The following is a 141530-nucleotide window of genomic DNA, read 5'->3' on the forward strand; positions in this document are numbered from 1 at the left end:
TAAGGCTCACTCTTGCTTTATTTCTTCATCACACAACAACAGTTAGGAGAGATGGCCAGACTCCAGCAGACCCAGCGCAAGCGCGTGGGAAGCGTCTCGCGTCTTCCCGATGATGTTGTAGCTGCTATAGCTGCAGAGGTAGATCCATTGTAGTTCAGACCATCTACTTTTGAGAATCAAATTATGTATAATTATAACTTGTGGCAGATAATGGAAATTAACTGTAAATTTATCAAGTAATCATTTTGGGTTGTAATAACTTTTAAATTGTGGATTCAAAGACTTGTACTTATTTAAATTTCATCTCTGAGACTATAACGGGATGTGGTGTGTGTTAGTGTGGGGTCACAGCATAAGGTTAATTATTATTAATTAAGTGAAGTGATATTGTGGAAAGAAAGACCGTGACGACCCGGATCCCTGACCCCGGATCTGGGGGTGTTACACATACTTGGACCATTTCCTATAGCATCGGGACAGAAGTTCATTGTGGTAGCCATAGATTACTTTACAAAGTGGATTAAGGCTAAGGCACTAGCCAAGATAACCACCAAGCAAATTGCCCAATTTTTCTGGGAGAATGTGATATGCCGATATGGAATCCCACGCATCCTTGTCACGGATAATGGGAAACAATTTGATAATGCAGAGTTCAGAAAGTACTGCGACGATAACATCATAGAACTTCGCTTCACCTCGGTTGCACATCCTCAGACGATAACATCATAGAACTTCGCTTCACCTCGGTTGCACATCCTCAGGAAAAAGGGCAAGCCGAAGTTGCAAACGAATCATCCTTGATGGACTTAAGAAGAGGGTTGAATGCTCGAGAAACACTTGGGTGGATGAGTTGTTGCATATACTATGGGCATATCGTACCACCTGCAAAGTGACAACTGAAGCTACCCCATTCATGTTGGCTTACGGAGTCGAGGCTGTGGTGCCCCTTGAATTCACTCATGGATCCCCTAGGATCGAAGCTTACGAGCCAGAGACCAACGAAGAAGGCATGAGGCTCACTCTCGATCTCATTGACGAGGTCAGGGATGAGGCCAATGCCCGTAATGCAGAGCATCAACGAAGAGCCGCCCTCTATTACAATAGACGGGTTAAAGAAAGGTTCTTTCAACAGGGAGATTTGGTTCTGAGGAAGATTGAGGCATCAGGATTGGGGGAGAGAGGAAAGATAGCCCCTAACTAGGAAGGACCTTATAAGGTCAGGAAGACACTGGGACGAGGATCCTACAAGTTAGAGACCCTGAATGGTGAAGAAGTGTCTCGCACTTGGCATGCTTCAAACCTGAAGGTTTATTATGTTTAAGACATTCACTACATGTTCCTAGTACTTAGTATTAAATTTATAAATAAGGTCGACGAAACCATCTTATGTAAGGGTTGAACCCATTTCTTAGATATATTATCTATTTATGCGGGTTTATTTCTATCATCTTTTCTACCAATTTATTTAAGTACGAGCATCTAAAGAATGCAAGTCCCGAAGGACCAAATGCCGAAAATAAAAGACAAGCATGAAATGAAATTAAACAAAGTGCATAGATAAAGATCCCGAAGGATATAAGTTAAAGTCCCGAAGGACCAATAGGTTACAGGCCAATAATGTTTGAATAAATAAGTTCTAAAAATCAAAGCCACATACGGCATTCAAAGCCATGCAAGGCCACATCATTCACTCATCAGAAGAATCCTCCCCCTCGCCATCCGAGCCTTCCTCAGAAGAAGAACCACCGCTCCCTGGAATCGGCTCCCTAATCTTCCCGCAAAGGGCTGCCCTGGATTTAGGGCTACTCGAGGGGGCCTTACCCTTAGAACCGGAACCCCTGTGACTGGAACTTGACAGAGACCTCATGCGAGGAGTCGAGGGCACAGATCTGGAAGCTTGTCCAGATGGATCCATAATAGGTAGCTGCCAGGGGCAAGATAGAAGGCTTGGATCAACAACATCCGGTCATACGCCCTAAGCGTCTTTGATTCCCCGATTCCAACCTATGGCCAGGTTAACAGGGCGCATCTCATCATCATGCTCGTCCATCATTTTGGTGAACCTAGAGGATCTTTGATAAGCTCCCTCAAGGTCTTTCCATTCCTTCTTCCTCTTCTCATCCGAGCTAGCATATTTTCTCTCCATGACAGCGAGCTTGTCCTCTACTCCATGAGCCTTAGACTCCCACTCCCCCGCAGAGATAGTCATTTTGTTCATGGAAGTCTGTAGTGCAGCATAGTCGCCTCTCATCTTGACAGCCTGAGTGGAGGACGCTGCGAAGTAGGCATTAGCCTGACAAAGAAAATATGAGTTTAGTTATAAAAAGTTTAAGTGTGAAGGGCCGAGTCCTCAAGGAGTGAATCCTATAATGTTTTTCAAATTCTAAGGAAACGAGCACTTAAACAAAAATTTACACAAGGAGAAGTGTACCGGGTAAAATACTTGAGCCCCCAGCATCTCAGCCTCCAGGAGCTTCTCACCAAAAAAAACAAATAGGAGGTCAGGAGGAGTGATGCAATTCTTCGACCACTCAAGGGCAAGGCCCGGACTGCTGAGCAATGAGTCATTGTTGGATATGCCCCATCCTGGTTCAAAGGGGATCCTGGCATTCCCATCAAAGTCTTTAGTCCTCTTCTGACCGGATCCAGACGCCTCAAGGAAGGCAGGAATCTTGGGAGTATGGTTGGCCTTCTTAGCTACATCCTTGGCCATCCTTCCTGTAACAGCATCGCTCGGCTTGGCTTTCACATCAAGAGCCTCAGCAGCTGAAATAAGAAAAAAAGAAAGCAGATATAAGAATAAACTTGCATAAAGTTAAGAAGAAACAAAGATAAATACCCTCTATAGAGAGGCAACTAAGGTCAGCTTCCACAAGCTTGACTTCTGTTACGAACTCCCAATAAGGGGTTCTCCCATTGTCATCAATGAGTAGATCTCTGGCTAGAAGCTCGGCATCCGAAAGATTAAGAATGAAATGAGAACTATCAACTGGACTGCTAAAATCACGTCTGAAGTACGTCCCCCAGTCTCCACCCTTCCATTCGACAACTACAAATCTCTTGTTTCACTTGTGGTTCGAGTCATTGAGAGAACTGGTGTTCAATATATGAGGAACGTGGGATCTGTGTTGTATCACAACCCAACCGGTCCAATTCAAAGGAGAAGCCTTCATCATGAAGATACTACGAAATATCGTCACACTCAGGGGGATGCCTAAGTCGTGACATCTCACTATTAATAGAATGATGAAAGACCACCCATTAGGGTAAAGCTGACATGGATGAATCTTGAGTTCAACTAGAAGCCTCGGAATGAAAGGGTGCAGGGGAAACCGTAGCCCGGACTTAAGGGTCGCCTTGAACACAAATAGCCTTTGGTGGCAGAGGTTACAAGCCCTCTCACTTGGCTTAGCTTTACGAACCTTTAAGCAGTCGGGCCAGGAGTAAATCAACTTAATCTCCTCGACATCCTTTTCACGGAGCATACTTCTGTGATGAAATGCATCGAAATAGACGGTACTAGGGTACTCGCCCGCCCTCTCGTCTAACATACTTTTCAAGTTGTTCGAACAACGGTTAATGGAGAAGGGGGAGACAAGAGCTATACCTTGGATGGAGCGAAGAGTAGCCCTCTTGTGTAGAGCTTCCTTCTAGGAGAAAGAGGACTTGTTAGGACCTTGTCCGCTAGACATTCTTGAAGAGCTTGAAGAAGAATAAAAGCTTTGGAGAATTTGAGAATTTGAGAAGTTGAGAAATGAAAGTGTGAATGAAAATGAGCACTTCTCATCTTCTTTTGTAGGAAAAAGGTCACCTGCTACATCAGGTCGTAAGTCTGCCTGGTTCGCGCTAGCAGGTACCTCATTAAAAGAACACCGGAAATGGTGGAGAAGAATGACATAACAAACGAAAAAAGCGGTGCAGGACATCACTTATCGTATAAGTCTTTCGAAAAAAGCCTGGCTGAAACTAAATACAAATCATTAGTCTTGACTAAAGGATGATTATGTTAATCACCATGATTAGCAAAACTAGTGAAGATTAAGACAAGATTAGCTTTTCAGCTAAACTCACGAATACGAGAACAGAGCGTTCTCCTCCTGACGGATTAGACTACTCTGCGAGAGACTCTCAAGGTCTATTAAGACAACTCCCGGCCGACCATCCCACACATGGGGGGCATATGGCCGACCAGGAGCATCCTTATCAGAGCCATGACGGCCACAATTTGCATGTGGGGAAGCTCCGGCCGACCAGCCAACAAATGGAAGCCTTTTGGCCTACCAGGAGCCTCCGTATCAGAGCCATGACGGCCACAATTTGCAGGCGGGGAAGCTCCGGATGACCAGCCAACAAATCGAGGCCTTTTGGCCTACCAGGAGCCTCCGTATCAAAGCCATGACGGTCACAATTTGCATGCGGGGAAGCCCCGGCCGACCAGTCCACAAGTTGGGGCCTTTTGGCCTACCAGGAGCCTCCGTATCAGAGCCATGACGGCCATAATTTGCATGCGGGGCAGCTCCGGCCGACCAGCCCACAAGTTGGGGCCTTTTGCCTACCAGAAGCCTCCGTGTCAGAGCCATGACGGCCACAATTTGCATGCGGGGAAGCTCCGGCCGACCATCCCACAAGTTGGGGCCTTTTGGCCTACCAGGAGCCTCTATATCAGAGCCATGACGGCCACAATTGCATGCGGGGAAGCCCCGGCCGACCAACCCACAAGTTGGGGCCTTTTGGCCTACCAGGAGCCTCCGTAGCAGAGCCGTGACGGCCACAACTTGCCTCCGTAGTGGCCTTGGGCCTACCAGCCAACGAATTGAGGCCTTTCAGCCTATCAGAATCTCTTGAAGGAGAGCCCTGAGACCTTCAAAAGTTGTTCATGAGACCCTCTCGAGAGGCCCTTTGGAAATTTTGCGAAAAGGATAACTCTCAGCAGAACCAAATTTCGTGAAGACTAGAACGTCTACGAGAACCGGTTGGTTGAAGTGGATAAAATCCTACAAAGGAAGTTTGGACAAGTTCAATGAAGTGTAAAGACTTTCTATAAGGACAAGTTTAATAGAACACAGAACGTTTAGAAAGAACGAGTACAGAACGTCCACTAGGATGAGTACAAAACGTTCACTGAAACAGTCGTAGCAGAGCCATGAGAAACTCAAAGATAACCATGAAATTAATTCCATGGACAACCAAGAGCAACAAGGGCATGATAAGGTATATAGAAGACATGGACTCTGAGTGAGAGATTCAAAAAAAACTGGGGGGCAGGCATGCCTGGGCAACCTCCTCCAGGCCGACCAGAAGGAGGCCGACCAGGAGCCTCTGCTCTAACAGGCCGACCAGCCCTCATTTGGGGGCATGAGGCCGAGTAGAGCCTCCTGCAGCAGGAGGTTCTGCTCAACCCCGATGACCCCCCTTCGAAAATTTTGAAAAATTTCGAAAAAAATGAAAAAAAAATTAGAAAAATTTGATTTTTTTTTAAAATTTCAGGATTTTAAGATTAAGCCCAGATTATGGCCGATTAGTCAAATGAAGCCCGAATTAGGGTCGATTAGTGTATATTAAGCGTAATTGACCCAAATTAGGGGGAATTAGTGATTTGTATGATGAAATTAGCCCAGATTAGGGTCGTTTAACCCATCAACTCTTATAATTAGGAATAATTAGTGTCTTATGCATACTGATTAGTCTTAATTTGCCCATATTAGGGCCGATTAACCCCGATTAGGGCAGATTAGCCTCGATTAAGACCAATTAGTGCATTCTAGCTTAAAATTAGGCTCTTTTAAGCTTAATTAGCAACTTGTACATGGAAATTAGCCCCGATTAGGGCCAATTAGCCCCGATTAAAGCCAGTTAGTAGCTTTCACCCTATAATTAATCTTGACGAGGGTTAAGGGGTGATAAACACTCGCTTTTAGCCCCGGATAGGGCCGTTTAGTGTTAAACACTATCCAAATAACATGTGCAAAGGCTTTAAGTGTGTATACTGGCACTAGCAAGTCGTTGTAAATGTGTAGGTCGCTCCACAATTTACGATAAAACGATGATACCCATGAAGGGCCAATACCCATGAAGGGATGACACCCATGAAGGATCGATACCCGAGAAGGGCCGAAAGTACCCTGAGTCGCGATTAGACCATTATAACTTCCACGAAAACTCGAGCAGTATTCACGGAAGTTGGGGGCAAATGATATGGATAGAAAATACATCCTAAAGACACATTAAATGTCGCATTAATTACATTTGGGTTTTTTGTTTGAAGTCCAGCACAGACCTGTCTGATCCGAGCTAATAGCAGACTCAAAAAGTCCCGTATAGACAAGGCCCACCAGCTGAGGTCGTCAAGGTCCACGAACACAAAGCTGTTTATGGACTAGGCCCAATACGGCTGCAAGAGTAGAGACATGTGTTCTAAACGAACTCAAAGTCCTACACAGAAGGTTCCGGAGCTCCTTCCTCAATAGGACTCCTAATCACCATGTAAGTTGGGGTCTTGTCCACCAAGTCTCCCAACAGAAGTCTAACCCTAGACTCGCCTCTATATAAAGGGCTCTACCCCTCAACCTAGAACTACGTTTTTGGCTTGATTCTCTACAATACAGAGATACGTAAGCATCTTACAAGGATCGATAGTCTCGAACGCAAGAGCAATCATTAAAACTCAAAACTCACCAACCCTGGCTTTAAATACTAACTAACACACTCATGTGTTTATTCCACAACAAGCATGAAATTTTTTAAAGGTTTTTTTTAGAAATTTGGAAAATCCTTCGCTAGTAACTATTAAGATTGTAGTAGATTGGTCTTATACTTTGTAAAATTCAATTCTAAAACAACTTTTTAATTCTTATGCGTCACATATAAAAATAAATTTCTTTCAGTGTGATATAATTTTGATCCTCTATTTTCAAGAATATTTGATTTTATGATAAAGATTATTTTTACTTACAATACAGAAACTTGACAACCAAAATTTTGAATAAGATCTTTATTATTTAAAAGTATATGATTTAGAGCTAATAATATAAATACTGAAGATTGCTTTATATCGTATTTAATTTTTGTTTAGTTTAAAATCAAACAATTTTGATTTATTTATAAATTTTTTGTAACAAAAATTTTGTATAATATAATTAGTACAATATCATAATACAAATTAGCATGATTACATACATCTTATTTTTCTTCAAAAATAAATAATATCAATACTATAAATTTCTCTATTATATTTTCCTTGAAACAAAAAAAATAATATTTAAAATTAAATTTACCTGATGATTTTTAATTTTTTTTATTTCACATTTAATAAGGATAATTAAGTATTACGTTTATATTTAATTATTTTATATTACACGTCATTCAACTTGTAGGAGATGTTAAATTCAACTAACATTTCGTCCTAAAGATATGTACGTAGAGATGAATTTATATTTTTACCTATGACTCCACTTCCACGTGTAAGTGGGTTATTGGTAGCATTTTAGCATTTTTAAATGAAAAATTCTAAATTTACTCCAAGTTTATGGCATATTAACTTAATATTAGATTAGTAAATTTTAATATTTAAATATTTATTTTTATTTTTAATAACTTTTTACGAAAGCTATAACTAATTTCTAACAAAATGTCACGATCTTTTTCAAAAAATTTGACATAACTTGGTAAAATAAATATAATTTTGTAGAAATTGTTAAAAGTACGTCAAATCCATAAAATTTACTAATCTCGTAAAAGTCAATTAAAAAATTAATGCAATAGAGAAAATGATCAAAATATCTTATTTTTGATGTCTAATTGCTCAAAATAACTTTTCTGAGCAAATCCTGTCCAAAAAACCACTAATTACGTATTAAATGTATGTGTATTCTACTTTTCAAATTTTAATAAAGAACATGCAAAACAATCATGCGTATTATAATTAAAAATTTGTATACCCATTACTTAAATACGTATTGGATCTGTACGCATTTTCAGATACACATAACTCACGAAAAAAATATTAAAAAATATAAATACGTCATTTTTGAAATATGTATATTCATGTTCAAAATATTTATTCAGTGAGTATTGAGAGCCATTTTTAGCGTGTTTGGCCATCTCTTATCTCTTATCTCTTATATATATAATATATCAACATGTCTTTAAAATTAGTGAGACATTTAAATCTTATAAAATGACAGATTTATCCCTATATGAAATATTTTATTTTAAAAAAATATTATTGTTAGGGATTGAACCCAGGTGTTGCAATTGTTTTACACAATATCATACCACCTCACCCATATATGTTATTAATCATACACATATTAGTGTGCTTGTGTGTTTCGAATAAATAAATATTTGATGTTATATATATTGAGACTAACTAATAAGTTTTAATCATCTTTTTATATTTACATTTGTACTTTGTATTACACAGTTATACATTATAAATTAGTAATGTATGATATATAGTCAACTTACATATTTTTAAATCATTCGACTTAGTGGTATGTTATTAGTAGTAAATATTTTCTATACATAGATATATTGACTAAATATTTACAATTATTTAATAAATTCAACCGTGATAAGCATAAATTTGTATGAAAAAAATAATTAAGTGAACACATATATACAATAAAAATTAATTACTAAAATTATATTGTTAGATAATAAATGTAATTTAATTCTTAGAAAGTAAAATATTATATTTTAGTCATTTGCTCAAATTGACCGTAAAAAGTGAAAGAAGTCAACAATTATAAGATATAATTACTATTAAGTGTACCGACAAGTATAACTTTTTTTAGTTTTTATTTGGATAATATATTTACCTAATTTTGAATTCAGCATCGGAAGTTAATCATTTTTTAAAAAATACTCAAAATTTGACCATTTCTCACAAATGGTATCAGGTACATATTGAGCTAAAATGCATATTTTTTACTCTTAAATTTAGTATATTTCTTTATTGGTTCGATGATGACATTATCGCAATGAAATTTTATGTTTCTAACTAACTACATTCACATTAATTAGTGCGTCAGAGGCCTTTATAATTTCAAGTCAATAAATAAATAATGTAGATCAAAGTTGTTAAATCGATTTATGGTGAGTTGTTAGGGACTTGATCTGGTAATTAAAAAGTACTCAAGACTTGGTCCACATTATCGCACGATCGTGTAAAAGTATAGGCATAGAACTTAACCAACTTTTTCTCAATATTCCATTTTATTAGAAAAATATGAATTATTTTCAAATTTTAGATTATGTGTATATATGTATATGATATTTTTAATAATAATTTATTTAATTCAAAATTAGAAGTAGAAAATTATTTTTTTATAATCATAAAAATGCTAACTGTTAATTTGATTTGGAAAATGTATTGTCATTTAACGATTTTTGACATTACCCTTATAAAAAGTAAGTAAATTGTAATTGTTTCATATAATAGAACACAACGTAGACATACATCATGCACAAACGATAAACATACAAATATTTGTTAACTACACACCGTCGTCATATACTTAATAACATAGAACGCCTAAGTTGTGATGAAATATTATCGATTCATACGAAACAAGTTTCAATCATTTTACAGTTTACACCCATATAAATAAAAAATACATAAAATGATTAATATCAACAATCTTTAACTCAAGATCACAAACAACAAAAAAAATTCCATTATCGGAATCATCAAAACCTAGAAAATGGGAAATTGTAATCATTGCATTATACACAATCACTCAAGAGGTTAACCACTTTATTTTTTAATAACACTAAAAAAATGGTCAATAGATAACGGCTTAGAACTAATGTCTAAAATATTCAAAATCGATATCTTCGTGGTTGTAGTAAAAAGTCCCTATTTTTCATATCAATTTTTGGACCAACGTAAAAGATAATATAATACATCATTTTTAGATAAATAACTGATGTATTAGACATACTAAAACATCATTTAATCACCAATGTGAAAAACAAGAAACGATGTCAATTGTCCTATAGAATAACACTTTCATAAATAGAAAAGTTGGGTTATACACAACAAGACATAAATTATTGTCTAATATAAAAAACTCAGATTACCAATAAAGAAAGCGATGTAATATCATTAAAATATATGTGGCGTGTTTGTATTTTGAGAAAGTCGAGAGTTAGAAACAAGATGATAAAATAGTTGGAGAGAGAGGGGGAAGTGAGAGAGAAGGGGGGATGGATGAGAACTGGGAAATTTCGTCGATGAGAATTAAACCCAATTTCGGCAAAAATCATGTCAGAAAAAAAATAAAAAATCAGTTTTCTTAAAAAAATGACGTTTCTAAGTTTATTAGACATCAGTCATGATGATGTCTAAGATGACCATACACATCAAATAATTTGCTAGAAAACTGATGTTTAAGAACTAAGGAGACATCAGTTTTAGGAAATTATTTGATGTCATATGACATGTTATACATCACTTTCAAAGAAAGAAATGATGTGTATGTGAAATATCACTTAGTAAGTTATATGTTTTCTAAAGTATAATGCAAGTAATTTGTTTATGAAATTAAATACATCAAACATATTTTATAAAAATTGAAACACATACATCCTAATTTAAGTTATAATCGAAGTGTATTTAAGTACAAACATCGGTTTCTGGCCTAGAAAAAATTGTCATCATCGGAATCATCAAAGCCTTGAAAAAAAAAATTGTAACAATGTCATGATTTACCATCACTCGTCATACTAGACAATGACTGAGGATAAACTGCTTTCATTGACATATTTTGTATACTTTGTTTAAATTATTAGGGATCATACGCTTTATTTTTTAAAAACACTACAAGAAAAAGGACAATAGACAACGGCTCAGAACTGATGTCTAAAATATTCAAAACTAATGTCTCTGTAGGTGTAGTAAAGTTTCTATTTTTCACATCAGTTTTGGACCAATGCAAACATCGGTTTTGGACCGCTGTGAAAAACAATTTAATACATTACTTTTAGATAAATAACCGATATATTAGATATACTAAGACATCATTTAGAAACTGATGTGAAAAATAAGAAACAATGTCAACTGGCCTATATAACGACGCTTTTTAATACATCTAAAAATCAGATTATCAATAAAGAAGGCAATGTAATATTATAAAAAAAATATGGGTAGTTTGTGTTATGAGAGAGTCGATAGAAATAAAAAAGATGATAAAAGAGATTTGAGAGAACGAGAGAATGAGGCACAAGAGAATTGTAAAAGTATCGGGGAGAAAAATTGAGAAAATATCAAGAAACATTGTTAGATAATGACTCGTGTCTCGTTCGGGTTATTATGTTAGTTTTAAATTTTATGAATAAAAAAGTGAATATTTTGATATAAAACCAAAATCCCAAGTCCCCAGTCCTTCCTATCCAACTTTACAGACCAATTTCTCTTTATGTCCTAAAAGGTCATTTTCTATTAGTTACAAGTGTGACTATTACTTTATCCACTCTTAAGAACTGTTTAGATGGTAATTAATATAATATTTAGACTAAACATGGTATTCAAAGTAAGTAGTCAAGAGAGATTGTGGTAATCAATCTTTCTTAATATGGTAACGATTCTTGGTTTACAAAACCAAGAAAATATAAATAGAAATCAACTGGTGTGCATGCACAGTTGTCCTTGTTTATTTGCAGAAGAGAATTTAAGAGGATGTCACTGTGCCACGTATGTGAAACAGAATATTAGTAAGGCAACTAGTGGGCTTGTAGAAACTAGGGTTTCCAAAACAAGCAATAAGTAGTTGTAGTTTAGATTCATTCAAGAGTACTTGTACTTGTCTTTCCTTTTTTTTTTTGATTAATTATTTTGAATAAATTCAATTTATTTATTTTTATTTAAATTTTCTACTGTTGTGACCAATATAAAGAGGAGGGTACTTTATGAGGCTTAGGTTGTTCCAAAGAAAGTGAGGCCCACTTGTTGATAGTATTGCTAAGCATGGTTCTTGATCTTTTTGTTGTTGGTTCAGGAAAAACACAAGCTTTCTTCTTATGTTGTTGCTAAACTGGTACACTTGTTCTCTTTTCAACCCCTCATCTTTGTATTCTATGTGTTTTTATATGTTTGTAAATTATATGCAATTGTACTTTGTTTGTGTCTCTTTACGCATATGTGGTCTTGAGTAATGAACCATTTTTGTTTTTCATTTTTTTGGTTGTTTAATTTGATTCTTGAGTGTTTAGTTTGAGGGTGTTGGTTTGATTTCTTGTATGTGCATGTTGTTGTATCACCAGGGGAGATTGTATTTGATTAGGAGAAGTTTGGTCTTTAAGCACTGCAGTTTTGTTTGTTCATTTTGCACTTTAAGCAGTCCAGTTTTGGTTGATTATGTGTAAAATGAGATTCTGATGAGATGGGGTTGATTGAAATTGAGAAATTTTGTGGAAGTTGGAGATTTGCTCCATTTCTTGGTTTTGTGTTTTCTAGTCTTGTTGCAACTATTGGGGAATAAGGATGGATGGTTCATCTGAATTTGGCTGGCAGAGGTCTGATGGCTCGAGAAGGTTAAATTCTTCGGATGTCTCTGATAGAAACTATAGATTGCTTAGTGCTAGCTCTATAAGGTCCTCTGGTAATACGTCGAATGAATCTGAATTTATAGTGGGGAAAGGGGGGACGGAATTTGGTCTATTCAGGGGCTTTGGAGACGGTGATGGAGGAATTCGTGCTATAGAATGCAATGATATTAGCTTGAGACAATGGTTGGATAACCCAAAGCGAGAAGTAACAGCTCTTGAATGCTTGTATATTTTTAGGCAGATAGTAGATGTTGTCAATTTGGCACATTCACAGGGAATTGTTGTTCAGAATGTGCGACCCTCCTGCTTTGTTATGACCTCATTCAACCGTGTTTCTTTTATTGAGTCTGCATCTTGTTCAGACTCTGACGAGGATGCATCAAATAGCCCGACAGAGCTCCAGGCTTTGGGTTCACAAGACCAAGCTCAGCTGCATCGACAGGAAAGTCAGTTAGTTGCATCAGGTTCTCTACACGATGTAAATCATAGGAATGCATCAGAAATGATATCTGGAACCAGTTGCCTGCAGTCAGGCTCGGACAATGTAATACATTTATCTCTAGATATCTGCAATGCTGACCAAACTGAAGAAAAGAAGCAAGCATTTCCTATGAAACAGATCTTGAATATGGAAACAAATTGGTACACTAGTCCAGAAGAAGTTGCTGGGGCTCCAGGTTCTTGTGCTTCTGATATATATCGGCTAGGCGTTCTTCTTTTTGAGGTTTGTAAATATGATCCTTTTAGGGATTAGTGCCAAAAGCTGTGAAATTTCTTCTATTTATATATTAACCTTGTTTGAAGAGAATGTTGATTGTAGATTTTCTTCTTGTTTGTTTCCGCTTTTAATTAGTATAGACTGTTTATATTCAACAGTTGTACTCCACATACAGTTCGGCAGAAGAAAAAAGCTCTACTATGTCTAGTTTGCGACATCGTGTTCTTCCTCCTCAATTGCTTTTGAAGTGGCCTAAAGAAGCTTCCTTTTGCTTATGGTTGCTGCACCCTGAACCCACTAGTAGGCCAAAAATGGGGTGAGTATTTTCTAAGAATATTAACTTCTCTTTGTGCTTGTTTTAGACAATAATTAGTCTATAAAGCTATGTGATAATAATAGGTAAAACAAATTGATATATATATATATATATTAGGAGTAGGATATTCTGATATTTATATTATGTTTTGTAGTTTCCCCCTGTTGTAAATATTGTCATTACCTAACATTCTGTGTTTAAACCTGAAGAGACTTGCTGTCCGTTTCATAAACCTGACTATCAAACCTAATTATTCCTCTATATCATAATCTGGGACATGCCAAATATGATTTTTTTTAAGGGGTAAGACAGCCTCCAGCAGTGCCAAACTTATCTTCGACAGCAGCTGCATCCTGCAGCGAGATAACGGATAGTTTTCTGTGTTTTAAATAATTGGAGTATTGTTAGTTACAGCAGTGATGGGACTGGGGCCAGAAATGTGTGGTAAAGTTTTTTGTTCTGACCTTGTGCCCGGGTTCTGAAATTCCTTTTAAGGAAAAGTGGAAAGCCTTGTAGGATAATAAGCAAAGTCCAATGAATGTTCTGAGATACTATCGAACAGGCTCTATGTTATTTCCTTTTATTGTCTTCACTCTTCATAATCCTGCAATATTTTATATTTTTCAAATAGGGAGCCTATGAGATAAGAATTTATAGTATTAAGTACTTAATCTGTTGTACATTATAATTATATTGTCTTCCAGTTAGAGCATATACAATTGTCAATCCAGAAGTAATAATCTCTCTGGCAAGTTATATATGAATTTGCATACACATTAAAGAGTTTTGAATATCTAGCTCTCATCTTCTACAACATGTTGTTAAAAATAACTAAGATTCTGAAAGCTTGGACATGGTTGCAGTTGATAGATGTATGTGAAGTCACTTAAAGAAGTGAAAAATGCAAGTGCAGAGTAGAATTGAAAAGATTAGTTGCTGTCTTCCATAGAAGATATAGAGACTTCAAACTCAGTAAAAAATTTATATGTTTTAACATTCTGCCAAGTATGTTAAGTAGATAAAGTATATTGTTTTAACATTTGTCTATTACCATTTCCAGAGAGTTGCTGGAAAGTGAGTTTCTTAATGAACCGAGAGACAATTTAAAAGAACGTGAGGTTGAAACAGAGCTTAGAGAAAAGATAGAGGAGCAGGAATTGTTGCTGGACTTCCTGCTGTTGTTGCAAAAGAGAAAACAGGAAGCTGCAAGTAAGTTGCATGAGACAGTTTCTTTTATTTCCTCAGATATAGAAGAAGTCACAAAACTGCAAATTGGCCTTCAAAAAAAAGGAGGGTCTATTCCGGAACTAGAGGATTCTGCCTTGGGTACCCTTTCAATTGCCAATGATGATTCTGGTTGCTTGAAACCAAGAAAACGATTCAGGCCAGGGTTACCGAGACAATGTTCGGAAGAATTTGATGATGGGGAAGATAGGAGTCAGAAGTCAGAGGCTCCCACTGAAAAGCAAGAAAGAATAATGTCTAGAAGTTCTAGATTAATGAAAAATTTCAAGAAACTGGAGTCAGCTTACTTTTTGACAAGACGCAGAGCTATCAAACCCATAGGGAATCCAACTACAAGACAAGCCCCTATAAGTAGTGATGGTAGAGGATCCATTATATTAAATGAAACTTCCGTCAATACTTTGTCAACAAAAGAACGGTTAAATGAAAGCAGAAAAGATGGATGGATAAACTCATTCCTTGGAGGTCTGTGCAAGTATTTATCTTTCACCAACTTAAAAGTAAAGGCAGACCTAAGGCAAGGGGATCTTTTAAATTCTTCTAACCTTGTATGCTCTTTAAGTTTTGACCGCGACGGCGAATTTTTTGCAACAGCCGGAGTAAATAAGAAGATTAAAGTATTCGAGTACAATACAATCATTAATGAAGCTCGTGATATTCATTACCCTGTTGTTGAACTGTCTAGTAGGTCAAAGTTAAGCAGTATATGTTGGAATGGCTATATCAAAAGCCAGATTGCTTCAAGTAACTTTGAAGGTGTAGTGCAGGTAGTCCTTAAATCTTATATGCTTCTAAGCTTATATTGTTAAATTGCTTTTGTTTAAGATATAATCTATTTGCTTATTTATCAGATATGGGATGTTACAAGAAGTCAGGTATTCTTGGCAATGAAAGAGCATGAGAAGCGTGTGTGGTCTGTCGACTTTTCGCTAGCAGATCCAACAATGTTGGCCAGCGGGAGTGATGATGGTTCAGTGAAACTCTGGAATATCAATCAGGCAATTATACTTTTTCTCTTGGTGAATGTCATCTTTAAAACTAAATGTACTGCAGTAATCTAATTACCTGTCCAATGGAATAATTTGGATGTATAATAAGTCGTCCGTCTTACATGTGTTGCTACTGCAGGGAGCAAGTGTTGGTACCATCAAAACCAAAGCCAATGTATGTTGTGTACAATTCTCCTCTGATTCTGGTCACTCCCTTGCATTTGGTTCAGCTGATCATAAGATATATCATTATGATCTCCGTAACATGAAAATGCCTTTGTGCACATTAATTGGTCACAATAAAACTGTGAGCTACATCAAGTTCATAGATTCACTGAATCTTGTGTCTGCATCCACGGATAACACATTGAAGCTTTGGGATTTATCAATGAGCACATCCCGGGTCCTTGACTGTCCTCTTCAGTCATATACAGGCCACTTGAATGTGAAGGTAATTTAACTATATCTGCCTAATTTATGTATGACATGTTTTGTGATACAACTAATATGAGGCGTCTCTTTTCTAGAACATACTTAGTCACCGTGCTGTTTATTTGCATGTCATTGAAGACGAACAGATGCATCATTCACAATTGTTTTTAGACGGTGTGTCAAATGTGTCTGCTATGAACCTCAGGAAGCCATGAATTGCAGACTACAAGTTATATTTCAGTCTATCTGTTTTTTCCTAGCCACTAAACCTCGTTTTGTTAAACACTTTTTTTGGACAAGGCTCATAGTATCTACTCAATGTCCAATTCTGCAAGGTTTCTCAAACACCTAGATAAATATTTAGAGTCAGAATAGCTCAAATCAGCTATTCTTTCTCTCAGCAATTCTCAAGTAGAGAAAAATTTATATAGCTTGTAGGTGTGGTGTGGATTCGTGCATGTAACAGTCTGCTTGTAGATTGGCAAAATTGTCGGGGTACCATAGTTACTCTTGCAAAAGCTTACCTTGTGGACAGACACATGCACGCAAATTAACAATAGTTTGAACCTGCAATACAACTCCTTCAAGTGCATGAAACTCTACATATTAATTTAATTCCAAAGTCAAAAGTGTTACAATGGTGATTACTAGAAACTCGACGCAGCCCTAATTTAAATATTCCAATATTTTTTACATGCGCCAACACTGGAGCAATGATGCTAATTAGTTTTGCATTATGATAATGCCTGTGCTTTTAAAGTGAGCTATCAGTGCTTGATAGAAAGTGCCTAACATTTTAATGCTTTTTTCCTGCAGAACTTTGTAGGTTTATCTGTATCTGATGGCTACATTGCTACAGGTTCAGAAACAAATGAGGTACTGCATCCATCATTTTTCGCAGCTCTTGATAATTGTTACTACTTTCATCCCCTTGTGATATCATTAACGGTTTTATAAGTAAAATAAACTGAAACATGTTTTTTAGTTTCTCCTGTGTATTACATGTGTTGCAAGGCTACAACTCGTTACTCTTTGGCTTCTCTATCTGTTTGCTGCTGGTAATTTTTATTTAGTTTCTATTATTTCTTTTGTGGAAGTTTTATCTGCACTCTAGGCTCTAGTAGACATTCTACGATTGTAGTTATAGTTAAGTTGATTACTTGCAGCAATTGGTTCACCACATCCTCAATCGATGTATATATGATTTTGTTTCTTCTCAACTTTGGAAATGAAGTGAATTCTAGCTCTAAATTTAGATTTATTTGTGTCGTATACTGATTGTAGTAGCTAATCACATGATTGAACAGCACGGTTGTAATGATAATTGTCTTATTGTTCTAGGTTTTTGTGTACCACAAAGCTTTCCCAATGCCTGCATTGTCATTTAAGTTTAAGAACACAGACCCTCTTTCTGGTGAGGATGTCGATGACAGTGCACAATTCATTTCGTCCGTATGTTGGCGTGGTCAGTCCTCCACCCTTGTTGCTGCGAATTCCATGGGAAATATAAAGCTTTTGGAGATGGTTTAGGTTGTTTATCAGTTTCACAAGTTCTTAAAACAAAGAAATAATACTGCTGTTGAACAAAAAAAGGTGCGACAACATATAAAATGAAACAGGCTTGCATCCCGGAATTTTAATGTGCAGGATCTGTTCCAGAAAAGCGCGTACTACAAGAAAATGTGAATCAACCGAACAAATTTTGTCTCGTTAGCCCATAACGGGTGGTTGTTAAACTGAAGAGTGAATTATCTCTCAGTATATATTTAGATTTGTATAATTTAGAAAAGAAAAGGGAAGATAAATATTTTGGGTTTTGTATATGATTTAATTCTTACGGTTTAGGTTCATTGCCTACAAATTGTATTTCCAGGACATTAATTTTGTCATATTTACCAAACAAAATTCTGCAACATACAATAAGAAATTTAGTATCTGTGCAGTTGCAGTCGAGTTCATCCAATGCAGCTTCCCTTTGTCACTTCAATCCAAGACAAATTCACTTCTATTGGCTAACTGAACAAACTTTTATAAATTTACACACTATTGTTCATCACTAGACAACTTTAGGCAAGAGTTTCAATACCAACCAAAATTATTCTTGTACAAACACTTATCAACTCAAAACCAATTTGAATTAATCTGGACTCGAGTATATCTCTCGCAGGCTTTATTTCTCCGTATTCTTACTCGTTTGTTTCTTCAATTATGTGGTTATATATGAACTTTAACTTTCTTGTATGACTGCTTGTAACTAAGTTACAATTATAAATTTTTAGGTAATTAAAAAATATGTGTTTAATTTATTACTAGGTAACTATAAGTTACGTATTTAAATTTGGTAAGTAATTAATGTTTTTATATTGATAGTTATGTAACTTGTGGTGACCATAGTGCACCGTATTAACTAAGTTTTAATGTTTTATGATAAATACAAAAATCTTGGAACTTGGAATTCCCTTACCTGATCTAAAATACAGCAAACTAAACGCTGTTACTTTTTTTGATTCCAAGAAATTTAAAGTTACATAATTGGGTTATATCAAAATAAACACGGCATATCGTAAAGATCTTTGTTTCCGGAGAAAACTTAAGTGTTGGCCTTGTGGATTGAAATAAAAAAACTTCATACAATATACTTCTCACCACAAGCAAAATCATCACTTTTTTTGTTTAAATTTAAACTATAAGAATCTAATGACACTGGTTTTGATCTGACATAGCTGACAATAGTAATCTATCTACAAGGCCCTTTAACCTATGAGCTCCTGGGCCTGGTTTAAGCTTTTTCGGATTCCCAACCTCGGAGCAAGGAGGATTTCCAGAACACCAACCACCAGGGGTGAAGCTCCCATTTTCTCGACCTAGCAGTTCTCTGTCGATTTTATCCAAAACAGGGTCATCATGCTTAAATTTTCGCGCAAAGGCAGCACCGCTTTCGATCATTTTGCTCGAATCGTTAAGGGACAAAATATGAGGATGTTGCTTTGGTGGAACGTCCCAAGCAATGTAGTGCATGTCATGGTTGATTACAGTTGGAACATAATCAGGAACATTACATATCACGGTCTGAAAGTAACCTTCAGGAGAGGAGACAAAATTTGTGTAATACATGAGCAGGGTTCTTGGAAGATTATCCCAACCCCATACAAGGTACTCTACATATGAGTGTGACAAGATCATCCAAGCAGAACCTGCAAATAGTGTATTAATGTTATGGTACAGAGAGATATCCAGAAATATTACAAAAACAAGTTTAAAACATGTATAATTTTGCTAAAATAAGCTTTAGCAAAAAAACAAGCTTAAAACAGAAACGTAAATTCATAAATTGGCCATTATAAGCCATTTCTGATTTTGCTTCTTATTAATATGAAGAACATATTAATATTCATACATACAGTAGGATAATGAGTACAGACTTTATAATAGCCAAGTCTGAACTGCAATTTTGAGCTCCACCCAAAAAGAAGAGCAGCAAGATTAGGTATTATTATTGTCTTAGTCTTGTAGACAAATTCTCAACATGCATGCCTTACTTTAAATTATTGTTACACTTGAAACACCAGATTTCTATTCCTGATCGAAATAAGGTCCCTCGAGATGGCGAAACTACTAGGTGAATATCCATGTCAAGTTATTGTCTATCCTTTCAACCATATTAATCACAAAATGAATCAGCAACAAAAAATTCATGGGATGTAGGTGGAGAACCAAAGCTTAGAAAGATCCTGTGATGCTCACTTTCACAGTTCACATGTGTTTTTACTTGAAGGATGAGTTTTAAGTTATTTGGGCATATGAACTGAAGCTACCTTATCGTTCCATAATCTAGATGAACTAATCAAACAAAGAGACCAACTAATTATCGAATACATACTAAAATGAAAAAAAAATGAGCATCTACAACTTACTGAAGCCTTTAGCATACAGCTTATCAGAATTAAGATATTAATATTATGACAAATTCCAAGTGGTTTGAAGAGACAATTTAAATGGAGCATAGTATCAACCTTTTTGCTTAATATTCAGAATTACTAAAATGGCCACACAGGGGAAAAACTAACCAGTAAACAGCTTAAAGGCCGTTGGCAAAGTTCTCCTAGGAGTAACCCAGAAGATGTCTGACTTTGTCGTTTTGTAAAGCCCTGGGTCCATAATTAATGGCATTGCCCTTTTTTCCCTGCATACATAGGTGATAGGATATAGTAGCATTTGTTAGCAGTTCCTGTGTTTACATATCCCTTAGACACATGACAAAATTAGGACTAGTGATATTTCTTACTCCTTCCATCCCAAGCGGCTTGTGTGTTCAATAAAATTCAGATCCCGCTTCAAATCAGTAAACGTGGATAGAAGATCTGTATGAAGGAAGCTATACGAGTTAACAATTATATAACACATACTCGCAAATCCTAACTAAAACATATCTACAAGAATTGAAGGCGACAAACCATCTTGAGTCACCAGAGGATAATCGGAAGCACTGAGGTTAATAAACCAATCCCAATCCTTAGTTCTCTTAAGAAGGATGGCACATGCATGAAGAGTATTAGCTACCATGGTGGGTCCTCTGTAAGTAACCATATTAGCTTTAGTAATCATCATTACATTTCCAATTTTGGCAAAAACCGGTTCCCTCTCCACTCGGGAAGCCAGCTCCAGTCTTTCCTCTGCTGGAGATTCCAGATCCAAATGAAGTACATAATGATTTAAAGGATGGTAAAGAGTATGAAGAGTCCTCCAAAGCTTATCTAAATCACCCCTTGAACCAGAAATCAGATACGCAAAACGAGGAATAACAGGACCAGCAGGAGGAGGCGGTACTAGAGAACCCTTAATTTTTTCTTCAGCAAAAGCTGTTTTTGTTTGATTCGCAATAACCCGTGAAGGAAAAATTGAGAAGATTGCGTTGAATGTATGTAAAGAAGAAACTAGACCTATGTTGAAGGAGGTTACAAGTAGGAAGACACATACAAGTGAAGTTATAACAAGAGGAAATACCCATTTCTTCTCCATGTTTAACGACCCAATTTCGAAACCTTTCCCCGAGTTCCAACCGAGATTTTTCATATCTAAAACCTTCTCCCAATTTTATCAATCAAAAAAGAGTATTGTCAATAATAGGCAACCCCTAAACCTCATCCTCAAAACAAACCCTTCTTCTTCCAATAAATTCCACAACAATTTGTGCACTTCACAAATATATCTCCTAAACAAGTAAAAACAACTCAGTCATTTGTGCAATCTTTTAGCTTTTCATGATAGAATAACACCTTAAACAGAAATACAAAACACGATAATCATCCCTATATACTACAACAAACTGATCATCAGCAATTCAGCATAAAAAACTAATCTTGATCAGCATAAAAAACTAATCTTGATTGACAAACATAAGCAAACAATCAAAAGAATGTTTGGGAACAGATTTGAGGTCAAACCAATAATATATAAAGTACACTAATTTTTTTTAAAAAAATACAGATTTCAAGAAACTAACTACAGCTGAGTGCCAAATATAAGAACAAATTTTACAATAAAGAATCATCATCTAAACAGTGAACAAAAGCCCTAATAGTGAAATAGTAAACAAAACAAGCCCACAAGTCTCAATAATCATCACATGTAAAAATTCATTAATCACTATTTAAATCTAATTCATCAAGATTTAAGAACCCTACACAAATATAACGCAGATACATGTTAAATTTAAGCTTGCATCACCTGAACAAACGTTACTATTATATTGAAAAAATTAAGGAAGAATAAGGTATACCTTTACGTACAAAATATATGCACAAAAATGCAGCTTCTGTATTAGAGAGAAGATTGAAGAGGCAGTGACAATCAGTGATGGATAGATAAGAAGGTGAAGCCGTGTCTGTACACTCTTCTAGTTTTACCAGAGAGAAATAATAATCTATCGAGAGAGACAGAGAGAGAGATACTAATATATCGAGAGAGACAGAGAGAGAGAGACTAATATATCGAGAGAGACAGAGAGAGATGTCGAGAGAGAGAGAGATACTAATATATCGAGAGAGACAGAGAGAGATGTCGAGAGAGAGATGAGAGAGACAAAAAGGGAAAAACAGGGATGTGAAATATAAATGTTAGCAAGTTGTGTGGAAGCATGGATGTTCTAGACTTCTACTAGTTGTAAATTTAGGAGTGTAAACAAAACAATAAATGACTTCTTTCAATTAATAAATTCTGTTACTTTTTTCCGGGAAATTTTCATTCACTGCGTAACCTCTGTTTCAGTGCCTTCGCTGTCTTAAATTTAATTTTTGCATGTTGTTTGCTCTTTTCAATTTAGGAATAAAAATCAATTCGTTCCAATCTAAATTAGGTTGATCTTTAAATCATCGTGACCTACTAGGATAATTATTTTTCCATCTGTCATTATTATTAATTGATTAGGAATAAATTATTTATATATTTAATCTCAACAAAAAATTAAATAAGGTTTTGATATTTTGATGATATTTTATAAATATAAAAATTATTGAATCTTAAAAATTAGGCTGATAAAATAAATTTTAAAAGTAATAGAGAATTTCTGAAAAATCGAAAAAGATTAGAACACAGGAAACCTGAGAAAGGCATAAATAAAAACACGAGAGGGAACATATGATATTATTGTCCTGAATTATACTTTTCATGTACAATGTGTGTTTATTTTAGGATTATAATCAGGAATAACTAATTTTTACTTTATTAATCCACGATAATTTTCATGTACTATGTACTATGTTCTATGCCCTAAATTGCTTGGTAAAAAAGAGAAGGCTTAAAAAAAGTGTAGCCACCATAAAAGAAAATGTGTTATTAGGCTACAAGAACTTAAAAATGCTCAACATGAGCAATTTAATTAATAGTGTAGTATTTACGATGAAATATCGTAACTTTTAAGTTAATCTGCAATAAAGTACTAAATTTTGCTTTATTTTTATGTTGTTCTTTATAGGTTAAATGGCCAGCAAGTAGAGTGGAGACAAAAAATCATAGTTGTAATTTCATGCCACATGTCAGCAACTCATTTTCGGACTCTCAATCAAGTGCTTCACTTCGTGGTATGAAGGAGAGGGAGTTGGGGATGTCACCAACCTTTAGTGAGATGGATGGGGTATGTCACGAGTTAGCACCCCTTCTGAATAAGATTGAGCCACCTTGTGGAGGAAGAAGACATGAACTTGTACCTGCTTGAGGAGGAGGCTTATAGGGCAAATAATTGGACTAAGGCATGTCGTTGGATGGGTAATAAAGAAATATAGGATCTCATGATGTCTTATCCAATCAACCCTTACTTTCTTTCAATCTTGAATTTGGGCAATGACACACCCGATAGGGAATGGAATACATCTGGATGGGATGGTGATCTTATTGAATGTAGTCGGATTGCAGATATTTTAAAATTGAGGTCTTGTGAGGGTTGTAATCGGGACCAAATATGCGTTGAATATTTTATAAAAGACTGACATGGCAGATCGAATATTCAGCCATGATGACGTAAATGATTATCTGTTATTATCAGAACATTCCGTCTGCAATATTCCAGACGTCAAGAGGATGCTTACACGTGTTCATCATTCGGCGCCTTGAGTACGTGTACGTTATCTGCGCAGCTGCGCTCCACGCGTCCTATCGTCCTGAAAAATAACGGTTCAAATTACGAGGTAACACCCCAAAACCTTCATCCTTGACCTTTAAATACACAAGGACTAGAGTGTTGGGGTAAGTTCAATTTTACACACAAACCTATATACACATAGATACACTCTTTCTGTTTTATCTTTTTTCTCCGAGACCCATGTTCATTTTAATGTCGGAGGTGACTCGAGGCTTCCACTCATGGGCATCATTATTTTGCCCACTCCGACAAATTTATCGTATCTCAACAATCCGGGTAAAGTCAGGAGAGAAGAAGGTCGTATGACGGACTAAACGTTATCAATTACTAAGTTTAATTATTTGAATATTAGTAGTACTGTGACGACCAAATCATATTATCTGTTTTACTCTAATTTTATATAAGTATGTAATTGAAAATATAAATAAAAAATGCAGTTAAAATAAATGAACAATTTTGGAGCACGAAATAAGAGATATGGTAAAAATGAAAAAGACCAATTGGGTTTGGGTTTTACTATATTTCACATTATATACTCATTTATTTATGTCGAGAGGTTTTGGTAGTTCCCCGGTGACTTCCAGCAACAAGTCTCATCATATATCAACTTGTAGGGAAGTAATTTAATTTAAGAGCATCTTGAACAATTTATTTACAATGGTTCTTAACTTCAAATTTGAGGAGCATGTTAATTTTTTTGTTGAATTTTAGCATCTCCTAAATTTACTAATATTTTAAACTCACTTAATTTTAGAGTTATTAGTCGCTCTTGACTAATATTTTATAATAAATTTAAAAGAAAATATTCTCTATACATTCACTTTCGTTTGTGTTGAGCAAGATTGAAGTTGTATGTATAACTCAACAATACTGATTTGGATAACTCAACATAGAAAAAAGGATTTTAAAATAATCTATATTCCACTCAAATCAGTACAGATGGTTTATTGGGCATATACATGATGATTTTGGTAGCTACAGTGAAGAAGACATCAACAGTTATCCGTATGAAGTTCATTAACATGTTCAGGTAACGGAGGAATAAAGTTGGAGTCATTCGAAGCAGTTATCAAGATCAGTGTGAAGAACTCAAGGATTCATAGTGAAGTTGTTTATATCTGGTAGAAGACTTGACATTGATTTGAGAAGATATAGTACGAAGGCCTGAGAGCGAAACTAGTCACCTGTGAATCAGACCATTGCACTAGGTGTCAGTGATTCGTGAAAGGAAACTAAGTACTATCATTAGGAAGATTGTTAAGTGAGGATTCATATCTAGGAATACAGGTTTTATGGTTTAGACTGAAGGGTTTCGAGCACATAAACGCAAGGGAAACAGTAATTAAAAACGTGAAAAACCAGAATTTTCGAAACCCACCGCAGGATCCATGCGAAAAACAGATATTTAATTCGTAGATCAGATTGTTTACCTTAAGAAGCTTTACAAATTGGTTGAATAATGGAGATCCAAAGATTGTTCAATCACCACGCATCCCGCTCTCGCGATCTACGCTCTATCGGTATCCACACGAATGGTTGAACTCAAGAATTGGATGTGTACTAGCACAAACTCGTTTTTTCCTGCTCTCTCCATCTTCTCTCTTGGTGGTTAGGGTTTTAGTAAAACTCTTGCACCCAAAATCAGCCACACAAGAGATATTATATAGAGAGTAGAAAAAGAATTATAACTCTTAACTACTTAGGAGTTATAATTAATTCGAAATTTCTATTTGTATAATAATTAAGTCACACTTAAATATTTAACAACTGAATTTCATAATTGATATTAGTAAATTTGAATATCATTATTTATCTAATTAATTAAGTCATACTTAATTAATATTATAAATAATTCGAACTACTTTAATTTAATTTAAATCCAATTTAAATTAAATAATCCTTCAAGCATTCTTTGTGTGTGACCCTATAGATTATTATTACGTTGACAACAAATTTTAAATCTAATATAAAATCGTAAACAATGAGCGGCATTTAGTAATACATCATTGCTACCCAAGTAATAATAATTAAATCGGTATCGATTAAACCTTTCGTGAATAATGTACAATGTAATATAATCCCTTTAACCAAATATTATAGATTAAACTAGAGGCATGTTATGTGTCATCCTCATTATAGTTTAACCCAAGTTTCCTTGATCAATGAGTAGACTATCATATCAAATCAACATTTGAGCATGACCACGCATTTCATAGTCTAGCTCACACAAGAGGCCAATAATATCACTCATAAAATAGGAGGGTTAAATCCCATCCAGATCATTCATATTTCTCATACGATTCATAATATACTCAATGTCCACTTTTATCATTACCCAGTCAAGGATAACTTTTAATTGAATCAATGTATATTAATTCTCGTATAGAAATATAGTGACTTCAGGTCTAAGGACCATTACATCATTATCACTGTGAGAATTACTTATGACACAACAGACATGTAGAATCTCACATCGGGTATGTCCAGCACCATGTACATTTACATATGCCTGTGTTTTTTACTTTTGTATCACTATACCTATGATTAATGAAATGTGATCATCAGTCAAAAAACACACCAGTCTTAATGCATTATTATTGTCCCTTAATAATAATACCCAACTAGGGACCTTTAGGAATATTGATACTATTCTCATAATCTCTTTTTTAAGTCACGTACTTAGAGATATAGAATTGCATATCATATTCCAAGAACATTTATTAATCTAACATTTATATCACAGTAAATTAAGAATTAATAAATTATAAAGGGAATAATCGATAGAACATAAATATTAATAATTCAAATGTCTTAAACTAAAATATCATAGTGTTGTCTCTAGGGTACAAACACTAACATAGACGAAGACTCAAGAGAGAAAACTTGAAGACAGAACAGCTTTGGGAGTTCAGTGCTCTACAGAAACTAAGTCAAAGTGATCAGTACCTTGTAGTATGAGTCACTATGATCAGTATATTGAATATCAGAAGCAATATCCTGGAAATACAGTTCAATATATTAGTACAGGAACTGATCTTGACTTGGTACGTGCCTCGGGGAATAAGCTAGAGCAAAGAGAAATTTAGAGGAGCATGTTCTTTATCCCTTGGTCGCCAGTAAGGTTTAGCAAGCATTGGAGTGAATTTTTCTAAGGCAAAATCATTCCCTAGCTATACTAGTAAGCCTAGGTCGCAAGTTATAAAGGAAGATGAGAGAAAAATGCTTCACATGTGCTGCATGGCCCCCACATAATCAATTTCCAAGCCTCCCGAGGAGAGTTAGGTCGCAAGTTAGCCTCTCTTGGCTTCCAAGTCGCAAGTAAGTCTCCCCAGGGAGAATTCAAGTCGCCAGTTAGTTGCCTAGAGAGCTACAAGGTCGCAGGTAACCACTCACAAGGAGTATCCTAGTCACAAGTTAGGAAGGCTCTCAAATATTCGAAGGCAAACGTCCTAGGCATACTCAAGGTCGCAAGTTACAAGCAAGGAACCCCCTTAGAGTCGCCAGTTAAACCATGAAAATAATTCTAAGTGCTATACAGCACCTTGGTCGCAAGTCATCAAATTAAAGCCCCTGGAACGCAAGTAAATCAAATATGCAAGTTGTATAATTCAAATACTTGGTTCTCAGGAAGCCACGTAGACTTTCTTCTCTCTCCAGCCTATCAACTTGTATAAACAAATAGATGCAGATTTGTTTTGCATCTCTTCCACATTGAATATAACAAAGCTCTTGCAAATTATATTCATAATATTGAAAAGCTTGATTTGACAAGGAGAGGTCATGCTCAATTTGATTCACACCATTTAAAGCCTTACAAACTCGTAGCACTCATCATTTAAAGCTTCTTTGATTGTATTTAATATCATTCGATAAGAGTTTTAGATCTTTAGAGTGATAAGAAGAACCCTAATTTGATAGCTTGTTGTTTTAGTTCTTTTTATATGTGTAGCTTCGAATCTTTTGTATTTGAAGTTGTAAACAAACCCTCTCGGTATTTATACTTTGAATAAAAGAATATTTACCCAGATTCTCTTTGTTTGTTTATTTCGTTTTCATAGTTTGATTATCCGCTGCATTTATTTGTGAAAAAAGAAAAAAATATATATTCACCCCCTCTGAATGAGAGTCACTACCCCTTGATTAAAATATTTCCAATGCACATGTGAGATTCACACACACAAGGAAGGTATTGACGCAATAATTGTTGTTAAACCATATCAAGGTCAATAACAATGGTTGAAGTCATGGATCAAGTTTCTGCTTATTATCTCTGATATTAAATGAGAACTTATGATCTTGGACTGTTAACTCTGATCTATGGATTGGATTATGACACTGGACCATGCCTAGGATCATTATCTCTGATTTTGAATTTGGGTTGAGATCCTAAGATCTAGGGTACATTTACCTATACTCTGATATTGAATATGGATTTATGTTCCTGGATTGGTAACTCTGATAAGTCTTCATACTGATATTGAATATGGATTTATGTTCCTGGATTGGTAACTCTGATAAGTCTTCATAGACTTAAGAAGAAATCTTTGATCCCTAATGGCATGTCATTGATCATTGATTATCTTCCCAGAATTCAAATCTGGAAATGATTTTGACTCTGTCAAAATAACAACTTGTAAATAAGGACTAAGATATTATGTGACGAGTTTATGAGGTATACTTCATGGAAGTTGAGGGATATCAGGAATTCTTCCACTTCAGAGAATCCTAATTTCCCCTATCAGAAGGAACATTTCTGAATCTCTTGACTGAGAGTTTCCATCCTTAAAGGTGGAAGGCAACTTTTCTATGAAAATAATTTTCTTGCAGGTACACTTGGATGTTTAGTGTTCTTAGTGAGTGACACACTGTGAGACTGAGTGACAAACACTTGAGTATAGAGTGGAGTGAAACACAATGTGAGATCACTATACAGAAATCACATACTTGCACTGTGAGGAAATGGTTACAATACATATAATCTCTTCACTTGGTGGTTTGATCCTAAGATTCCATTCTAATACACTTTGAAGGATTACTCAACTAAGGGGGAGAGATTATAGAAATATTATAAAGAGATTATCAAGATTCAATAGTTTTTCTGAAACTAAGAAGGGGAGTTTCCAACTTTATTGTACTTTGGAGAGGATTCTTCATCTTGGGGGAGAGATTAGTGGGTTTTGATTTTGTGAGTTCCAAAATGTTTTCTATGTGCTTTAAGCGAAGATCTGAAGATTATTAAAGACGGTTTTTGGAAGATGTATCTATCTGCAACTTTACATAAGGAAGAGAAGATTTTTTTCTTTGCTGAAGCTGAATGTGTATAGAAGATGTGGTAGATATAAGATAGAATTAATTCTAAGTCCAAAGATGAAGGTTGAAAGCTGATAGAAGATTTTTGGTTATAGTTAGTTGAGTTATCCTCCAAACTGTGACTTCTCCATTATTATTTGACCGTCAGGTGTAACAGTCAAATAGGGGGTGATTGTTGAGCAAGATTGAAGCTGTATGTATAACTCAACAATACTGGTTTGGATAACTCAACATAGAACAAAGGACTTTGAAATAATCTATATTCCACTAGAATCAGTACATATTATTTATTGGGCATACACATGATGATTTTGGTAGCTACAGTGAAGAAGATATCCACAGTAATCAGTATGAAGTTCATTAACATGTTCAGGCAACGGAGGAATAAAGTTGGAGTCATTCGAAGCAGTTATCAAGATCAATGTGAAGACCTCAAGAATTCTTAGTGAATTTTTTTATATCTGGTGGAAGACTTGACAATGATTTGAGAAGATATAGTACGAAGGCCTGAGAGCGGAACTAGTAACCTGTGAACCAGACCATTGCACTAGGTGGCAGTGATTCGTGAAATAAAACTAAGTACTATCATTAGGAAGATTGTTAAGTGAGAATTCATATCTGGGAATACATGTTTTATGGTTTAGACGAAGACTCAAGAGAGAAGACTTGAAGACAGGACTGCTTTGGGAGTGTCGTGCTCTACAGAAACTGAGTCAAAGTGATCACTACCTTGTAGTAGGAGTCACAATGACCAGTATATTGAATATCAGAAGCAATATCCTGGAAATACATTTCAATATATCAGTACAGAAACTGATCTTGACTTGGTACGTGCCTCAGGGAATACACTAGAGTAAAAAGAAATTCAGAGGAGCATGTTCTTTATCCCTTGGTCTCCAGTAAGGTTTATCAAGCATTGGAGTGAATTTTTCTAAGGTAAAAATCATTCCCTAGCTATACTAGTAAGCCTAGGTCGCAAGTTAGAAAGGAAGATGAGAGAGAAATGCTTTCCATGTGCTGCATGGCCCCACAGAATCAATTTTTAAGCCTCCTAAGGAGAGCTAGGTTGCAAGTTAGCCTCTCTTGGCTTCCAAGTCTCAAGTAAGTCTCCCTAGAGAGAGTTCAAGTTGTCAGTTAGTTGCCTAGAGAGTTACAAGGTCGCAGGTTACCACTTACAAAGAGTATGCTAGTCACAAGTTAGGAAGGCTCTCAAATAATCTAAGGCAAACGTCATAGGCATGCTCAAGGTCGCAAGTTACAAGCAAGGAACCCCCTTGGAGGCGCCAGTTAAGCCATGAAAATAGTTCTAAGTGCTATACTACTCCTTGGTCGCAAGTCATCAAAGTAAAGCCCCTGGAACGCAAGTAAATCAAATATGCAAGTTGTATAACTCAAATACTTGGTTCTCGGGAAGCCACATAGTCTTTCTTTTCTCTCCAGCCTATCATCCTATATAAACAAATAGATGCAGATTGGTTTTGCATCTTTCCCACATTGAATATAACAAAGCTCTTGCAAATTATATTCAGAATATTGAAAAGCTTGATTTGACAAGGAGAGGTCATGCCCAATTTGATTCACACCATTTAAAGCCTTACAAACTTGTAACACTCATCATTTAAAGCTTCTTTGATTGTATTTAGTATCATTTGATAAGAGTTTTAGATCTTTAGAGTGATAAGGAGAACCCTAATTTGATAGCTTGTTGTTTTGGTTCTTTGTATATGTGTAGCTTTAAATCTTTTTTATTTGGAGTTGTAAGCAAACCCTCTCGGTATTTATATTTTGAATAAAAGCATATTAAACCATAATCTATTTGTTTGTTTATTTCGTTTTCGTAGTTTGATTATCCGCTGCATTTATTTGTAAAAAACGAAAAACATACATTCACCCGCTCTGTATGTACCTGTTGGACCTAACAGTTTGCCCTTTAATTGATATAACTTATTTTAAATAATATAAATAAATGAATATAAAAAATATTATTAAAAATGAATTTGCATTAAACCACTAAGAGTCAAAAATAATACGTCAACATCCTTCCACTTGATTCCCCCAATTCCCCATTTTTTGCTTTTAATAAAATACTGGCTTAAATCCCGTGCGATGCACGGGTACCCGTTAATATTTTATTTTTTTATTTATCTCATCATAATATAATTTTAAAATATTTATATAAATATATAATAATTATAAATTTGTAATAAAAATTATAGGATCTGTGGTCGTAGTTGAGTAGGATAAGTATATATTATATCTAGTAGTTTAACAATTTAGTAGTTTAGCGGATATATAACACTATTTGTTTATTTTTTTAGTAATAGGATAATATATGATTGTAGTTTAATAGGGTAAGTAGACTATATGTATAGTAGTTTAATAATTTAGTAGTTTAGTGGGTATATACACTATTTATTTAATTTTTTTTAATAATCAAAATCGGGGAATAATCGTTGAACCAAATTATACCCTATTCCGGTTATTAAGGTATATTATAGATTTGTTTAATTTTTCGGTTCGTAAATACTTAACCTTGGGCTTAATATTAACTTATTATTGTCATTTTTCTGTAATTTATAAACTTTATCATCATATTCTTTTATGGATCAGGTAAGGTTTAACTTTTTACGAGTATTATTTGATATTATTGTTAAAAATTGATGTGCCGTTGAAAAAAGTGTGCTGAATGAATCAAATGAATGTTTGATAATTATTTTGAAATATTTATATTTTGATATAATTTTAAAAAAATAATGCTTTTGTTGAGTTTAGTTTTAAAATTAATAATCGCTTTTCATAGAAACTGAAAAATAGCAAAATAACTTTTTTCAAAAGTAGTGGATATGTTATAACAGATTTTATACCAAAAATACTTTTCAAAAAATCAGTTTTTAAAATTTTACCAAATAATTTTTTACCAATAATTTTTCACCAACAATACCAAACACATCCAAATGTTACGTCATCATTCTTTATACCATTTGCACAACAATACTAAAAAAACTGACAATTTAAAAATCGTTTTACATAGATTTAAATATATCATATTTTTAGAATTGTTTTGTTAATAAAATCATAAAATATTATAGTGCAGCCTATCTCAAATATAGGGTACGTGTGACGAGACTCCGTGAATGCATGCTTATAGACACGTTTTTTACCAAAAGACATGTCATTTATCAATTAAATATAATAAAATTTAAAATATATTTATTATACTAATATACAGTTAACTTGAATGTAAAATTAAAATTAGTTGATAGTAATAACCGAATACCATCATAATACTCATTTACATTAGTTAAAAAAAAATACTCATTTATATTAGTAACTTTTTAGATACTCAAATATATGTAAATATTTTATAATTATATTTGTTATTTCTGGATATTTCTAATATTAAAATAATTATTAAAAAAATTAGTAAAAATGCATGATTCTTGTCAAATAATGAAAATGGGACGTCTCTTGAGTATATCCCGGCACTGAATAATAACGAAAAATAAAGTGTACTTTTGCAGTTGTTATAAAAAGAAGCAAATCTAATAATTTCCAGTTTCACATACAGATACACTTAAATTCATAACTGTTTATGGAAAATTGAAAAGTTCACATTCTCTTTTGTCTATCAATATCCACATCGATACTCTCGAAGCTATAACTAAAAAAATATTTTTTTTTTATTAAAAATAAAATCAAAACGCTTGTTTTAATTTGTATATTAGTTCTGCCCCATTTTTGTTCTTTGGATCTTGGTTTTACACGCCTCAGTCAAAAGGGTCTTCTTTAAAAATCTCTGTTCAAGCTTGTAGTAAGGTAAATCTCCTCTCTCTTTATTTATTTTTGCCTATTTTCTTTCCTTTTTTTTAAAATTCCATTTTGTACAATTTTTTAAAATTTTATTTTTTTGATTCGATTGTATTGTTTTGCATCTCTTAAAATTGTTGTTTGATGATTTTCTGTAATGGGGTTTCTTGAATTGTTGGGTTGGATTGAAAAGATTTGATCTGTGTGATGTATCTGATCTTGATATGTTTTTTTAAATTGTACTTGATGATTCTAGTTTTTCAGGCTTTTTTATGTATTAGATTTGCAATCTTGATGCACATATGATATGCATGTGTATGTGTTTTTACTTTGTGAATTTTTGCAGCTAAGTATAGATTTGTTGTTATTTTTATGTTATGTGTGTGTTTTTACATATCTAAACTGGAAATTATAGTGTAGGAAGGTAATGCAGATGACACTAATGTGTGAAAATTACAGACGTCTACATGATAAAGATCTTTGCTTTGTTAATGAAGTTCTGTTTGTGTGGCATTTTAAAATTAGAATTAGAATAACCGATATCAAATAAAAGGATCGGACAGATTAGGTTCCGTGTATTATATATTTAAATTCTGAACAGCGGATTTATATATCCGGGTAGCATGCATAATTTAGAGGTCTTGTGGCTCGGAAGTGCAAAGTAGTTGGTTATATTTATGCATTATACAATTCTTTTGGTAGTGGCGTTAGAGTTCTTTGTGAACTTGTTCTTGCCATGATTTCTTGAATGTTAATTTTTATCTTATTAATGTGTACCTGAAACAGATATCGGGATCTTCCAAGGTTATTAGGGAAAAGCTTAATGGATATGGGCGTGGACTGTTTGGGGACCGAATTGGCCCAGGTTGTTGTGGAGACAAAAACAGAAGGTAACATCTTGCTGCACAAAGAAAATGGGATATTGAACAAAGATTCAGATATAAAATTTGGTTCACATGGAACGGAGGAGATTGGTAAAAAAGATGTAAATGATTTGCCAGATAATAGCATTCCTGTGGATGCAGTTGATGAATGGCCTGCACCTAAGCTGATCCACACCTTTTATATGGTCAAATATCGGTCGTATGACGACCAGAAAACAAAAGGCCTGTTGGACCAGGCTGACAAAGAGCTTAGAAATATCAACCAAGCTCGATCTCAAATCTTCGAAAAACTAAGGGCTAAAAGAGTGAGTACCTATGTTTCTTTGTCTCCTTCACTGTTTCTGCCGACTTAATTCTCACATAGATTTATCTAGATTAAATGTCGTAATTATTTTATTATGGTTAAAAATGCCTCCTTACCCTAATTTTCTACTGTTAAACAGTACTTTCAAATTATAAATCAACCCCCTTTTGTTTCACATGAAAGAAAGAAAGAAGAACTTTGTTGTTACTTGAAATAATATATGCAGCAAGTAATGATGACATATTTGTTGCAGGCGGATCGAGCCCAAGTGATTTCTCAGTTGAAGGCTTTTGTTGATGAAAATAAGCAGTTCAGGCAAATCATAGATGAGAAGAGAAAAGAAATAGAACCTCTGCATCAGGCTTTAGGCCAATTGCGCAAATCAAACTCTGGAGATAAAGAGAGGATCTATATATGTTCTTCTGAGGAAGAGCTAAATAGAGTCGTAAGTAAAAATTAGCTCTTCTTAATTCTGCAAGATCACATCTTGTCATGTAATGTTGCGATTTCAGCATCAGGTTTTGTTACAGCTGTGTGTCTCCAGATTTCATACTTTGCTTAGTTCTCGTTTCCATTTATTCATAGCATACAGGGTTAAAGACTTAAAGTAACTGTTTGAATAGCTCCAAATATATGTATGTTGGTGTTTTACTTTTTCTACTGTTCTATATTTAGATCAAGAGTCTACGATACCGCATGGAACATGAGAGCATTCCCTTGACTGAAGAGAAGCAAATTATGAGAGAAATTAAAGAGCTAGAAGGGACACGGGAAAAAGTTATTGCCAATGCTGTTGTTACGGCTAAGATTCGGGATTCAGTGGGGGAGAAAGGCGCCATTCAAGATCAGGTTAAGGTGAGAAATTCGCTGTAAATGCATGATACATATGTACACAATTCCCTGTACGGTTATAGTTAACTACACATTAAATTTCTGTAATTCGTTTTATATGTTTTCTGCCTAATATGATTGTGTTGATCTTGACCTGTATGTCATTTTAGCTAATAGGTTCTGGTCTCGATGGAGTTCGAAAAGAGAAGAAAGTAGTAGAGACCAAGCTTAATCAGCTTTTTGAAGAAAAGGAGACCATAGGTAAGATGATTGTGGATTTAGAGAAAGAATTGGAGATTAATTTAGAGGATAGGGAAAAGGCTTATGAAAAGATTCGGGAACTGAGGAAACAACTTGATGAAGGGGTATTTTACTTTACTCTTTGCATCTAGTTACAAGTTACAACATTCATTTTTTTGTCATCTAATTTTAATATATTGCATATCTTTACACGGCTAAATCATGCTTATCCACCCATGTTTATTTATTATAAAGTAAATCAGCTCAATTATGCTTATGCGAGTAGGGCTCATAATTAATTGATAATTAGTAGCTCAATAATGTTGATGGAGATTGTGCTGATAATTAATTGACAAAATTTGTCAAGTGAGGCAGCTCTATTTATGTACAATAGCTGATTTAGGAAATGGACATCTTAATGGTTGAGTACTCTAAACATCTTATAGAAAATGGACGTGATTGTACACATCTAGCTGCTTGCTCAGGCTTTTTTAGCTGCCCCCACCTGTTGGTATTTTTTTCTCTCAGATCTTCTCTGTGTTTTGACTGTATGGTCTAAAAACTGGCTGCACCAATTAATGACGTTGAGTGGGCATTAGAAATTTTGGTTGATTTTATAACATATTGTCAGTCATGAATTATTAAATTTAGTCTAGGGGGTTCGGACGCCTTATGAGACTGTTTGAATAGGAACTTCATATAAAAAACAACTAACTATTATAAAACTATTGGTCACTAAAACGTCCTGTGAAGTATTTATATATAGCCTTTGAGTTTAAGGACGTATATCTGAAGAACCTTTGTAAGGAGATGACCATAAACTTTTCAAGTCGTACACGCGAGCTAAGCCTTAGTGAACCGCATGGATGCCTAGTCGCCTAGGCGGTAAGGCGTTTGGATAGGCGTGACGTGTAGTTATGTAGAGGTATATATGTATATTATGTAAAAATAATTTGATTTTTCATAATAATTATTCTATTGATTTAAGATTCTTTGATTTGATAAAGCTAGATATATTTATTGACTTTCAATTTTATAATTATTTTGTTATTATAAATTGATAAAGGTTCAATTGTAATGGTTCAAGTTTATGTTTGAGGCTAAAAGATAAGTTGAAAGCCTAATTTTCCTGAAGGATGGCTAGGACACCTAGACACTATGGAAGCGAGAATCCACAAGGCATCGCCTACCCAATTTAAATCAAGGCAGGTTGGATGCCATTCCGCCAAGGGAATTGATTTGAGTCCTTGACAACTATGGAAATAACTACCGCAGCATATTTGATTGTTTAGGAAAACAAAGCTTTAGATGCTATATTCAGGTCTCGATATTTTGGACCCGCAGCTTTAGATGCATTTCCAAGAAGCACACACTTTCTGAATATATTGAATATATTTATGTGGAGTTTTGTTTCTAAACTGAGCCAGGCTAATAAAACATCGTGCTGTTTAGGATCAAATTGCAAATGATCTCAACTTCCATGAGGGATTAAGAAAAACTGTAGTACAAGTCCAGTGTTAAACATTTATTTTTGCAATTTGTTTTAATCAAGAGGCATGGTACTTTAATACTATGTGCTGAAGAAAAGTAAATACAAAGGATTATTGAGATAAAAGTGGGACTACGTGCCAAGGATTTTGAGATTAATATTATTGTCACTCTTTTTGCTTAGGAACTATGCTGAAGGGATTTGATGAGCAAAAATATTGTATACTTTAATCTGATGAGTGATGTGTTACAACTTTACATTTATTATGTATTAATTTATTGCACTTGTGAGTATTATGTCTTGGTATTGAGCTGTATGATTAAGTTAGGTGATGTACTGAAACTTATTATAACCGTTCGAGTCTTTGCAGAATGCTCCCTACTTTCAAAATCGTACAACCTTGAACAAGGCCAGGGAGCTTGCTGCAAAGAAAGATGTTAAAGGTCTTCGAGATTTCGCGGATAAAGAGGTTTGTTCACTTGTACTCATACCTCTACCGATCTGATGTAAATGTGTAGGCCAGCCAACTCAAAAACTATCTTACCATACAATCTTATATTCTCTTTGATCAGATGGAGACATTTATGTCTCGTTGGAGTAGTACCAAGGCATTTAGTGATGATTATGAGAGGCGAATTGTCCTGAGTCTAGACATGCGACAATTGAGTAGGGATGGACGAATGAGGAACCCTAATGAGAAGCCATTAGTGGAAAAGGAGCCACCACCCCCTGTCGAAAGTGAAATAGTGGCAAAACCACATCTGAAAAAACTGAAGGAAGATTCCAATACTTCAATCAACCAGAAAGAGAAAACTGTGAAACAACAAAATGAAACAAGTAAAGCACCAGATCCTGCAAGTACCGTAGTAGCGAGTGTCGTGAAAGATGAGTTTGAAATGGTAGAAAAAGAACCTCTTCCGGTGAAAAATAGAGTTGAAAAGGATCTTCTTACTTCGAAAAATAAATTTGATGAAGTTGACGAGGCTAAGCTGAAGGAGTTAAAGAGAGAGGAAGAGATTGCTAAGGCTAAGCAGGCTCAGGAGAGAAAGAAGAAATTGGCAGAGAAAGCGGCAGCAAAAGCAGCTATAAAAGCTCAAAAGGAAGCTGAAAAGAAACAAAAGGAAATCACTTTTCTTCCCTCATGTTTCTGCATTATATTACCTGTAATGAATTTAGAATTTGAACTGATGCAACGACTGATTTTTATTCCCTGCAGAATCGCGAGAAAAAAGAGAAGAAAAAAGCTGCAGCTTCGGTATCCGTTGCAACAGCTGATATGGTTGATGAAACAGAAACTGCTGATGAGGTTGTTAAGGCAAAAGCAGTGCCAAAGACCAAGGAAAGAAAAGAGAAAACGGTGGTGAAGCAGCGGGGCGGGGTCCGAGTAAAAGGACCTGATTCTCTTCCTAAGATTATACTCAAGAGGAAGAAAGCAACAAACTATTGGGTTTGTGCTGCAGTTCTTGCCGCTATCTTAGTTGTGCTGCTATCGGTGATGGGATACTATTATCTAATGTGAAGACCCATATGAAGTCTTTAACGGATATAAAAAAATCAACAATGAACCAAATTCTATGTTTCGTGAAAAGATGACAGCGGCGTTATTTATATGGAAGTACTTTCGGTCTGATTATATTTTGGAAGACAGGTGAACATGAAACTCTTGTTGATTTTGCTCTATAGATCAGGTAGTTGGAAACATTTTGCTGAGGAAGCAAAATGTCTTGTAATTTAAAGTTTTGACTTGTGAAAATTTTCTTGTTTTCTAATCACCATAGGAGGAGACTTGTACAAAAATGATCAAGTCTTGATAAATAGAAAATAATAATAATTATGTAATATATTATGTATCAATACCAAAACATCTAAAGGTTGTTCAAACTTTTCTTTTTTGATGTATTATTTTTGTTAGTAGGGACGTGAAGATTTTTGTGTAATTTTAAGTTTTAGGGTATTAATTATAATAACGATATTATTTTGTTATGTATGATATTAACAGGAGAGATTTATTGTTTATTTTTTATTAAAAGGAAACTAATAATTGTTGTTATATTTTCATTTCGTAGGATTAGATTTTTAATAAGATGTCTGAATAATTTGAATTTGAGAAGTACTGGGAAAATACTTTGTGTAGTGATGACCTTTAAATTTAATTTTTCCACAAAGTTTGAACATCTCATAAAACTGAATATTAATTGGTTTAAGCTTGAATTTCCAATTACAAGTCAAACCAGTGGTGTGTATGTGTGAAGTACTAGGTAGATTAGCTAAAGAGTACTAGTGTTTTTTTTAAAAAAAGAATACATTAACATTACAACACATCAACTGCATTTGTATGCATTTTTATTCATTACATCATATTATTTTTTCTTTGTTTTTTTGCCATCCAAAATCATATCTTCATGTCAGTGCAGAATACATCCTCCAACTCTATATTTCTGAAAAAGATGTTACAGTCTTGAATCCGTGATTTTCTGGAAGAGGACCGTTCCCTGGCCGAACAGAAATGATCACGTCCAAACCTGAAAATTATTTTCACATTCACGTGTTTTAAGAACGGATAATCACGGATACATGTGTCTGTCATTGACGAAAATATGATTCTGCTTGTGTCTACTCGTAGCTGACTAGATACTGAGAGCTTACCAAAATTAGCTGGTATTTACAAAATTAAGCAGAAATTGTATTACCTGCTGCCTTTGCAGCTGCACCTTCTTGATAGACATCAGTAACGAACAAGATGTCTGATGGCTTATGCACTCCAAGATATTCTGAAATTTCTAAATAACTTCTTGTTTCTTTTTTATTCCTTTTAACAATAAAGTAGCATGGTTTTAGAAATGTAGTTCCAAGAATTAGAAAGAATTCTTCCCAGAAAGATGTTGATGCATGGAACAAGAGTAACTTACCCCACGGTGGTGTCAAAGTATCCACACAAGTACTTTCTCAGGTCACCATAATTTGTGTAACCAAACAAAAGCCTCTGTGCCAATCTGCTACCACTGGAATATATGTATACCTGACGAAGAGATACAGATTAATTATTTGCTCAAAACTAGTAAACTGTGGTGTGCGTTGTGAAATCTCAAGCATGCATGTGGCTGTTGCAAGAAAAATATTGCCGGATTGATGTAAACTTATGATGCAACTTTGACTTTAACAGGAGACGGTGGAGAGAGAATAGTAATCATAATTCTATTTCGTAGCAGCAACATCATACAATACATAAGAGACCCAAAGCCCGAAGTTTACAGCTAACATGCACTTTCCATGGAAATTGATGTATATATATGTCTTTCTGGTATGGTATCACCGTTGACACGTCCAGGAAAGGTGAGGGTCCATTCTAGTGTGTGGACGTCTAGGCAGCGACATAGGCAATAAGATCCCCGCCTAGGTGCGCGCTCATGAACCGATAAGCAGCACCTTGATAACTATGACTATATGCACTATACAAAGAAATATAATCCATCTACTTGGCTTCTAAATATTAGATTCATAAATTTAGCACTGGAAAAAAAAGGGGCATATGTCAGATGTTTCCCTTTAAGAACCCCATACAATCACATAATTTTATGTAAGAAATTAAGGAATTCTATTTACATTTCCATATTACATGCAGAAGTAATTAGGCAAAATGCGAAGCATATAACTTTTAACAGGCTCACTAAACCTTACTATCAGGCAGTTAGCATATATTAGCTAAAACTCATCATTCAACAGATATATGAAAGTGATTACGGCTGAATGATTCTCCTGGACTGTTCCTAGCCCCTTATCTCTCCAACATTTAATTCTGGACTTAATTTTTCTAAACTTATTATTGCTTATTAGCTAAGATTCCATGCAGGTAAGTCTCAAATCTAAACCAAAATTTCAAGTACATCTAAACTTTGGGCCCAAAAAATTAACATGAAACAAAAGTCTTAAATGATTCCCAGGGGGGAAAAAATACTCATGATCCACATATCCTGTTGTTTCAATAATTATTTCTAGCTATAGAATAAGAACAATAGACGATTAAGAAGTGAGAGAGACTAACCTTGATTCCTGAAGCATGCCACTTCTCAAGAGCTTCAGGTACGTCATCGAAAACTACTCCTTCAATTTCACTTTTCTGAAATCCAGTTCTCCAGATATGACCCTGAATCCTAGATGTTAGCAAAATTCTTAGGATGCCAACTACAGGATTATATATATGCAAATTGCTTACTTGTAATTGTTTCAAGGAAGTAATTTTCCTATCAGCTTTTATCATTGCTTCCGCATTAGCAACCAAAGCTGCAACTACCTCTCCTTTTCCTGCACTATCAGGTGGAATGGGCAAGGCACCTACTATTCCCTGCTTGAGATCATCTTCTACCTGCAGAATAGAAAACAAAATGTTATTACTATTTGAGTTTACGTTATATGGAAAGTGATGATTCTAGCCAACACACGAACCCAGAAAAAAGACACAAAAAGGTGAACAATTAATATCTTCTACTGCTTTTTGCAGAAAGTCACAAGTTTTGTTTATCACTACTACGCATAATTACAAGATTCCAGCAGTGAGACAATAACATAACAATGAAAATTCTGTAAAGTTAGAGACTTAAGCGAAGGAGAAAGATTACTTTATAAAGTCTAATCCCAGTGAATTGCACGTATAAGACTTGTATACATAATTGACTAGAAAAATGGTTAGTGATATTAAGAACAAATTATAACCAAATTTACAAAAGGAAAATCTAAAACTCTAGAGTCCAGACTATGAAAGTAGTCATCTTAAAGATATGTTATGTGAGCACTGAGCAGTTTCAATCGATAGGCACATCCTGCTAATGTTTTATAAAAGAATTCTACACAGTAGGTCAATAGAAATCCATTTTATATTTTTAGCACTTGATTCTTTCTCGTGACTGATAGGTAAAGCATCCCAGAGTAGTCTTTTCTTGTCGAACAGAAAAAATTAGCGTAGTTCTGGCTTAAAATATATATATATATATACTGTATATATATATATGCTGTATAACTAAATACTCTTTAGCTATAGTGATGTAATGAACAATGACTCACCTGAGCACGTAACAGTTTCATATCGTCTTGAGTTTCTGCACTATCATATGTTGCATCTAAATGGTTTCCCACATTTTCACGGGCATATGGAAAGAGAACATCAGTAACAAACGATATAGGAGTAGTGGTCCCTTCAATGTCAAGGACAATGCAACGCTGAAACATAATTGATAACAAGATGAGCTAAGATTACAATAACACATGCTTTCCTAAGCTTCCTAGCAACTAAACTAACTTCAGTAGAAATTTACATGCGACGGCTCAAATCCATTTTCGTAAATTGCATTCCCGGCCTTGACAGACGTGTTGACACTATGGTCAACTTCCGAAAGTTCTTTAAAACTTCGTATTGGACCATGATTAGGTGTAGAACAATCCAGACCCAACTGATGAAGCTTGATAGCCGCCTCAAAGAGATAATGATAACATTCAGCCTGAAACAGTATACTGTGAGGCGTGAGCAGAGCAAAAAAAATAGATGAAATTCCTTAATGCAAATTGATATTCCCTAATCCGTGGTGTCTCTGCACGTGCAACTGCTGACCCCAAATCTAGGGAAAGGAGAGACGCGTGATTAATGAACATATAACATTTAGACCCTGAAACAGTAACTCATTGTAACGTTCTTGCAGTTTCTCACAAATATCAGATTATTTTCTCAAAATTATTCCCAATACTGATATCTATACATAGTGTTCCTTACAAACAGAAAATGTTTTAGGCCCTGAATTAGTAACCCGATTAGCTATATATTAAAACACAGTGACGTTCTTGCAGTTTCTCACAAATATCAGATTATTTTCTCAAAATTAAAATCACAATACTGATATCTATGCATAGCGACTAGCGTTCCTTACAAACAGAGAATGTTGATGTCCCATTGACCATAACATAAATATTTTACAGGAAAACAAACCTGAGTTTTTGCACTGATCCAGGAGTCACCCCATATATAAACGCCATGGTTTCGCACCAGCACAGCTGTTGACTTTGGGTAAGCTTCAATCTGCAAACAAGAGCCTACTTCATCCTCAAATTGTTTTTCAAACTTAATAATTACAATTCAACTAAACCGTGACAGCATGCATATTCTTCATTTTCTTGTTTAATAGTATCTCCTCTGCAGATGAAATAGGGTAATACATCTGGTGGTGATACTACAACAATGGCAAATGGATATACAGTACTGACAAACAGGCCAAGTATAAGCTGTAGTTTTAAGTCAACAGTCAACATTGACAAAATGATGCCTGATTATATACGTAACACAAAAGATATACTTATAATTGATTAACTCAATCATAGTTAAACATGTTCAAATATCTAAAGTTTCCAAACATCAAACCACAGTGTTGATTTAAATTTTTTGTTAAACAACTGCCAAATCATAGAAGAACATACTGCAGCAGCAAGAGATTCTGTAAGCTCCCGCTCCTGAGCAGTGTTTTCAATTATGGGAACCACAAGCTCATCGTAGTAACCATGCCCCTGAATGCCTTTTATCATTTCCATATGGGTGATCTGCATATAAGCGGCAATAATTGAGATGAAGAAACTAATTGTTGAAGGAAGGCACCTGTATGCAACAAGGCTATGTTTGGTCTAAAACTGATGCTTGGGATTTTTTTTGTATAAGATGTTAAGGCCATTTAACAGGAGAGTAGTAAATCATCTGTTGCTTGGAAGTAAATTTAAGAATTAACCATAATTTATGGATGATATGTTTTTATAATTTTTTATTTGCTAAATAATTCATGAGACATTGATAATGGTTAGGAAAATTATAGTGCGGAGACTGGAGAGGTATAAATCCTGCATAAATACTATTGTCCCAAGCTTGGTTTGTCTAAACTGGAAAGAAACAGGTGAAATACAATTCCAGCAGCAGCGACAAAAAGGCAGTTTAAAATTGAATAGCTACTAACGTGCGATTAGTAAATATAAGAAGTATTGAATGAAATTGAGCTACACTGTTTCTATTCAAGGAGAGAAGCTTCAAGCAACTTACACGGAACTCTTTAGCTAAGGGATTGATCATTGTCGCGATACAAGATTCCATCCCATGACTATGGATGACAGCACCAGCATTACGCATCTCATATGCCTAAAATGTAAGTGTCAAATGAACAAAGGATTAAACTTTATATTGATATGAGAAGTAACATTCGTAACAAAGTCTACAACAAGTAATATCTTTAAAATAGGTGTAGACAACATATTGATCACTTGAAATGTATATTTTATATGTTAGTTGGCCAAAGTAACCAGTGCAGGAACATTACTAATCAGGCTGCACAAGAAGCAGAGTGCCTTTAAATGACAAACTACAGAAGTTAAAATAAGGTTGAGGTGATGCAGCATCCAGAAATTACAACAAAAAAAACACACTCACACCTCTAGTCATATATCCATTTGGATTAGTCTGAGGATTATCAGTTTGAAAGTAACAAATAAAAAGGCATTTTGATGGGTATTTTGGGCCGAGTATACACCCACAATTATGCTTCTTTTTTCTGGTTTTTTAGTAAGAGAACAATAAAACAATTCAAACATCATCTCATTAGCTTCTTTCTTATTCAAGGCCCCCAATTCCACACACAAGGAGAACCAAATTTCGACAAGGATGTACTAGTAGTACCATCTATTACAATGTCCCAAAAAAAAAGTTGTAAAATTTATAAATAATGACAAGTTGATACACAATACTCCAAATACAAATTATAATTCTTAACCTGCAATATAGCGACAAGCTCTAAATCGACAACATTATATAAAAACATCAAGCACAATATAGAGCACATAAAAAAGGCCATAAAATTGCAAGTAAAAAACAGTTGTACCTTCATAAAAAGAGGAGCACAATCAGAACACTTAGGAGGCTTGTGAGGATAAGGCTTAGGCAAAGGCGAAAACAAAATCGACCCAGTTGAAGATAACACATACATATCTTCATCCACCATTCTTTCTTTCTGAACACCTAAAACACATAAAATTCACTTTTAAAGTACATGTAAAAATGACAAGAAAACAAGTATGTAATTAAAAAAACGGTTTTTCTAGTACGTGGCCATGAGCAGATGCTAATCACGGAATCTCATAAATTTAGCTTATTTTGATTGGTGGAGTTTTTGCGTACTCAGGGATCTACCATTACTAGTACACATAAACCAATAAAAATAAAATAAAATTATGAGATTCTGCGTTTAGCATGTGCCCGCAAGAGAGATAATGAAAGTACCAGAAGGGGACATGAGAATGAGTTGTTGAGGCTTAGGAATACAATCATCATGTACTTTAATGGTGATGCTTCCACCTGTACCAGAAACCCAACCTAATGTGTAGAACTGACGGCACAGTTCTGTAATAAGATTCTTTGTTTGTTTTACTTGGTTGCTTTCTAAGTACGCTTGTGTTGTCGTTGCTGAGGATGTTTTTATTCCGTTCATGTCTGTTTTTGTGTGTGTTTTGTGTGTGTGTTTGGATGATGGAGAAGTGAAACTGAGGCTGCGCTGTGAGGGACACTTTTATTTGGAAGTAGAATATAATATTTAATGTTAATTTGTTACGAGGAGGAGTGTTTGTTGTTTTAACGGAGGGGTGACTGAATGACGTGATTTGATTGGTACACGTGGTGAGGTGAGGGATGATTAGTGTTGATTTGGGTTGGGTTGTAGTGTAAGCATTTATGTTTATTAGTCCAAGTCAACCTGTTTATGATTTTTGTTAGAGGAGTAATTGAGGTGTTAATTAAGGTGGTTTTGGGGAATTTGTGTTGAGTTCGATTCTTTGGTGATAATTTAATTTTTCTGTTAGAAATTAGTGTTTACTTTATTTTGAAATAAAAACAGTAGAGAATGTGTTGTACCAAGATTGTACTTAATCGTAAAAATAATAATTTCGTTAAAATAATATTTTTTGTCTCGACATATTAAAATATATTTTTTTGATAAAATAATAATTTTTTTGAATAATATATTTTTTCTGTTCACTAAACTATTATTTAAAAAGTTTAACTGTACTCGTAATTACAAATTTTTGAAATAAGTAGATGATTTGATTCGGGTGACATTAAAAATCCAACACCTCAACAAAATAAGTCATCCAATTTTTATATTTATTGGTTTAAAATAGTCTCTTTCTTTTAAATTTTTTTTATCATAATTAACTCACAATCACTTTCAAGTATGTACTGGATAAATCTTACGGACTCACCCACGTAGTAGCGTGTAGAACACATTTCTTAAATTAGCTTCCCACTGGTCTTCATATAGTTTTTTTTTATTGTTTCAGCTATGGCACCTCCAAATAGATAAAATGAACTATGAACCGTAAGTTTTGCTGACGTAGATATTGGCGAGTCAGAGTACATATTTTGAAAAATCAGGTTTAAAATATTGTTTCATGAATTTATGACTGTAAATTGAACTTTAAAGTATTTATAATTTTAGTAAAACATTTTTTCAAGAAAAATAAATAAATTATCGAAAAAATATTGGTGGAATAGTTGAGTTATTTTGTAGCCTTTTAAAGGTCAGGAGCCCTGATTAGTGGTGTTCACACAGGCTAGGTCCGGATCCTCCAGTTTTTTAATCCGAACCACTATAAACGATCTATATATATATATATAAAAGAAAATCACGGGTGCTTATATGTACGTCTGACGTGGCACAGTTTACAAGCCCTTATACTTATTTCTCCCTTTCCTATCTACACTGACTTAGCTAATCTGACTTATTATCTTTTGATTGATATTTATTATTTATATTCTAATTAATTATTTAAATCTGTGTTATTATATATATATAGATACAGAGATACACAAATTAATGTACTGCACCTTTTAGCCTTCTTAAACGTCGGAATTGAGAGCCCTTCGCCGGTTACGTGTAACTGAACCCTTAATTACTTGGCCATTAACTGAACTCTCAATTGCTTGGCCATTAACATATAAATACTTGCATCATGCATGTTGTTCCTGTTGTTGAATTTCACAATATTCTTCTGCGGCTCATCAAGCTCATAAAAAAGGTACCATTTTTCTCAATTGATTGTTTAGATGTTTTCTTTTTTCAGTTTTAAAATTTTAGACTCTTACTTTTAATTGTTAGGCACCATAGTGAGCTTATAAGTATGATTAGTAGCTTCCATTAATTCTGAGTTTATAATGGTTTAATTTGTTTGTATCTGTGATTTATGGTTTGGCGGTTTTGTAAATTTTGTTGTTAGGTGTAAATTTAGTTGTGGGTTGTATGGGCTCTTGTTGTTATTATTTTTCTTGAATTAGACTTTTGTTATTATGTTAGCTTTATAGTCATGATCGACAGTGGTGAATTCATTGGTGGTCACAGTAATTTTATTGTTTGATGTGGTTTTGGATTATTTTTATCTTGGGTTGTATCTATTTATTTGTCATTTTTATGCTCTTTGATTTGCCATAAGTTGATCGAGATATGATTACGGCCTTGGCCTTCAAGGCGTGATTAATAGCTTTGTTTTCAGTTTTAAAATTTTTGGCTCTTACTTTTAAGTGTTGGACATCATAACAAGCTTATAAGTATGATTAGTAATTTTCATTAATTCCGAGCTTATAATAGTTTAATTTGTTTGTATTATAGTTATCATCGATGTTATGATTAGGACCTTGAAGGCGTGATTAATAGCTTGTATTAATTTTGAGCTTGCAGTAGTACAATTTGTTGGAGTCCATTAGTTTGACAATGAATGCCTTTGTAAATTAAGTTATGAGTTGGTTTTTGTAGATTAGCAATTGGTACCTTTGTAAATTTAGTTAATACTGTTAGTAATATTAGTTTTATTTCACTAAACTGGTGTAGGCATGGAGTTCTCTTATCTTTCTGACATTGAGGGTGATGCGAAGGATTGGTTGATTAGGGTGCGTGTTTTTAGGATCTGGGATGCCGTCAACGCAAAGGATAACAACTTGATTAGCGTGGATATGATATTGATTGATGAAAAGGTAACGCCGCAACCTAGCCTATGATGACCTCCCCTGCTTTTGTTGTTTTATTTAATATGTGTGATTTTGTCTTATTTCACGCAAATCTTATGCATGCTGCTATTCGTAGGCATTTGGTTCCTCGGTTTAAACACCTTCTCAAAGAGGGGCTGGTCTATAGCCTCAAGAATGTTAAGGTTTCGCCAAATACCAACCAATACAGGCCTCTTGCTAGCGATAAGAGGCTGCTTTTCTTGGCAACGACCAAGGTTGTGGAACTGGATGAGGATGTTGTGGCAATACCTAAGTACGGCTTCCAGTTTGTGGATCTGCCCATGCTTGAAAGCCGTGCTGACAACATGAACACTCTCTCGGGTATCTGTCTAAAATTAGGCTTTTTTATAATTTGCGTGCTAAACTCTTCGTTGTTGTGCTAGCTTCATAAAAATCAATATTAATCTTACATATTAATTTGTTGTTTAAGTTTTTATGCTCAATCTCCGTTTAAATTCTCCAGGAAAGCTACACTAAAACCACTTCCTGAATCTCTAATCCCCGGGCACTAAATCACTGTTTTTATTTTTCTTAATATTAATTTGTAGTGGTGTTAACTTTGTTGTGTAATTTAGTTATAGAATGTTTGTAATCTTGTGTTGTATCAATTTTTTTTGTTATTTAGGCTTTTATGATAGAATCCCGTTTAAATTCTCCGAGAAAGCAACACTAATATCACTGCCGTTTTTCTAGAATTTATGAAGTTAAAACAAAAAGTGCGAAATTCTAGCAGTGCCAAGTTTTCAAATTGGTTGGTTGTAATGTTAGACACTGGATATTAATTCTTATTGTGGTTTGATCATGTATGCAATGGTATGCATTATGACATCTAAAATAGGATGTACTTTTTCTAGGTGTTTCATACTCCTAACAAGATGCAATATGCCAATGTAAATAAAATGATAGTGAGGATTGAGAACAAGGTATTTGTGCACTGTTTACGTCATAATCACAATAATGACTTGTAAATAATTCATACCCTTTTGGTGGAATATTTTAACAACAATGTTTTTAAAATATTTATGATATTTAAGAAAGAGAAAATTGTTAATTTTCTAATTTTTTAAGTGTATATCCTAATACAAAATTTATTATTATATTATATTATATATCTACAAATAATAGGGATATATTTTACTTGATAACTCCTTCGTGCATTTTGTTTCAATTTTAGTGTTAACATAGGAATGCACCATATAAAAATAGGTTGATGGAAATGGAAAAGAAGGCATGAGCAGAGATATGATGAGAATTTTATTGAATGTAGAGTATTAGCATTTTGGTCGTTTTTATAGCTGCTATTTGTACTTGTGTTCAAAGACAAAATTAAGGAAGCACGTGAATTATGCTGGACTTTTAAATTCTCCAAGGAAGCTACACTAAATCTCTAATCCCGAGCACTAAATCTCTCCTTTTCTTTTTCTAAAATTATCGTTTTAATTAAGCTGCAAGACTACTATGATCTTAGTGTCATGTTCTACTGAACTATGTTTCAAACAATAGCCCAGTTTACAAGCCTTTTGCTCAGAAATATTTTAAATATGTTAGCCTGGCACATGCTTAGGTAATTTAATAACTCATTTATGTTCCTTCAAAACATGTTCATTTATACCGGATTAAAATGTTACCAACTGTGCAACAAATCTGCAGACATAGTGGGTTGCTTTTGTGGTTTTGGAGAGGTTGAGGTTGTCGGGGCTGGCTTCAAAAAAAGAGATATCCGAATTTTCACTGATTAGTAAGTAGCGATTGACGTTCCAAATTTTAACAATCTAGGAATTATTTATACTGACATATATTTCTTCCTTACTTTTGTGTTAGCTCTGTCACTAGCACCGTCACACTTTGGGGCAAGTTGGGAGAGATGTTTGATCCCACACTATACATTGGAGATGATGCACCCTATGTTATTGTTGTGTCCTCTGTTACAGTGAAGACTTATCAACGTTAGTCATATGTTCCTAACTTGTGAAAATGCATAGTTTAGTTGTGGGAGAAAATGATTCTTTTTTGTTTGCTAGAGATTTCGTGTGGTTGTCCGCTAACCACTACACCCAATAATTTTATGCAGGTGCTCTGACTTTTTCTTCCACTAGTGCTACCAAGATTTATGTAAACCCCGGTGTTGATCATGTCTCTTCAATAAGAGAGAGGTTCGCTGCTTTGCCTCCAAAGGTCATCACTATTGAGGCCACTACTTCTGCCAGGCTGCCTCCCGAGGAAGCCATGTTCGTTAACCGCATGAACGTGGAGACCCTGGTGAGGGCTACCTGCGCCGGAGAGCTGAAGGTAAATGTTATTCCCAACTACGTACTTGAAAGATCTAGGCCGCATACCATTGCTCCATAATCCGCCTCTTAACTTTTTTCACCCGACATTATGACAGGTTGATGTTATCACATTGAAGGCTACAATGATTGCCATCAACAATCGCTTCAAATGGTATTATATGTCGTGCAAGGCATGTGTGAAGAAGGCCACTCTTCAGGATGGGGTTTTTATCTGCAACAGTTGCAGGAAGCCGGTTGACCAGCCGCTGGCAATGTAAGAAAATATATGAACTTTTACTCGCTCATGTGCCTGCATCTAGCATGTTCTTTTAGTTATTACAAATATCCGTTTCCTTCTAGGTTTTGCATTAATGTTCAGGTTGCGGACGGCACCGGAACTACAACTGTTGTTTTACTCAATTCTATTGCTGAGCGCTTGCTAGACACCTCAGCTAATAAAATTATTAACAAAATACCACCAGGCGATGATACTGTGCCTCGAGAGCTGCAAGAACTTTTGGGTAGGGAATATGTGTTTAAACTGAAGTTGAACAAGTACAATTTGGTTGATGGGCTGCAGGATTATGGGGTATCATCTATTTTCACCCCTGTGCAAGACCTGGAGACTGCTTATAAAAATAAAATGCTAGAACAAGTAAGTGATTTCTATGATATATGTGTTTGCCTTCTTTCTGAAATCGTTATACTAAGCAATTAAGTCGACTCCCAATATTTTTTACTGTCAGGCTACTCCCGGAATGATGACTTCTTCATCTAGCAGTGTTCCTGAAAGTAGCAACCAGCGGAAGAGGAAGTTGTCTCCTGTTATCCAGGATCAAGCCTTAGATTCCTAGCAATAAACTTTATCCCTGTAATAGACTAAATCTTTTAATACTCTGCAAAAATGGACTAATTTGAGCTTGTTTTTTTAATTTACTAGAAATCTAATGTTTCCTTGCAACTATGTCAGTAAGTTTTAGATGAAAGTTTAAGGTTTTCAAGAATCAGGGTGTCAGAATTTTTTTACTGAAAAGTTGGTTTACTGTTGAACATGCTTCTTTTGCTTTGCACTTCTTCTTTGTACATAATCAGCTCAATCCCTTTCATCAATCCCTTTCATGTATATGGTGGCTTTATTATTCACACACATTAATTGGTTATGAGTTTTTCAAAAAAATAATATTTGCTTTTTTATTTTTATCATCAAACTTTCTTTAAGTAATATTAGCAATTATTTAAAAAAATAAATAAATAAGAGGTTCAAAATCTAGATATTTATGCATAAATCCGCATACATTATATTTACCATTATACACAAAAGATATTATTATTCTTTACATTAAGGCCTATATAAACATATAATTCTAAAAATTTATATCAGTCAACCGAAAATAGAATAAAAATATTACCCTTGGCAACTTGGTCTCACATAAAATGAATAGATTTGCTAATTTTATTTTAAATTAAATTTACCCTTTTTCCAAAAAAAACATATTATTGTTATTCACATTAAAGCCTATATAAACATCTAATTTTAAAAAATATATATTATTCCTAAGTCTATCAAATATTATTTATCTTCGTAGGTATACTTATTTATGCATTTGGTGATTATTTTAATAGGTGGTATTTGGTGAATTAATTCTGTAAAATTAAGCTATACTAATTATTATTAATGCAATAGATAAAGAAATAATTTTTTCAAATGTGCCAATTTTTTAAGTGCATCACTGCTAATTTAAAGGGTTAAAAATGAAATATATCCAGTTACTTACAATAATTTCTTGGATTAGAATAAAAATATATAAAAAAGAATAACAGTCTGCACCTTTAAATTTGAGATTTCATTTTAACCCAAATATAAAATAAAAATAGCTCTTGACAACTTGGTCTCACTCAAATTTGAAAAATTGGTTTTGATTCTTCCAAAAAATAATCTATTTAGATTTTATCATAAAAGTATTATCACATTTGGTGTTTTTAGAAAAAAATGGTATATGGTAACTTAATTCTACAAAATTAAGCTTATAAAGTATTTTTACAGTTATTAAGAAGCTGTAAAGAAAATTCAACCAACATATTAATTGTTTGGAGCAAAAATTAGTAGCCTATACCAACATATTGAAGAAAAAGAGTAGCGTTGGAAAGATGTATTTTGTACCGAGACAACTCCCAAAGAGTTATAATCTTGGTTAGGTGGAACAAAATACTTCATGCCTCCCTTATTTAACTTCAAATAGATAGATGTAGGGAAATTTTTTTTGGTAAAACAAATGAAGTGTTGAAATCAAAGAGGGAGGTCAACAGGCTACAGTTACTTTTAAAAATTTGCTAAGAAAGGATCCTAAATACAGACTGTTGGCTTATTTGTAAATTGGATCCAATGACATTACTGGTTGTGCTCGCTGGTTAGGCATGAAAGGGCTCTCAAAATCAGGCTTAGGCGACAAGTGATAGCAGACTCTCACGGTGATAGTATTCAGACTAATTTGCTTAAGAAAAAGATCGCCCAGCAGGCAAGAATGAGAAGAAGGGTTGTTATGCTAACTAGAAAATTTACGACTGGCCAAGGCTTGAATCCCTTCTCGGCACTACACATTATGCGCGCTTGCTCACTGGTTCCACTACAGACTCTACTTCCCCGACTTGAACCTGGGCTTACAACATCGAATGGTATTTTTCCATTTAAGTCCTAGGCATTGTTATTTTTGGAATAGGTTGTTGATATATACTCAAGTGATTTGTTGGTTTTAAACCCTTTTAGTTATATTTTAGATATTAACTTCTAATGACACACTACTGATGTAGCAAACTTAGCTGCATTGTGTCATGTGCTTCTCCTCTTTTACTAACCTTAATGACATTCCCGCCCATCTCTTACACAACATATTCTTACCACAGTGAATGTCAAGCTAACTTGCCTTCTTTTGTGTTTCCCTAAAAACAAAAAAAATAAATAAATTACGACACCATATTTACTAAAATATATAAAATAAGGCCTTGGTAGTTAAGAAAAGAGTTAAATAGCTATATTTATATTGAGGTAGCAAGTATTATGTCCAATGTTCTACTGTAACTACAATCAAAGACTTATAGTACATGTATTGTTCTGGTCTCAAATATGTTCCATGTAGTCAAGCGCTACCGACAAGAGCAAAGTTCCAGGCATTGCCAATATCTACATATAAAATGCATAAAAAATTTGTCAGCAAAAAATCTAGACATCACAGATTCTACTATAGAAGAATAAACACCAGAATTACACAACATCACACTGCTTGGCATCTTAGTGGTTGATTATTTTTTGACATACCAGTTTTGCAACTTGCTATGAAATTGAGCATCATAGTTCTTATGAAAATTATTATAAACTAGCAACAAATTTTAAAATTTATAACACATAACCCCATCACCAAATTTTCTTCATCTTCTTTTGCTTATAAAATGCATATTCATCCCTGCTCAACCTTTTTCATATTCTCAGGATAATGCTACTTTGCCAGTGTATCACACACCGGCCAAACGACCAGTTGCAACAGATTTCGTACTTGCAGCAGGTATTTTAATACATATGTTGCACCCCTGATCTCCTTCAAGATGTTTAGCATGTATCCTATGAAAACATATATGTGCTTTTGTATTACTGTGATTGTGAGGTATTGATAACACCATACCTCAAACCCCTGCTAATATATTCACTATCAGGGCAAATGATGAAATAGGCAAATGTATCATGTCCCGTAGACACTACTAAGTGCGCCCTCAGTGAAAAACTATTAACAACTAATGCAGGAACAAGCAATGTCCCAACATGTTGGGCTGCATGTGCTGATTTAATTAAATTTGATAATTACATCACACTCACTTCTTCACCCCTGTACTGGAATCATAGTAACTAAAGTTCTTAATAACATACCAGTTTTGCAACTTGCTCTGAAATTGAGCAGAAATTTATTATAAACTAAAAACAAGTTTTAAAGGTTACAACAAATAAACCCATTATCAAATTTTATTCATCTTCTTTTGCTTATAAAATGCATATTCATCCATGCTCAACCATTTTCAGATTCTCAGAATAATGCTTCTTTGCCAGTGTATCACACACCGGCCAAACGACCAGTGCCAACGGATTCCATACTTGCAACAGGTATTTTAATACATATGTTGCACGTCTGGTCTCTTTCAAGATGTTTGGCATGTATCCTATGCAAACATATGTGTGTTTTTATATTATTATAATTGTGAGGTATTGATAACCCCATACCTCATACCCCTGCTAATATATTTACTATCAGGGCAAAGGATGAAATATGCAAAGGTATCATGTCCCACAGACACTACTAAGTGTGCCCTCAGTGACAAACTATTAACAATTAATGCAGGAACAAACAATACCCCAACAAGTTGGGCTGCAGGTACTAAATTAATTAAATTTGATAATTACATCACACTTACTTATTCACCCATGTACTGAAATTATAGTAACTAAGGTTCTTATTATTAACATGTTCTTTGCTTTTTGTACCATCACAGCTGAAAGGGCACTTCCATCATCTTTTGGGGCCCCCACGCACAACTGTGTGCACTGTGGCGCCACACTATGGTATGAAGAGCGTATTAAAAGGAACAGGCACACCTCAAACCCACAATTTACATTTTGTTGTATGGAAGGACGTGTGAAACTACCTCTCATGAAAGATCCACCCCCATTGCTCAAACATCTTCTTGGCCCTGATTCTGGCAAGCAGGGTAGCAATTTCAGATGAAATATAAGACCGTACAACTCCATGTTTGCTGTTGTGTCGTTGGGGGTCCAAGTTGATAAATTAATTAACAAGTCAAGAGGACCCTATGTGTTTCGTGCTAGCGGACAGATTTACCATAACACAAGCTCTTTGCTACCGCCAACGGGTAAAAAGCCGTTGTTTGCACAACTTTACATCTATGACACTGATCATGACATTAGTAACAGAATTAACACACTCAAAAATGCGGAAAACACTCCAGCTATTGACGAGAATATATTCCAAGGTTTAACACAAATGTTAGACGAGAATAGCAATTTGACGAGGTCTTATAGAAAGGCGAGGGACATGTTCGAAGCACAGCCCCAAACCACATTTCACCTGCGCCTGCCTGAGGCTCGGACCAGAGATGGTAGACAATACAACATCCCAATAGAATCTGAAGTGGGCGGCTTGATTGTGGGTGAGCTCACTGAGACAAAATTTGAGTGTGACGTTATTGTGCGCCACCGTACTAAAGGAATTACACATATTGATGAGTTGCACCCAAGTTATATGTCCATGGCATATCCACTAATTCACCCTTATGGTGAAGATGGATATAGACTGGGTATACCCTTAGCAGACAGGGGCTCACAAACTTCAAAAAGACATGCATTGACGATGTGCCAATATTATTGCTTCAGGTTACAGCAAAAAGCCAATGAGGGGCATACCTTACTTTTGGCGGGACGGCTCTTGCAACAATATATAGTGGATGCTTACATGGCTGTTGAGCAAGAAAGGTTTAGGTGGGTTCGAACCCATCAAAACGAGCTCAGGACAGAATTATACTCAGGCTTGATGGATGCGGTGCACCATGGGGACTCTGACAGCTCCATAGTGGGGAAATCAGTTATCTTGCCATCATCGCATACTTGGATATCCAGATTTGTTCATCACATTCACATGTAACCCCAAATGGCCAGAGATAAATGACATGCTTGGACTGATCGGGCAAAAAGATGACCGTAATAGAGTTGATATTGTGTGTCGGGTATTTGAGACAAAGTTACAACAACTCATGTACTACATCAAAAAGGAACAACCATTTGGTGAGATAATGGCATGTAAGATTATTGAGCCTATGCATTACCTCCAATTTTTAACAACCTATATTTTGGTACCAATTGAGCTCGCTTTATTTAATCCAGTAACTGGGAACACGCCTCTAGTATTCTAATAGTATTACAATTTTTTATGCAGGCTTATATACCATAGAATTTCAGAAAAGAGGTTTGCCCCATGCGCATATACTCCTTTTTTTTCACCCGTCAAGGAAGAATCCTTCACCGGAATATATTGACAGCATAATAAGCGCAGAGTTGCCAGACATCAATGTCGACCCCGATGCCTATAATGCAGTGAAGAAATCTATGCTTCATGGGCCATGTGGTCAGGCCAACACATCCTCTCCCTGTATGCTCCAGGAAAAATGCAATAAGTTTTTCCCAAAAAATTTTAATGAGACCACCACAATTGGAGAAGATGGCTACCCAATTTACAGGCGCGGAAATACAGGCATTACCATTGAGAAAAAGGGCATACTTTTGGACAATCGTTTTGTCATCCCTTATAACAAAAATTTATTGGTCAAGTTTGATGCTCATATTAATGTGGAGCTATGCAACAGTGCAAGGTCGATAAAATATTTATTCAAATATATTAATAAAGGGCCAAATAGAGCAACTGCAGTGATTGAGACTACCAACGAAAGGGATGAAATAAGAGCGTATCTTGACTGCAGGTATGTACATGCAAAATTTTGTATTTCTATCTTTCTTTAATACGTGGTACATAGATATTTTATTTTTAATAATAAAAGCATATTATTTAAGGTAATATATATATATTCCACAAAATCAGTCGGCTTACAGGAAAAATAAATTTAGATTTGAAATATGTAATCATCACAATTTCATGCTAGTATGGTAAATAAAAGATTTATGATTTACCATTGTTCCTCGTTACCAATGATATGGCATCTATATCTAAATCTCAGGGTGATATGAAAATATGAACCATTTTGGTACAAGTAACTGTAGACATATAAAATTTAACTTGCTTGTATTTTCCAGGCAGTGTTTGGTTTGTAATTTTAAATTTATATCAAAAGCTGAAGATGATCACTTTTAGGCTACCAAACATTACTATGCCCTGGTGTGCAGTGAACTTATGAAAAGAATGTCCTTAAGTATTTTTTAGATGATAATGATCTATTGTGACTCCACCAAATCAGACATAGGGTTCCTGAAAATGAAGCAACATTATTTAAAATATTTATAAAATGCCATGCAAATGCACTTTTTGTTTGAGTTTACGCAACCTAACGGTTCCCTGATAACTTTTGTGTAATATGTTTCTATAATGAGAGTAATAAAATAACATAAATGTTGCTTGAAGGTATATATCAGCATGTGAGGCTTGCTGGAAAATCTTTCAATTTAACATCAACTACAGATACCCATCAGTTGAACGTCTGCCTTTCCACCTTCCTGGTGAGCATACAATAATATTTGAAGAAAACTGATGCATTGAAAACGTGCTCAGTATGCCCGGGATAGAAAAGACCAAATTCACAGAATGGTTAGAGACAAACAAGCAAAATGAAGATGCACGCACTTTGACTTATGCTGAGTTCCCCAAACACTGGGTTTGGAATTCCAAGGGTAAATTATGGACCAGGCGAAAAAAAGGAAAGGCAGTTGGTAGAATCTACTTTGCACATCCATCAAGTGGGGAGCGCTTCTATATGCGTATGCTCCTTAATTTTGTAAAAGGGAGCACCTCATTTGAGTGCATCAGAACCGTAAATGGAGTAACATATCCAACCTTCAAAGCTGCATGTTATGCTTTGGGATTATTGGATGATGATAGAGAATGGGTTGATTGCTTATCTGAGGCTGCAGTTTGGGCAACGGGTAACGAATTACGCAATCTCTTTGTCACAATCCTTATCTTTTTCCATGTTTCCAATGTACCAGAACTCTGGAAAACTCACTCTCAGATACTCTCGGAAGACATGCTTCACATACAACGAAAAAGGTTCCAATTCCCTACCCTCCAGTTAACAACCGCACAGACTGAAGTGCACGCGCTGGTTGAAATTGAAAGCCTCATGCAAAAATTAGGCAAGAGCCTAAAAGACATAGATGGAATGTCACAGCCTGATTCATCACTAACACGAGATATAGGAAACAGATTATTGAACGAGGAGCTGAATTATGATCGAGCCGCTTTGAAGATCTTGCATGGAAAATCTCTGCATGCTTTAAATCATTTTCAAAGAAATGCATATGACGCAATTGTGCGTTCTGTTCAACGTGATGAAGGCAAGCTTTTCTTCATTAGTGGTCATGGTGGTACCGGAAAAAATTCTTATGGAATACAATTACTTCGAAACTAAGATCAGATTCAATGATAGTCCTGCCAGTTACAACCTCGGGGATAACCTCATTGTTATTGCCCAATGGTCGAACAACACACTCCCGATTTCGCATCCCGTTGGATGTCGCCGTAGAATCTACATGTGAGATTAAACATGGTACACAATTAGCTGAACTTCTCCAAAAAACTTCTTTCATTATCTGGGATGAGGCCCCAATGACACACAGACATTGTTTTGAAGCTCTGGACAAGTCCTTGAGAGATATACTAAGTACACGATATGAGGATAGTCGTTCCAAGCCCTTTGGAGGGCTTATAGTAGTATGTGGTGGCGACTTCCGCCAGATACTACCTGTTATCCCACAAGGTGAACGTGCAGATATTATTGATGCCTCGCTTAATTCATCCTACTTTTGGAACACTTCGAAATCTACGAGTTGACACAAAATATGAGGTTGCATAGGGAAGGGGTTGATGAAGTGCACGCTGAAAAAATAGCATCATTTAATAAATGGTTGTTACAAATTGGAGATGGTTCTATGTATGACATTCCAGGACAAGAAATGATAAGGATTCCGCCAGAGTTATACAGGCCAACGGGTGAGAACCCAATGGAAGACATTGTTAATGAGGTATACCCTTCGTTGTTAGAAAATTACAGGGATCCTGCATATCTAAAAGAGCGTGCTATACTTACGCCAAAAAATGAAACAATTCATGAATTGAATGACTTTCTGATGAGCATGATACCAGGAGAAGCAAGGACATATCTAAGCTCTGATAGTGTGTGCAAGACGAGCATTAACACCGATAATGATGATTTGTTGTACCCGACAGAATTTTTAAATAGCTTAAGGTTCAGTGGCATCCCTAATCATGACATACAGCTTAAAGCGGGAACCCCCATCATGCTGCTCAGAAATTTAAATCAGTCAAGGGGGCTTTGTAATGACACGCGGTTAATAGTCACGCGTTTAGGCAAATAGTCAATTCGGGCAGACATCATTTCTGGGACAAGGATTGGTCAAAATGTTACCATCCCACGTATCATTATGTCACCAAAAAATTCTAAATGGCCATTCAAACTTAATAGGCGCCAACTTCCAGTGGCGCCGTGTTTCGCGATGACGATCAATAAAAGCCAAGGACAATCGTTAAAACGTGTTGGCTTGTATCTTCCTTGCCAGGTTTTTACGCATGGGCAGGTGTATGTGGCTCTGTCAAGAGTCACAGAATTACAAGGGCTGGTCATAGTCAATGCTGACAGTGAGGTGGACGACAAAACTCTTATAAAAAATATTATTTATAAAGAGGTCTTCAACAATATTCAGGACCGCACACACGATGAAGGTAAGCCATTTTAAACCGTTACACTTTTCTTTTCTGGCACCGTAATAATATTTCTAAATAACGGCATCACGAAGAAAATCAAATCTACATCTTTTACTGACTAACACTTTTCTAGCTACATGCTTTGTCCCCAAATTAGCATTCATATTACTTACGCCGCTTTATTTGGTTACTGAAACCAACATTTTTACATATTTGGTATTTATGTAGGAAACACGACAGGATGAGTGGTGTTATACAACAGGGCACCCCAACGACGCTTTGTTCACCAGCTAGCTCAGTACCTGCTAAAAAAATTGAAACCGGACCATTGTGAAAGATGAGATTGCTTTGGCCAATTACTTTATGCAATTGTCATCTCCTTTCAGGCATCAATATACTGGCTGACTGAATACATATGTCCCTACACTTTTGCTGGATTAATCCAGTACAAAGGAAGCTTGGTCCCTCAAATTTTGGATTAGTGCATTCACAAAATTGTTCAACTCTCCCTTCAACCAGCTCTTTCATATATATACATAATATACATTATGATGTATTATGTGTGTATTTTGTGTTGATTTAAGGCATACCATCAATTTCAAACTTAGATCTATGTAAATTGACATAGGTTGCATTACAAACAAGCCTAAATTATAGTTGTCTTACTACACTTGTAGTTAGATTTATGTTTCTGTGCAAGACATTGTTATGCATTTATCTTTTTATTTAATGGAAGTCCTCTAATGAGTGGCATCAGCCTACTAATTTATATGAGATTTGCATAGGACCTTCATCACAACAGATGTTCTGCCGACTGTTAAAATTTGTAAGAGGCACGGTTGACATCTGATCCATAATGTCCAGTTTGTGGCGGCATCACCAACAACAGTAGTGGCGATTCTGAGAGGAGTAATAATAGGCATATACATGTGAATGTCTGTTGTTGCTATGTTATATAATTTATGTCCCTGTGATGACGGTATACAATTGAAAATCAAATTCATTATTCGAGTGTTTTTCTTATGCCTTATGTCTTCTTTAGTATCTTCTTTAATTAATTTTGATAGGACATGTCATATTTTGAATTTTTTTTGGCAGGCAAATGGATCAACTATTTTAGATTGCAAGTCTTCATTCACAACAATTGTATTAGTAAAAAATTCATGGCTGGGTAAGCACTTTTTCTAAAACAAGCACACACACGTGTGTGTATTGCAAGTTTATGTAATTTTTTTGTACACTGTGTATATATAGATTGCAATGGATGTACTAAAGATCAAATTTTTATGACATTAACTTGATTGTACATGTTTGAATTATAGTATGGAGTTATTTGATTGACTATTTAAGCCCTTTTTGATGTTAAGTCCTTGCACATGCTTTATTTTTTGGCTATTGGATTGTTTTTAGTGCTTAGTATTAAAACTAAACAGGTTTTTTCCATTGTGCTTAAAAATTAGGATCTTGATTAGCTTCTTTTATCTATTTCCATTGTTTGTGTTTCGGCTGTGAAATCTTGTCATTATGGATGATTTATTTCATTTTAAAATGTGGATTTTTTTTAAAGTTTTATTAAAATTTAGTGGATTATTATCTGCAAATATAGGAAATTTAGGAGCTTATCAATTATGACTAGAATTTTCCTACTATGAGCATTATTTGACCTGTGATCTGTAGCATTTAATTGGTTGAAAACATTTGTCAAATTATATTGAATTTTTATGATTCTTGATCATTAATTTGGCTCAGAAGCATCTAAAAATAACTTAGTTTTTGAAAATTTATAATAGATGCTGAGATGAGCTGCTTGATGTTATACTTATTTCTGCTTTGTCAAATAAAATGAACTTTTTGTACTTAATCAGCTTGCCCGGAAGATCGTTAGCAACAAATCAAACCATTTGGTTGTGCAATGCGCGTTATGCAGATAGCAAAGTTTTCAGTCGCACTCTGCTTGCAAAGGTATATGCTGCAATCTTAGACCACAATTTGCTGCAAATTTCAAGTTTCTGCTTGACACTTTCTAGATACTGAATACATGCTTATTCTCTTGTGTTCTTTTTGACATCTGGATCCTTTGTGTTTCTCAGAGTGCATCAGTTCAGGTACCGACTTTAACCGTGACTTGCTAGATCACATTTTTCACTAGAGAACTATTCATTAATGATGCGTTTTTCTGTGTTTCAGACAGTTGTATGCTTTCCGTATTCAGGTGGGGTAGTTGAGCTAGGTACAACTGACCTGGTGAGTTAATTATAATTCAATTGAGCCAAGTTTAAGTAGCATATATTTTTTGTTTAGCACATTTAAGTTTCCATCAAGTCTGATGTTGTTCCAATATTTTATCCATGTTGACTACCGGATAATCTGTCTTGGCTACCGGATAATCTGCCTTCACAAATTTTGCTTAAAAAAATACTTCATGGAGTTCCTGTGAAGCATAACAATCACTTACTTGAGACGCAAGAGGATAATGGCAAGGAAGGGAAGCTAAAAAGACCAAAAACCAAAATTGATGAAAATCATGTACTAGGTAGCAGAGGGAAGAAAAAGAGAAAAGATGAAGGCGTTGAAGAAAAGGAAAGCTTCTGGAATCAGTGAGATAAAAACTACAAGACCATTTCAGAAGGAGGATATATTGAAAGAAGATGTTAACGTCTCTTAAAGAGGGAAGGATATTATCATAGAAATTCAATGTCCTTGGGAGAAGATTTATTTGTAGAAGTCATGCGTGCAACAAACAATCTCGTGATCACGCCAAAATTGAAGGTTTGGTTTTGTATATTGGTGGTCATGGACCTCAGCTGTATGTTGATTAGAAAATGAGGCCCTTAAGTAGGCTTTTCTAAGTTATTTGCCCTACTAAAGAGCTTCAATGATTTCAACAGTACCTTGATGTGTAATGTTTTTCATATATTAGGAATAATAATTTTTAAGAGGTTCTAAAGCACTATATACATAACTCACTAAAAATTATATATGAAATTAAAAATAAAAAATAAACACCGCGTGAAGCGCGGTAATTTCACCTAGTTTTTTAGAATATAAAACCAAACCAGACATATGACCAAGCCAAATCAGACCATTGAATAACGGATTGCCTCGGTTTTGAACCACGGTTTGTGCTCAATTATTTATTTTTATTTCGTTTTTGTTAAAATTACAACATTTAAGAAAATATAACATAAAGTTTATTATATATTAGTATTATGTATTACATATAAGTATTATTATTAAGTTTAGATAAAACGTTCATATATCTTAATTTAATTTAAATAAATAAACATATGTTAGTAAAACTATGACATATTAACAATTAACTCAAGTTTTTATATATTTATAAAGCAATATGATGCTTTTGATATAATACACATACTCGCATGCACAAAAATATTAATATTTAATCTTAATTTATATTTATATACTAAAACATTTTATATATTAATATGTAACGGTCAGGTTTGGTTTTAACGGTTTTAAAATATTAGAAACCGCAATCAAACCATTTATGTGTAACCAGTCCGGTTTACCGAACCATCACCAACGATTTTGGCGGTTACGATTTATCTTGATTTGAATTATCATGATTCGATCCGAATTAATGATTTGACGGATTTTTTAAACACCTCAAACCCGGACGCATGCATACCGGAGTTATCAATTAGCAAAAAAAATGAATTATATCTCTCATTTATGTTGTGAAAATCGGAAAAGTACAAAAAAAATGGTACTGTAAATAGATACTTCCGCGTGTCGGTGTATGTACGAGTCCAGTTAAAACTGAAATAAGCCCATGGGCTCGGGTACTGAAATGTAAGGTGTCAACTACTGTAGTTAGAGGTTGCTACGAAACAAGTAACAGAGAATCACAATAATACCAATTTCAGTGGTGATAATAACCAGGACAAACAAAATTGATGCTTGTTCCGTTAAATTTCAGTGGTGATAATAACCAGTAGCCACTCAATGTAGACTAAATTGATGCCAATCAGTTCTATATCAGTTCACCTGCATCCCACTTTTCAGTGACTGCAGTTTTATATCAGGCTACTCTCTACACTATACTATATTTCTTCTACTGAAGCTGAAAGCCTGAAAGCCTGAAACCAAGTACAAAATTCGTCCGTTTGGTAACCTGTATTTCATTCGAAATTCTGGATTTGGGCAAATAACAAGTTTCGATGAGCAAAAGAATTTGGTTTCGGATTTCATATTAAATCCAACACATTCAACTATTATTAATACACTGAAAACTTGAAATGGCAACTCATTTAAAAATTCATTATTTAAAATAAAATGCACGTTACCAAACACACTCTCCCCGGTATCGGAAAAAATCAGCCCTTTAATAATCTTATACATTACCACATACATACTCAAAAAAAACTATTTAAATTATCAAGAAATTATAAACGAGAAATCAAGAACATTTTGATCCCCTTTCTTGCCAAGGGGCTGGATCAAACTAAAAATCAATTTATTCTCATACAATAAAAATCAAAACATAGTATTAAAAAAAAAAACTTTGTGTATTGCCACAAACATTTGCATATATATAATAGAACTAACAAATACGAGAAACATTAGGGGTGAACGTAACCCGACCGAACAGCTAAACACATTACGAATAATACTAATAGTAAATCACCTTTACAAGAGATCTCTCACTCTCCTTTAGGTTTATCATCACCACATTCAGCCTTCTCCTTTGGCTTCTCAGCTGCCTTGTCCTTGACTTGTTTCTCCTTTGGCTTCCCTTTCTTTGGTTTCATGAAACAAAAACAAGAGCAACAAGGACACTGAAACAAGAACTTCATCCTCTTCCTCTGCTTCTCTCTACTCACCAACCACTTGATACTTGATACTACTCTTTAACACAAAATGTCTTTTTCTCAATAATAATTGTGCATTACTTTTATCATAGGATTCCTTGTCAATCAATTCTTTTTATTTTTTTTGCAAATATAAACTTTAAATCAATGGTATAGTGGGGTTGGGTATGGGAAAAATGAATATTTCATGCATATGCAAAGCAAACTTTTTGTGGGACCATGTTACCCACTATCATTGAATAAAAACAGGAAATCCCAACTGTTTTTGTCTACACATTAATTTTTACTCTGCTGGCAAGCATATATACACTTAATACACACACAACATTATTATGTACAGTAGTAATAATAATTTTTTTCTTCAGGCATGTCCTGTTTCACCTGTGAAGAATAAACTTGTGACTGTGAGTTACATTATGTGTCGACCCTCCTTCCCGTGGTTCTAAAAAACGGAAATCGAAATTATTAGGAAGAACAATTTTTATAGTAAATAATTAATAATTAATTGAATTAATTAATTAAAACATTAATTAGATGTGTGTACTAAAATATAAAAAAATAGTTTATTAAATTAAATATATTAATTTAAGAAAAAAGTCCGGTTATTAATGGAATGATAAAATTTAATCGACGGAACATATTGGAATATTAAATATAAAAATATAAAAATATTAAATATTTTTGAAAGGTTTAGTAGTTTTAAAACATGACAAGCTAGCAGTGACAGATAATTCATCTGAGCATTTACAGAAAATAAAACTGACACTGAGGTTTTTGAACTAAAAGCTGTCAAATATACAACTTGAAAACACCAAAAAAACAAGAATAAACACTTCCTAACCTGCAAATCCAGAAGTTTCCCGTTAAACTGGCACATGGGGATTGAAGCAAGAATTTTCTAATTTGGACTTGTCTGTAGGCTTAGAAAAATTAGAGGGCTAGTGGGCTTTTTACAGTAAAATCAGGCTTCAACAGCAGCAGAATGAGGTCTGCACATGGGAAATTGATGCAGCCTATCTGTGGGCCACCTGGAACCGTTAAATTCGTCTAATTCGCGAGCCGTTCACGGCTTCATATTCTGTCAACTCGGCACAACACGCGCAGCTATACAGGCCGTTCACGACTTAATTGGCTGTTGAACCGGACCGCCGGAAATTCGGTCCGGTACGGTCGGCCCGACCGTGTGGCCGGCTCTATGTAGTTCTTAAAAATTTAAAATTTCAAGGGTAAAATGTGGTTCGATAAAAAAGATGTTATCTTTCCCGTCAATTATTTTAGCAAAAATAAGTGACAAAATTATCCATGAGGACGGGGCTAGTAAGATTTCAACATATAAAAGAATATATATACTACCTTTGTTTCTTTTGAGTTATCGTTTCATTTTTCTGCAAGCATATAAGATGAATTGATCGTACAAAAAAGTCGTTATCTTTCCCGTCAATTATTTACCAAAAATAAGTGACAAAACAAGAAAGGGATAGTAAGATCTAAAGGTTAAAAACTATTATACTACATAACTACTTCAAATGGAAAAAACAATTAGCTCTCTTTTGAAGAAAAACTTTGTGGGTTCATGTTTGAAAGAGTTACGCCCGGTTCATCAATCTATAACTTCCTGATTTCGTCGATTTTATTCTTGAAAGAATTACGCCTGGTTCATGGTTTTTAAAATTATATAGGTTAGTGTCGAAAAGAGTGTTACTGTTCTTCATGTGTCATGTCTTTGGTACAGATTCTTGGGAAATTGCAAGGTTGTCAAAGTTATTGCCTTGTCTAGATTTTTTGGCTTGCGGAGATGGTACACACGGAGTAACTTTGTGAACGTGCTAATAATACATGTTATCTAGAAATTGTACAAAATATATAGTATTATTTAAAAAAAATTGAACATGTAAGAAATTTTGATTTAATAGTGTTAGTTATAATGATTAGTTATATTAAAAAATGAATTTGATTGTTATTTTAGAATTTCAACACTTATATTTTGTTATAAAGAGATTTTCGTATAACAGTGTTCTGGAGGTTATTGGCCGAAATAAAGATCAAGGGTGGTGTTTTGAGGGCGGAGGAAGGTTGTGTATGGTGGTGGCTGAGCTTGTATGTTGACTCCTCAAAAAAGAATAGGTTTTTTTTTTTATTCTTTGTCAAGTGTCGACTCATGTCTCATATAAGTGTTTACGTACCCTATTTATAGGGATCAAGCCTCACGTAGTTTTTGGGGAACAAGTCACATAGGCTAGGGTTAGGGTTCTACGACCCGTGTAGACCAAGCCCATGACAAAGTCAGGCCTTCAGCCAATTAGTCACGTAAATCTCGACCGGCTCCACACGCTTCCTACAATCTCACGGCATCTCCGCATTTCTTCCCATGATTGCAGGAATACCCCGTGTCGGCCCCGAAATTTACGAGCAACTCAGTCATCTATGAGTCACTTTTCATGTTACACACAAAGTCCTAAAACGCGGGTCGGCCTGGTCGCCTCGGCCCGCACCGCCTTTTTCCTAAATCAATAAACAAGATGTCTTCTTTATTTTCCACAAGATGTGAGCTCATGGGCCCAGCCCGCATATGAGCACCTGATCCCAGCTCGCATGCCGTGAGCCTAGCTTGCATGTGAGAGCCCGGGTTACATGTGGGAGCCCAGCTCGCACATCGCGAGCCCAGCTCACATGTGAGAGCCCGGCTCACATATGAGAGCTCAGCCCACATGTGCTAGCCCAATTCACATATGAATCCTCAATTTTAGCTCACATGTGTGAGGCCAGTTCTTCAATTCACCCTCAGGGACCTGTTTAGGACCCATGACCGAAAGCGGGCATAACAACTACCCCCCAAAATTTCCAGTCGCACTTGTGGGGATAGGAATTTTTTTGCCTGCACCTACGAGAGCGAGCCCACGAGGTCGCACCCGGCCGCCTCGCATGTCTTCCAACGGTCATGAGTTTTGAACCCAGGACAGCTGTAGGACAGCTGGCGTAGGGATTCGTGTCATCTTCTAAGATGGTGACACGTGTCACTTCTTCTTTCTCTCTCTTACCCCCTATAAATATGTGGAATCCTCATTTCATTTCGCTCATTTCCAAGAACACTTAACGAACTGCTGTCCATTTTGCTCAAGGATCTACCACGGCCAAAACAATCATCACCACAAGAACCGTCTACCGGCGGCGATATTCTCCGGCAACAGATTCATCAGGATCTTCATTTGAATCTTCTACATGTACTATTTTGATCCACAATCATTCATTTTCATTCTTGTTTGTTCTTGTGCACCATGCGAGCATACACAACCTGCTCGACGCGACCTCACACACAATCACCAATTGCGATGCGAGCCTGTCGGCTCACATAGACATTTAGGCGCAACCCCGTGTGTGACGTGAGGACACTTAGGTGTGACCCCATATTTATTTCTATTTTTTATAGGGCCACACACTAATATTCACCATCTTTCACAGATGTAGAGTGCGTCTTCAGCTTGCTCCTACGGGTCGTCTCGTTCATCCTCCAACCCGGCTCGCTCTTCAGCCACTCCATCTCCTTTGAACAAATATCCACCCGAGCAGAGGGGCTCAAAGGACTTTGACCTCTCTCTCTGGACACATCAGCCAACCTATTTCTGCCAGCTCTTCTATTACCCCCCAAGGGGCCCTAACATTGCTCGAGTTGAGAACTCGATGCGAGCCGGTGGTTCCGGCTCTCTGAACATCCACCTCGATCCTAACCCTGAAGACTACACCAGGGAGACTAATATTTATGACTGGAGAAATAGACCTTTGGACCTTTCCCAAATACCTGCCCCTCTTGGGATGGAGGAACTTCTACGGTGCGAGCCTGCTCCTATAGACAAAGAGCGAGCAGAGGAGATTTTAAGGGAAATGGCTCAGGAGAGAGAGACTTGCCTTAAGCAAGTTGCAGCCAATGACCTCGACCCTATTTATCTTGACTCTGAATCTACTGATAGTGATCTGGGCAGTGCTTATTATGACACCAATAAAAGGAAAGAGCCTGTTGCCGCAAAATATCCCATCTTCGGACTCTAGGGTGAAAAAGATGACTCATATTGGTCTTATGATTCTCCAAAGAGCGAGGAGGTGGAAGATGTGAAAAGCCAGGTCAACATCTGCAACTACAAATATATCCCTGCGGCTTCTCCTGAACCGTATGTGCCTCCCTCTCAGCGCAAGCTAGAGGGCGAGATCATTTTTAGAAAGCAGATCATTCCGGACGGGGAGGAGAGCTCGACCTCGGTCGAAGAGGAGACAAAAATTCTTGCCTGTCGTGACCTCGCATCTTCCCTCACTCAAAAGTAACTGGCCGAAATTATTGACCAATTGTAGCTCGAGGGTCATGTTATTTTGCCCAGGTCGCACATGCGATGCTACAGGTTCAACCATCCCGAGAACGGGGGCAGGGTGCCACACATGGTTCTCTTTACCTTCCTGATTAGGCTAGGGATTTCTTCTCCTCTTCACCCATTTATCAAGGATGTTTGCGAGTACTACCAGCTCGCTCCACTTCTGATTAACCCGAATGGATACAGGACCGCTATCGCTTTGTACATCATATATCAAAAGCGTGGGTTTCCTCCTCTTACCGCGAGGCAGTTAGGCTGTTTTCTCAATTTGAAGCATTCCTCAAATGACTTTGGGTACTTATACCTATATGCATGGCCGTGCTACAACAAGAAGAATCTCATCCACAACGGGACGAGCAATTCAGGGAAATGGAAGAGCCCCTACTTCTATATTCATGAGGTGCCTCGAGTCCAAACTCACTTCTACTAAAACCCATGTAATACAAGTTTTTTCTGGCCGCATCTCCTTTCCTTATAGTAGTATATTCTAATAATCACACTTTTTTTATTACCAGCCACCCCGCCTCGAACTGTCCTTCAAGGGCAGGAGAAGATAAACGCGGACAGCCTCCTTGAGCTCCCTCTATCGGACAGAGATATCCGGAAACTAATAACTACCTCGAACCTGGTCGAGTGTGGGTTCTTGAAAGAGGGAGTGAGGCTGACTCCTGTTAGTCGCTACACACACGCTAAATTACACGCCAGTATACGCGATCGCAAGTAATATAGAATAAATTCTAGTTCGTTCTCACAGGGATCAACTAAGGTTAATTTCAATCAATGTATCTATGCAACACTAGTATGGTTATTATCCAATGCTAAGACGAATAACAAATTGAGGTGATTTATACTAAATTAACTAAGAGATTATACTAAAGAATATAAACTAAGAGATTAAAAAGGTTTGAATAATATATGACACAAATATGGGATTCTAACTTTATTAAATACTTCATTCAATAGACTTTTCGTTCTTAACCTTAACATGCAGTGATGATGACACTAATCAGATAACACGAAACTGATAAACGCCAACTTTCGTTGTACGCATACCATACCACCAGACATCCACAAAAGAGATGAAAGATGAATAGACACCAATTATATTGAGACCCTATATGTCTATAGAATTTGACAACATAACGATTTAATGCACAAGTTATCTTTTGCGATTACATAGGGCAAGTAAAATGGTTAAAATTACCTACGAATCATGCATATCACATACATGAACCTATGCTAGCATGGGAAGTTCTAAACCCTTAAATTCACTTTCACTTCATTAAGAATTAACACATTGTCTTATAAGTTCGCGACACTTATAAGACGATTAAGCACAACAAAAACTAGGTTATCATACAATCACCACACACTAAGGTATCGAAATGAATTAATTAAAGAAATCCATAAATAAATCCGTTAGAACCCCACGATAATGATTAGCCCATATTCGGACTCATCATCAACGTGGGTTCAAGAATAAGAAAACTAGCATCCAAAGTTATAACTTAAAACACAGAATCACAAGTATAAACTAGATCTTCCTCGCCTTGGTTGAATTGTGCTCTACAGTCTTATTATGCCTTCTCCTTAGCTCTGGTCCGTCTCCTCCTAAAAAATGAGCTTTATTTATGTATATATATACTGTAGAATTAACCAGGACTTCAAACTCTCAAAATCCCAATAGAAACAGAATTCTGTCACCTCGACCTGGCGCGGCCGCGCTTTGCTTCAGCACGGGCGCACTAAGTTTTTGTTTCTTGGGCGCGGCCGTGCGCTACTTCAGCGTGGGCGCGCCGTCCTTCTGGATAAAATTCTGATTTATTTTCTCCTTGTTGATTTGAGCTGGTCTTTTCATGAGCCTTTATTTGAGACACCATCCTAACACCAAATTAGCACTAAAACCATGTTAATTCACCTGATTACCTGGAAAATGTCTGCAATGCAAAAACACGTTAAAAACACTAACAACTTTACTACAAAACACTAATTCAAAGGTTTACGGAGCGTTATAAAGTGTCATAAATGCCACTCAACATACCCCCAAACTTGAATCAATGCTTGTCCTCAAGCATAAACAGACTCAAAGAACAAGAAATAAAAATACATTAATGCAAACTATATGAATGCAACGATCCCCGTAGAATAACTAAACCAATCAACAAGCAACATCTCAGCAAACGCACTTATTCGCACAAAGATCAATCAAACCCCACAAATCAACTTACAAGCCAGAAATGTGCATGTGTGCAAATGCTTATAGATATGTTATCACAACTAGATCAATAATCATGACTCACTAATCATCAAGGCAATCACAAGGTTATAAATAGAATAAAGGCTAAACTCAAAATAACTTATAACACTTCTATTCTTATATAAGAGTTTTACATGGATTCATGCTTTTATTCTCAACACAAAAATAGCACAAATATGCTTATTTGACCGTGCAATGAGTGAGGTCCACAAAAGACTTATACAATAATATCCATGTAGCGAGCGTTAAGTTAGTGGATCCCAGACTATAAAAAGCCTTAGATCACTAGGCATAAAGTCCCCTAAGAACTTAATAACTCAAGTATTAAATAGCCCACTCATGATCAATTATGCATAAACACATATATTTTTTTCTTTCTTTTTTTCTTCTCTTTTTTTTTTATTTTTTTTTCACAAATTTTTGAACGAGTGCGTTTTGCTCCATCTCATTCAACCCTAGACTACTCATATAAAATGAGCTGGCTACTAGCCATTTAACACCTAGCCACAACAACTACCAATGAAATCCAATTTTCTCCAATTTTTAAATATCCATGTTATTTTATTATTAAGAGAATATCCTAAATTCTAAATATAAACAAGCGATTAAACCTCGAAAAACAAATAAACCATGACCATGATCTAGCCCTCAAGCAACCTATAAAACTTAGTGGAATATATTTGTCTCTAGCATGCAAATCAACTCGATAAGACTTAACATCACTAAATACGACATCACTACACTAGCATCAGTATCACAAATCAATCGGTAAAATCATCTAAGGGATCATGTTATTATGTAAATGCATGAAACTATATGAACTAATTATCATAAAAACCACAAAAATAATAAAAAAACTACTACATGGCAAAGATGTAACTATATGAACTAAACTAGCTTGAATATGCAAACTACATGCGACTCACACAAAACACATACTCCTTAATTACTACCCTCAAACTTAAAATATTCACTGTCCTCAGTGAAGGTAATAGCAAGGAAACAGGCATACCTAATCCGAAGCAGGATCATCACCCTCAAGGGGTAGAGTGTCAGGAGTGTCTGGAGGTTGATACACCGAGTCCTCACCGAATACTGGCCACTAGATATCAACTCATGTGGCTCTGAAAGCAGTCCCCAACGTCTGGGTGAGGTCATGTAAAAACCTATTATGAATGTCATGCATCGCATCCATCCTCCTAGCTAGATGCCTATATTGCATCGTACTCAAACCAGCACCGCCCGGTGCTTTCTTCTGCTGCTGCTGCTGCTGCTGCGACCCCGAAAGACCAGCCTCTTCTCCCAACTGAGCTCTCCAAGCTGCTCTCCTTGCCTGCTGCGTACCACCAACATAAGTCTGATCCGCTGGCCTTCCACCTGGCAGATGGTCATAAGAATAACCAAGCCCCTTAGGATCGGGCTTCCCACCATACCACTCAGTCATGTTAAACAACGTTGAACTGTCAATCGGAGCACTAGGGAGCTGCAGCTGCTCATGTGTGGGCCAACGAACTCCAACCGCCACGCATAACTTCGTCACAATGGACGCATAGGGTATCGAACCTATAGTACTCCCTCGCAAAACCTCAAAATACCCTAATGGATAACCATCCCAAGATCAACATAGTCTCCCTGTAAAATACCCCACAACAAACGAGCACGCTCTACAGTAATCTCATGCACGTGAGAAGATGGCATGATGTTAGCACAAATAAAAGCATTCCATGCACATGCAAACCTGTTCATGCACGATGCCGGAAATGTGGTATACTTGTCCATGCCCTTCTTGAACTTCCAATGAGTTTTAGGCACACAAAGGGTAGCAACAATTAAATCCAAATTAAACTCCTCCGAAATCTTCTCGTTTCAGTTCTCTTGCTCCTCCTTCCCCTCGGGCTGCTCAATGACCCTACGAATCATCTCCGCATTGTAGTCCATGTCATCCCCCTCACCACCGTGAAACCAATCTTCTCCACCTTCACATTAGCATAAAACTCAAGCACTACACTCATGGGCACAACAGCGGGTGTCTCGCAGAAAACCACCCAGCCCATCTCCAAGATCATCTCCAACAACTTACCATCTTTCCCCGATGGCAGAAAACCACGCTCCTTAGCTATCGGCTTCGAAAGAAGCCTCACATACTCCGCCTCAGCCTCCAGAGTTGAAAACCTTGGCCTCAAATCACCTGTACTCGAAGAATCGGTGGTACTACTGTTAACTTGAGTTCGTTGTCTTTTTGGTTCCATTGAGATTGAAAGAGATTGAGAAAATATGTGTTTGCAAGAGAGATTGTGTGTTTGAGAGTTTTGAGAATTGATGGAGAAGTTTGTGTATACGTGTATGTATATATAGGAGATTGGGAGATAATTAGTTATAGAATAGGAGTGGGAATTGATTATGGGAATAATGGGAATAATGGGTTTGATTTGGAGAGGGAAATTTGGGATGTGGAAGAGTAAAAAACGGGTGGGAATAGATTTTGTATTAAAAGCCCCGATTTTCTCTTCAAAATATGCCTTATATTTTTTTTTTCTGAATCCGGACCCCAGGGCGGCCGCGCGCTGTCTTGGCGCGGGCGCGCCCAGTTTCTAGAGTTTCAGTGCGGCCGCGCGCTAGGACAGTTTGGGTGCACCCAGTTACTGGAAAAAAAGCGCGGCAGCCCCGCTTTTCAGCACGGGCGCGCCGTGCTACTAAAGTTGACCCTGAATTTTTTTGTTTTTCTGATTTTTTATGTTTTTCTCTTTTCTTTCTGCTTCCTCTACCTACTAATGTACAACAAACTTGGGTTGCCTCCCAATAAGTGCTTGTTTTACGTCGTTAGCTCGACATAGAATCTTGAGATCAAGTAGTCAATAAAACGACATTAATTACCTCACGATTTGTCGTATCCCCATAGTAGTGTTTCAATCTCTGTCCATTTACCTTAAATTTTTGGCATTGATCATTCTCAAAAATCTCCACAGCTCCATGCGGAAACAAAATTTTGATTATGAAGGGCCCTGACCCTCTCGACTTCAATTTCCCAGGAAAAAGACGGAGACGAGAGTTAAACAATAGAGCTTGTTGTCCCGGAACAAATGATTTAAGCATTAAACCTCTATTGTGCCATATCTTGACTTTCTCCTTGTACATTTTGTTATTTTCATACGCTTAAAGCCGAAATTCGTTGAGTTCATTCAATTGAAGCATTCTCTTCTTAACAGCTGCATCCAAATCAAGGTTCAACTTTTTTAAAGCCCAATATGCTTTGTGCTCGAGCTCTACAGGCAAATAACACCCCTTACCATAAACCAACTGAAATGACGACATACCCAATGGAGTCTTGTATGATGTTCTATACGCCCAAACGACTTCATCTAGCTTTAAAGACCAATCCTTCCTTGATGGACACACAACTTTCTCTAGAATACACTTGATCTCTCTGTTAGACACCTCTGCTTGACCATTAGTCTGAGGATGGTAGGCTGTTGTAATGCGCTGATTCACATTATACCTTTGCATCATGGCAGTGAATCTGCGATTGCAAAAATGCGATCTTTCATCACTGATTATGACTTTCGGAGTCCCGAATCTTGTGAAAATCTGCTTATGTTGAAAATTAAGCACCACCTTCGCATTATTTGCCGTCAGAGCCTTGCCTTCCACCTATTTCGACACATAATCGACCGCCAACAAGATATACCGATTCAGAGCCTTGCCTTCCACCTATTTCGACACATAATCGACCGCCAACAAGATATACTGATTATTACAAGATGAGACAAATGGCCCCATGAAGTCTATTCCCCAAACATCCAAGACCTTAACCTCGAGAATCACATTAAGAGGCATCTCATCCCTTTTAGACATATTATCCACACGCTGGCATCGATCACACTTCAAAACAAAGCGATGCGCATCGTAGGCCAGAAGAATCCGCTTGAAGGACACGAGCTGCTATCTTCTCTCCACCGTAGAGCCCTCCATAAACAGTTGAATGACAGTCTCACAAGATCCCCCCCCTCCCGTTTCGCTGTACGGAATACATCTCCTGATGATTTGGTCATCTCCTTGCCTAAACAGATATGGTTCGTCCCACATGTACCACTTCATCTCATGAAAAAACTTCTTCATTTGAGCATACGATAAGTCGGGAGGCATGATATTACTCACAAGGTAGTTCACAATGTCTGCAAACCATGGTTCTTCCTCTTGCACTCCAAACAGCTGCTCATCGGAAAAAGACTCATTTATCAACATCTTATCCAATGAAATTGCACTTGGATCTTCCAAACGAGAGAGATGATTAACGACTTGATTCTCAATACCTTTTATGTCCTTGATCTCCAATTCAAATTCCTGAAGCAAAAGAACCCATCTGATCAATCTAGGCTTCAAGTCCTTCTTTGAAACAAGATATCGAATTGCAGCGTGATTAGTGAAAACTGTCACCTTCGTCCCAAGTAAATAAGATCGAAACTTCTCAAAACCGTAGACAATAGCCAGAAGTTCTTTCTCAGTAGTAGTATAATTAAGTTGAGCACCATTTAGGGTCTTACTAGCATAGTAGGCCACATGAAATATATTGTTCTTTCTCTGCCCAAGAACTGCTCCGACTGCGTAGTCACTTGCATCGCACATTATCTCAAAAGGTTCATTCCAGTCAGATGCAGTTATAAAAGGTGTCGTGATTAAACTCTTCTTTAAGAACTCAAAAGCAGCTAGGCACTCGTCATCAAACTTGAACGGTACATCCTTCTCTAGCAGATTGCACAAAGGTTTAGAAATTTTTGAGAAGTCCTTGATGAACCGCCTATAGAATCCCGCATGACCAAGAAAGTTGCGAACTCCTTTAACAGAAATTGGTGGAGGAAGATTTTCAATGACCCCCACCTTGGCTTTGTCCACCTCAAGACCCTTACTAGAGACCTTATGACCAAGAATAATGTCCTGTCGCACCATAAAGTGACATTTTTCCCAATTGAGAACTAGATTGGTCCCAACACACCTTTTGAGAACGTCTCCAAGATTCTGCAAGAACTCATCAAATGAATCGCCAAATACAGAGAAATCATCCATAAATACCTCCACATTCTGACCAATCATATCAGAAAAGATAGCCATCATACATCTCTGAAATGTGACAGGTGCCCTGCACAAGCCAAAAGAAACCCTTCTAAAGGTGAAAGTAATAAATGGACAAGTAAAAGTAGTCTTCTCCTGATCTTCCAGAGCAATGCAAAACTGATTATAGTCCGAATAGCCATCCAGAAGACAGTAGTACTCATACCTATCCAATCTATCAAGCATCTGATCAATGAACGGTAGAGGGAAGTGATTCTTTCTCATGGCCTTGTTCAGCTTCCTGTAGTCTATGCAAACTCTCCACCCCGTGACTGTTGGAGTAGGAATAAGCTCATTCTTCTCATTAGCAACAATGGTGATACCCCTTTTATTTGGTACACACTGAATTGGGTTCACCCAATAACTGTCAGAATGGGATAGATGATCACTGCATCCAGCCACTTAAGAATTTCTTTCTTCACAACTTCTTTCATGATGGGATTAAGCATTCTTTGTTGCTCAACAGTAGGCTTGCTACCTTCCTCTAGCAGAATTTTATGCATACAATAAGAAGGGCTAATTCCCTTAATATCTGCTATCGCACATCCAATTGCCGATTTGATTTCTCTCAGAATTCTTAAAAGTTTCTCCTCATCACTACCTGAGAGGTAAGATGCAATAATAACAGGAAAAGTAGATTCCTCACCCAAAAAAGCATACCTTAAGTGTTCAGGTAATGGTTTAAGCTCAAGTGTAGGAGCTTCCTCAATAGATGGCTTGAGGCGCTTGGGAGATTTGTTCAGCTCCTCCATTCCAAGAGATTCAAAAGGCATATCCATCTTCCTTTTCCACGGAGAAGCATTCAGATATTGTAACTCCTCATCACCTTCATCATCTTCGCTATCAGAATTTCCCAACAAGGCCTTTTTTAAGGCATCAGACCTTAGCAATTGATCAAATTCTGAAGTAACCACAGAATCGACCAACTTCACCTTTAAGAACTCCTCATTTTTCGTAGGAAATTTCATGGCATTAAACACATTAAAGGTTACATCCTGATCCAGTACTCGTATGGTAAGCTCACCCTTCTGTACATCAATCAAGATTCGGCCAGTAGCCAAGAAAGGTCTTACCAAGATTATGGAAATCTTCTTATCCTCCTCGAAATCAAGAATTACAAAATCAGCAGGAAAGATGAGTTTATCCACCTTGACCAAAACATCCTCAACAATGCCTCGTGGATAAGTAATAGAACGATCGGCCAACTATAAAGTCATATAAGTGAGCTTTGGATACAGTAAGTCCAACTTCTTGAAGATTGACAAAGGCATCAGATTAATGCTAGCTCCCAAATCACATAAGCATTTGTTAAATGACATTTTTCCAATGGTGCAAGGAATAGTGAAGCTTCCGGGTTCTTTAAGCTTTGGAGGCAACTTCTGTTGTAGTACAATACAACATTCCTCTGTGAGAGCCAGTGTCTCTAAGTCATCAAGCTTCACCTTCCGAGAGAGTATACCTTTCATAAACTTTGCATAACTAGGCATATGTTCAAGAGCTTCAGCTAAAGGTATGTTGAGGTGAAGTTTCTTGAACACATCCAAAAACTTCTCAAACTGCTTATCCAACTTTTTCTTTTGCAGCCTCTTAGGAAAGGGAGGTGGAGGATAGATCTGTTTCTCCCCTGTATTACCCTCAGGAGGAGTGTGTTCAATAGTAGTCTTCATTGGCTCTACTTCGGCTTCCTTCTGCACTTCTTCCTCAGCTACAGCTTATTCATTCGAACCGTGAGAATGTTCAGGGTTTGCAACCTTCCCAGACCTCAATGTAATTGACTTTACCTGCTCCTTAGCTTCCCTATTTCCTGGTACTTCAGTGTCACTAGGAAGTGTACCAGGCTGACGATTTATCAAGGCATTGGCAATTTATCCAATTTGATTTTCTAAGGTCTTAATAGAAACTGCTTGGCTCTTGCACATGAGCCTCAACTCCTCAAATTCAGATTTTTCATTAGGCTGTTGCAGCTGGAGTTGTTGCCTTGGTGCATATTGCGGTTGTTGAAAACCAGGGGGGTTGTACTGTTTTACTGGATACTGTTGATAAGGCTGCTGAACCGCATTCTGAGTGTTTCTCCAGCTAAAGTTAGGATGATTGCGGTTATTAGGATGATAAGTGGCTGGTACAGGTTGCTGCGATATCTGAAAGTTGCTCACGAACTGAGCAGATTCACTAAAAATGGCACACTGATCAGTCTCATGGGCACCCGCACAAAGCTCATAGACACTAGTGATTTGATTAACTCCATAATTAGCCAAAGAATTCACCTTCATCGTCAAAGCATTTAGGTGAGCAGCTATAACAGTAGTTGCATCCAACTCCAGAATTCCTTCTACCTTACTCTGAGATAGTCGTTAAGTAGGATTCTGATATTCATTAGTAGCCATCAGTTCAATTAATTCATAAGCTTCATCGTAGCTTTTAGCCCACAAGGTTCTTCTTGATGCTGCATCGAGCATGGGTCTAGAAGTAGCACCCAAACCATTATAGAAATAATTAATGATCATCTAGTCAGGTATCCCATGATGAGGACACTTCCTAAGCGTCTCCTTATATCGATCCCAAGCCTCACATAGAGATTCTCCAGATTGCTGAGCAAATTGAGTAAGTGCGTTTCTGATTGCAGCAGTCTTCCCCATAGGAAAGAATTTGGTTAAGAAATTCTGAGTAAGATCCTCCCATTTGGTAATAGACCCTGGTGGTAGAAAATATAACCAGCACTTCGCTTTATCCCGCAGAGAAAATGGAAAAATCCTCAACTTAATAGCATCTTCAGAAACTCCATTGAACTTGAAAGTGTCGCAGATCTCGATAAAATCTCTGATGTGCATGTTGGGGTCTTCTGTTGGAGAACCCCCAAACTGAACTGACATCTGTATCATCTGAATCGTGCTCGACTTGATCTCAAAGGTATTAGCCGAGATGGATGGTTGAACAATGCTAGACTGAATATCATTGATCTTCGGTTGAGAGTAGTCCATCAAAACCTTTGGATTCACTTCTGGTTCTCCCATTGCAACAACAATTTCTTCTTCTTTCTCAACTAAGATCTTTTCTTCAACTTTCTCTCTAACTATTACAATTCTTCATCAGCTTGATCCAGAGTTCTCTTATGAGTCGGAGAACGTGTATGCATACACGCTCGCTAGAGTACTTGAACAAAACAAGGAAATGGATAAGTGACAATGTCCAAGTCACTAAACTTTAACGACTAATGATGACAAACACATAATCTAAAAATTAACATCGATTGTCCCCGGCAGTGGCGCCAAAAACTTGTTAGTCGCTACGCACGCGCTAAATTACATGTAAGTATACGCGGTCGCAAGTAATATATAATAAATTCTAGTTTGTTCCCACATGGATCAACTTAGGTTAATTTCAATCAATGTATCTATGCAACACTAGTATGGTTATTATCCAATGCTAAGATGAATAAAAAATTGAGGTGATTTATACTAAATTAACTAAGAGATTATACTAAAGAACATAAACTAAGAGATTAAAAAGGTTTGAATAATATATGACACAAACATGGGATTCTAACTTCATTAAATACTTCATTCAATAGCCTTTCCGTACTTAACCTTAACATGCAGTGGTAATGACACTAATCAGATAACACGAAACTGATAAACGCCAACTTTCGCTGTACGCATACCGCACCAGACATCCATATTACCCCATATGTCTATAGAATTTGACAGCATAATGGTTTAATGCACAAGTTATCTCTTGCGGTTACATAGGGCAAGTAAGATGGTTAAAATTACCTATGAATCATGCATATCACATACATGAACCTATGCTAGCATGGCAAGTTCTAAATCCTTAAATTCACTCTCGCTTCATTAAGAAATAACACACTATCGTTTAAGTTCACGATACTCATAAGACGATTAAGCACAACCAAAACTAGGTTATCATACAATCACCACACACTAAGGTATCGAAACGAATTAATTAAAGAAATCCATAAATAAATTTGTTAGAACCCCACGATAACGATTAGCCCATATTCGGACTCATCATCAATGTGGGTTCCGATAAAAACATGATATAATAAACGTAGTCTTTATACTTAAATAAACCAAGTACGAAATAAAAGTAAAGGTTCAAGAATAAGAAAACTAGCATCCAAAGTTACAACTTAAAATAAAGAATCACACGTATAAACTAGATCTTCTTCGCCTTGGTTGAATTGTGCTCTACGGTCTTCTTACGCCTTCTCCTTAGCTCTGGTCCGTCTCCTCATGAAAAACGAGATTTATTTATGTATATATATGCTGTAGAATTAACCAGGACTTCAAACCCTCAAAATCCCAATAGAAACAGAATTATGTCATTTCGACCTGGCGCGGCCGCGCGCTGCTTCAGTGCGGGCGCATTGAGTTTCTGCTTCTTGGGCGCGGCCGCACGCTACTTCAGCGCGGGCACGCCGTCCTTCTCGATAAAATTCTGATTTCTTTTCTCCTTGTTGATTTGAGCTGGTCTTTTCACGAGCATTTATTCAAGACACCATCATAACACCAAATTAGCACTAAAACCATGCTAATTCACCTGATTACCTGGAAAATGCCTGCAATGCAAAAACACTATAAAAACACGTTAAAAACACTAACAACTTGAGTACAAAACACTAATTCAAAGCTTTACGAAGCATTATAAAGTGTCATAAATGCCACTCAATAACTACCTAAATAAATAAATCAAAGAAAAGAGCCAGAGCAGGTAAGGATGTTCTCTACACACATGCTGGCTCGTGGGCTCACACTTTATATTTCCTGTAAACGTCCCACATTACGTTACACTTTTTATTTCCTTTATCTCTTATCTTCTTGCACCCTTCTTTAAATTATATAAGCTTTTATCTTGCTCGCATCTTGCTGTAATTAATATATTGTTTATTTTCAGAAATGGTCATCCTGCCCATTCACTTCATGGAGGAGGCTGAGCAAGCCGCGACCTCGGGCTCGGTGTAGCCCGCTACTGCGACCATGGCGGCTCACACCCAAGCAAATCCTCCAACCCGCATGACAGTCCTTATTGAGCATCTCAAGAGTGGAGAGCCCTCTCCTCGGCTGAAAAGGTATCGTGGCCCTAAGGACGGGAGAACCGGCGAGCCTGACCCGAAAAAAGCTGTTCCATCTAATGCCCCTCTCCATACTTCTTCTTATGCCAGCACAGTTGTGACCACATTCGGCCGGCTCGCTCAGGCCAATGTCAAAGAGCAGGATGTGAAAAATTGGATCTCAACCTCTCTCGAGGCCAATAATGATGTGTTGATCAAGGCCGCCGCCGAAGTGTACTTCTCCAGCTGTTTAGGGTTCGAGAAATATGGGCCATCATCCAGGACAACTTAAAGCTGGACTCCAAGGTAAAGTCCCTCCAGTGCAAGGTCAATGAGCACGGGCATGAGAAGGTTAACCTTGTAAACAATTATAACCAAAAGATGTTTGTCCTGTCTTCTGCTCACGAGAAGGCCAGAAGGAAGCCCATGGACTGGTCGCGGATGAGTGGAAGAAGGAGAAAGAGGCCCTCGAGGAGAAGGTGCTCGAGCTGGAGGGGTCACTTTCTGCCCTGACTGCAAGCCGTGAGGCCACCCTCATAGATTCTAGGAACCTAGGGGCTAATAACTTTATGAAGATTTTCATTAGCAAGGTTCCTGACTTCGATTGGGGTGCGCTAGGCGCTGATACAGCTAGGCGTGCTGAGAAGCTGAAGTTGGAGATGGAGAGGGATGCTCAAATTGTGGAAGAGGCCCGACTCGCAGCTGAGCAGGCCCGACTCGCAGCCGAGAAGGCCAAGAAGGAGACAGAAGGCGATAAGCCTAAGTTTAATTTATTTTGATAAACATTTTGATGGGGAAGCGGGCACCCCGTTTACCTCGCATATGTATTCGAAATCTCCCGCCTTCGGGCCTCAATTCTAAACCATGGTTGTTATAAAAATTATGAAGTCTTTTATGCTCGCATTTACTTTTGTCGTGCTAGCTGATTTTTGTCATTAATTTTCTTTATTTTGTGTATGCTTAATGTGCCCCTACTGACCTAGGGTTATCATAGCCCTGGCCGCGTATGGCGGGTGTCATACCTTGACAGCGAGCTGAGCCCACCAACTCGCATCATCTTCCTGTCACTTGTTTTATACTTTTATGTGTCCGCGTTTACTTTTCATGTAAAAAAAGTAAAATTAATGATAACTTTAAGTAAAACAGGCTCACATCGCTGCTAACTCATAATTGTTGCATGTATTCTTGCGTTAGCGGGCCGGGCCCATGGGCTCGCATCTCGTTCTTGTATTCTTTCTTCGCATGATGCGAGCTCATCGGCTCACATCCTCGAGCTCACGTTGCCTTTTTACATTTAAGATAAGTAGAATGTACTCATGATAAACTTAAGGAAAATAAACTCGCATCCTTACTAGCCTATTATTGTTATATGGCCGCGTATGGCATGTTTGTTTCCCTAGAAGTGGACTGGAACCACAAGTTTTAACAAAGGGGACGCGAGCCAAGGATACAGGCTCGCATCGCGGCTATTCTTAAACTTTAAGTCAATTCTAAACTCACATGGCATGCTTCTAGGTGATCTTGTGGGCACCTCTTTCTACTTTCATATTTTTATCTTCATCTTAACAATCCATTTCGTGCTCACTATTTTCAAGCGGGCCGAAGCCCAGCTCCGTTTATAGACTTGTTGTAAATCGGGCCGAGGCCCGGCTTGACTTATGATTTTAACATGTTAATGAAGCAATTGTTTTATCCTCATATGGGCTCCCAATGATGGGCTCCCCTGCCGGTATTTTGATCTATTAACAGATGTCAAAATATCAAGGCACAAATAAATATCAATCATTCATTCATAGATAATGGAAAGTGAAAAGATTACATGCTTGTAGTCTCAGGGAGGAACCTATATGGAACTACCCCCTAGACTTAGGAATATATAAAGATAATACCAAGTTTGAAAATAATGATATAACTGATAATACTTGCGGAGATGCTTGGCATTCCAGGCTCTCGGGATTAACTTGTCCTGCATATCGTTGAGGTGGTAGGTTCCCTCCCAAATTACTGATTTTATCTTGTACGGGCCTTCCTAATTTGCCCCAAAGACTCCGTGACTCATTACCTTGGTATTTGGCATGACCCGGCACAGAACCAAATCTCCCACCTTAAAAGTCCGGGCTCGAACCTTGTTGTTATAATGCCTTCTTGTCCTCTGTTGATATGCTGCTATCCCGATCTGAGCATCCTCTCGAGTCTCTTCAATCATGTCCAAGTAGAGTCGATGGTTGATCTCATTTGTCTCTGAGTTATAATTATCCCTTCGAAAAGATCCCGCCCGTACTTCAACCAGCACCATGGCCTCGCACCCATATACCAAAGAGAAAGGGGTATCCCCGGTTGTAGTCCTAGGGGTCGTGTTGTAAGACCACATGACTCGTGTGAGCTCTTCTGGCCATGTTCCTTTCTTGTCCCCAAGCTTTGCCTTCAAGGTGTGATTAATGATTTTATTAACAGCCTCTGCCTTCCTATTACTTTGGGGGTGACAAACTGCACTAAAACTCTTCTGAATTCCCAGCTGCTTACAGAACTTCCGCATCTCCTTACTATCGAACTGCTTCCCGTTATCAGATATCAACTTATAAGGGATTCTATAGCGGCATACAATGGTTCCGTACAAAAATTCCTTGAGCTTCTTTGTCGTGATGGTGGCCAAAGGCTCAGGCTCTGCCCATTTAGTGAAGTAATCCACCACAATAACTGCATACTTGACACCCCCTTGGCCTTCGGGAATTCTCCAATTAGATCAATTCCCCACATAGAAAAGGGCCAAGGGCTCATGAGGGATGTGAGAGGAGCCACGGGGCTGTTGTAATAATTTGCATATCGCTGACACTTATCACAAGCTCGAGAGAATCCAAAGGCGTCTTTTTTCAGCATCGACCAATAGTAACCCTGACGGAGGATTTTCTGAGCTAGAGAGCTATCCCCCGAGTGATTGCCACAAATGCCCTCGTGCATATCCCTTAGGATATAATTGCATTCATCCCCATCTATGCACTTGAGAAGGGACACACTGAACCCTCCTCTGTATATGACCCCCATCATATATCACATAGTGGGTTGCCTTGTACTTTGTTCTTCTTGCCTCATTCTTTTCATCTGGAAGTGATCCTTCCTTTATGTAAACTAAGATATGTGTCATCCATGTGGGGTCGAGGTCACTACCAATGCTGCCCACCTCGTGTTCGGGAAAACTAGGCTGCCTCTGTATATCAAGGAGCACGACCCCTAACAGAGTGGCCTCACGGCTCGAGCCAAGCTTAGCCAGCTCGTCCGCGCCTTCATTTTTCCCGCGCGGAATCAGTTCCAGCCTCACCTCATTGAACCTTGCAATTATCCTCTGCGCACACTTCAGGTAAAGCTCTGTTCTTGGCCCCTTAGCTTGGTACCCCTTGTTTATCTGATAGACCACAATCATGGAGTCGGTGAACACATTCAAATTCTCCACCTTTATTTCCACAGCCAGCTTGAGACCGTTAATCAGGCCCTCATACTCAGCATCATTGTTGGTTGCACGGAAGGCCAGATGGGTTACACGCCTGATCTTGTGGGACTCCGAGCTGATCAGCTCAATTCCAGCTCCTGCCCCATCTCCATTAGTGGCTCCATCCACGAATAGGCTCCACCATGGGGCACTATTTTGGTTTTCTATCCCGACCTCCTCTGCATTAGGTATGACAACAAGGGCTCCCTGCTCCACTTCCTGATGTGGAGGAAATATCAGGACAAAATCGGCCAGGGCTTGGCCTTTGATTGTGGTCCTTGGATTATAATCTACCTCGAATTGGCTGAGCTCAACCGTCTACTTCAGCATTCGACCAGAAGACTCTGGTTTGTGCATTACTTGCCTGAGGGGATAGGAGGTTCGTACTTCTATCATGTGCGCCTGAAAATAGGGTTTGAGCTTTCGGGAGGCCAGGATCAGGGCATATGCTAACTTCTCGAGACTTGTGTACCGAGTCTCCGCATCGGCTAGCCTTTCACTCACATAATATACCGGGAGCTGGATATCCTCCTCCTCTCGGACCAATACAGCACTGACGGCAAAGTCAGAGACGACCAAGTATAGGAGCAGGGGTCTCACCTGCCTTTGGGTTGGACAACATTGGGGGACTGCTGAGATGCTTCTTTATGTTCTAAAAGGCTTCCTCACACTATTCTGTCCACATTGGGGGACTACATCGCACGAGTTTTATACTAACTAGGGACCTTTGCCCGCGCGCTACGCGTGCTAGCCAAAAAAATTATTTTTATTATTTTTTACGATTAGAACCAAATAAATTATTTTACTATTTCTTTTTATAATTTCAATATTTTATTTTTAGCCGAAAATCATGCTGTTGAGTTTAGATAAAAGTATCTCAAATAATATTGCCACGAATAGTTGCGATATGATGTTAGTTAATTTTTTTTGTTGCTAATATATAAGAGAAAAACAAAATTTTCAAATTAGACAAATAACATGAATTACTTAATGTGGTTTAATTTTATGAAAAAAATGTATAGATACCAAATTGTGGCCGAATTGAAATACAATTGACACATCTCCTATTCTTTTATCAGGCACCAAAAAGTTTTAGTTTTTATTTTTATTACAACTACAGAGTAACTATCACTTGAATAAAAAACGGAGGTATTATTGTTATTCACCGGATCCATTTTGTTACTTCCTCCTCTATATGCACCTTACATCATTGATTTTTTTTCCACATATGGTATTGCATATGATACTTCTGTGTATATCTCTAATTTTGTTGAACATTAGTGATGAGTGATTAAGTAATTGTTTGAATCTGATTTCATTCATCCATGCATGTTCTTCATATCATAAAATCAAATAACTATTAAGTAAACATATAATGATTTAATATTTATAGATGAAATGAATTATATTTAAAACTTGGGGATTGAGTTTGAGTTGATAGAATATTTTATATCAATTGTTACAATCCTGCATTTGAGCAATCCATACAGTAACGACTGGGATTTTCGCGACGCGATTAAGTGAATAAAGTATAATTCAGTATTGTAATTATAAATTATGTGCAAAATGAATTTTGTTGGCTAATTGTCTTTATTGTATATTAGTAACTGGGAGCGTAAAATGACCTTTCCAGTTTGATAAGTCAGCTACGCATGCTAGCAATTTTTTTTATTAATTTTTACGATTCGCACCAAATGAATATTTTTACCATTTGAATAGTTTATTTTTCACTGAAATATAACGGTGTCGAGTTTAGGTAAAACTCTGTCAAATAATATTGCCATGAATAGTTTAGACAATACCAAAATTAAATAATGTGATTTAATTTAATGAAAAAAAAGATATACATACAATACAACACTCACATTCATTCTTAGATGACATCACATATTCTGCATCTAAAAAGGTATGTACAGCGACAAGTTATTAAAGATTTTCTAAAGTTATGTACTGTATTGATATAAAGCATAATTATAGAATTTTTTGATTTTAATTAAAATACATTAATAGAGCATTTATATTTCCATTCAATTTATAAGGAAAAGTAAAATATGAATTTAAAATTTAAAATTAGGTTTTTAGGATGGACAAAATAGTTGAATAATACACAAACATATTCCAAAAACAAAAAGAAAAAGCAAATCAGCATAACTCAATTACAACTCATACACTCTCAATTTGAAACAACAGACAAAACTCACTTAAAATTCACAATTCACACACTCTCTCTTTCAATTTGAAGCTGATTCAAGTAATTTATGCTTAGAGCTTGAAGTATTGCATTCAGTACAATAACTAATCCATACCATTTCATCGGGGGTACTCATTCTGAAAGAAGTAAGCTGTTCATTTATGTTTTACGTATTCTCATTGTTAGAATAAGAATTTGATGTTCGATTGATCGTTGAATGTAAATTGATGCAGAATGGATATAAAAGAAGTTCAGATATGTTTTTTTGTACAAATATGGGTGATTTTTACAGAAAGGGGGAATTGGTATATATTAGAATGTAGCTCTGTACTTTGTTAAAGTTCAATTGCTCATTATGTGATAATTGTAATTGTTATATATTAGAGTATCTGTTTTGCTTACTTTGTTCAAATTATGCAGTTTCGGGCATTGCCATTTTATGTAAACTATGGGAGTCACCTCCCTGGTGAGGTTAAGTTGTTAGGACCCTTGAATATTGTTTGGACGGGAAAATATCCGAGAAACTCTAAGAGCATCGAAAATCTGTCTGATATGATGAATTTCTACTTAATGAAGCCCTACCATATGGTTCTACTGGAATATGAAGGAGGAGCGCAGTTCAAATTTCAAGTATATAATCCGTATGCGGTGGAAATGAAATATACAGAAGTGGAATGGGATTCTGACTTGACCTGGACTGATACCGAGCTAGAAAGACTGAGTACCACTTTTTGTTATAATGCTACAACTAATTTCTGCACTGTTCAGCACATACTTATTGAAGGCAAACATTTGTTGGGCACATCATTCACAGAGGTAACAAATAGACGTCCATATTTCAAAATTTATTTTAAAACATTGTCATTTTTTTAATGTGTTGTCTGTAATAGTTTTGTTCCTTCTAGGTTATCAATTCATTTACTTGCGACAAATTGGGGTTATGTGAAAAGTCTTCGGTCATTACATTTTGTTTTGAGGATCAAGAATGGCCTATACATGTAAAATGGGTTACTAACGCAGTCCTTTTTACTAATGAGTGGAATTGGTTCATTCGAGATACACAAATTAAAATTGGTGATACCATTGCTCTCTACTATACTGATGAAGCACTGAAGTTTAAAATATGTGTTTTTGATGAATCCGTCATTCCAAAAGATGGAACTTATGGAGGTATCTTGTCATTAACAGCTTCTATTTAAAAACCTGAGATTTTGAAATTGTTACCCATGTTGCATTTTAACAGCTGAGGCAGATGATGTTCAGCATTATGCCAAATTTTTCAAGGTTATTACAGATCATACGTTACAGTTCGGGGAACTGGTATGTTTGTACTTTGTTCTTGTTTTATAAGGAGTCAATCACTAAAATGAGTTCTTGCAGTAATTGATAATCTTACTAAGTACCACATGTGTTTTACTGTCTTCATGGTACAAAACTTGCCAATAACTTAAAGATTTTTCTCGGTGGTGGGATGAGTGCAAAATTTAAATTCTGTTTTGCGGAGAAGAAGATTTATGGGATGAACAACAAACAATAATATTCCATTCAACATAAAGTCTAGAAATTACAAAACTTAAACTACCAAATGTTTCAATTTCGTACTAAATTCAATAAAACTGCAAAACATCAATCACAAACCTCACCAAGCAAAATCTTGAACAAAAGTAACTGCACTTTGCAATGACCACAACCTGAATTCCATATGTGTGACGTGGTTAAACGTTGATTATAAAATTCACCTTCTTCACGGTACTTCTCTTTCACAGTCAACTCACAAAGTGAATACCAAAGTTGTTCACCAAAAGGATTACCTTCAATTCTGTTTATCAGGTCTTTATTTCTTGCATTTGGACAAAATTTATAAAGAGGAAGCAAATTGTCTACATCCGATATGTACCAGTACATATCCTTAAGCAAATGAACAATGTCTACTAACTTCGATTTAAGATCAATCATTCCAACAATATGAGACATTTCTTCAACAACCTGATCTTTTTCATATGGTCTGTACACGGCTCTAAAAAGACAAAACTAAAATAAGATGGAAAATGATTACCGGAGAGAAAAGAGAGAGTTTGAAGATTATGATCCACATTATTACGCATGAAAAGCATTCGAACTGAGTTATAAAACAATGCTTGCTCAACTTCAAGAGAAATGGCAAAACGAATAAAGCCATGGAATTGGTCACGCCTAACTTGTAGATAATGATTATGGTACTGGTATAGAGCATCCCAATTGAGCTTCTGCAACATCTCTTTAACTTGGATTCGGCTTGCTTTGGTGAAATAGGTCATCAACAACTTTCCAAACATGTGAAAGCTATCAAGATCGTGTATTATGAATGCAAACAATATAGTCATAATATCAGTATCAATGCTGAAAATGTTAAAGTTTTCCATGATGTAGTGAAGATAGTGATTTGGTAATGAAGCAGAATTACAATGATAACTGATTATGATAAGGTCTAAATGCAACAGTTATATATGTAAAGGCGGGCAAACTTGGAGTTCTCCAACTCTGTATAAATATAAAGTGGTTTATGTATTCCAATTAACTGCATTGAATGTGAAGAAAAACTTTTCACTTTCTACTCTACTTTTAAGAGTTATAACTTCAGAAATGCGTAATGATTAAATGGCAGTAAGTTTGATTATTGGAAAAGGGATTGGAAAATACTAATACATCATTATGACTTGTAATAATAAAAACAGTTGCCAAAATATTTTTGCCTTGTGGGAATAAACATAATCATGACTTTATTTGAATAACGTGTCAGTAACAAAATACAGCATTGTAGGTAATCGAAAAAAATAGGAATGAAGAATCCATGTAACATCAAATCAAACATATTTTCACATTCACATATTTACTAAGTACAATAATTATTTACATTGATATATAAAACCCATTTGTACATTATTTTTACATTTTTACATAAGAATTCAGTACTTATATATAATTAACAGGAACAAACACAGACAATTGAACATGATTAGAAATTCACAACAACACCATCTTGAACTGGTTCAGGGTTATCAATTTTAACATCTTGAAACCGGGCTTATGGAGGAGGGCCAATACCTAAATCCATATTAAGAAATATTTGAATGTTGTCAACAGGTCGGTCCAATGTCTGCAAATCATGGAGATTTTGTCTACCAATAGATGCCAAGCGTCTTGCAACAGAGTTCCTTTGCGGATGTACCAAATTAATTTCATAACGAATGTTAGGATCATTAAGACGTGAAAGGATAAATCTGAAAGTACTCCTAGTATGTGGTGTTAATCCGTCCTCTCTGTAGTACTTGCATTCACGGTAATCCTGGATATTATCAGTCTCAATGATAACACGTTCATACTGCTCTTGAAATGCTCTACGCATTCCTATCAAAACAGCCCATAAAGCACTATTCAGATTAGTTAGGCCTGGAATGGTGCCCTATGTTAATCTAAGAAAAAAGCCATTTGAATCTCTCACAACAACGCCAATGCCATTTCTATTTTGGCCTTCAGGAGCATTCTGAACAAACTCACTATGAACATTTATCTTGATCCAACCTTGAGCAGGGAATTCCCATACACGTTCAACATGTTTCATGATTAGCTGTTTTGTGTTTTTGGTATTCTTACTAAAACGTTTAAAGACCAACTAATCTCAACTATAATGACAGACTTCTATATATATAAAAAGATACAGAGATGTGACTGTTGGGGAATGGATGCTGAGTTTTATTTATAAAACAGTTTTTTTCATTAATAACTAACTTCAAACAGTTATAACTATATAAGATTAACTACCTGGTAACATATATAACTGAAAGCAGGAATCAAAAATTTGGTGTTCCTCTTAACATTGCATTAAACATTAAAAATATGATTATCCAAAATTATGAATTAAACGACAAACAAAACCAAAGAGCAATCTTCATAGATTATAATATAAAAACAAACTTGAAACAACCGGAAATAATGTTTAGAGTTCACTGTGATAAAGAAATATCATAAATAAAAGCTTAGGAAATTGGATTGCAAGATCAAATGCCGCATCCATGCCACAAAATAGAAGCACATCATCACTTCTCCTGTAATATTAGAGCATTTTAATGTAAGATACGCATACGTTAAGAGATTAACTCAAAAACTATTATTACTATTTACCATTTTTATCTTCTTACTGACGGATTTGCAGGATCCAGGGGTTTTTGAACTCTCGACCTGATCAAATGACTATAATGCAAATGTTTAGTCAATAATATTTAATTATATTCCAAAATATGCAATAACAATAATTTATGAAAAATTCTCATACCTCTGACAAATCAAGGGTGGGGAAATCAACATGATTGGATGATTCAGAAGTTGACATGGCATACATGTTTGAATCATACATGTCTTGGGCCTTGATGATAAAATTTTTAGAAACATCTTTGGCTGCATGTGAAAGAGATGTGTCCTAAGTCCAATCATGTATGATGATTTAGGAATAACTTTTATGTAATCTGTTTTGATTTCATTGATATTAATAAAAGACTTGTTTTGTTTTTATTGCGGACTTTATCTATTTAAGTATTTAAATAAGATATACCATAATTTAGAGTAAAGCTTTTTTATGGATTATGATGAGATCATAATAATGAGACCTAAAAGATGATAACTCTGAACTTAAATAGTTCCTGGTCGTAGGATTACTAACTGGTAATTAGTAATCCGCAAAGATCGGTACATATTATGCTTGTTTCATTATGAAGAATGTCTGTTCTCATAGACATTTGTGTGGTGACACTATAGCTAGTATGTAGGTGCTTATTATAGAATAAGTTCACTGAATATGACTCACATAACTAAACAACTGATGGAGTTCACTCACGTGTCAGCAGATGTTCACATAGTGATAGTTGTACAAGTATTCTTAGACTTGAGGTCATCATAGTCATCTTGTGTACACTAAACTATACTTTGGTTTAGTTCTTAGTCTCCAGGGACAATAATAAGGGCTCTACTGGGTGTAGGAATTTGTACACGAAGATAGTGTATGATCAATAAAGGATCTACCCCTTCCAGTGAAGGAAGAGAATGTTCAATGCTGATCCACTTATGCTAGTTCAGGAATCTCTGGCCAGAGTGAATGAAATTAGAAGGGAGTTTCCAATTCACATCAATTAGAACTAAGCATAGTGAATGGGAAATCATATGATTAAATAAGATAGGTTTGACACAAGTTTCATGCCTTGTATTTAATCGTGACATTGCAGGGTAGAAGGAATTGATTGTACGGTAACTATTCACTGAATAGGTTCTTGGTATTCTGAGCAGTGAATTCGTATTAATCATATTTAATGAATTAGAGAATTTATATAAATAATGATAAAATATTTTTATTATTATTTATTTCTACTACCGGCTTAATATTGAACCTACAGGGTCACACCATAAAAGAGAATGATTTAATGGTGGAGGAATTAATTAATAATGGCCGGTAATTATTTATTTATGAAATAAATAATTAATTAGCAAATTTAATAATTGATTAAATGAGATTTAATTAATTATAAATTAATTAAGAAAAAGTTCTTAATATTATTAATTAAGAATTTAACTTTTGGAAATTAAATTAAGTGAGAGAATTATTTTCTAAAGTGTTTAGAAAAAGGATTAATGATTAAAAGGTGTTTTAATTATTAGTTAATTGGTTAATGAGAATAATCAATTAAAGGGTTAATAATAATAATATTTTATGGGAAAATTTTCAGTTGAAATTTTTGCCTATAAATATAAAAGTATAAACCCTATTTGCCTCAACCCAAAAACAAACCCTAATTCTAAAGAAGAAAATAAAAGGAGGCAACTCTAATTCTCTCAACCTCTTCCTCCCTCCATTACTTTGATCTCTTGGTGGATACTGGTGGAGTGCTTCACACTTGAGGAGCAGCTGTTAGGGATCTCTGTTCATCATTCTTGGATCGCTTTTAAAGGTTAGTAATCGATCCATATATTTTATCCATGATTTGTATGCGATTAAGATGGATTTTATATCAAGAAAATGTTATACCATGCTTCTGTGATGTATAAAATCCTACAACATGAACTTCAACAACAACAATAATTTATTTCCCGTCCATGACATGCAGAAATGCAGGAAACACTTTAGCAGCTACCTCTTCCTGTTTTCATAATTAAGTCATCAACATAATTGGTCTGTATTGTAAACAATTTATAATATGGAAACAAATTTTAAAAATGTAATTGATTGAACCTTTGTTTGCTTCAAATAAAGATGTGAAGTAGAGCATCCTATGAGCCGTTTCACAACACGATCCATGAGAAGAATGCTCCATGAGAACGATTGATCCACAACAACAGCCTTTACACTAAATCTGTGAGTGAAAAAAAGTATTAAATAATTTAACATTTCGTAATCCAAAGAAATTGTACCAACCGAATGTTAAATATATTATTTCCTATGTGTCAATACCTTTTTTCAGCAACTGGAAAAGTGCGATTACATTTACCGTATTTAAATCTACTCCCAACTTCAACAACTTCTAAATGACATTTGCTACATGAATATGAAAACCAAGGATGTCCTTCCTCCAACTTAGCAATTGTCAAACCACAATACAATTTCTTCTGCAAATGATAATTTTGAGGATAATGTTATAAATGAAAATTATACTGCATATAAATCTAAGATAATGCTCTAAAACTTTTGTCAAAAAAGAATTAACCTCAACACTGCCAGCAACATTGTCAACTAATGTTTTTAGATTTATAAACTCATAAGGAGAGGCCAATGTTAACGCATAGCTATTATCCGCATCATCCTTCGACGGCTTATAGCCTTCAAGTTCAAGCCTACACATTATATAATGCATATCATATGCAATCTTGATAAAATATGGAATAGGAGTAAATGTTTATAAGATTGTACATGTTTCTCATCTCAAGTACACACTCATCATCAAGATTGAAGTACACTTTCGAGGATGCCAAGCTGCTGATTTGAAGCATATCTAAAGTTTTAAAGCAATATGTATCTTACATAAAATGTAATTTAATATAACCGTGTATAACCTTACTGACAAATTAGTATATAGCATAAAATACTAAAGATCAAACCGTTGTATGTTCCTAGCTTTACGCTTGTCATGATTACAATAACATTTTCCTCATGGTTATATTCCTCATATTGATCACTGACAACTTTCGCCATATCTCCCCATATACCAACCCTGTGCTTGTTGCTACAATGTAATCAAGTAAACATTTAATTATTTATTGATCAAGGTCCCAAAATTGATAACGACGTAAAAATTAATATAAAATTGTTTGTTGAATTAAAAGAATAACCTTGCATCACAAATCTTGAATCGAACAATATCCCTATCTCCAAACTTAGTGGGGATTTTGCTTACTTTAATAAAGTCTTCAACAACTCCAATTATATCTACAATATATAAACACATGGATTGCAGTCAGAACTTTTATAACAATTATTAATACGAATAATAATAAACCAAATAGGAAATACGAAGTAACCTATAGCAAATTCTGGATTCTATTTAGGACCATATTTTCTGGCTTCATCCATCAAATCACCCAAATCCATAAATTCAAATTTGTACTTTGGAATCATAACATAATCGGTGGTTGGAAAGTGGTAGCATTTGTAAATCTTATAGATGTGTCTGTAGAAACAGGCTTTAAATTCCCAGAAGCATGCCTAACCATAAACGTGTCAATAATATAAACAGCTCCTTCAACAATATTCTTCCCCATAAGTTTCCAAGTATCAGCAAAAGCAAATGCATGAATATGAGTATTCTGCACATAGTATAAAGTGGAAAAGTATAATCATAAATATCCATTCTAAAAATGTAAACATAATCAATATAGAATGAAATCAACAGATTAGGTAATTATATCATCATCAAGAAGAATGAGATTCCTGCCTTTCGTTATTCCTGATTCAGAAGACACAGTAGGCCACATTCTTGTAACTCTTGCCTTGATCTTCCAATCTGACCTAGACTTGTCAAGACTTAAAATGTGTTCAAACATGAGGGCTTCCATCTTTGCAAGATTCTGTGAAAACAATTTGTAATTTATATTAAACAGGATGATCTATTATTAGAATTTAAAAGTCACAACTCCTGAGAGAGCTTACATGTTCTATTCTTAATCGAGGTACTGAACTTAGAATATCACACCGACGTAGTGGTCTTTTTGTAGTCCATTACCCTATATTAACGGGAATGATAATTGATGACATGTTGTTGAATGAAGTGCACGACAAACATATATTGCGGACTTGATCTTTCCCTTTTACTACGTGACATAAGGCCCGTAAAGGGATAATCCAATCAGCCTTTAACTGAATCATAAACATATCCTTTGATTGGATAAATTATTATTTGATACGATGAGGATAAATGTGATTGGCTCAGCATCAAGTTAGTTAGATGGATTAGTGGGAACTAATTATACAGTTTTGTTATATACATGCCATTCTTTTTTATTATTTTTAAATACAATAAATTATTTTTCCAAATGAAATGACATAAAATTATAATAATAAAATCAAATTCAACTATTAAAAAATTCACATACCACGAAATAAGGATTTCAAGTACAAAATACTCATGGTCAAAGAATTACAATAAGTTAGTTAAATCAAATATTATCACAATTTAGGAAGGTTGTAGAAAACTTTTTCAAACACAACATTTGATGTTATATCTGTGCTTTTCCCCATTATCGTCATCAATAAGAATATGTAGTCCTTCTGGAGATGTAACACGGGATATTGCAACGTATAACTGACCATGAGAGAATACGGGCCGAGGAAGATACAATCCAACTGTGTCCAATGATTGACCTTGGCTCTTGTTCACAGTCATGGCAAAACATAGTTGGAGAGGAAATTGTGTTCTTTTAAATTCAAATGGCCAATTTGTGTCTGTTGGGACCATATCGATTCTTGGAATTAGATGTTACATACCAACTTGAGATCCACAGAGAATTTGATATTCTATACTGTTTTTTTGCAGCCGGTAACTATCATCCTTGTACCATTGCATAGACCCATAATCTGATTTAAATTCCTCATCAACATAACAACAACTCCAACTCAACTCATGTTTAGGCATACATGGCATATTTATGGAGTTCAGGTACTCAACTGGAAATGACGAATCAAAGTCATTCTCGTCAACACCCCTGTCTTCAATTGAATCTTGGCTGAGATAAGTATGCATATTACCCATAACTCTTTCAAGAATATGTGCATTGATGTCATCAACTACAACGTTTGTTGGAGTCAAAATAGATCTCGATCTCAGATACTCCTGTGAATGCAAGTTATTCTGAAAATCTGGATATATAATGTCAATTAGGGTTTTAATGGGATTTTTCAAGGGACTCTTGACAACATATTCATCAGGAACTACAAACTCAGTTTCAACATCTGCACGATGAGTATCAATGCATTCAACTTTTCCGTCTCCAATCTCAAGTTGCCTTTTACTAAAGTCAGCTATTACTTTATTTCTAGCTTCAGAATTACCTGATTGTAATCTCATGTTCTGACTGAGAAGAAAGACCCTGCAAGATTTTCAAAGCTGGGATTTGTTAAATGATGCATTCACTATTTCAGCCCTTCCAGCCTTAGGCAGAACAGGTAATATCTGCCGAAAATCGCCTCCAAAAACAACTGTAATACCACCAAAGGGTCTTTTTCCTCGTTCTACATCAACGGCGACCATTATGTCTCGCAAGCTTCTGCACACGGCTTCAAATGCATAGCGATGCTACATTGGAGCTTCATCCCATATTATTTAACAACTTTTCAATCTCTGCACAAAAAAAAATTGGTAAATGTTCCGACATCTAAATAAAAATAATAAAAATAATACTACAAAGTAACAAACGTATCATGTATTTAATATTGATCACACACATGCTAAAGCATAGTTCTGGATTTCATACTCGGACAGTGTTAAATGAATGTTATCTGAAATCTTACGCCTAATATAAAGAACATCGTCTGACAATGCTGGCCAGTATTTTTCCCATAGTGCAAGCGGATCAGACACTGAACAATATGCCAGTATGTTAACAAACATAGCCCGAATTTGGGTTGGCATATCTGAGAATGCATTTTCTTCCAAAGCATCATGTCATTGCTTGTCATTATTCAACAGACCAAGAGCACCACATGCTTCCTTAAATGTATCATATGTAGTTCCATCAATAGTGCGCAACTGAGAGAAAGATAAAGCACCTTTACATCTAAGTAACAGCATTCGAAGATACAATAATTCACCAGTTGTTGCATGAACCTCTGCTAACCTCCCAACCACATCACCTCTTTGTCTAAGCTTCCATTTAGCAGTTTTCTTTATCCATGTAAACTGGGTGGGAAAGTCAGAATACGTAAAATTTTGAGCTTGTGGAAATTCACTGTTAGCTACAAACCAAGCCTCTAGTTTACTTTTTTTGGAAGTCGCGTTATTGCACACATTCTCCAAATCTGCAGAACTCTGAAAATTCAAGTACTTTTGACCGGGCAAATGTATTGGTAAACGTTCAACACTTGGGGAACGATGGTGAATGTCAAACCCAAAAATCCTCCACGATGCCTCAGATGCACAAACATATCTACCATCAAGAAAATTCTTTACCTAATCCAAATTCTTCACGGATCTTGCAGTTTGTTCACTCCCTAATTTGTTACTTTTCTTCTTCAACAACATTGTAGCAGTGTCATGACCCTTTAAACAATACTTGAAGAGATATTTCAACGATCTTGAACTGTTACAAATTTCCAGATTTATATGACACTGAAACCGTAATAAAAGATCTCGATTGTATGGAACTACATATTGATTGTCAAGGTTGATCCCTTTTTTGTTGATAACTCTACCAGTGTTACGCCTTCGATAAACAGGAAAACCACAATCGTCAAAATAGGTATTACCATTAAACCTGCAAAACAAAACATTACATGCGTCGAGATTAATAATAAAATAGGCTTATTACAGAACATATGTATCATTCTATTTATTTACACCTCTTTGGGAAATGACGCATGCATTTTCCTTTAACCATACATGGAGATGTGTATAAGTCTTTACCACAGGGTCCATGCATCATGTAGTTTTTAACAGCTTCATATGCTATTGGATCAGAATTCTTATCTGGTATTTCAGCAGAAACCAACTGGTCAACCTTTTCAATAGAATTAGGTCTGCTTTCAGGGCTCAGCCAGATTAGCATATGCACGTGTGGCAAACCACGCTTCTGGAATTCAATTACATGCATAACTGTGCAAAACATAAGTAAAGCAAATATTAAATCTATGTATGTGTGTAGATATGATTAAAAAAATTAAATGTAAAATTGTCGGTGTCCAGAAAAATAAATTTACCTCCTATACACTTTCCAAAGTAGTTCTTCTTTTTAATCAAATCTAATAGCTGATCAAGCTTCAGTTTAAACACGCGAGAAACAATATCCGGTGCATCAACAGGATCAATATTGGGCAACTATTTAAGCATTTCTTGTATCTCTGACCACTTTGAGTTGCAAGTCATGGTGAGAAATAAGGATGGATGACCAATTGCACGACATATCGCCAAGGAATCCTTAAAGTATTGAGACATGTATCGTTGGGATCCAGTGAATGAAGCAGGCAGTATAACAGCTTTTCCAACATGCATTGGATCATGGTCTCCTTTACTGAGAGCATCACGTACAGAATTATACAAATCAGCACGGATGGTAGTTTGATGCGTTGAAACCCAGTCTAATCTATATTGTTCAATGGTAGCAAACTGATCCACAACATATTGTTGCCACAAACGTCATGCAAGGTGTGGAGTTAAACCTGAAATTAATGAGACGATGGTGAGAATATGCACATAGCCATTACGCATTTTATATTCTAATCACATTGCTTACTTTTAATAAATACCTTCAGAAGTGCGTATCATAATCTTGTAACAATAATATTCTCTTAGTGAAACATGTCGCCTCTGTATTGAGTCAGGATCAAGGTCTTTATCATCTAAATTCTCTATTTCAGAGTATTTATTGCTTATCAGAGGTATACATTTATGATAACCCTCAGTTCCCCAAGGAAACAGTAATGGATATTGCAACTGTATGAAATGTGGATCTGTTTCATATATCCTCTTCAATCCTTCTTGTTTGGAATTCACAATCGTGTCTCTAAAACCACCGGTATCCATATCATCACTAACAATGAAAGCAGCAACTTCATCAGATGGAGTAATATGGTTTGGTCTACCGCTAGAAGATTGAGATGATATGAGGACTAACTTAAACTCATCCAGCTCTTCATTTTCAAACCGATTCTGAGCCATGCGAAAAGCTTTGACTAACTCATTGTTCTTGTCTAACATACCTAAAAGTTCCTCGACAATATCTGGATCAACATTGTCAAAAGCACCTCCCATTGCATTGATTCTATTCTCAACCTCATTTTGCGTGTCGTATATGTAGAGCTGGCAGAATTTGGGTGAAGATCCATCTAACGGTACTAAACTCCCAACCAAATGATAGTTTTGACCTTGTAAGCGAAAACAATACGGAGAGCTACCTCTGTTTATCGAGTTATCAATCTTACCACCGGTGGAAGTGAATTGGAACATGCAGTTGTACACTCTTATGTACTGTTTAAAATGCCTCGATTTCTCACCACTAAGTAACAAAGAAGCTAGTGGTTCTGGTGGCGGCCTTTCTTTTGGCAAATGTATCTGACCATTACGACAACACATAGAAAATGTGGGCTCTTTACGCGGACATGATTTATTATTACGCTCTTCGTTCCACATAGTAGCACCACATTTATTGCACAACTTTGACGGAGGACCAAGATCCATATATCCACGCCACAAATTCTGATTCAATATTACCTCTTCCATGTCATCATGATACATATCATCAATTCCAACATCTGAATCACTTGACTCTGAATCCACAAATTCAACCACATTGTCAAAATCTGATATCAAATTCCTCTTTTCTGGAGATGCTTGTTCTTTATCCTTTCCTTTACTCTTTCTTGACTTTAGTTCATGGGGATTATGAAAACTTGACCGTAAAGGAGACGTCGGAGGTTGACTCATTCGTCCATGTTCAAATATTTTATTAGACTTTGACAATGCGTCACCATTATTCATAGAGGATTTGCCATGTCTTTTTCCTATCACTGTTGAAGAGTGAACAAATACTTCAACATACAAATCAGTGAATGGTAATAATGGGATTAATCCCAGCAAGGTAATTTTTTTTATAAATTTGCATATCAGGAAACATGTAATAACAAAACGTACACACGGGATCTGTATAAATCTTCTCAATATTAGGGCCACGTACCCTGCATTTCTTAGCTGCAACAAAATACACAAATGGATTTTTAATTATTTTCACAACAATAAAAACATGAAATCTTATAAATGAACATGCATAATCATGTATTAATGTGCATCACACAAAACTTACTATGTGATATTGTCTTCCTATTATCAACATTAGAACCACGTAATCTACATTTCTTAGCTGCATCAAGAAATAACAATGGATTCTTGTTGGTCGTAATAGCAAATAAAACGTAAAGTATTGCAAATTTTATAAATTAGAAATTCCATAAACTGATTAATAGGTAACACACATGATTCTTCTGAAGGCGTAATTTTTTTTTCTTGGTTATTCGTTGAAACACTGTTATTAATAGCTAAAATATTCTCAATATTGCGACCACGTACTCTACGTTTCACAGCTGTAACAAACAACATAATATAATGTTAGCAATTTAGTAAACGCAACAGAGCATACAAAAATCTTTATTTCAGTATAAAGTTATAATATAACGTACACGGCAAATTGGTAATATCTGAGAGTGTAGCAGGTTGATCCATGCACCTAGCAATTGGAGTGTTATTCTCTTCAACTGTAATCCCCGAAATAGGTGAAATTTGTACACTGACAGGCGTGCTATTTGATCCACCAAGAGGTCTCAAACCCACACTTCTGCTCATGCGTTTCAAAGCTACAACACAAAAAAAACAGAAAAAATAGTCATACAAACATTCCCACTTCTGCACTTTACATTGGTAAAAAAAATCCAAATACCTGCGAAGGAAGTCCGGGTGGTTCTATTAGACGAAACATCAGCAACAAAATTAGATGGATTGTGTGGACTGGAATCTCGCAATACATTTGTATTACTATTGAATAATGGTTGTAAAGGAGACCTAAATCCAACTACAAAATGCATATGAATCATGAGTTCCCAACATTCACTAATGTAACAGATAATAAACAAATATAATGGAAAACATACCAGATGATAATGCAGAACCTGGTGACTGTGTATTCGAGACTATAACATTGGGACTCTGATTTTCTTTTTCAACACATACGTTTCTACGCTTCACAACTGATTCAATGAGACGAATATAAGAACATGAATTGGATTACAATCTACATACAAAATGTAAGAGGAAGAATGATATTCACCATTCGACTCAGAAACAAGAAAACTTGGGATAGCCTGCAACAGTGAAGATTGATTTGAGCCCTGATCTGATGAATCTTGGCTACGAATCAAACATTTCAACCCTACGGACAAAAACATAAATACATTCAAAATCATATAATATTTAACGTGCATAATAGTTAACAGTTATTCATGATGAAATCAAACCTAAAAGTGATGTCCTTGCAGAGCCTGAGCCTTCCAGGGAACGTGAATCCATGCTTGACAGGAGATCGGCGGAGCAAAATCGTTCGATTGAGAAGAACAACATAGGAAACCTATTAATCAGTTACTACATTTAGCACCAGTTTGAGAGAGAAAAAAAGTCAAAAAAATTTGAACGTACTAATCAGTTGCTACAATTAGGGGGGTCTAGCTGTATAATAGGTTAGTTTGTATATGAGTTATAAAATATTTAAATCTTAAAAGATCCATGAATATGTATATAATATAATGTTTTATGTGTAAAAAAATTAAATGGGTCATGGATAGTGGGTCATGGGTAAATTCATGGCTAAATTTAGTGGGCAAATTCTAAATGGGCATTAGTAGCCTTTAAGATAATATAGATATTCATTATAAATATTAATATTTAATTATAATATTTATTTATATCGTATATTACGTGTCATGTCGTGTACTCGAAGGGAAAAACACAAAATCGAAACTGAATCTCGATCGTTTACTTTCGTGTTCGTATATTTTCATGATGTGTAATAAAAAATATACTAAAAACCAAATACAATCACTAAATTTCCGTGTTATTTCGTGTTCAAAATTGCCGTGTCAAGTTTGACGTGATGCAACAGACGTGACAACAATTATAATAATGCCTAGTGCCCCCGTACGCCTCCTCTCATGGTTCGTTAAAACACATTTTGGTAATCTATCTAGGTGAATCCATCCTTCATTGGAAGGCAGTTCCTGACATAAATAAAACTTGAAGAATTTTTTTTTGTGTCCGGTGGCATTAAATAAAAATAATGACAACAAATAAGATAATAATAGTATTAGTGTCGGTCCAAGTGAAAAAATCTTATTTTTAAATAGTTTTTTAGAATAAAAATTAAAAATGTATTCCTAAAATTTATTTTATAATTATATTTTATAATTTTTTTTCTTTCTTTAAGTATATAAAAAAAAATATGTCCCTTAAAAATTTAGATTTTTCGATCCGCGCATTAGTACATAAATAATTTGATCTGAGGCACTCAGAGCATCTCCAAGGGAGAGCACCTGTTAGCAATAATATCTAGGCAACTCTAATTTTAAAAATATAGATAATATGTAAAAAAAACAATACTCCAAGAGATACTTGTTAGATAAAATTTTAGATGCCGAGAAAAAGGCATGCTACATTTGTATGCGGCTTATTTTCCCTCCAGGGTAAACCTTCCGCTAGAACATCTGGGCTTCATCAAATATATATAATTAAGGTTTGGGATTTTAGAATTGAATGGAGTTTTACAAAAAATTACATTTATATATATATAATAATTACATTTAATATATATATATATAATTACTAATTTAATTTTATATTTTAACTTTATGTAATATTCATTGTAAAAATTTAATATCAAAAAGCTGTAAAAAAATTATGTTAACCAATTTTATTAATTACTTATATTATTTTTTATTGTACATTTTTATATAAAAAACTATTAAATATTACTTGGATAAAAAATTAGTTAAATATTTTATAATATATAAAATTAATGTTTGTTAACTAATTTTTTTCATGATTTAAATATTATAATAACATCAGTAAATATTTTTATTTTATACATATATATATATTATTTCCACTTATATTTAAGTTAAAAAAAATATTTTTTATTAATAATTTCTTACCAACCCTTTTTGATAAAACATAACTATTAAAATTTGAAAATAACAATAAAAACTATTTTTTGAATATAGCTAATCATTATAGCTAATACTACTGAAGCACAATTTCTTACAGGTTCATCAATTTTTACATAATATCTATTTTCTACTAATATAGCTAATGAATATCGGGAGATGCTCTCAGTTTATCGGCTTACTTTGGCAATTTATATGACTTGCAATGAATTGCCAACCGATGCTACTACATTTTACATTTTAGTCGGATCGACAAACCATTTCCTTTCATGTTAATGCAGAAATTTTGTGTGCACAGTATATGATCGTCAATTGTGATGACATATCCATCTTGTTTGTCTGCCAATTTATAAGTTATTTATAACTTATAAGCCCATAACGATTTATTTCTGAGTGTTTTTCGACCCAACTTATAAGTTATATTTATAACTTATAAGCTGATAAATTGAATATTAGTAATAACGTACTTTTTCTTAACTTATTTTGAATTTTTATTTTTTTATTAACTTTAGTTTTAAAAAATATGTTATAAACTATTTTTCTAATATAATAATCACAAATTAAGATAACTTTATTTATAATTTATTTATTATTGTTCAATTAAGTAAAAAAAATTCTGACTTTTATCCTAACATTTATACAACTCATAAAGATTTATCTATTTATTCATTTTAAGTCATAAATTACCTATTTTAAGATTTCTGGGACGGATAGTTAATGCAAATTATCCTTAATACTCGTATTGTGGTGTTTGGAGGTAGTGATGTCCAAATCTCAATGAGTCAAGAGTCAAGAGCCCCCAAATTGGGTTAGTTTGAAACTAGAACTTGTTCAGATTTGGTCCTAAAGTAGAGGATTCTGCGATCTTTTAGTTTAAGTAAAATGTGTCGAGTGGACGCGTGCAGACTTGGAATAAAAGGACAGGTTATTTAAGATGAACAAAATAGCAAGCCGCCCCGTGGCTGTGGTCCTCATAAGTCTTTTACTATAATTTTTCTCCACTTGACTTGTCGTGCCTATCTTCTTGATCAGCATCAAGTCTTTTTTCCACATTACTGATTAAACATTTGCATCCCCCTGTTAATTTCTTAGCTCATATGTCCATGACTTCCAAGAATCCCTTCGACAAAGTTGGAGAAGGGGATGGTGTTTCTGGTGTTGGTTCTGAGAAGGGTAGTAGAAACAAGGATGCAGTAGTGTTTCGTGGTGCTTATGGTACTGTGGCGCCACCGCGATGTCAGGTTGAGAGTTGCTGTGTTGATCTGTCGAATGAGAAGTACTATCGCCGCCACAAAGTATGTCAGCTTCATGCTAAGGCTCTTGTTGTCATTCTTGCTGGTAAACAGCAGCGTTTTTGCCAGCAATGTAGCAGGTTTGTTCCACCCCCTTGAACCTTGTTGTTGAAGTCCATTTTCTGTGATGCGAGCATGTTTTTGCCCAAGGACTTTACTTTACTATCATACTCTTGTGATTGTAATTCAGTGTCGGCCTTGCTCCCGGGTTTTTATTAAGGAAGAAAGTAAGTGATAGTGATGTAAAGTACTTTCATCACAAAAATGAGATGAAAATTTTGCAGGCAAAGTATGTAAAATTTACATTCATGACCACTTGCGTTCGTTCCTTTTAAAAATTCGGGAGTACGATTAGGAATGAAAGTGAAACTATTTTACTTACCTTTCACTTGTTTTCCACCTTTTTTTAAACTCGGGAGCAAGGGGATATTTTGATAATGCATCCAATGTAGGTTTCATGAATTAACAGAGTTTGACAATGCAAAGAGAAGTTGCCGCAGACGCTTGGCCGGACATAATGAGCGACGCCGCAAATGCTCATCTGAAACTCACAAAGAAGCGTCAAAACCTCTGTTGAAGGGCAGTGGTGGACATAGACAGAATGATGAAAGGGGATCAGTTCTTCCAGGAAAATCGTCTTCTGAAAAGTATTTTCGCGTATGTTGACAGGAATAATGCTTGCTCTCTTCTGTCACCCCATGACATAGCATCAGTTTAGCTACCATCTTAGTTTTATTGTAGAATGAATATGTTTTATCTGGCGGTTTTATTTCCAGCTTTTGTGTATCTTATGATGAATTTTTTCTTTTTAGCAAAGTTGAGACTCGTAAGATTCAACCCTATTATTTTCCAGCTGAATTAGTTTCCGTTTTATGGGACGTTTGAACAAATCATTCATTTCTATGGCACCGCCATTCAATTTTGGACAAAAATGGCCACATAAAAATGAATGATTTGTTCAAACGTCCCATAAAAGGGACGGAGCCTCTTGGACAGTATCAAAGATCGCCTCAACTTCTTCCTCTACGATAACTTCCTCTAACATCATTCTACACCAGATAATAGCACATTGGGCGTTCTTAAATCACCCGGAATCCCTTTTCTTCTCATGATTTTGTATGTTTGAAGTCCTTCACCTTTGTCCCTGCATGAGAAGTATGCACTACTTAAGGCATTGTAAGCAGCAAAGCCGTTCTGGTTACTTAAGCACATCCAAGCCTATAGATTAAAAGGGCACTAAGATGATGTTCCGAGGCAATGGTTGGCGTTAAGCATTTCGTAAACAATCTCCACGACTTCTGGAAATGAGTTTGTTCTGATTAACAGACCTATATATTAATGCAAGATACACAATCTTCTTCAACAATGCACCCGTTTTCAGACTATGCTTAAAGGCCAGTGAAGCACTGTCTAATCTGCAATGAGTACAGCATACCTCCATGATAGTAAAGATAAAGCGAGTAATTATATATATTTTGTGATGAAGTGTCCTTGCAGAAAAAGCGTCCAGCTGCATGCTAGACTTATACAACAAACATGTGCAACAATAATAATATGCAATTACTCAAAAGAAGTTCTGCATCCTAATATATATAGGTTTATGGATATGTAAGTTATGGATATGTAACTGAATCAAGTATCAACAACATATTGTGTGAGGTGAGTGCATGATGCCAACTGAACAAAAGCATCATAATGCTCTGTACGACAGTACGAGTACCATAAACATTATAGTCAAGTCGAGATGCCTAAAACAGAACATGGAATGATTGAAACCACGAATAGCAGGAAGCATTACAGAACAATTGTTCAGATTATCTGCATCTTACATTACACCAGATGTATATTAGTATATAGATCAAACTGAAAGCTCGTAGGATTATGGCTTGTATGTGTATTTGTATAAATATCAATGAGTAATGGAGGAAACATTCACGGAAAACATTCTTTTATGGTATCAGAGCCCTAGGGCGATTGCCTTTCCGCTGTACCCTAGCTTTTCCGCTATTCTTCTATTCTTCTCTTCTTCTCTTTTTCGTCTCTAATTTTTGCTATGGGGGAACCAAAATCCTCGTCCCACTCCTTGTTCCACCCTGCTCTTACTGTCAACAATATCAAAAACAACATTCCGATTGTTCTTGAATTGCAAAACTCTCAGTACTCCACATGGGCAGAATTATTTAAGATTCATGCTCGTTCTCACAAAGTGTTAGACCATATTATCCCTCCGCCTAAGGGGAAGGAGAAGGTTCCTGTCACTGATGAGGAAAAGGAAACTTGATCTACTCTGGACGCTGCTGTAATCTCGTGGATTTATTCCACCATCTCCAATGACCTATTGCTCACCATTATCGAACCAGATGCTACAACTATGGAGGCATGGGATAGGTTGCGTGATTTATTCCAGGATAATCAGAATTCTCGTGCCTTGACTCTTGAACAGGAATTTTCAACCACAAAGATGGAGGATTTTCCAAACGTCTCGGTCTATTGCCAACACCTCAAGAGTCTCTCCGATCAATTGAGGGGTGTTGCGGCACCAGTGGATAATAAACGATTGGTTCTCCAATTGGTTTCTGGACTCACCGAAGCATACAAGGGTGTTGCTACCCTTATTCGACAGAGCAATCCCCTTCCTCTGTTTTCTCAAGCTCGGTTGATGCTTACACTGGAGGAGGCCGGACTCGCAAAGCAAGCCGCCATAGGGTCTGCGACAACTATGGTGGTTCAGTCCCGTGACAATTCTGATGATGGTCATGTTAATACTGGGGGTTCGCGTGGCCGCACAAAGCAGAAAAACTCGGTGAACTGAAAGCAATCTTGTGGCAAGGGTAGCGGCCGTGGAAGCTCTGGTCAACAGCAGTGGTCGTCTCCTCCGGCTCCCTGGCAGCAGCCGCAGTGGGCACAGTACCCGGGTTGGGGATGGATGCCTCACTGGGCTACCCCTCCATGTTCATACCCCAATAAAGGCTGGGCACGTACTCAAGGCCCACCTAAGCAGCCTGGTTTATTAGGTCCTCGTCCACAAGTCTATGCAGCTTCAACTCAGCCTATGCAGTACGCTCCAACAAATATTGAGTCGGCTATGCACACTCTGACATTGCATCAACCCGACCCCTCGTGGTACATGGACACCGGCGCCACTTCTCATATGACATCCTCCAACGGTAATCTCTCGTCTTACTTTAATTTGAGCAATCATCCTAATGCTATTGTAGTTGGTAATGGTCATACTATTCCAATTAATGGTTGTGGTCATACTACTCTATCTTCCCCTAATCCTCCCTTATCCCTAAACGATGTACTCCATGCTCCCAAACTCATAAAAAATCTTATTTCAGTTCGAAAATTTACCACTGATAATAATGTGACTGTTGAGTTTGACCCTTATGGTTTCTTTATGAAGGATTATCGGACGGGGAGGCCTATAATGAGATGTAATAGCACAGATGATCTTTATCCTCTCACCAAATCCACATATTTATCTTCACCTTCGAGTTTTGCAGCGTTAGCACCTTCTCTTTGGCATGATCGATTAGGTCATCCCGGGTCGAGTATTTTACATACTCTTCGTAGTAATAAAAGTATTGAATGTAATCGAACTTCAAGTTCTAGTATTTGTCATTCTTGTGTTCTTGGGAAACACATTAAGTTGCCATTTTATTCTTCTATGTCATCTACTACTTTGCCGTTTGATATAATACATAGTGATCTTTGGACATCTCCTGTTTTGAATTCTTCGGGACATCGTTATTATATGCTCATTTTGGATGATTTTACTAATTTTGTGTGGACTTTTCCATTGGCTAAAAAATCAGATGTGTTTGATACATTTTTAGTGTTTCAATCTTATATTCGCACACAATTTGAGCGTCCTATCAAAAATATCCAATGTGACAATAGGCGAGAGTATGATAATCGTTCTTTTTGGGAATTTTGTGAGTCAAATGGGGTGTTTTTCCATCTCTCTTGTCCTCATACTTCTTCACAAAATGGTAAAGCCGAAAGAAAATTAAGGTCACTTAATAATATCACTCGCACTCTCCTTTCTCATGCCTCTCTACCACCATCATTTTGGCACCATGCTTTACAAACGGTAACTTATTTGCATAACATTTTACCTAGCAAGTTGTTAGGGAACAAGTCTCCTCTTCGTGTTCTATATCATAGGGTACCTTCATATTCTCACTTACGGGTTTTTGGGTGTCTTTGTTATCCTCTATTTCCTTCCACCACGATAAATAAGCTCCAACCCCGTTATATTCCTTGTGTGTTTTTAGGATTCCCTCCGAACCATAGAGGCTATAAATGTTATGATCTTTCCTCAAACAAAATCATCATATGTCGTCATGTACTTTTTGATGAAACCGTGTTTCTTTTGCTAAGTTGCATACTCCTACTGCCATAACTTATGAGTTTTTAGATGAAGGCCTCTCTCCTTATCTCATTCACCATATGTAGTATGTCTCATCTCCAGGTACCTTACCTCCCCCACCTCCTACTGCTGGGCCGCTTGCACCTACCAGCCCTACCCATTTCTCCCCTCCCTCTTCTGGGCCGAACACACCAATCAGCCCACAAACACAACTTGAGTCTACCTTATCCCAACCAGTCGTGCAGCCCACTGTTTCCATACCTCCACAGCCCACCTCTCGTCCAACTATGGTCACACGTAGCCAACGTGGTATTTTCAAGCCAAATAAAAAATATTGCAATGTTGCTACAGTTTCTACGGTTACGAAATCCCCTATTCCTCGTAACCCAATCAATGCTTTACGTGACCCTAATTGGAAAATGGCTATGGATGATGAATTTAATGCTCTTATTAAAAATAAGACGTGGGAGTTGGTGCCCCGTCCTCCTAATGTTAATGCCATTCGTTCTATGTGGATTTTTACTCATAAGGTAAAATTTGACGGTTCTTTTGAGAGGCATAAAGCCCGTCTTGTAGGTGATGGCAAAACTCAACAGGTGGGCATTGATTTTGGAGAAACGTTTAGTCCGGTGGTCAAGCTTGCGACTATTCGAACTGTTCTTAGCCTACCTTTGTCAAAAGCTTGGCCAATTTATCAACTTGATGTCAAGAATGCTTTTTTGCATGGTGAGCTAAATGAGACAGTGTATATGCATCAACCGGTTGGTTTTCGTGATCGCACTAATCCAGATTATGTGTGTTTGTTGCGTAAGTCCATATATGGTCTTAAGCAATCACCATGTGCATGGTATAAAAGGTTTACTGAATATGTATTGTCCATTGGTTTTATTAACAGCAAGTCTGATAATTCTTTATTCATTTATCGTTCGGGGTCACAAACGGCATATCTTTTATTGTATGTGGATGACATCATTTTGACAGCTTCATCTCATGCTCTCCGGTGCTCTATTATGTCTCTTCTTGGCTCCGAATTTGCAATGAAGGATTTAGGTCCTTTAAGTTATTTCCTTGGCATTGCTGTTACTCGACACAAAGGGGGTCTTTTTCTTTCACAACGCAAATATGCAGAGGATATAATTGAAAGAGCAGGTATGACGGCTTGCAAACCATCAGCCACACCGGTTGATACTAAGCCGAAAATGGGTTCGTCAGGTACTTCGTATGCTAACCCCACTCACTATCGCAGCTTGGCAGGAGCATTGCAATATCTAACATTCACCAGGCCAGATATTTCATACGCTGTCCAGCAGGTCTGTTTGCATATGCACGACCCTAAGGATTGTCATATGGCTGCTTTGAAGCGAATAATTTGCTATGTTCAGGGTACTAAGGATCATGGGCTACACTTATATCCATCTTCTACCTTGTCTCTTATCTCCTACACCGATGCAGATTGGGGGGTGCCCTGATACAAGGCGTTCAACGTCGGGATATTATGTTTATTTAGGGGATAACTTGGTCTCGTGGTCATCAAAACGCCAACCTACACTCTCCAAGTCAAGTGCCGATGCTGAGTTAAGGGGATTCGCAAATGTGGAAATCGCTGACATTTTTACTAAGGGGCTTCCATGTATACTTTTTGAAGATTTTCGGGATAGTCTCAGCATATGTGGCCCTCCTGCTTTGACTACGGGGGTTTGTTAAGATAATTATGTAAATAATTAGCTTAGTCAAAGCGTATATATTGTTACCTAGTGAATAGGATAAGTTGGTTGTTTTCTAGTTTATTGCCTAGAAGTATGCCAGGATTATGGCTTGTATATTTGTATAAATATCAATGAGCAATGGAGGAAACATTCACGGAAAACATTCTTTTAGACTTGACTATATTAAATCCGTGTATGCAAGTGGATTTATGTAGGGGCCAACGGGGACACTGCCCCACAAAATGAAAAATTAATGGTTTTTCTTAAAATTATATAATATAAATATGTATATTTTATAAAAAAGGTTAAGTGCTCCAACGATGCTAGTAAATCTTTTAAAATTTTAGTCATATTTAATTTTATTTATAGTAATATGTGTTGGGCCGCGAGCGAGCCTTAACTCCACAGGCTCCACATTAGTTTGATATTATCCGCTCTGATCCAAGCTCGCACGGATTTATTTTTAGGCAAATCCCAAAAGACCTCGTACTAATGGAGTTAACTAGATTCTCTATATACTAGATAACTTTCTATTATCTCCTCGATATGGTACTTCGGTTGACACTATTCTCCCCTCAAACCAAGAACCACATAACTCGTCTTCTTATCCTCGCGATAAATCTGCCTGCATCCTGCACCGCCATGATTCACCTTGTATAACCCGCCGCTTGAACACCATCAAGAAGACTTTAGATACAATGCACCGATAGATCTCCAATCGCCACTGAGGGGAACCCCCACATTGAACTATGGGAACAAGAAGAATTACTTTAGAGGAATGCTTGTATAACAATTTTCTACTCAGAAAGAACCCAAGAGAGTGAAAAAAGTTCTTCTGGAATCAAATTGGCTTGCATTCATTCAAAAAGTGTCAACCCAACTTGAGACAAATAAAATCAAGGAGCCGGTGCCTAGATCAGAAGACAGTGCAGTCAAAGAAACTAATTGGGCACTCAGAATCAAGGAGGATGAAAATGGCATGATTTCAAGGATTCAGTCCAATATAGCTGAAGATTATCTATAGAAAGTAAAGATTGACAGTGATATTTTTACTAGTGTGAAATCCGTAATTTTATTTTTAATTTATTTATTAAATATTAGATATTAATTCGTTTAGATAAATATTTATTTAGAATATTCCGGAAACTTTATGTGCAAGTAATTTGAGTTAGGAAAAGATTTGTTATTTGTGGAAAAAAGTGTGAGAATATATTAGAAAATCAATATCTTTTTGATTTTAGGTATTTGTGTGTGTCATGTATTTTATTTTAGGAATTTACTTGGAAAGGTTATATAATTTTCTAGTTAGAATTAGGTTATGTGTGACCTATATAATAACCTCGGTAGGTGTTACATGTTTGTATGCCATGTTCGTATGTTTTTTTAATGCCTGTATTTATTTTTTGAGATGCGGTACCCGTGGTATATTCGTTAATTTTACTTAGAATTTTCTTTGTCCATTCAAATATTATAATGACTGTAATTGAATTGTTATAGTCATGAGTATGTTTATAACGTGTATTATTTTATTTTACTTGTACAATAAAAGGTTAACTTTTAGTTGGAGTCGAGTAATTTTTTACTATTTAATGATCTTCAGGGTACAAGTTGCATGTTATTAGATTATATTTATTTGCTTACGTGTTAATCAATTTAATTACTTGTACGTTTGAATTTTTTTTTTATGTTTCAAGGAATAAGATTTTAAATGAGCTGATTACTTAACAATGTAATATATTATTGTGATAGACCTTACCTGTTTATTTAAAATATTATTAAGTTAAAACATATGTTCATGCGAATACTCTGATTTTGGTCAATTGGAAGTTAATAAACTTTATTCATAATTGACATCCATGATCAATATTTTAATTATATTATATAATAATATAATCATTGCGCCACAATTATATGCTTTTGTTGGAAAATTACCTGGTACTTATATATGTGATATAGCATAAACTAGATTTAAACTAGATTGATATTAGGTGGATAATTACATGTTAAAGTTTGTTAATGAACATCAAGTTTTCTTATAGTTTATATGATCACATGCGTGAGCTTTTAAAATGGGCTTTCGTCTTAGGGCCCGAATGTTTTGTTTTTGTTATTTGTACGGTACTTGACTTTTGTTTGTATTATATTAATTAAGTGCTTCAGACTTAATCTTTTGTTAATTATATTCCTTAGTAAAATCTATGTTCAGCTGTTATGTAACCTAATAGCATGGTGTTTGTTTGTTAAACATGCACGTGATTTGTTTCTTGATTAAATATATTTCAATTCTGTTTTTGATTTCTTATAAGATATAAGAACTTTGATTTTGAAATTTTAGAAGATATAAGTATTTGTGAATTTTAGAACCTAGTCTCTACATTTTCGAACCCGTTCGTAATTTACGCTACAGTTCCGGAACTAGCCTTAGATACCCTTATTACGCGCACAAGTACGCAACTTTAGATACTTATTAAGGGCGCGTAATTATTGAACTTTAGAAGCCGACCACTGGAAAAGTGTGTTATAAAGAATATGAATAAGAATTAGATGTTGGCTACTGGAAAAGTGCGGTCGTAGATCAAGACTTTGGTATTTATAAGAATTATCATTTCGTTGTGTTTTATTATGTCATGGTCTGTTATAAAATCTGCTTTGTTCTGTTTTAAATTCTGAATTTTAAAATATAAAACTTTGGGTTGGATCTATTTTTAGAAAATATTTTACAAAATTATTATTGTTTTGAGAAAAAACATTTTATTAAAACAATCACTGTTTTTCTGTTTAAGAGTTAGTCAATTTGTACTTGTTGAGCTGTGTAGCTCATCCATTTTCTCTATTTCAGATTGGTAAGCTCTGGATTTGAATAAGGATGTGAACTTCGTGGATTTTCGTGCTATTTAGTTTGAATAAGACTTCCGTACCATAAGAATAAATTTGATTGTCCGTCTAGACAATTAATATCGGATTTTTGGAGCTTCGTCTCTATTTTATGATTTTGATTATGGAGTTGGACTGCTGCTTCGACCTTCGTGGTATATTTGAATTATCGAATAAGAATATATTTTATTTAAGTTTTGGTATTTAGATTTAAAATTCCGAAAAGGCGGGCTGTTACAGTTGGTATCAAGAGCAGGCTATCCTTCGGAGTGTATTAGGTATTGGACTAGTACATTCCCTAGGATACGATCCTATAGACTATTGTATAGATCTTAGGATGTTATATTAGATTTTGGCATTTGTTTGTGTGATTATTTGATATGCTTGATTTTGTGCTTTTTGACCATTGACTATAAGTTTAGAAATAGTTTTGTGTGTTTTAGAAAAGATGGACGGGGAGAACGGTAACAACCAGAACAACAACGAAAATCAGAACAACAATGGCAATCAAGGCAACAATGATGAAGGAGGAAACGTCTTTGACTAGCTGGCTGAAACTCTAGTTGTACTTGTGAATCAGCAACCGAAGCCCAACATCGTCTCTCATTTCAAGCGTTTGAACCCGCCAACTTTTGATGGAGCAACTGATCTGGGAGTAGTCGAGATGTGGATCCAAGAGATGGAAAAAGCTTTCGGACTTCTAGGGAGCAATGAGCAGCAGAAGGTGGCCTTAGCTGTGTACCAATTGCAAGGAAGCGCTTATGACTGGTGGCTCATGGAGAAGAGGAAGAACGAGATGGCAAATCTTGAAGAAAATCCTCAACCGTACACTTGGGCAAAGTTCAAGAAGGCTTTGGAGGACAAGTACTTTCCGAGAACAGTTCGTCTACAGAAAGAGAGGGACTTCATTCGACTTCAGCATGGTGGAAGAAACGTCATTGAATACGAAACAGAATTTGCAAAGCTTACGAAGTACGCGTTGACCTTAGTAGCAGATGAGAACAGTCGAGCACAAAGATTGGAAGAGGGACTTCGAAGCGACATCAGGAACTCTATGGCGTCTTTTAAACTTCAGACGTACGAAGTTGTACTCAACAAGGCTTTAGTGATCGAGAGAGGCTTGGCAGAATCTGAGAAGGCGTCTGGCAGCTGGAATAAGAGGCGATTCATTCAAACTGGTGGGCAATCTTTTTAAGGGGACCACTCAAGAAGCCACATGTGTACGATAACATCGGAGGTGAAGGTGATCGAGAGAGGTGTAGGAGGTGCGGTAAGAATCATCCGGAAAAAGCCTATCGTTGGAATATAGGTGCTTGTTTTCATTGCGAAGAAGTAGGACACAAGATTTCGAATTACCCGCACAACCCGCCACCAACACCAAGGAAGGAAGCAGACAATAAGAGAGGCGTTGGACGTGTGTTTCAGCTCACAGGAAATGACAATTATCGCAATTAAGGTATGATTTCTTTTCTTTTGGTGACTTATTTAATTTCATTTTTGTGAATTTGGGGACCAACTTCTTTTAAGGAGGGAAGAATGTAAAATCCGTAATTTTATTTTTAATTTATTTATTAAATATTAGATATTAATTCGTTTAGATAAATATTTATTTAGAATATTCCGGAAACTTTATGTGCAAGTTATTTGAGTTAGGAAAAGATTTGTTATTTGTGGAAAGAAGTGTGAGAATATATTAGAAAATCAATATCTTTTTTATTTTAGGTATTTGTGTGTGTCAAATATTTTATTTTAGGAATTTAATTCGAAAGGTTATATTATTTCCTACGTAGAAATAGGTTGTGTGTGGCCTATATAATAACCTCGTTAGGCGATGAAAAGAGTCGTACAGGATTTCACCAACAGGTACATTTTCTTTAATTTTCTCTATGTTTATGTTCTTACATGTTTGTATGCCATGTTCGTATGTTTTTTAATGCATGTATTTATTTTTCGAGATGCGGTACATGTGGTATATTAGTTAATTGTACATAGAATTTTCTTTGTCCATTCACATATTATAATGACTATCATTGAATTGTTAAAGTCATGAGTTTGTTTATAACGTGTATTATTTTATTTTACTTGTACAATAAAAGCTTAATTTTTAGTTGGAGTCGAGTAACTTTTACTATTTAATGATCTTCAGGGTACAAGTTGCATGTTATTAGATTATATTTATTTGCTTACGTGTTAATCAATTTAATTACTTGTACATTTGCAAATTTTCTTTTTGTGTTTCAACGAATAAGATTTTAAATTAGCTGATTACTTAACAATGTAATATATTATTGTGATAGACCTTACCTGTTTAATTAAAATATTATTAAGTTGGAACATATTTTCATGCTAATACCCTGATTTTGGTTAATTGAAAGTTAATAAACTTTATTCATAATTGACATCCATCATCAATGTTTTAATTATATTATATAATAATATAATCATTGTGCCACAATTATATGCTTTTGTTGGAAAATTACCTGGTAATTATATATGTGATATAGCATAAACTAGATTTATATTAGGTGGATAATTACATGTTAAAGTTTGTTAATGAACATCAAGTTTTTTTATAGTTTATATGATCACATGCAGGAGCTTTTAAAATGGGCTTTAGTCTTAATACTCGAATATTTTGTTTTTGTTATTTGTACGGTACTTGACTTTTGTTTGTATTATATTAATAAAGTGTTTTAGACTTAATCTTTTGTCAATTATATTCGTTAGTAAAATCTATGTCCAGCTGTTATGTAACCTAATAGCATGGTGTTTGTTTGTTAAACATGCACGTGATTTGTTTCTTGATTAAATAATTAATTATGTTTCGCTCATTAAATGTTAAGATTTATTCGTGTTATTAATTTCAGATTTTAAGTGTCGACTTTAAGGTAAGTACTTTTGACTTGCTTTTAATTTTCGGAAAAGATATTTCAATTCTGTTTTTGATTTCGTATAAGATATAAGAACTTTGATTTCGAAATTTTATAAGATATAAGTATTTGTGAATTTTAGAACCCGGTCTCTACGTTTTCGAACTCGTTCATAATTTACGATGTAGTTCCAGAACTAGCCTTGGATACCCTTATTAGGCGCACAAGTGTGCAACTTTAGATACCTATTAAGGGCACATATTTATTGAACTTTAGATATCGATCACTGGCAAAGTGTGGTATAAAGAATAAGAAATAAGAATTAGATGCTGGCTACTGGCAAAGTATGGTCGTAGATCAAGAATGTGGTATTTATAAGATTTATCGTTTCGTTTTATTTTATTATGTCATGATATGTTATAAAATTTGCTCTGTTCTGTTTTAAATTCTGAATTTTAAAATATAAAACTTTGGGTTGGATCTATTTTTAGAAAATATTTTACAAAATTATTATTGTTTTGAGAAAATACATTTTATTAAAACAATCATTGTGTTTTTGTTTAAGAGTTAGTCAATTTGTACTTGTTGAGCTGTGTAGCTCATCCATTTTCTCTATTTCAGATTGGTAAGCTCTGGATTTGAATAAGGATGTGAACTTCGTGGATTTTCGTGCTATTTAGTTTGAATAAGATTTTCGTACCATAAGAATAAATTTGATTATCTGTTTAGACAATTAATATCAGATTTGTGGAGCTGCGTCTCTATTTTATGATTTTTATTATGAAGTTTGACTGCTGCTTTGAACTTCGTGTTATATTTGAATTATCGAATAAGGATATATTTTATTTAAGTTTTGGTATTTAGATTTAAAATTCCGAAAAGGCAGGATGTTACAGTTGGTATCAAGAGCAGGCTGTCCTTCGGAGTATTTTAGGTATAGGACTAGTACGTTCCCCGAGATACGATCCTATAGACTATCGTATAGATCTTAGGATGTTATGTTAGATTTTGGCATTAGTTTGTGTGATTATTTGATATGGTTGACTTTGTGCTTTTCGACCATTGACTATAAGTTTAGAAATTATTTTTTGTGTTTTAGAAAAGATGGACGGGGAGAACGATAACAACCAGAACAACAACGAAAATCAGAACAACAATGGCAATCAGGGCAACAATGATGAAGGAGGAAACGTCTTTGACCAGCTAGCTGAAACTCTAGCTGTACTTGTGAATCAGCAACCGAAGCCCAACATCGTCTCTCATTTCAAGCGTTTGAACCCGCCAACTTTTGATGGAGCAACTGATCCGGCAGTAGTTGAGATGTGGATCCAAGAGATGGAAAAAGCTTTCGAACTTCTAGGGAGTAATGAGCAGCAGAAGGTGGCCTTAGCTGTGTACCAATTGCAAGGAAGCGCTTACGACTGGTGGCTCATGGAGAAAAGGAAGAACGAGATGGCAAATCTTGAAGAAAATCCTCAACCGTACACTTGGGCAAAGTTCAAGAAGGCTTTGAAGGACAAGTACTTTCCGAGAACAGTTCGTCTACAGAAAGAGAGGGACTTCATTCGGCTTCAGCAAGGTGGAAGAAATGTTATTGAATACGAAGCAGAATTTGCAAAGCTTGTGAAGTACGCGTCGACCTTAGTAGCAGATGAGAGCAGTCGAGCACGAAGATTGGAAGAGGGACTTCGAAGCGACATCAGGAACTCTGTGGCATCTTTTGAACTTCAGACGTACGAAGTTGTGCTCAACAAGGCTTTAGTGATCAAGAGAGGCTTGGCAGAATATGAGAAGGCGGCTAGAAACTGGAATAAGAGGCGGTTCACTCAAACTGGTGGTCAATCTTTTGAAGGGGACCACTCAAGAAGCCACATGTGTACGATAACATCGGAGGTGATGGTGATCGAGAGAGGTGTAGGAGGTGCGGTAAAAGTCATCCGGACAAAGTCTGTCGTTGGAATACATGTGCTTATTTTTATTGCGGAGAAGTAGGACACAAGATTTCGAATTGCCCGCACAACCCGCCACCACCACCAAGGAAGGAAGCAGACAATAAGAGAGGCGTTGGACGTGTGTTTCAGCTCACAGGAAATGACAACTATCGCAATTAAGGTATGATTTCTTTTCTTTTGGTGACTTATTTAATTTCATTTTTGTGAATTTGGGGATCAACTTCTTTTAAGGAGGGAAGAATGTAAAATCCGTAATTTTATTTTAATTTTTTATTAAATATTAGATATTAATTCATTTAGATAAATATTTATTTAGAATATTCCGGAAACTTTATGTGCAAGTTATTTGAGTTAGGAAAAGATTTGTTATTTGTGGAAAGAAGTGTGAGAATATATTAGAAAATCAATATCTTTTTGATTTTAGGTATTTGTGTGTGTCAAATAATTTATTTTAGGAATTTACTTGGAAATGTTATATTATTTTCTAGTTAGAATTAGGTTGTGTGTGGCCTATATAATAACCTCGTTAGGCGATGAAAAGAGTCGTACAGGATTTCACCAACCGGTATGTTTTCTTTAATTTTCTCTATATTTATGTTCTTACATATTTGTATGCCATGTTCGTATGTTTTTTTTAATGTCTGTATTTATTTTTCGAGATACGGTACCTGTGGTATATTAGTTAATTGTACATAGAATTTTCTTTGTCCATTCATACATTATAATGACTTTCATTGAATTGTTAGAGTCATGAGTTTGTTTATAACGTGTATAATTTTATTTTACTTGTACAATGAAAGGTTAACTTTTAGTTGGAGTCGAGTAACTTTTACTATTTAATGATCTTTAGGGTACAAGTTGCATGTTATTAGATTATATTTATTTGCTTACGTGTTAATCAATTTAATTACCTGTACGTTTGCAAATTTTCTTTTTGTGTTTCAACGAATAAGATTTTAAATTAGCTGATTACTTAACAATGTAATATATTATTGTGATAGACCTTACCTGTTTAATTAAAATATTATTAAGTTAGAACATATTTTCATGCTAATACTCTGATTTTGGTCAAATGGAAGTTAATAAACTTTATTCATAATTGACATCCATGATCAATGTTTTAATTATATTATATAATAATATAATCATTGTGCCACAATTATATGCTTTTGTTGGAAAATTACCTGGTAATTATATATGTGATACAACATAAACTAGATTTATATTTGGTGGATAATTACATGTTAAAGTTGGTTAATGAACATCATGTTTTTTTATAGTTTATATGATCACATGCGTGAACTTTTAAAATGGGCTTTAGTCTTAATACCCGAATGTTTGTTTTTGTTATTTGTACGGTACTTGACTTTTGTTTGTATTATATTAATAAAGTGTTTTAGACATAATCTTCTGTTAATTATATTCGTTAGTAAAATCTTTGTTCAGCTGTTATGTAACCTAATAGCATGGTGTCTGTTTGTTAAACATGCACGTGATTTGTTTCTTGATTAAATAATTTATTATGTTTCGCTCATTAAATGTTAGGATTTATTCATGTTATTAATTTCGGAATTTAAGTGTCGACTTCAAGGTAAGTACTTTTGACTTGCTTTTAATTTTCGGAAAAGATATTTCAATTCTATTTTTGATTTCGTATAAGATATAAGAACTTTGATTTCGAAATTTTATAAGATATAAGTATTTGGGAATTTTAGAACCCAGTCTCTACGTTTTCGATCATGTTCGTAATTTACGTTATAGTTCCAGAACTAGCCTTCGATACCCTTATTAGGCGCATAAGTGTGCAACTTCAGATACCTATAATGGGCGCGTATTTATTGAACTTTAGATGCCGACCACTGGCAAAGTGTGGTATAAAGAATAAAAATAAGAATTAGATGCCGGCTACTAGCAAAGTGTGGTCGTAGATCAAGACTGTGGTTTTTATAAGAATTATCGTTTCGTTCTGTTTTATTCTATCATGATCTGTTATAAAATCTGCTCTGTTTTGAATTCTGAATTTTAAAATATAAAACTTTGGGTTGGATCTATTTTAAGAAAATATTTTACAAAATTATTATTGTTTTGAGAAAAATCTTTAATTAAAACACTCATTGTTTTTATGTTTAAGAGTTAGTCAATTTGTACTTGTTGAGCTGTGTAGCTCATCCTTTTTCTCTATTTCAGAATGGCAAGCTCTGGATTTGAATAAGGATGTGAATTTCGTGGATTTTCGTGCTATTTAGTTTGAATAATACTTTCATACCATAAGAATAAATTTGATTATGTGTTTAGACAATTAATATTGGATTTGTGTAGCTGCATCTCTATTTTTATGATTTTGATTATGGAGTCTGACTGCTGCTTTGACCTTCGTGGTATATTTGAATTATCGAATAAGAATATATTTTATTTAAATTTTGGTATACAGATTTAAAAGTCCGAAAAGGCGGGCTGTTACAACTAGTAATCGAAAAAGAAGCAGTCAATATCTTTCATGCCTGATAAGCTCATGTCAATTTCAAAATCTATCAAACTGGAACATGCAGTGCTTTCCTAACTGAAGTTCTTAAGGAAGAACCTCTTATACCTCAATCTAAGGATCTTGATGATTCAAGAATTACAGAGTGTGTGGACTAGCTTCTGAAAGCACTATGTGGATTTATGCATTTGTCAAGAGCATGGTATGACTGTCTCTATCAGTATTTACCAAAGGGATGTTTATTTAGAGGTACACAAGCAAACAATCTCTCCTCTTTTAGAAATACTCATTTCTCTAGAATAAGTATATATTTCTGTGTGGATAATATAATCATTGACTATACTATTGATATATCTTTAAAAAGGCATATCAAAATCATTGGATAACTAAATATAAAATGAGTTTGCTGTGCCCCTATGCCTTCTTCACTTGCATATGCATATAAAATGTGTGTTATGTATATGCTCTCATCCGGTGTTTTCTTAATCTGCGTCGATACACATGCATCTCTACCTTGTGCATTATTTCATATCTGACATACCATGTGCTACTTGATCTTACTTCTCGGAAAGAATTTTAATTTTAGCTTGGACGCCGTGATTGATGTAGGCATTGTGGAGAAGTGTAAACTTCAAGCTTAAATTATCGAGGGGATTCTTTGCAAATGATCCCAACTATGATTTCAGTTACTTTGACACAGAGACATTCTCATACGTCAACGATCTCAAGGTGGACAATGCCAAGGCTATCGCTGCTAGGGGATCGTCTTAGGATTTGGTCACTGCCATGTTCAGACCTCAAGCATGCTTGTTATAGCAGAAAGCATGGTAGGAGTCATAGCAAAAGCATATGATGTTGTTGCGACTGAGGACATTGCGATTCACGTGGATGATGTTTCTTCCACCGTGGGTTTTCCTCTCCTGGACTATCTTCTCTTAACCCCCCGAACATAAGAGTGTGCTTGATAGATCTTCTACGTCTTGTTTTCTTTTACATATGTTTTGTTATGACTTTCATTTTTGCCTTGGATTTATTTCATCTTGCAAATCTCAACCAACAAATGAACTTGTAAACAAAATAAGGTGAATCCAAAAATCCTTCTATGAGGAAAAACCTTCACAGGGCACGCCCTGAGAAGTATACGGCTCCTCCTGAATGCCTTACTCCTCCTTGCGTGTCTGGAAGTTATTTTTCGTGGGTTTATTTCAATTCTCCGAGAATCTGGAAACAAGATCAATCAAACATAAACCTAATTTTCTTGAATTCCTTCTTAGAATGTATACCCTTTCTAACACGCCCTAGAAAGCATATAGTTTCATCGGAAAACTTTGTGTCATATTTTTTGCTTGAACGATGTTATTCTTCTTTGTGTGTTCGAAAACTGTCTTCGATGTTCATGCAACTTTTCCTTTTCCCATAACAACGAGAATTGATCTTCTTGTCTTGAAATAAATAAACTTTAAAATTTCATCAATAATGCGGAACACACTTTAGCTTAATGCGCTCTAACATATGCACTACCCCCTAGGCTAGGAGAAATTTTATTGCTACGAGTCTACTATCCAGGTAGAGCCCTACTTAAATTAACTACAATATACATAAGCGAGTAAGGGGCCGAAGCCGCGTCTTACATGAGGACTCCCCATTTCTCATTTATAGCTTCAACGTTGTATAAATTAAACGGCATACACAAAATGGTATCGATCTCTTCATGTGTCTCTTCATCTTTAAGCTCTTGCATTGATTCCTCCATCTTCTTTGTCATACTATTTTATTCCTTGTATAAGTTGAATGTAGTCGTGTTAGATATATTTGATAATTAAGTTGAATGTAGTCGTGTTAGATATATTTGATAATGTCATGGCTAATATGTTTTATGTTTAGATTTCAGATCTTATTTGAACAGAACAAATCAGTACTTAACTGATCAGTACTTATACTGGAAGTCAGAACTTAAGGGATATCAGTACTTATGATTATCAGGAGATAAGCATCAGGAGATAGATATCAGAACTTAAGTGCTGAAGGACGATCAGATAAGGACAGTAGCTGATTAAAGTTAAGAAGATCAAGATAAACATAAGAAGAGATATGCATGAAGAAGGAATTCCGTGAAGAATGGAATACTTGGAATAGAAGATATCTGATTGATATATTTTAGGAAGCAGAATTATATTCCATATCAATTAGCGATTATCTTGTAACTGTGTAGTATATAAACACAGACATAGGGTTTACACTATAAGTGTTATCATAATCGAGAATATTATTTAATATAACCCTAGTAGCTCTCGTGATATTTTGTTCATCACTGAGAGATAACAGTTCCAGATTGTAACAGAGTTTATTGATTAAATAAAGTTTGTTTTCTGTTACATAAGTTCTTGAAATTTGATTTGATTGTAATAAACACTGTATTCACCCCCTCTACAGTGAAAGTGTGACCTAACAAGTGGTATCAGAGCCTTCTGTTAACACACATACAGTTAAAGATCCAAACACAATCATGTCTGACACAGAAACTCCAACTAAGCCTACCAAAACTGAGGAATCATCAAAGACATCAACTCAGAGTCGATATGAGACTATCAGAGTTCCCATATTGAGACCATCTGAATATCCCATATGGAAGGTAAGGATGACCATGTTTCTGGAAGCAACAGATCCAGAATACCTTGATAGAATCAAGGAAGGGCCTCACAAACCTACCAAGCTCGCTGTTGTAGTTGCAGGTGAAGCAGCAATGACCGTACCAAAGGAAAAGAGTGATTACACTGCTGAAGATATAGCATCTATTGCTAAGGATGCCAAGGTACGACACTTATTGTATAGTGCCATTGATAATGTAATGTCAAACAGGGTAATCAACTGCAAAACTGCTAAGGAGATATGGGATGCACTGGAGACAAGGTGTCAAGGAACTGAAACAGTTAAGAAGAACAGGAAGACAATACTCACTCAAGAGTATGAACACTTTGACTCTAGGACTAATGAGTCATTGACTGATGTATATGATAGATTTGTCAAACTCTTGAATGACTTGTCATTAGTAAATAAGGAGTATGATCTTGAAGATACAAACCTTAAATTCCTGTTAGCTCTTCCTGAATGTTGGGATTTGAAGGCAACAACAATAAGAGACAACTACAATCTTGATGAAACAACTCTTGATGAAATCTATGGAATGCTCAAGACTCATGAACTTGAGATGGAACAAAGAAGCAAGAGGAAAGGAGGAAAGTCAAGGACAGTTGCTCTCAAGGCTGAAGAGGAATCCCCCAAACCACCTTCCTCAAAGAAAGACAAGGGTAAAGCTCTTATCATAAAGTCTGATACTGAGTCATCAAGTTCTGAGAGTGATGATGACTCAGATTCTGAAAGCTTGCCTGAAACTAATGCTGATGAGGAGATGATGAAGCTGTGTGCTCTTATGGTGAAAGGAATCACAAAGATTGCATACAGGAAGTTCAGGAAGGGAAAGAAATTTTCCAGAAAAGGCATAAGTTCTGAAAAGAAGAATTTCAGAAGATCTGAAGGAAGAGGAGGAAAGTCTGACAGAGGAGATTACGCTAATGTTAAATGTTATAATTGTGGTGAGAAAGGCCACATATCTCCTGATTGCAAGAAGACCAAGAGTGACAAAGGCAAAACTCTTGTCACAAAGCAGAAAAGCTGGACAGACACCTCAGACTCTGAAAGTGAGGAGAACTATGCATTGATGGTAAATGCTAATAAATCAAGTTCTGAGAGCAGTTCTGAAGCTGCTGAAACAAAGGTACCTCAGACTACTTATGCTTTTCATACTGATGATATTAATGAGTTGAGAAGATATCTTAAAACCATGTTTGTTAGTTATAGAGATCAAACTTTAACATGTGAAAGATTAACTTCTGAAAATCTTGCTTTTAGGAAAAGAAATGATTTCTTAGAAAAAGAGTTAGTCATGTTCCATCAAACTCAGCAGGATAGAGATGATGCTTTTTATGTTAGGGATGAAGTGCTAAAAATGAATGAATCTCTAAAAACTGAGTTAGAAAAGGAGAGAGAGATTATAAGAACTTGGACTAACTCTGGCAAAACAACTCAAAATTTGCTAAGCAGTGAAAACTGGAAAGAGGGCTTAGGCTATGGAGAAAATAAAAATGAAAAAGGAACTGTAGAAATTAAGCCTGTTGATAAGCAAAAGCCGAAGTTAAAACCTGTTAAGTTTGTAACTGAAAAATCTGAAAATGAGAAATCAGAAGTTAAAAAGGAATTAGCTTCTGACAAACTAAAACAGGAAAAGACAGCTGAAGTTAACATAGGCTTAATGACAAAGAAGCAGCTTAAGCATAAGCTGAAAGATGTTAAGAATGTAAACAAGGTAAAATCACCTAGGAAAAACAGGAATGGAAAGGAAGGTGTGAATAAAAGCAATAACTATAAATCTGTTCCTGATGCTCCTAGGAAAGCATGTCATAACTGTGGAAGTTCTAACCATCTGGCTTCTTTTTGCAGGAAGAATAAGAATATTAACTCCTTATCTACAAAGTCAGGAGTTAAGAGTCAGTCTGTTAGATACAAACCACAAAATCCTTGTTTTCATTGTGGTAGTTTATGGCATTCCATTTATACTTGTAAGGAATATCATAGTTTGTACTATGATTATTATCAAATAAAACCTTCTTTAAAGAAAGTTTCTGTTGTTCCTTCTAGTGTAAGTTCTGATTCAAAGTCTGGTAGTATAAGTTCTGATAAGAAAACTGTTAACATAAAATCTGATGCTAAATCCGCTGCAAATGTTAACGAACCTAAAAAGGCCAAAGGATCCAAGCAAGTCTGGGTCCTTAAAACTAATAATTAGTGGTCTTTTTGATTGCAGGGCAACAGGAAAAATATTTTAGTTCTGGACAGTGGATGTTCAGGACATATGACTGGAAATAAGGCCCTGCTATCAGACTTTGTGGAGAAAGCTGGCCCAAGTGTTTCTTATGGAGATGGCAACATTGGAAAAACTTTGGGATATGGCAATATCAATCTTGGGAATGTCATTATTAAAGATGTAGCTCTGGTCTCAGGACTTAAACACAACTTACTGAGTATAAGTCAAATCTGTGACAAAGGTTATCATGTTGATTTCTTTGCAGAACATTGTGAAATAGTTAGTAAATCTAAAGAAAAAATTGTTCTGAAGGGATTCAGGCGTGGTAACATTTATGAAGCTAAGCTTTCAACAAGTTCTGATGGTTCTGCAATCTGTTTAGTGAGTAGAGCCTCAACTGAAGAAAGCTGGAATTGGCACAAGAAACTCTCTCATTTAAACTTTAACAAGATAAATGAACTGATCAAGAAAGATCTTGTGAGAGGACTGCCAAAATCAGTGTTTGTTCCTGATGGTCTTTGTGACTCATGTCAGAAGGCTAAACAAAGAAAATCTTCGTTCAAGAGCAAGACTGAATCATCAATTCTTGAGCCTTATTATCGACTTCATGTTGATCTATTTGGTCCAGTGAATGTCATGTCTATTGCAAAGAAGAAATATGCGTTGGTCATAGTAGATGAGTTCACCAGATACACATGGGTGTATTTCTTGCACACAAAAAGTGAAACTGCATCTATCCTGATTGATCATGTCAAACATCTGGATAAATTGATCAAAGATTCTGTGAAAATTTTGAGGAGTGATAATGGCACTGAATTCAAGAATTTGATAATGGAAGAGTTCTGCAAAAATCATGGAATAAAGCAGGAATTTTCTGCTCCTGGAACTCCACAGCAAAATGGAGTTGTTGAAAGGAAGAATAGAACTCTCATTGAAGCTGCACGAACAATGCTTGAAGAAGCAAAGCTTCCAACCTATTTCTGGGCTGAAGCTGTGCAGACTGCTTGTTTTACTCAAAATGCAACACTCATTAACAAGCATGGAAAAACACCATATGAGATGGTGAAGAACAAGAAGCCAAATCTCAAATACTTTCATGTATTTTGATGTAAGTGTTTTGTTCTCAAGACTCATCCTGAACAGCTATCCAAGTTTGATCTAAAAGCTGATGAGGGAATCTTTGTGGGATATCCACTTTCTACAAAAGCCTTCAGAGTCTATAATTTGAGAACAAAAGTGGTCATGGAATCTATCAATGTCTCTTTTGATGACAAGAAGATCACTGGACTTGAAGATTGCATTGATCATGATCAGCTGAGATTTGAAAATGAAGATTCATATTCTGATACCTCAAGTCCTGACAGTCTAAGTCCTGATACTATAAATTCTGATGGATTAAACTCTGATGTTATTGAAACTGTGGTGACTACGTCAAAGGAAGATGCACCAATGCAGGGGGAGCAGACTCAAGATATTATCACATCTCAAGAAGCATCAGAACATACATCTGGCTCTTCAAATTCTGATTCGTCAAGTTCTGATAAGCCAAGTACTGACAGTACTGAAAATCTAAATACTGAAGGATCCAACTCAGAGAGCATAGTTTCAGGGGGAGTATCAGAAAATGAAACCGAAGACAGCATGAATCATGGGGGAGCATCCAGTTATAGAGAAAATCTTCCATCTGCAAGGAAGTGGACAAAATCACATACACCTGATTTGATAATTGGAAATCCTGAGGCAGGTGTCAGAACTAGAACAGGTACTTCGAATGAATGTCTTTACAATTCTTTTCTCTCTCAGTCTGAGCCAAAGAAAGTGGAAGAAGTTCTTCAAGATGCTGATTGGGTGCAAGCAATGCAGGAAGAGTTGAATGAATTTGAAAGAAACAAAGTCTGGAGACCTTAGTGCCAAGACCTAAGAATAGATCGGTTGTTGGTACAAAGTGGGTATTCAGAAACAAAACTGACAGTGATGGCATAATTGTAAGGAACAAAGCAAGGCTGGTTGCAAAAGGATATTCTCAACAGGAGGGAATTGACTATGATGAAACATTTGCTCCGATTGCTAGGTTAGAAGCCATAAGGATATTCATGGCTTATGCTGCTCACAAAAAGTTTACTGTCTTTCAAATGGATGTGAAAAGTGCTTTTCTCAATGGAGAATTGGAAGAGGAAGTATATATTGAACAACCTCCAGGCTTTGTAGATTCCAAACATCCAGATTATGTCTATAGGCTTGATAAAGCACTTTATGGACTTAAGCAAGCTCCTAGAGCATGGTATGAGACTTTAGCTCAGTTTCTTCTGGAAAGTGGATTCAACAGAGGAACTATTGACAAAACACTGTTCTATCTCAACCATGGCAAGGACTTACTTTTGATCCAGATTTATGTTGATGATATCATTTTTGGGTCTCCAAATGACAAACTTTGCAAAAAGTTTGCCAAACTAATGCAGTCAAGATATCAGATGAGTATGATGGGAGAACTTAGTTATTTTCTGGGCCTTCAAGTCAAGCAGAGTGAAGAAGGAACTTTTATTTGTCAATCTAAGTACACTAGAAACTTGCTGAAGAAATTTGGAATGCAAGACTGTTCAAGTGCATCCACTCCCATGGCCACTGCAACAAAACTGGATAAGGATACTGGTAATTCAGTAGATATTACTGATTACAGAGGTATGATTGGCTCACTTCTCTATCTAACTGCTAGTAGACCAGATATCATGTTTGCTACCTGTCTTTGTACAATATTTCAAGCAGATCCAAGAGAACCTCACTTAACAGCTGTAAAAAGAATCTTTAAGTATCTTAAAGGAACAGTTGATCTAGGATTATGGTATCCTAGAGAATCAGATTTTAAATTAATAGGTTACTCAGATGCAGATTTTGCAGGTTGCAAAATTGACAGGAAAAGCACAAGTGGTAGCTGCCAATTTCTTGGAGGCAGGTTGGTTTCTTGGTATAGCAAGAAACAAAAGTCAATTTCCACATCAACTGCAGAAGCAGAGTATATTGCTGCAGGAAGCTGCTGTGCACAGATTCTTTGGATGAAGAATCAGTTACTGGATTATGGGTTAACATATTTCAAAATCCCTATTTACTGTGATAATCAAAGTGCTATTGCTATGACAGGTAATCCAGTTCAACACTCTATGACAAAGCACATCAGCATCAGGTACCATTTCATCAGGGAACATGTGGATGAAGGTACAGTGGAATTGCATTTTGTTCCCACAGATCAACAAGTAGCAGATATCTTCACAAAACCACTGTGTGAAGCTACCTTTACAAAATTGGTAAATGAACTTGGAATGATTTCAGGTTCTTTCTCTAAATCTGCTTAAACTTGTTCTATGTTATCAGACTTTATGATCAGTATTTACAGAATTAATCTCTTTGTATATTCTGTGCATTAATTGATAACTGTTTTTAAGTACTGATTGTTGTCTGATACATATTTCTAAACTCTGATAAGTGATATGTCTGTTTCGGTAACTATTCTACCCTATGAGGATAATTGTGCTAGATACTGACCTACTAGTCTTCAATAAACAAATGATCCCATGAAAGAAGTAATTATTTCTGTGGAAATCTTATGACACAAGCAAATTCTGATACTTGAGCTTAGTTTAGTTTACTTTATTCATCTTATTACTAAGTCCCAAATTAGAATAATGCTACTCATCTGTTTAAGTTCTGATTCTAGTAAAACTGCTGAATGTACTAAGTGCTGATAAACCTCACTTATCAATAGAAAAAGAAAAAGAATCAAAGAATAATATCAGGTACTCCTTTGAGATCTAGAGTAAAAATGTGAATGGGACGACCCAAGTGCATTGCTGGTATTAAGTAAATATGCATTAGAAAAGCAAAATATTTTCTTGGTGACTGTTCACACTCTATGATTACTGGAGAAATACTCTGATAATAGCATAAATTCTGATAAACAGTCGTGACTCACTTACACTGAGAAGCCACTGTAAAATAGAATTTCAAAAGATGCATAAAATTAGCACAAAAACAGTTGAGGTGGACTCATGCATGAACTCATTTATCAGTAGGTTTCAGGATAATGACAGCTCTTTAGCAAAATTTTAATTATGACTTATTTCTAAGATGTACTGAAGTAAATCAGACTTTACTCTTTGTCTGTTATTTAGCTTAATGCACACACACATCACTCCATATGAATGATGAAATTTCTGTGGTGGTCTATGTTATTTTAGATAAATAGTCATTGTGTCACTTTTGCACAAATTCTGAGGACAAGTTCTAGTTACACGTTCTGATGATTAAGTTCTGACGTTTATAACTAAGAACTTGTATGAGTATTTACTAAAATAGATATTCCTTGTTCGAGTTAAGACATTATGTTCTGATGACTGTTAAGTTCTGGTATAGGTCTAAGTTCTGATTTTTCAGTCTAACCCTTTACTTGACTTATCTGTGAGTAAAATTTGGTAACAGTCTCAGATTAATTTCGAAATGTTGAAGTGGAAGATTAATAGTCTATGGTTAAAACATAATGGCACTCGTCCTTGAACAGTTCACTCTTGTTACATGTGCACATTCCTTTTCCAATAACTGTTATTCTTTTTCAAAGTCTAGGGAGACGAGGTAGAATTAATTCTACCTGTCAGCATTAAATATCTTTGCGTCTCTTGGCATTCTCTTGCCTATATAAACAGCCACTTCACATTAGTCTTCTCATCACACTTGTATCACAAATTCAGTCTTGTTTTTCATTTACTATCACAAATGGCTGAATTTGGCTGGTTCTACAATTACGGTGATGAGACTGTGCATGTCTTTTTGAATGGAATTCCAACTCCCTACCCTATCACCAACATCCCTCACAATCTCTGGATTCAATTTCCAGAGGTTATCAAACGTGATCTGGTGGCCGTTCGAAGAGACCTTCACCTTCGTCGTATCCGTCAGCAAGAGCGAATCATACGACTCGCCATCTTGTTTGTCGAAGATAGGAAGAGGAAGATGACTTAATCTCGTCTTCTTCCTGTTCTTCTTCATCCTCAGCTTTGTCAGGCTTCTTAGCTAGGACTAAAGCTGTTGACGTTAGAATTAGAAGCTTAGGGAAAAATCTTGTACTGATGTAATTTCTATTTCATATATGTATTGACTTGATATATTAATGAAAACTATTTTTACTTCAAGATTTTGTCTCTGAGTTATTTTATCTGTGTTGTTAAATCCTGCTTGATATTTTGATGACCATTTAAATTTTGTCTTTATTTAAGTTCTGATTCTTTGTCAGCACTTATTCATCGAAATTATCTCGGTCATTTTTAACATGATTCATTTTCAGAATATTAATGTTGCAGTGAAAAACAATTCAATCAGTGCTAACGGTTTCAATTTTGAATTAAACCTGTGTCTCTTGATAACTGAAATGGTTTTTCCTTGAAACAAGGCAACTGGGTAAGTAATCATTCCTGTTTTCTCGAGCCCAGTAACTATCCGTTATTACTGCATGTCTGACAGGTGTCCAACGGTAACATTTTTTTTTCAGAGTATAAGAACAACAGAGAGAAGATTTCTTTAATCTTTTATTTTCTTTATACTTTATCTCTCTTCTTACTTTTACTCTCTTTCTCATTCTTTCTCACGTTGGCTTTTCATACAGACATTATCTCAAACACCTAACAGGCATATTTGAATTTCAATATTTTTTCACATGGCACCAAAGGATTTAATCATTGATGGAGCAAAGTTTGTTCCAAACAACTATGCTGCAATTCTTGATCATGCTGAAGCTCCATCTGAATTGCATTTTGTGCAAGATCTTCTTGCACATAGTGAGGTTGGGTACGCCTTAACTCAGCCTGAATTATTTTCAAGTCAACAAGTTCTGCGGTTCTGGAGGACTGGAGTTTATGATGATGGTGGTAAACGAGGAACTCCCAGTATTATCTTCCAAGTGGGTGATTCTTCCTATGTAGTCACTCCTGGTACAGTACGAAGAGCATTACATCTTCCAGAAGATTGTACTTTCTCTATACCAGAGGAATCAGAACTTCGGGGGTTAATGACTGATTTGGGATATGAAAAGAGTCTGACGAAACTTGGACAGTTGAAACGGGCTAATATCAGAAGAGAATGGAGTTTCTTCTTCGATTGCATCACCAAGGCTTTTGGCAACAAGTGTTCCAATTTTGATGCCATCCCAATTCTGAGTCAGCACATCGGGTATGCTATTATCCATCAAACTCATTTTGATTTTGCAACTGGAATAATTGGTTTTATTGGGGATAGGATGACAGAGGATCGAGATGTTGTTTATTTTGCTAGATTCTGTCAACTTATTTATAGTATTGTACTGCTGAACCCCAGTTAGTCAGCACTCAAACCCCACCTTTTAAGGTTGCAAAAAGGTACTTTAACGACCTCATAAATGCTGACACAAAGAAATCAATGGTGAGACAATTACAGATTCCTCAGTCTGTGAAACAGATTCTGGTAAATGCTGATCCTGCTACTTACAAATCTGTTTACTCAAATGTTCAACCAACTCACCATAACCAAAATCCATCAACCTCAGTCCCTACTTCTCATTCTACTCAACCTACCCTCAGAACTTATCTCAAATCCTATCTCTCCACTTCACAGACTGCTCAACCTTCTTCTTCAGCACCTACTGTGAAGCCTACATCCTCTAAGCCAAAGAGAACAAAGACTGTTCCTCAAACATCTCAGAAGAAGTGGAGGATTACTTTGAGAGATACTGATGAAGCTGAGAAGGCAACTTCTCAGAAGGATTCTGCAATTGGGGGTTCTAGGCTTCTCAAGAGGCTTAGACGTATGACGGTTCCTGAAACTCCCAAGGAATCCAAATCAACAAGGAAGTACAAGAAACAGAGGGCACAGAGGCCAGTTTCAGATGATGAGGAGGAAGCAGCTAAGGAAGGGGATCAGGAATCTCTGATCTCACAAGACAAGGAATTTGCTCCAGTCACTTCTTCTCCATCAACTCCATCTCAGGAACCTGTATCTGACAAGGCTAATTCACCTTCTATGTCTCTTGTTGATCCAGGCACAAGTGCTGAAATTGATATTCAGAACTTGGTTGTGCCTGAAATACTTTTCTTAGAAGCTCCAACAGCAAATAATCCTTCCACAACACCTGTTACTGATGCTGTTCAAACTCCTGAGTTATCACTAACACCTTCTCTGCATCAAGAAGCTGATGATCAGATTTTAGGTGAGCATCAGGATATGGCTGTTGATCAGAACTTAGTATCAGATCAGCAATTAGAGGATGTTGAAGCCTCCATTGCTACTCACACAGTTGTCTTATCAGAAGATACTGATCCTTTAAGTTCTGATGCTGCAAATGTTGGAGATACTGGTGAAGCTGCTACAACTGTAGATGCTGATGAAGCAGGTCCTTCAGGACATACTCCTCCACTGACTCTTCCTAAGTCTGAACTGCTAAAGGAGTTTGTTATCAGGGATGCACCAGTACCTTGGAGTGAAACTCCTGCAGGTCAGGAGTGGACTAAGGAATGGAACTCAGTTTCATGTGTTCCTAATGCTTTACATCTTGCTGAGCACTTGACTAAAGCTAATGACATGTTACATTCTGATGATTTTAAAACCCAGCTTAGAGTCACTGCATTGAGTACTAAACATCTACAAGGTCTTCATTCCAACACTCATGCAGAGCTACACAAGATTCAGGAGAACTTTATTAAACATGAACAAGTTTGGAAACTTGATAAGAAAAAGTTCTTCCAACCTACCTTTGACAGGGTTGCTTATATTGAGAAAACTCAAGAGAAGCAACAAGCTCAGATTGATCAAATTCTGACAAATCAAGCTTCTCAGCAATCGCAACTTACTGAAATCCAGACCTCAGTGGAACTACTTATCTCTCTTTTATTACCTGCTGATGCCAAAAAGGGGGAGAAGGTAATTAAGTCCAAATGCAAAACCAACAAGTCACTGCAAGGAAAGGATGATGGAAAAGATGACCAAGGAAACTCTGGAATGGGTAGTGGTCATAGTCAAGGTAGAAGGTTTACATCAAGATAAGCTAGTCACAAAACAAGTTCTGATACTGGGAAAAGAATAAGTTCTGCTGCTGGTAAAAGGATAAGTTCTGATGAACTTCTAGATCTTGATGAGGAAATGTCAAGACAGTTATTTCTTCAAGAAAATCCAGGGATGGACTTGGAAAGTTTAAAGAAAGAAGAAGCCAGACTTAAATCAGAGAAAGTCACATATAAATCTGAAGCTTCTGGTAAAAAGTTACTTCCAAAACCTAAAGGCATTGTGATCAAAGAAAGGATACATACTGAAGAAACTTTGGCTAGATCACAACCACAGATAGATCCAAGATCCAAGGGTAAAGAAAAGGTTGGTGAACCTATCAAGCCTTATGTACCTCCTGAGGAAGAAGAAATTACTGATGGAAAAGATAATCTTGCTCTGACTTCAAGAAAAGTTCTTAAAACAACCTCTGACATGGCTCAAGTTGTTCAGAGTCAAGAAATTGTAAGTTCTGATATTCAGAAGAAGCAAGTAACCTCTAACAGTGCTCAAGTTAACTTGATATCAGAAAATAAATCTAAAACACTCCTTCCAGGATTCACTAAAGCAAAACAGACTCAATCTTTGAAGACTACTCCAAGTGGTTTTGAAGCAAGAGTAGTTACTGGAAAGGAAGCTAGAGATAAAACTGGATTGGGAAGTGCTGATGAAAGAAGAGTACACAACACTACCGATGATCCAACTTCCTTGAGTGAACCAGGTATTGGAGCAACTCCTGAGAGATTGAATCAACTAGAATCTGTACAGATGGTTTACCATACCTACTTGAAAGAATACATTATGTTGTATTTCATGACAGATGGTAGGGTTTATCATATAAGATAAAATGCTATTCCTTTGAAGTATTTTGAAGAATTGGAGCATGTACTTTTCTTACTTCAAGTGGATAACAGAATAACAGAGACTGCTGCAAACTACTTAAAAGAACAGATTCAGAGACAGAAAAGACTTTATTCTGTTAAGTCTGACAGCAGATATGTTCCAAAGTACAGAGATCACAATGGTGATATTGTTGATATGAAGCCTAATACTGCACAGATCAGAACATATCTTGGTATTAAGGGGCTTGAATTCAATCTAGAGTCTAACAAAGCTTATGTCATAAGACTAGATCGGGAGTTGAGAAAAGCAAAGATTAATGATCTCAGAGCTGCAATATTTCAAACTGGTGAAGATACTGCAGAGCTTAAAGATGTCAAACGGAGAATGATTGATGAACTCAGATATGCTGAGAAATGTTTATTGAAAAATTATCTCAGAACAACTCCTGACATCAGAGAGATCAGAAAATGATGAAGCCAAGTTGAAGATCTACAACTGCTTAAATTCTGATATTTATACAGATTGAAGTTGTTATTAGAAGTTGAATTGGTAAAAACTTTAAGGACTGTAAGTTGTAGTTATCTTGTCTATTTCTCATGCATTTGTACTTAATGTTTTTGACATCATCAAATATCTGTTAAACTTGTATAAATTGCTAATTTACAAGTTGGGGGAGATTGTTAGATATATTTGATAATGTCATGGCTAATATGTTTTATGTTTAGATTTCAGATCTTATTTGAACAGAACAAATCAGTACTTAACTGATCAGTACTTATACTGGAAGTCAGAACTTAAGGGATATCAGTACTTATGATTATCAGGAGATAAGAATCAGGAGATAGATATCAGAACTTAAGTGCTGAAGGACGATCAGATAAGGACAGTAGCTGATTAAAGTTAAGAAGATCAAGATAAACATAAGAAGAGATATGCATGAAGAAGGAATTCCGTGAAGAATGGAATACTTGGAATAGAAGATATCTGATTGATATATTTTAGAAAGCAGAATTATATTCCATATCAATTAGCGATTATCTTGTAACTGTGTAGTATATAAACACAGACATAGGGTTTACACTATAAGTGTTATCATAATCGAGAATATTATTTAATATAACCCTAGTAGCTCTCGTGATATTTTGTTCATCACTGAGAGATAACAGTTCCAGATTGTAACAGAGTTTATTGATTAAATAAAGTTTGTTTTATGTTATATAAGTTCTTGAAGTTTGATTTGATTGTAATAAACACTGTATTCACCCCCTCTACAGTGAAAGTGTGACCTAACAAGTCGCAAAGAGAACGGAGTCCATACTGATTCTCCATAGTTATGACTTTCATCTCGGTAGCAAACTTGAAAAAATTAGGATCTTCAACCCCAATATTAGTTCAACTTCTAAATTAGGATTTACAAATTGAGTTTACATCGAGAAGATTGAAAGTGCGGATGGGTTTTCAAGCACGCCCTAAGAGTTATCACGCTTCGCGGTGCGCCCTAATGGCGTAGAGTTCTATGAAAAAACTTCCTTCTTCTTATATACTTCGTAGTGGAGGGTGTTGACGGAACTTCCATTGCCGATGGATACATAGTAGACATTCATCGCTCCAATGCCAATTTTTACTACCAAAATGTCGTCTCTAGCTTACTTCGCCACTTCAGGGCGCGTTCGAAGCCTTTCCCGGTTAGGGGAGCGGCCGATTTTGGGACTTCTTGACTTCTTTTAGATCCACCACCGGTAGTCTCCTTCTTAAAGAAATGCTTGTAAGAGTGGCGTCCGCCTCTCTTCTTCCCGTTGTCTCCAATTGAACTCAATCTTCCATATGGAGAGGTCCCTTTCTAGCGTTGGAAACTTCCAACTATGAGATTCAACCGCAAAGGCCCAAGGATCATCCTTAATCGCATGACTTCACGGATAATGCACTCTTTAGTTAAGAATAAAATTCCGCTACCAGCTGTTTCCTATGATTACGAATGCAGGTATAACAACATTTCATATTGAGTGTCAGACACATCCTTAGCTTGTATTTGTTTCTTCAACATCAGGCATACCTCGACAAGGGAGTTTACCGTTAGAGAGAGATGCCTCTGTTAGAGGAGCGTCATACCTCGACAAGGGCGTTTACCATTAGAGAGAGCTTCATCTGTTAGAAGAGCGTCATACCTCGACAATGACGTTTACCGTTGGAAAGAGCTTCCTCGGTTAGAGGAGCGTCATACCTCGACAAGGGCATTCACCGTTGGAGAGAGAGGTTCCTCGGTTAGAGGAGCGTCATACCTTAACAAGGGTATTCATCTTTTAAAAAGTTTGTCCAAGTGATTCTTCAAACGAGAAAATCCTTCTCAATTTTTCCGGAGCTTCAAACAGTTGAATTGAATTTTCCTTTGAAAGCGTGCTCGCGCCTTTAATAGGGTGGAGCATCTGATTATCGTTATGATCCTATATGAGATTCTCCACATGTGAAAGTTCGAGTAAAATAGAACCTTAAAGGTTACCTGGAGGACACGTCCTAGATATACGGACATGTCCGATCAACGAACTCTCATGAAAATTGTTGAAAGTGATATGGGCCTCAAATATCCTTGTTAGGGCAATTTGCGAGAATTTCCTTCATGTAGAATCAACTTTATGATCTTCTTCCTGCACAAGTCCAAGAAACAAATAATGGAAAACACAATAAAACTAGTTGAGTATTACCCTACGGGATCATCTTAAACACGATGAATATCTACCAATAATAATGCCTTTTTCTTGGAGTGTTCTCCTCTTGATCATGTTAGATTTGCCCCTGGTTAAGTCTTGTAGATTGAATAAAATTATCAAATCTTCTAACCCGAATAGAATTATTCAATCTAAACTAAATAGGGTTCTTCATCAAAATTCATAGCTACTGTTTTCTCTATTTTCAAGTTGTTAAACTTAAATTCTTGTCACCATATCACCTCTGAATTAAAGATAATTCAACAAGTTTCGCGTAGGTCGTAAGATTGTCCAAATCTGACTTACGGAACTCGAGATAGCTTTTAAATAGTGTAAGAACCTTGTCTCGCCTAATAAGTCCAAATTTTCATCCAATTTAGTTCCTTCATGGTCGCGGTCGCAGTCTTCAGATTTTGTTCGACCCCCCGGATAAAATCATCATATGGGATCTCCGTCATGGTCGTGGTAGTAACCGCATTCGCGGACTTTCAAATCTTGCCGTAAAGGTTCTTCATCATGGTAAGACATCTCTTCATCATGAAGTTGTTGATGATGAGCACTGGCGGTTCTCCGCTAGCAAGCAGAGTTTTGTGTTTGTAGTAGCAACTATCTTCATGCTCCTTGTAGCGTCCATCTTCCATAGCCTTCTTCCTTCGAAAACCACGAGAACCATTATGAAATATTTGTATTATTAATTATGATTCTATGGATTATTCTTTAGTAATTTATTATATCTTTATTTTATGCGATAAAATGTTAGAATAATAAATATCCTTAAGAATATGATATGTAAATCTAAATCTCTAAGTATGTGACTTAGAAATGAGATTATGAGAATAATATTAATATTCCTAAAGATCTCTAGTCAAGTATTATTGTTAAGGGACGATAATAAATACGTTGAGACTAGTGTGTTTGTTGACTGATAATCACATCTCATTGATCATAGGTATGGTGATACTAAAATTCAAAACACAAGCACATGTATTAAATACATGGTGCTGGATTAACCCGTTGTGGGATACTACATGTTTAAAGTGTTATAAGTTAATCTCACAGTGATAATGATGTATTGGTCCTTAGACCTGAAATCATTATATTTCTATACGAGAATTAATATACTTTAATACTATTGAAAGTTATCCTTGACCGGGTAATAATAAAAGTAGACATTGGATATATTATGAATCGTATGAGAAATACGAATGATCTAGATGAGATTTAGCCCTCCTATATTAAAGGAGTGATATTATTAGCCTCTTGATTAAGTAAGACTATAAAATGCATGGTCATGCTCAAATACTGATTTTTTTAATAGTTTACTCATTGATCAAAGAAAGAAGGATTAAACGTTAACATAGGATGACACAATGCATGCCTCGAGTTTGATCTATAATATAAGGCTAAAGGGATTATATTACATTGTACATTATTCACGAAAGGTTTAATTGAATCACCAATTATTATTATTACATGGGGAGCAATGATGTATTACTAGATTCTTCTCATTGTTTATAATTTTATTATTAGAAAATAAAATTATTGCCAACACAATAATAACCTAAAGGGTCACACACAAAGAACGTTTAAAACAGAGTGTTATTTAAACTATGAATTTAAATATTTATTGTTGTTAATTCGAATTTAATAATTAAATTAATTAAGTGAGACTTGATTAATTGTATATATATTAGAATTCGAATTTAATAATAATATAAACCCAAAATCAGAATGGGTCCTTTTAGAAGCCCATTATGATTAGGGTTAGGCCCGAATCTCCCCTTTCCATATATATACATTAAGATGTATATTTTTAAGGTGGAAGAAGTTCATCACATTTTTAGAGAAAAAACCCTAGCAGCTCTACATCTTAGAGAGGCTAGAGAGAAAGAGAAGGAGGCAACCAAATCGGCTAGTACCGGCTCCGGTGATCGTTGGACGATCGGACGTTCGTGTGGATACCTTGGAGAGCAGATCTTCGAAAGGAGGGATGCTGTGTTGGTACATCAAGATCAGAACGTTCATCACAATCAGAAGGAAAGCTTTATTAAGGTAAACATCAATTCTCCATAATTATCCGATCATTATACATAGATCCTGTGATAGGGATTTGAAATTTTTATTTTTTCCATTGCGTTTTATTGATCGAATCCCTAACAAGGAGATCCTTGACAACCTTTGCGTCCGTCTAACATGAGAACCATGGCCTGCGTTTTCACGAGATCCATGATAACCTCCCATTCATCCTTCTCAGAGTTGTAGCCGTTATCGTGTGAGTTTCCACCATTATTAGACATCTTTTTTTTCTAAGATTCGATTTGATTTAAGCCCCTCCTTCTAGCGCCAATTTGTTAATGAGATATTTGGTTAACAAAGATTTGAGTTTATTAATTAAATTAATTTAAAGTCCATTAAATAAATTTAATTAAGTTACTAATTAAACTTGATTTTGTCCAATTCCTCGAGCTGTTTAGTTGTATACCATGCGCACATCTTCTCGTACTTTAACAGATAAACGTTCAATCCAAGTACGTTCCTCAACTTAACAATTCGTCTATAAATAATACCCAGATTCCTTTCACGAGTTGTTGACGCCTAGTGCAACTAGTCTGGTTCACAGACGACTAACTTCGATTCAGGTCTTCATATTATGGCCTTGATTATATTGTTAAGCTTGCAATAACTTTATCGCTTCGAACACTGACTATCAATAAACAAATGTACTTGCACTGCAATCTTTTCTGGTACTTAGACAACGTCTTCATTGTTACTATAATCTTAAATACTTCATTCACTGTTCTTCACCGACGCTTGAACATATAAATGAAATCCTGTCAATGAGTATAACCTCAAGACTGCAGCTGTCTTCTTTAACCTCTGTCTATATCATGTCTTCAATTCTTCAGATTCCTATGCTTCGAACACTGTCTATCTTCAATCAATGTTAATAAACTGAAATCTTCCGGTGGCACTTGTACACTGAATCTTTAACATTTCTGAATCCTTGAAAGTCTTTAACCTTTATTCTTCACTGAGGGATGAACATATTAGTGAACTTATTTCAGTGACCTGTAAACAGACTTCAAGCTTTCTTCTAATCTTTTGATTATTTGTATTTTCCTTATCTTCATTTCTTCTTGATTTTTTGTGTAGACGTAGTATTATTATCTGTCATGTTCTAGTGTTGTTCTCGTGTTGAGTTATCACGTATACTGTTCATACATTTACGCAGTCTCACCAACACTTGAGAACCATGACCTTCGTTTTCACGAGATCCATGATAACCTCCCATTCATCCTTTTTAGAGTTGTAGCCGTTGTCGTGCGAGTTTCCACCATTGTTAGAACTCTTTTCCTTCTAAGATTCGATTTAATTTAAGCCCCTCCTTCTAGCGCCAATTTGTTAATGGAGGAATTTGGTTAACAAAGATTTGAGGTTCGCGGCCGGAATCAAGATCTGCAGCGATGGTCCTTCTCCGTAAAAGTCGTCGGAGTATGGGGATTCTGATGAATTGGGGGCTGAGATCGCAAGGATGTTTGGTGGTGGCATATAGAGCTTTCGCTTCCAATCCCTTATAATGTGCCTACGTGCCTCTTTTTATAAAGGATCAAGCCCTACCTATTTTTTGGAGAACAAGAAACCTAGATGAAGTTGGCTTCTCATTCAGTGACCCAATAGGAGTTGTCGAATCAACTTTCTATTATAACTCGAACATTGATTTGCTTTAGGAATGCCCAGCGATGCGAACTAGTCACAAAGGCCCAAGGCTCGGTTACGATTTCAGAACTTCACGGATAAGGAAACTCCTCGACTGGTAGATAACCCACCAGACTACATGACAAGTGATCCCAATCGTATAAGTGCAAAGTGCGAGATAGCCCCAAAGTCTCCCGATAAGGACAACCCGTCGAATGCAAAGACAGGGCTCCCAAAGCACACACTAAGTGTTTAATGATCATTCCCATACAAGGAAAACTCTTAAGACTACATAACAACGCCTTCAATATATTTTCCGGGACGACGGGCTCCCGGATGCCCTCTTTTCTTCACAGGGCGTGCCCGGAAAGGGGCTGGAATCATCCGAAGGCCTTCATATGCCTAGGGCGCTTCCTAGGCATGTGAGAGCTCTTTCGGGGATCCTTATTTTCATTTGTATTTTTCTTATATCTCATTCACTTCCCATTTTAGTTATGGGAGCAACCTCC

General features: G+C 35.9%; 11 protein-coding genes and 1 non-coding gene across 13 annotated transcripts; 8 read left to right on the forward strand and 4 right to left on the reverse strand.

Annotated features, from left to right (window-relative positions):
- The first annotated feature begins 11574 nt into the window (after positions 1-11574).
- On the forward strand, positions 11575-18185 carry LOC141696795 (protein SPA1-RELATED 4-like). The gene is made up of 8 exons (XM_074500919.1): positions 11575-12038; positions 12265-13273; positions 13426-13583; positions 14644-15595; positions 15680-15826; positions 15957-16268; positions 17066-17125; positions 17591-18185. The coding sequence occupies exons 2-8, from the start codon at positions 12485-12487 to the stop codon at positions 17777-17779; spliced, it is 2607 nt and encodes an 868-aa protein (XP_074357020.1). The 5' UTR covers positions 11575-12038; positions 12265-12484; the 3' UTR covers positions 17780-18185.
- Positions 18186-18738: 553 nt separating this feature from the next.
- On the reverse strand, positions 18739-22374 carry LOC141698480 (beta-glucuronosyltransferase GlcAT14B-like). 2 transcript variants are annotated; one of them, XM_074503186.1, is made up of 5 exons: positions 22039-22374; positions 20704-21461; positions 20535-20610; positions 20317-20432; positions 18739-19443 (listed from the first exon to the last, which is right to left on the reverse strand). In XM_074503186.1, exons 2-5 carry the CDS (start codon positions 21320-21322, stop codon positions 18944-18946), a joined length of 1311 nt encoding a protein of 436 aa, XP_074359287.1. In that variant the 5' UTR covers positions 21323-21461; positions 22039-22374; the 3' UTR covers positions 18739-18943. The 2 variants fall into 2 exon arrangements, with proteins under 2 accessions (XP_074359287.1, XP_074359288.1); XM_074503187.1 differs by having other exon boundaries at positions 22029-22374.
- Positions 22375-32775: 10401 nt separating this feature from the next.
- Positions 32776-38617, forward strand: LOC141697277 (proton pump-interactor 1-like). Its single transcript, XM_074501570.1, has 8 exons — positions 32776-33011; positions 33789-34191; positions 34444-34635; positions 34866-35045; positions 35192-35386; positions 37121-37219; positions 37323-37872; positions 37968-38617. Exons 2-8 carry the CDS (start codon positions 33826-33828, stop codon positions 38267-38269), a joined length of 1884 nt encoding a protein of 627 aa, XP_074357671.1. The 5' UTR covers positions 32776-33011; positions 33789-33825; the 3' UTR covers positions 38270-38617.
- A 299-nt stretch (positions 38618-38916) lies between these two features.
- LOC141697741 (putative bifunctional methylthioribulose-1-phosphate dehydratase/enolase-phosphatase E1 1) lies at positions 38917-45344 on the reverse strand. The gene is made up of 12 exons (XM_074502262.1): positions 45047-45344; positions 44649-44785; positions 43817-43912; positions 43210-43329; positions 42725-42814; positions 42060-42242; positions 41809-41964; positions 40964-41113; positions 40793-40894; positions 39660-39769; positions 39441-39559; positions 38917-39272 (listed from the first exon to the last, which is right to left on the reverse strand). Exons 1-12 carry the CDS (start codon positions 45252-45254, stop codon positions 39181-39183), a joined length of 1563 nt encoding a protein of 520 aa, XP_074358363.1. The 5' UTR covers positions 45255-45344; the 3' UTR covers positions 38917-39180.
- A 2497-nt stretch (positions 45345-47841) lies between these two features.
- On the forward strand, positions 47842-50942 carry LOC141697598 (replication protein A 70 kDa DNA-binding subunit D-like). The gene is made up of 7 exons (XM_074502059.1): positions 47842-48139; positions 48444-48501; positions 49640-49764; positions 49890-50107; positions 50205-50362; positions 50449-50743; positions 50835-50942. The coding sequence occupies exons 1-7, from the start codon at positions 47842-47844 to the stop codon at positions 50940-50942; spliced, it is 1260 nt and encodes a 419-aa protein (XP_074358160.1).
- A 4870-nt stretch (positions 50943-55812) lies between these two features.
- Positions 55813-58278, forward strand: LOC141697601 (uncharacterized). Its single transcript, XM_074502063.1, has 3 exons — positions 55813-55942; positions 56079-56619; positions 57423-58278. The coding sequence occupies exons 1-3, from the start codon at positions 55813-55815 to the stop codon at positions 58276-58278; spliced, it is 1527 nt and encodes a 508-aa protein (XP_074358164.1).
- Positions 58279-58289: 11 nt separating this feature from the next.
- Positions 58290-58700, forward strand: LOC141697602 (uncharacterized). The gene has a single exon (XM_074502064.1). It carries the CDS (start codon positions 58290-58292, stop codon positions 58698-58700), a length of 411 nt encoding a protein of 136 aa, XP_074358165.1.
- An 8-nt stretch (positions 58701-58708) lies between these two features.
- LOC141697605 (uncharacterized) lies at positions 58709-59245 on the forward strand. Its single transcript, XM_074502082.1, has one exon. The coding sequence runs from the start codon at positions 58709-58711 to the stop codon at positions 59243-59245; it is 537 nt and encodes a 178-aa protein (XP_074358183.1).
- Positions 59246-78658: 19413 nt separating this feature from the next.
- On the forward strand, positions 78659-78765 carry LOC141699431 (small nucleolar RNA R71). The gene has a single exon (XR_012565895.1). It is a non-coding gene; the product is annotated as a small nucleolar RNA R71 (small nucleolar RNA).
- Positions 78766-84192: 5427 nt separating this feature from the next.
- Positions 84193-87023, reverse strand: LOC141697610 (uncharacterized). Its single transcript, XM_074502089.1, has 2 exons — positions 87003-87023; positions 84193-84915 (listed from the first exon to the last, which is right to left on the reverse strand). Exons 1-2 carry the CDS (start codon positions 87021-87023, stop codon positions 84193-84195), a joined length of 744 nt encoding a protein of 247 aa, XP_074358190.1.
- Positions 87024-95880: 8857 nt separating this feature from the next.
- LOC141697612 (uncharacterized) lies at positions 95881-96468 on the reverse strand. The gene has a single exon (XM_074502094.1). The coding sequence runs from the start codon at positions 96466-96468 to the stop codon at positions 95881-95883; it is 588 nt and encodes a 195-aa protein (XP_074358195.1).
- A 7778-nt stretch (positions 96469-104246) lies between these two features.
- Positions 104247-105394, forward strand: LOC141696665 (squamosa promoter-binding protein 2-like). The gene is made up of 2 exons (XM_074500778.1): positions 104247-104688; positions 105061-105394. The coding sequence occupies exons 1-2, from the start codon at positions 104414-104416 to the stop codon at positions 105272-105274; spliced, it is 489 nt and encodes a 162-aa protein (XP_074356879.1). The 5' UTR covers positions 104247-104413; the 3' UTR covers positions 105275-105394.
- The last annotated feature ends 36136 nt before the right edge of the window (positions 105395-141530 follow it).

This window comes from Apium graveolens, chromosome 11, assembly GCF_009905375.1.
Source record: "Apium graveolens cultivar Ventura chromosome 11, ASM990537v1, whole genome shotgun sequence".
Taxonomy (NCBI): Eukaryota; Viridiplantae; Streptophyta; class Magnoliopsida; order Apiales; family Apiaceae; genus Apium; species Apium graveolens.

Bases quoted from the DNA above. Each gene is read 5' to 3' on its own strand.
- LOC141697602 (XM_074502064.1), top strand. From the start codon at position 58,290: ATGATAGTCCTGCCAGTTACAACCTCGGGGATAACCTCATTGTTATTG.
- LOC141697610 (XM_074502089.1), bottom strand. From the start codon at position 87,023: ATGAGTACCCCCGATGAAATG. The intron at 84,916-87,002 runs GTATGGATTAGT...CCTCCACATCAG, and splicing joins TGAGTACCCCCGATGAAATG to GAAGTGGAGCAGGGAGCCCT.
- LOC141697601 (XM_074502063.1), top strand. From the start codon at position 55,813: ATGCTTGGACTGATCGGGCAAAAAGATGACCGTAATAGAGTTGATATT. The intron at 55,943-56,078 runs GTAAGATTATTG...TTTTTTATGCAG, and splicing joins ATTTGGTGAGATAATGGCAT to GCTTATATACCATAGAATTT. The intron at 56,620-57,422 runs GTATGTACATGC...AAACGTGCTCAG, and splicing joins AGAGCGTATCTTGACTGCAG to TATGCCCGGGATAGAAAAGA.
- LOC141697741 (XM_074502262.1), bottom strand. From the start codon at position 45,254: ATGAACGGAATAAAAACATCCTCAGCAACGACAACACAAGCGTACTTA. The intron at 43,330-43,816 runs GTAAGTTGCTTG...GCTTATATGCAG, and splicing joins CCTTAGCTAAAGAGTTCCGT to ATCACCCATATGGAAATGAT. The intron at 39,770-40,792 runs GTTAGTCTCTCT...TCTCTTCGTCAG, and splicing joins GGCATGCTTCAGGAATCAAG to GTATACATATATTCCAGTGG.
- LOC141697605 (XM_074502082.1), top strand. From the start codon at position 58,709: ATGAGGTTGCATAGGGAAGGGGTTGATGAAGTGCACGCTGAAAAAATA.
- LOC141697598 (XM_074502059.1), top strand. From the start codon at position 47,842: ATGTGTGATTTTGTCTTATTTCACGCAAATCTTATGCATGCTGCTATT. The intron at 50,108-50,204 runs GTAAATGTTATT...ACATTATGACAG, and splicing joins CCTGCGCCGGAGAGCTGAAG to GTTGATGTTATCACATTGAA. The intron at 50,744-50,834 runs GTAAGTGATTTC...TTTTACTGTCAG, and splicing joins AAAATAAAATGCTAGAACAA to GCTACTCCCGGAATGATGAC.
- LOC141697277 (XM_074501570.1), top strand. From the start codon at position 33,826: ATGGATATGGGCGTGGACTGTTTGGGGACCGAATTGGCCCAGGTTGTT. The intron at 34,192-34,443 runs GTGAGTACCTAT...TATTTGTTGCAG, and splicing joins AAAAACTAAGGGCTAAAAGA to GCGGATCGAGCCCAAGTGAT. The intron at 37,220-37,322 runs GTTTGTTCACTT...CTCTTTGATCAG, and splicing joins GAGATTTCGCGGATAAAGAG to ATGGAGACATTTATGTCTCG.
- LOC141696665 (XM_074500778.1), top strand. From the start codon at position 104,414: ATGTCCATGACTTCCAAGAATCCCTTCGACAAAGTTGGAGAAGGGGAT. The intron at 104,689-105,060 runs GTTTGTTCCACC...CATCCAATGTAG, and splicing joins TTTTGCCAGCAATGTAGCAG to GTTTCATGAATTAACAGAGT.
- LOC141696795 (XM_074500919.1), top strand. From the start codon at position 12,485: ATGGATGGTTCATCTGAATTTGGCTGGCAGAGGTCTGATGGCTCGAGA. The intron at 13,584-14,643 runs GTGAGTATTTTC...TACCATTTCCAG, and splicing joins ACTAGTAGGCCAAAAATGGG to AGAGTTGCTGGAAAGTGAGT. The intron at 16,269-17,065 runs GTAATTTAACTA...TTTTTCCTGCAG, and splicing joins CAGGCCACTTGAATGTGAAG to AACTTTGTAGGTTTATCTGT.
- LOC141697612 (XM_074502094.1), bottom strand. From the start codon at position 96,468: ATGAGATTACAATCAGGTAATTCTGAAGCTAGAAATAAAGTAATAGCT.
- LOC141698480 (XM_074503186.1), bottom strand. From the start codon at position 21,322: ATGAAAAATCTCGGTTGGAACTCGGGGAAAGGTTTCGAAATTGGGTCG. The intron at 20,611-20,703 runs GTTTGTCGCCTT...TCCTTCATACAG, and splicing joins TCCTCTGGTGACTCAAGATG to ATCTTCTATCCACGTTTACT. The intron at 19,444-20,316 runs GTTAGTTTTTCC...CACTATTTGCAG, and splicing joins GGCCTTTAAGCTGTTTACTG to GTTCTGCTTGGATGATCTTG.